The sequence below is a fragment of the Strix aluco genome, chromosome 1, assembly GCF_031877795.1.
Source record: "Strix aluco isolate bStrAlu1 chromosome 1, bStrAlu1.hap1, whole genome shotgun sequence".
Classification (NCBI taxonomy): Eukaryota; Metazoa; Chordata; class Aves; order Strigiformes; family Strigidae; genus Strix; species Strix aluco.
Window position 1 is genome coordinate 83,642,330 of NC_133931.1, and position 144,179 is coordinate 83,786,508.

The window sequence follows — 144,179 nt, forward strand, 5'->3', positions numbered from 1 at the left end:
TTTCAGTTTCCGGGTCGGCATGGCAGGATTTTCTGGTGTGGTTGGGATCGCTGCTGGGGATGGGCTCCATACCGGTTGCCGCTCGGTGAGCCACTCTTCCATTTTATCTGTTTTGGACTTACTATTGTTACTGTTGGTTTTGTTACTATTACTAAATTTTTTTAATTCAACCTACAAATGTCTTCTCTTGTCCCTCCTCTATTTCACTGGGGAGGGGGCGGAGGGGGGGGAATAAACAACTGGCCATGTGACGTTTGGCTACCAGCTGGGTTCAAACCACAGCACCAAGTAAACCAGGGCAGTTCTTGAATTTGCCTTACTTGCTCTTAAGACCAGAGTTTTAGACACATCTGAGTAGCACCACAGACCCATAACTGGACAAATGAAAGAACCCTAGCATGGGTGCTGTGCCTGGACTGCTTATAAGTTCTAGCTCCTCGTATAGTACATTAGGGTTGGTTTTATTTGACTTTTTTTTTTTTTTTAATGTTCAGTCGTAGTAAAAGCTATTGTCTGCTTCACCCTTGATTGCTAAATGTCTGTCTCAGAATCACAGAATCACAGAATCAACTAGGTTGGAAAGGACCTTGAAGATCATCTAGTCCAACCATTAACCTAGCACTGCCAGTTCCCATCTACACCATATCTCTCAGCGCTATGTCGACCCTACTCTTAAACACCTCCAGGGATGGGGACTCCACCACCTCCCTGGGCAATCCATTCCACTGTCTAATAACCCGTTCTGTAAAGAAATACTTCCTGACATCTAGTCTAAACCTTCCCTGGTGCAACTTGAGGCCATTGCCTCTTGTCCTATCACTTGTTACTTGGTTAAAGAGACTCATCCCCAGCTCTCTGCACCCTCCTTTCAGGTAGTTGTAGAGGGCGATGAGGTCTCCCCTCAGCCTCCTCTTCTCCAGACTAAACAACCCCAGTTCCCTCAGCCGCTCCTCGTACAACATGTGCTCCAGACCCTTCACCAGCTTCGTTGCCCTTCTCTGGACACGCTCGAGTAATTCCATGTCCTTTTTGTAGTGAGGGGCCCAAAACTGAACACAGTAATCGAGGTGCGGCCTCACCAGTGCTGAGTACAGGGGTAAGATCACTTCCCTGTCCCTGCTGGCCACGCTATTTCTGATACAGGCCAGGATGCCATTGGCCTTCTTGGCCACCTGAGCACACTGCTGGCTCATGTTCAGCTGGCTGTCAATCCACACCCCCAGGTCCCTCTCTGACTGGCAGCTCTCCAGCCACTCCTCCCCAAGCCTGTAGTGCTGCTGGGGGTTGTTGTGACCCAAGTGCAGCACCCGGCATTTGGCCTTATTGAAACTCCTACAGCTGGCCTTAGCCCATCGCTCCAGCCTGTCCAGATCTCTCTGCAGAGCCTCCCTACCCTCGAGCAGATCAACACTCCCACCCAACTTGGTGTCATCTGCAAACTTACTGAGGGTGCACTCGATCCCCTCATCTAGATCATCAATAAAGATGTTGAACAGGAGTGGCCCCAAAACCGAGCCCTGGGGGACACCACTCGTGACCGGCCTCCAACCGGATTTAACTCCGTTCACCACAACTCTCTGGGCCCAGCCATCCAGCCAGTTTTTTACCCAGCAAAGCGTGCGATCATCTAAGCCTCGAGCAGCCAGTTTCACCAGAAGAATGCTGTGGGAAACGGTGTCAAAGGCCTTTTCTTCCCCATGCCAAACAGATTTTAACCATCAGATGATAACCAGAAGGAAAAAAAACACACATTAAAAATATGGTGCACAAATATGTGATCAATAAGCAGAACATCTCATCTGACCTGACAAATTCAGTGTCTGTGTTTTATAAAGTTTAGACTTCAAAGAAAATTTTATGCCTTTGGGGAAACTAACTAAAATCTAGATTTTCCCCCTTTTCTCTAACTGTTACCTAACTTTTCCTTTGGTTGATATTTTGGGACAAGTGAATATTATTTAAAATGCATATTATAATATCAGACAGAATGTGCTTAGGTTAATGTTATTTAGCTTCAAGTTTTGCCATCCACATGTACCCATCAAGACATACAATATTCAGCTTTTTCTTCATTAACTACTGATTCTTTAAAGTTTCACTTTGCAGGACAGCGAAGATACTTTAATGTGATAATCCTTATTATGTTCACAAAGGTGGAACTTTTTCATCCCTGAAACATGGCAGATCTAGTAAACTGTTGATTATAATGGCAATGCAAAGAGGAATTTTTGCTTGTTTCTACAGAAAAAGTTATGAGAGTACCTGGCTACAATATTTTTTCTTTATTACACACTTATTTGTAATGCATCAATGTTAACCAAATAATTGTGTATAGTACCTATACACATAACTATATCATATTAACATGCACCTATTTTTTGTCTTGTCTATTGAGCATCATACAATGAGATGAGAAATTAATTTGAGAGACATTTCTCATAATTACTAACAATGGAAATCTGAAAATGTTTTCTGAATAAGGTTAATGTCCTTCAGGCTTTTTCAGAGTTACTTTCAACTGGCTAGTGTACTAAATTGTCAGCCATCTACAGTTTTCTTATTGGTGAGTTATGCATTGCTGTGCAGCAGATGTTTTCATGGAATTATAGTAATGTTTACCATACAGCAATGTAGCACAGTATGTATTATGTAATACAGAATTGGTGTAAATACATGTAATACATGTAAAACATAAAGGGTCTTATTGGGTGACTTTGCTTAAAATAAATGTTACTTTAGTATCTTCTCCCTGTGATAGATTACATGCAGAATAAAAGTTCTGGGTAGCTAAACAGTAAAACACAAATACGCACAGGCACACACATGCATACGTATACATCTATTTTGAATGTGATGGGTGTTTACAGAGCATTCTGATGTTGAAATCTAAGTCATGACTTGTTCTTGTCAAGCTGTGCATTTGCTATTGGGGTAGTTTCAATATTGTAACTAACTTTTTATTAGATATGACCTGTTATAAGAACTGAAAAAGTCACCTTTGTTTTCAGACTGAAAAGTTCCAAGAAAAACATTATGCAGAGAAACATCATTCATTCATCACAGGTTCCTTCCTTCAGTTATGGCAATGGCATTATCTAATCTCTCAACATGAAATGTGTTCGAGGTTCATAACATGATAAGTTTTGTGTCTGGCAAAGCATTTAAAAGAGTTTGTGTCACAGCAGAGTAAAAGAATTTCAGAGAGGAATGAAAGATTTTAAATAAATGTGCAAAAAACTACTCCAGAAATATTTGAAGTTAAGGATTACAGAAGGGCTTGCTGTTGGAGGTGGTCTTCAACCATACTTCACAGAGGGGACATGATGTGTTAAATACTGTTTTTCAGAGACATTGAATTACAGATGAAAAGTTACATTGGTTGTGTGCTTATGCAAATTATTCTTCAGATCTTTCAGATGGTAATATAAGTACATTTCCTGGCTATAAACATGAATGACATTTAATAGAAAAAATACATCTGTTTGTGCTTGTATGTTCAGTGCACACTGAAATGAGCTGTTGGTCCTGCTAAATATGTCCACAGTAACAACAGGAAAATGTTCCTATACAAGTTGCCATCTAATTATTATTTTTAACTTGCTGTTTTCCTTAGAATTTTCTCATATAAAGCATAATATTACCTGAAAGAATTTGCTAGCAAATATTTTTCATTTCCCAACTGGAAAAATATTACTGCTGCTTAAAATTACATATTGACTAATGTTTTGTTGATTTCTCCAGGCATCAACATGTAGAAGTCATGTCTTTTTTTTTTTTTTTTTTGGTTTGTACAAACTGTACAAAGCTTCTGAAAGATAGTGAGATATCTAGAGGTTTAAGTATAATTAAACAAGCATCTGTTGGAAGGGATTTAAGTATAATTGATCCTGGTTTTGGCCAGGAGAAGGCTAGTACTCTCTTTTAGAAAATGTTCTGTTTAAACCATGCAGAGGAAAACAGTGAAGTGATTCTGACTGCATGAGGGCCAGTTTGTGCAACACAGTGCTGTACTGACTTAACAGTTCTATTTTTAAGCAGAGTAGCCACATAATTAGATTTGGCTTGGCCACAGTCCTTTAGAATATGTTGCCTCTAAACCTGATTTGAACAGCTCAATAATCTGTAGGCAAGATGTTGTTTAAGGTAATTATTTTGGAAACTTGCTCACTTATTTAAGTACTCAAGTAAGAACTGACTAATTTTAAGACTGTGTCCCAAGTTCAAACTGTTAGCGCCATTTGAAAGGGTTGAGTGGAAGGACAATTTTGCACGTATTTTGTACGTATTTTTAACGTCTGTTACAATATGAGAACACTCCCTTTCTGAGTCCCTAATATGAGTTAAATAAATACTCATCTTTTTTTTTTCTTGATTATTTTTGGGTTCTTCAACAATGCAGCTACAGGTTATGTATTATGATCTTCCGAGTTTGACAAAGACCTAAACATAAACCAAAGGCAAAGAAAAAAGTGAAAATTTACAAGGTTAACTATTTTATACTGAAGCATGATTCTAAGCCTATGCAGTTCACAGCTGCACATACATTTTAGGCTGGCAGCTATGTCATGGCTGAAATACCTTTGTGAAAATTTGGTAGAAATGTTTCTGAGTAAATATTTGATACAGAGATCAGTATAGAATAATGAGCAATCAGTATAGAGTAAGTGGAAGAGCCCTTGGCTAAAGATGATAAACCTCTAACTCTGCCATTGATCCTTTATAACTGGATGTTGTCCATTCCCCTGTGCTTACCCTCTTTTTTTAAGGAGCAAAATAACTGACTTCTTCAGCAAGGCAATTAATTCCTTTTCTGGTCTGATAAAATGAGAATAGTAGGAATTTTAAAGAAAGTTGAACATGGAGATGTTCTGTTGCTTGTTGAAAATTTAGAACTGTATGTGGCTGACACTGACTGACAGGTTTTCTGAGCCATCTGATGGATTGTACATGTGTACAACTTTTGAAACTGGCAAAGCAAAAGGAAGAATGAAAATGCTTTCCTGAGGAAATGATAATAGGAGGTGAATGAGGTAGACTTAGTTCTCAGACTTTTAGCAGCTATTTACATGTTGATGCTTCTAGGCATGTGAGTTTTTTGAAAGAAATTGTAGCTCATTCCAAAACATGTATTTAGGTTTCTCACTTTCACTTGCTTCCTCTCAACCTTTTCTCAACATATATGGCCTATATATACAAATGCTTCAGATGGACACACATGCATGCTCTTAAATCCACATCCATTCTGAGCTAAGGTCTCTTAAAGTAACTTTCATTGCATTCATGAACTGATCGAGACTGTTCCTAAACCCAGATAAACTGCTGACACTTGAAAAATCTTGTGCCCAGGGGTTCTATGTCTCATCCACATGTCGCCTGAAGAAACATCTCCTTTTATTTCTCTTCAGCTTGGATCTTACTGGGTTAATACAGTAAGTTCAACTATTAGATGACAGAGAGAAAATCAAATATTATCTGCCATTTATTGTCTATTTATGATTGCTAGTCACTCTACACTCTGTCATGTCTTTTCCAGGCTGAAAAGTACATCCCACTTTGCCATTCCTGATGAGAAAATATTCCATACCTTTGATCATCCTTATTACCCTGAACATCTCTGAACTTCTAGTTCTATTGCACAGGTTTTGAGATGAAACCAAGCTGCACTAAGTGTTCAAGAGGCAGGTGAACCAGGAATATATTATAAGGTTTAATTATATTCTGGTTTTCCCCTCTGCCTTTTGAAATAATTCCTAGCATTTGATTTGGTTTTTTGACCGATCTTGAACAGTAAGTTGACATTTGTCATACATTTCTATATTATAATAATAAAATCGCATTTCCAAGATGATCTGAGAGTTGGCTTTTTCTGCATGAAGTAAATACTTCTTTTTTTCCCACATGGACATTTCTTCATATATGATGACTTTTACTTAAGTTTTTATTGTCTAATCATTCACTGCATAAGTCTCTCACCTTGAGTTGTTCACACTTGTTCTCATCCTTTCTATTCCAAAAAAAATAATTTTAGCGGAAAACTTTGTCATTCCATTCCTCAGCCTGTTTTACAAGTGTTAAGCAGAAAAAACCCAAGTGAAAATTCCCCAGTGACCCTTCTCCACTCCTGAACTTTGCTTCCCTACATCCTCATCAATTATTTATCTGTGGAGTGACATCCCTTTTATCAGAGGGCTGTTTAGTTCCCTTAAAATGCTTTGGTGAGCAACTTGTGAGGGCTTTTTAGAAATCCAGGTAGATTGTGTGAAATGGATGATCCTTGTTTCTGCAGCTGCTGACCCATTCAGAGAATTCTAGTAGGTCTGTAAGGGTGACTTCCTTTTATGAAAGTCATGCTGAGTCTCCATTATGGCCATTTTCATAGCACCTATTAAAGATGTTGAGCCAGATGTTGCATGTTGCTTAGGACCAAATCTAGGTTTTCATTGGATCTCTTTAATCTAAACTCTCCCTAAAAGGGGTATTGCTATTATCTAATAATCTGATATTCTGGATATATTTATTATGATATTTGGTCAGTCTAAATAGGATATTAAGGTTTTTTCATTATTATTTCAGTCTCTTTGATCTTCTTGCAATAAGAATTGAAGTCCTTTTCAGTAAAGGACAGTAAAGAAGAGTCAGTATTATACTTGTTCCCATTTAGAATTTCAGTCCATGTGGTTCTGAGTTTCTTGCTGAGTTGTTAGTTTGTTCACTTGATTTGATTCTAACCTCTGTTTTAAAATGTAGCCATCATGTTTAATGTATTTCTATTTTCTATTTAGACATATCATTTAAGCCACTAGAACCTAGATATGTCTTTAAGCAAGATGTTGATTCAGACAACCGGGGTGAGGGCTTAGTAGGTGAAGAAGAAAAGAATGGTGGTCCTGATGATTACTGCTGCTACACACTTCATTATATAATAATTCAATTGTTCTCACTTTTGTCCCATAAAATTAAAAAATAAGTATTCCTTGCCATAGAAAACCCTCACCTTCCTTCTCCAATAGCACCTATGACCTAACTAAAATCAAGTCTTAAAACAAAGGTGGTCTTACTTTGCTACTGAAGCTGTGCTATTAAGAACATGAAACTGATGGACCCAAATTAATGTTTGTGACTGTGATGCTTTTTTCAGGGCATTCACCCAGCAAAAGTCCTAGATTCCTGTACTACTTTCCAGTATTTGTTTACATATATCGCACTTTATCCAGTGCCTAATAAGCACAAGATGTGCAAACACTTCCCAAAGAAAACAAATTTTCCCTTTTACAGGAGAGATGTTGTCATCAGTGGGCCAGAGAGTCATGTTTGCTGTTGTTTCTCTTCCTTTGCTGTCCTTTGAAATGATTGAGGCTGCTCTCCTTATGCATGGTGCCAAAATCAGTGCTGTCTTTATACACTAATTTTGCTCTGAATACATTTTCTAAATAGGGCCCTGTGGGGGGGCATAGATAAATGGAGGCCTGCTTTGTACATTTTGAATGATTTTTACTTATGCCTAATTTGCTCAGAACAGCCAAAGTAACATCGTCTTCAGTATATCCAGTGGTCAGCTTTAGTTGCTTACATAATTGATGCAAATAGAAGCAGCAATGGCTTTTAAAACACTTAAGTTTTCAGGTGGGGATTTTATGGTTGTTTTCTTTCCTTTGGTCTTTGTATAAGCTCCCCATTAATATCTTCTGGAACTTGTTCCTATTCATCATCAATTAAATTAACCTTGGACTCCAATTTCCTCTTGGATTTTTGGAAACCTAACTTTTTGTGCTTCACTTCCCCATCTAGAAAATGAATGCACCATACAAATACACAGATTCTTTGCATCTATTTTTTTATTACCAGTATAACATGAAAATAATAATGATGCCATTTGTTGTTTTACACAATACAGCACTTTCTGACAGTTCAGAATTTTTAATGCATTGATTTTGTTGTTTAGAAAACAAAATAATTTAGGTTAAAAGAAATGTGCTGTGTTATTAGTTCTGTCATAGAGGGAGAAAACTGTCATGACGTGATTTTTGAGGTGGACTTTTTCTTGTCTTGCAACAATGGTTTCATAGGAATAGTTGATGTTGCAGAATCTAGCACACTTGTTCCTGCCCAATATCTATACCAGCCATCCTTATATTCTTCTGTACACATTTCTAGTGTTCTCTCCTGATCCACCTCTAATTTAAAGCTTTACTCATACTCATATTCTGAATGGTCCAGTGATAATGTGTTGATGTTTATCAAATTCATTGTCTCTTACATGACAATCTCTGCAGAAGAAATTGCTTCAGAAATTGCTTTTAGACGGTACTGATTTTCTTCGTGTATCTCTCCCCTTGGGTGATCAAACATTATAGATGCTGTGAATTAATTTGGTACCTATTGTGTATACAGCCACAGTGATACTGCAGCACTATTTTAACATTATTTTTTCTTGATCACAGCATGAATGGAAAAATCCAAATAATTTTAAAACCCTCAGGAAGGGAGTAGAAATAAAAATATGTATTAGATATGGGTAATCATGAGTTCTTATAAAGGTAGTGGTTGAAGGTCAGGGAAGTTAAAGAGAAGGACTTTTTTTTGCCATGTCAAAGGCACTGAATTAGTCTCTAGATTCTGTCTTCAGTTAAATATTTATGTACCATCTTGAAAAATGTGGGCAATAGTAATATGAAGAATGCAATGCCGCTAATGATACTTAAGGCAGCTCTGAGTGAGCTGAGCTGTTTGTAAGCTCTTCACATAGCACATGTGTATTCTGTGCTACATAGTGCTGTATTAAATATTCCCAGTCTCATTTTGAATTAGTTTCTATGTCTATCCCCAAAAGCAGGAAGGCATTGTTATGGCAGCCATCCTGCTTCTGCCACCTGCTTGCACACGACCATTGCTGGGGCATGTGATGCTGCATTGCCAAGTGTCTCCCTGGACATAATTTTCTTCTTTGTGATAGAAATTCTGGTTACCAACTTCCTGTCATTTTTCTGCTTTATTACAGATCCTAATCTATTCTGTTGGGTCTCTCCTTTTGCCTTCCTGCTCTTCCTCCTCACTCCGGTGATGAAGGCTGGGGTCGGCCTCTGCACAAGAAAGAGATGCTAAGAAACAATGAACCCCCTGAAGATACTGTTTTCACCCTTCCAAAGTGAGGATTTGTTTGCATTCAGGTCTTGTCTTTGGTTCATCTCTGTCTTACATTTATTGGAATCCTCTTCAACTGATTGTTTCCCTTTAAATCTTGTATTTTTTTTCTCAGAATAGCAAGTCACATACTGTGACCTTCCAAGGGCAAAGTTTCTCCAAATATTTACAGAGGCATAGACACCTAGATGTGTATATTCTTGTGCTTTCCGGTCTAATTGCAGGCAAACCAAATCCCTGAGGTACCTCAAATTACAATGTGAGTATAGATGGCAGATCATAGCCACATCAAGATGGAACAGAACCTTTCTGCATTATTTGTGTCATCTTCTAGGGTTTCCATAATGAATTATTACCTTCATTGTTCCAAATGCTTTTCAAATTGTTTGAAATAAAAGATGCATTTTAGTACCTTTCAATATTCACTGAACTACAGTTGTCCATTTAAAATCTCTGGGTCTCGGGGATTAAGATATCCTTCTGTATTTTCTCATACATGATAGCATTCTAAGTAAGTAAGAATAGTTTTGACACACTATGATAAAACACAGAAAAGAAATAAATTCTCCAAAAGTATGAATGACTGAATCTGAGTACAGTATTATTAAGAATAAAAATTATCAGTAATGTACTTGCCCTGAGGAAATCCTCATCACTAGTTATTTTTCAAGAGGATTTCCTTTTATGTATTTGAGACGAATGTAAAACTATAGGATCCTTTTCAGTAATTTCGTCTCTGTACACTCAGGAACCACATAGAAAATAGACAAGCCTATGCTTTAATGCTTTGCTAAATCTGTATAAAAATTGGAGCCTCTCTTATACGAATAATGCTTTGCTCCCAGGAGACAACGAATAAACAAAACAGTCTATCCATTTTTTTCCAGATCTTGCTTGTAGAGAAGTGATTAAGATCCTTAGGTCTGCAAATCGTTTAGCTTCTTGTTTATTTTCGTTGTTCAGTACTAACAATTCACTGTGCTTCTCTGTCCTTTTCTTTTTTCTTTTTTCCTTTAATTTGTTCTTTATGAGTATGAGTTAATTGAAACATTATTCCGTAAAGCTTCCCAGAATTTCTTGTTATTTAAAGATGGGTCACCACTACTTCTCAAAATTTTGGATAACCTATTTGATTCTTTCTTTTTCATATTAATAAGACAAAATTCTTATACATCAGGAAATTTTTAAATCTCTCTCTTTCATGTCTGATCATAGTTCTATACAAAAACAAAGAAATAAATACAGCCCAAACTACTGTTACAGAACCTTGATTCTTTGTCCTGGTTTTGGCCAGGATAGTTAACTTTCCTTGGGCTGAGAGGGAGCACAGATAGAGGGCCAGGCCCAGATCGATCATTGGAGTATTCCATACCATGTGACATCATGCTCAGTATATAGGTGGACACGTGCTCTCTCATTTTTTGTTTTGGCTTCGGTTTCCCAGTTGGTTGGCAGCGGGATTTCTGGTGTGGTTGGGATCACTGCTGGGGGCGGGCTGTGTAGCGGTCACTGGTCAGTGAGCAACTGCTGTATATTACCCGTTTGGACTGACTATTGTTACTGTTGTTTTGTTACTATTACTTTTTTTTTTTTTTTTTTAAATTTAACCTATGAATTTCTTTTTTTTATCCCTCCCGTATTTCACCAGGCAAGTGGTGGTGGGGGAGTAAACAACTGGCCATGTGGTGATTGGCTACTGGCCGAGTTCAAACCATGACATTCTTTTAAGTTCTAATTTTGCAGAGCTGAAAATAATTAAGGACAGCTGTTGTAAGCTGTTAACCAAGTTGATAACTGATGATAAAGTTGTTTGAAAAAAAGTCCTAACACTGTTGTAGATTCATTTATTGAGTTGAATAATACAGTCAAGAATGGGTAGGATTTTTCAATAAATTTTGATTTTGAGAAAACCGGATGACACAGTGATAATGAAGAATGATTAAATGCTTTCTCTTTCAACAATATGTCAGAAAGTTCAACAACAATGGATATATTTAAACATAAAAAAATCAGGACAATGAGATACTTTCCATCCACAATCATTTAAGGATCTTTATGATTATAAAAAGGTTTATAATTCATTAAGATTGATTTTTAATAACTTTTGAAACACTGAGTCAAACAGAATGTTCTTTATTCCTGGTAGATGTCAAACCATGTCATCCATTTCTGATATTCAAATAGGATAGCCACAAGAATAACTGAAATAAGGGAAAATATGTTATACCGTGAAGAGATACAAAAGATCAGTCACCTCAGCCAAATCTAACTCAATTACTTAGTGATTAAGGCTGAAGAGCTAAGTGCGATGGTAGGCTGATCAAGCTAGGAAACAGCTTGTGTTGTCCTTGGATGTAAAAATATCAGTTACTGTACATCAATGATAGAAATAAGGTGCAACTTTTCAACACTGAAATAATTTAATATTTGCACAGCTTAATAATATTTATAGTGTGTTCTCAGCCACTGGCAGTTTGCTAATAAGTTTCAGACAATTTCTGTGAAGATTTGTTTGTTCAAAATGTTGAGAGTATCATTCGCTTCTTTTTGTATTTCTTCTCAGACCTATTTCTTTCTTATGCCACCTTTCCAATTGGTTCTTCTGCTCTCTTTTTACTCTACAGAAGCAGCACCAGGTACTGTTATGCATCAGTTCCAATCCCAAACATCTCCATAGTTTTTCATGTCTCAAGGAGAACCAGGAATGGCAATGTATTTCAGATGCAGTTAGAAAAATAGAAAGGGAAGTAATAGCTTTGCAATGTCTGTTTGTAATTCAACATCGTAGTCTGTTGTGATCTAATCAGCTTCACCTGCTTACTTGGCTTAGATTTAGTACCTAATCTTGCTTTCTCAAATATCCTAGTAGTGTGACCTCTTTCAAATTTTGAGTGACAACAAGACTTGAAATTCATGACTTTTTGAACATTCTTCAAAAAGAAAATATAGATAATCTCTTGAAACTTTGACTAAATTCTCAGCCACTAAAGAGTGTTAAAGTCCTTATAATTGTGTTTCCCCTGTATTATTCAAAAGGATTTTTATGAAAAATCATAGGCTTTATGCAGTAAAGATTGGTGTGATTGCTACCTAAGACACCATTGAAAAAATTAATATATTAGTAGAAGTTGCTGCTCATAATGGCCAAATGAAAGGACCACTTATAACTTTTAAACTGGCTCTTTGCCAGTTATCTGCCTGACACAATAAATTGCGTTAATACATAGGATGTCAGGAAAACCATTTGTTGTGAAACACAGTAGAGAGAAGGACTTGCTAAAGGCAATAGATCAACTCATGTCAGGGCTTTTAAGATCTAATGTAGCTATTTGCTTTAACTGTCTTGTCTTCCTGAGGACTTTTAATCAAATCTGTATTACTCCCTACTTCTAATGGGGGAAAATTTCAGACTTTTTGGATTTGCCCTTTGTTTCTTTGTTTTTCCCCAGAACTGTTTATAGAGCTTCAGTAGGAATTTTTTTTTTACTTTGAATCCCCAACATTTATTTTTATATCATAGAATCATAGAATGGTTTGGGTTGGAAGGGACCTTCAAGATCATCTAGTTCCAAGTCCCCTGCCATGGGCAGGGACACCTTCCACTAGACCAGGTTGCTCAAAACCCCGTCCAACCTGGCCTTGAACACTTCCAGGGAGAGGGCATCCACAACTTCTCTGGGCAACCAGTGATGCACCACCCTCACGGTAAAGAATTTCTTCCTTATGTCTAATCTAAATTTACTCTGTTTCAGTTTAAAACTGTTACCCTTGTTCTATCACTACACTCCCTGAGAAAGAGTCCCTTCACATCTTTCCTGTAGGCCCCTTTTAAGTACTGGAAGGCCACTATAAGGTCTCCCCAGATCCTTCTCTTCTTTAGGCTGAACAACCCCAACTGTCTCAGCCTGTCCTCACACGGGAGCTGCTCCAGCCCTCTGATCATCTTTGTGGCCCTCCTTTGGACCTGCCCAAGCAGATATATGTCCTTCTTACGTTGTGGGGCCCAGAGCTGGACACAATACTCCATGTAGGGTCTCACAAGAGCAGAGTAGAGGGGGAGAATCACCTCCCTTGACCTGCTAGACACAATTCTCTTGATTCAGCCCAGGATACAGTTGGATCTCTGGGCTATGAGTGCATATTGGCGGCTCATATTCATTCAGTTTTCCATCCACTAATACCCCCAAGTTCTTCTCCACAGGGCTGCTCTTAATCCACTCATTGCCCAGCCTGTCTTTGTGCTTGGTATTGCCTCCACCCAATTACAGGACCTTGCACTTGACCTTGTTGAACATGAGGTTTGCATGGGCCTGCCCCTGAAGCCTTTCAAGGTCCCTCTGGATGTCATCCCTTCCCCCAGCGTGTTGACTGTACCACACAGCTTGGTGTCATTGGCAAACTTTCTGAGGGTGCACTCAGTCCCAGTGTCCATGTCACTAACAAAGATATCAAACAACACTGGTCCCAACACCGACCCCTGAGGAATGCCACTCACAACTGTTCTCCACTTGGACATTGAGCCACTGACTGCAACTCTTTGAGTGCAACCATCCAGCCATTTTCTTATCCACCAAGTGGTTCATCCTTCAAATCCATGTTTCTTCAATTTAGAGAAAGGATGTTGTGCAGGGCAGTGCCAAATGCTTTGCACAAGTCCAGGTAGATGATGTCAGTTGCTCTTCCCTTATCCAGAAATGCTATAATCCTGCTGTAGAAGGCCACCAAATTTGTCAGGCATGATTTGCACCTAATGAAGCCATGTTGATTGTCACTGATCACTTCCTTATTTTCCATGTGCCTTAGCATAGTTTCCAGATTGATCTTGCTGGGCACAGAGGTGAGACTGACTGACCTGTAGTTCCCCAAGTCTTCCTTTTTTCCCTTTTTAAAAATGGGGGCTGTGTTTCCCCTTTTCCAGTCAGTGGGAACTTCACCAGTCTGCCTTGACTTCTCAAACATGATGGATAGTGGCTTAGCTACTTCATCTGCCAGTTGCCTCAGGACCAACGAATGCATCTCATCAGGTCCCATGGACTTGTACACTTTCAGGTTCCTTAGATGTTCTTGAACCCAATCATCTCCTACAGTGGACAGTTATTCATTCTCCCAGTCCCCGCCTTTGCCTTTTGTGTCTTGGGTGGTATGGCTGGAGCACTTGCCAGTGAAGACTGAGGCAGAAAAGTAATTGAGTACCTCAGCCTTCCCCATAAACTGGGTAACCAGGTCTCCCGTTTCCTTCCAGAGGGGGTACACATTTTCCCTAGTCTTCCTTTTATCATTGATATACCTGTAAAAGCTGCTCTTGTCCTTGATGTCCCTGGCCAGATTTAATTCAGGCCTTCCTAACCTAATTCCTGGCTGCTTAGACAATTTCTCTGTATCTCTCCCAGGCTACCTGTCATTGCTTCCATTCTCTATAGGCTTCCTTTTTGTGTTTAAGCTTGTCCAGGAGCTCCCTGTTCATCCATGTAGGCCTCCTGGCACTCTTATTTGATTTCCTCTTTGTTGGGATGCATGGCTCCTGAGCTTGAAGGAGGGGATCCTTGAATATTAACCAGCTTTCTTGGGCCCTTCTCTCCAGGTCTTTATCCCATGCTACTCTGCCAAGCAGACCCCTGAAGAGGCCAAAGTCTGCTCTCCTGAAGTCCAGGGTAATGAGCTTGCTCTGCCCTTCTCTTTGCTAAGTATCCTTTGGTAAGGCTCTTGAAATCCACCATTTCATAGTCACTGCAACCAAGGCTGCTGTTGAGCTTCACACTCCCTACCAGCCCCTCCTTGTTGGTGAGAACAAGGTCCAACATATCACTCTCCTCATTGGCTCCTCTATCACTTGGAGAAGGAAGTTATCATCAACGCATTCCAGGAACCTCCTGGATTTCTTATACCCTTCTGTGTTGTCCCTCCAACAGATATCAGGGTGGTTGAAGTCCCACATGAAGACCAGGGCTTGTGAATGTGAGGTTGCTCCTATCTGTCTATAGAAGGTCTCATCCGCTTGGTCTTCCTGGTCAGCTGGTTTGTAACAGACTCCCACTATAATGTCACCTGTCCCTGTCCTTCCTTTAATCCCAACCCATAAGCTCTCAATCAGCTCCTCATCCATCCCCAGGCAGACATCCATGAACTCCAGATGGTTGTTGAGATAGAGACCCCCTCCCCTCATTTCCCCTGCCTGTCCTTCCTAAAGAGCCTGTATCCTTCCATTTTCAGCTTGAATTTTTTGAGTTTTTTTTTCCTTGTAGGTGAACAACAGAAAAAAATGGCAGCTTGGAGTAGCTATGGTGGGTTTTCTTAACTTTTCTGCACAACTAGTTCTACTTATCTTTCATCATATATCATATTTTATCATAAAAATATATTATTGATTAAAATCTAAAATTATATGCCAAACCAAAATTGGTTTCTGTCTCCTGTATAATTCGTTGCCCTGCAATATTGTAGATCTTACTGTGGAACTAATTTTTCTCTTCTGGAATCTTTGGAAAAAATTGATATAAGAAAGTGTTTTCAATAATTTCACGTAAGTCATTCCTATGTCTTCCCTTCTCCAAACACAAAAATGTTTATAGAAACTATGTTTTTTTTTCTTTTTCAAGGTTTCTGGCTTCTTCTGAAAACTATTTTTGGGTGGAGGTATAAAGGTAAATTATCAACTTGGTGTTTATTTTACACAGAACACACAAAAACATCTGTCTTCTATCTTTTAAAGAGGTAAAATTGAAAGTTCAACACTTATGTATTTCTGGCATTTTATTTCATGTTTCCTGATCCTTTATGAGATCAGAATGAAAATATTTGAGCTACCGATGTCTTATTCTCCCACAATCGTCCCAATTACCTTTTTTTTTTTACTTAGAAAATTTATTTACCTATTAAACCAATTTGAAATACATCTTTAAATATCTTTTATTTTAGATTGTTTCCCCAACCCTCCTAATATGAATTGTCAGTTTGAAAAAAACCCACAATTTGTGCAGCTGGAAAAAATAAGGTGTACTATAGTGATAACAAGCCTCCTATGAGACTTTCTCAGTGCAACCACAGTGCTTTCCCTCTTTTTTTTTTTTTTTTTTTTTTTTTTTCCCCGTGCCTTGGCATTATGTCTGTGGCTGTAGCTTGCCAGTGGCCCTTACTTTCTTATGGCTGTTCTATGCAACAACCTGGACCCAGTTTTGCAACACATATAAATTAATGAATTAATGTAGCTCTACTGATTTTGGTGCCAATTAAATGGCACATGGGTATTTTCTTCCATCTGTTTGTTCATCTGTCCATTTGTTGGTGCTCTTCTTTGCTTCCTTATTTACACTCTAAATGTACTGGAAAAATCAAGAAGGTGCCATCTGGGGAAAAAAAAAATAAATAAATCTGATGTATGAGTAACACTAACAGTAGTTCTTTCATTATGTCATAACCATCCTTGTTTATGCTTTCTTTAGTTCTCAGAGGACCTCATCCATTCTCCCAGTCAAAAAATATGTACATACTGAAGTCCAATTTCTGTCCATTTTATTTTCCCTGATCTGGTCTCCATGACTTAGAATCATAGAGTCTTAGAATCATTTAGGTTGGAAAGGACCCTTGAGAACTTCGAGTCCAACATTTCACCTAACATTACCAAGTTCACCACTAAATCATGTCCCTAAGCAACACATCTACACATCTTTCAGATACCTCCAATGATGGTGACCCAGCCACCTCACCGGACAGACAGTTCCAGTACTTGACAACCCTTCCAGTGAAGAAATTTTCCTTAATATCCAACCTAAACATCCCCTGGCGTGACTTGACACCATTTCCCCTCATCCTATCACTTGCTGCTTGGGAGAAGAGACCAACACCCACCTCGCTACAACTTCCTTTCAGGTAGTTGTAGAGGGCGATGAGGTCTCCTCTCAGCCTCCTTTTCTCCAGGCTAAACTACCCCAGTTCCCTCAGCTGCTCCTCATAAGACTTGTTCTCCAGACCCTTCACCAGCCTTATGGCTCTTCTCTGGATGTGCTCCGGCACCTCAATGTCTTTCTTGAAGTGAGGGGCACAAAACTGAACACAGTATTCAAGGTGCAGCCTCAGCAGTGCCAAGTACAGGGGGACGATCACTTCCCTAGTCCTGCTGGCCACACTATTTCTGATACAAACCAGGATGCACCTGGGCACACAAACAACTCATATTCAGCTGGCTGTTGATCAACAGCCCCAGGTCTTTTTCCAACAGGCAGCTTTCCAGCCACTCTTCCCCAAGCCTGTAGCATTGCATGGGGTTGTTGTGCCTCAAGTGCAGGATGGGGCACTTAGCCTTGTTGCACTTCACACAACTGGCCTTGGCCCACTGAACCAGACTGTCTAGCTCTGTAGAGCCTTTCTACCCTTAAACAGATTAACACTCCTGCCCAACTTGGTGTCGTCTGCAAACTTACTGAGGGTTCTGATTGTGGATAAAGATATTAAACTGGCCCCAATACTGAGCCCTGGGGAACATCACTTGTGACCGGTCGCCAACTGGATTTAACTCCGTTCACCAAAACTCTTTGGGCCTGTCCACCCAAACAGTTTTTTACCAGTGAAGGGTATGCCCATCTGAGCCATGAGCAGCCAGTTTCTCCAGGAGAGTGCTGTGGGAAGTGATGTGAAAATCTTTACTGAAGTCTAGGTAGACAACATATGCAGCCTTTCCTTTATCCACTAAGCAGGTCATTTTGTCATAGAAAGACATCAGGTTAGTCAAGTAGCATCTGTCTTTCATAAGCCAATGCTGACTGAGCCTGATCATCTGGTTGTCCTGTAAAACTTATGTACATTTCATCTTGCCTTGCCATCACATTAAAGCAAATAGCTAAGCTTGGTTCTTAAGATATTCTCCATAAGTATTCTATTTGTTCTTTCATGCTTAAACTTAGTGTTTTCATTTTTCTCTTATCTTAAAACTTTAATGTGACACTTGCTTCTAGCTTCCAGTCAATCTTCTGAGCTTTCAATCTATGGACAAACACCAGTCTTTAGGTATTGCTGCATTAAGGTTTTCTTTTTATTCTAAAAGAAGATGAATAGAAGGATATTATTAGTAAACCACAGACACTACCTCTATTTTAAAAAAAAGAGGGAAATGAGTCAGTGAGTTATTTTTCCATAATCTGTTTTTGTGCAGGCTTTAAAACAATTATCAGTTCCTATTTTCTTTGTTACTAGTTATTGTCATGGTGTTTCATGTTCAGTATGTGGAGGAAACTCAGTCTTTATTTTCTGTTTTTGTGCTTCCGCCTCTCTTGAACAGCAGGTTACATTTCATTCTCTGATCTATTCAAAATGGTGGAAAAATCTCTTCCCTCACTTGACTTAGGCTTCTCTCTCTCAGTCTTTGCTCTTGTTCACTTTGGTTTGCTATCTTTTATGTGCTTTCTTTTCACCTTTAGAAAGTCTAACATGTATTTTTAACTATGTAAAGGTTACATAGGAAAGTTTTATGTATAATCAATGAATGGAAAAGAGCAACTAATTTCCATTATCCTGAGTATGACTTTTATACGTTAGCTCAGACATCAGTAGCAGTGCAGCTGCACGTCTAACATAGTATAGGTGTCAAAATGTACCAAAAAACCTCATGAAATACTCTAGTGGTTGACTTACATTGAATACTGTGGTTTCAGCTTGATCGCTACTAATATTTAATATGTTAAAGTTAGCTTCCATATTAATAATTAATATTAACAAAAACTAGGGAGTGTAGTACAGATATTTTGTAGTTTGGTCTAGATAGTTTAGATAGACAGATGAAAACTCAAGATTAATTTTGAATTTGATTCACAAGTGCAAAAATGGAACTCATTTAGAAATACTAGGATAATTGAGGCATGAATCACTTCTATGGCACTTTGACTTTTAGCGTTCATTTTCAGATCAGTTCTCAAGCCTCTAAGAAAAAGTTTGTGCTAAATGTTGATGCACAGGGGAACAATGAATCATGAATGCATTGTAACTGAAAAGAATTCAGGAAGAAATTATGACAAAAAAGAGTAGTAAAAATTATCCTGAGATTTCAAAAATCATTTTAAGACTCTGTGTAAGAACTGATTTCTTGCTCAGGGCCTTTCTTCTTGAACTCATTAACTTGGAACCAAGTGAACCAAGGTCCTTGGGAGCAATTTTATAAAATTGTAGTGGCTATGAGCAAAAACCCACCTTGAAACAGACTTTTTCAAAAAGCTGTGTATATTCTAAGTCAGCTTGGTCTCAGTCATGAGAACACTATAGTGATTACTAGAGACTAGCAACAGAGGAAGAGGACTACTTTCATTTATTAAATTCTTCTGAGTGTTGTAGCTTAAATCATATCACAGCACAGAATGATTTTTTTGTTTCCTGTAGTTTTTGCAATGAAGCAAGTTTTGGGGTTTTGTGGTTTTTTGTTTTTTTTGTTTTTTTTTGTTTTTTTTGTTATGTTATTACTCTAATTGTCTTATATATCACATTTTATATCTAAGTGACTGAGTAGTTTCTTGGGTCAGAAGGACATTTCTGTACCTTGGCTATTGCTTAGAGGATAAATTTTGGTTTTGGTTTTAGAATAGAACAAATTTTAGTTCTTTCTGCATAATTTCTGACTAGTAGAATATCTTATGACAAAGGCTGTGATAACAAGGCTTATCTATATTGCCATACAAACCAAATTAGAAATACATCAGGGAAATGAGGGCTAGTGTTGGTGAACATGAAGGATGGTGATGGTTAAAAAAAAAAAAACAAAACAGAAACAAACTGGCAATGGCTTTGCCCAAATGTTTGACATTTCCTTGATATGAGTACTGACAGTCTGAAGCAACTTTCCAATAGGAAAAGTAATACTGGGAAGCCTGGATAGCTTTAAGAATGGAGCTGGGGTAAACGTCAACTAGTTTCCCAAAGTGATTTAATAAATCAGTCTTGCCGGAGTAGATTTCAAAGACCCAGGAGTGCTGGAATACAAAAACCTCATTCTCCAAACCAACTATCTATCTAATTGCTCTCTTTTTACTAGATAATCTTTATTAAAGCAGTAGTAACATGGGAAGTGAATGATCCCACAAAAAAATAAATACTGTTTAAGCGTTTGGGAGATGATAGAGAATGAGACGGAGCAATAAAGTTATTTTGTAATCTCAATTTTGCAGCTTACTTTATCTAAATTCTGTTAATAACACCGTTCTCAGTGACCCCTGAGTGTCATCACTATTACTTTGATAACCATGATTGGCAGTTCTAACAAAAAGGCTGAGAGATGTATGCTTAATGAGACTGAACTTTTTCCATCTCTGGAGTTAGTCCCCTTCAGGTCAGGACTGAGACACATTGATGGGGTAGTCTAAGGGAGCTTGCATTATCACTCCTAACATAATATTCATTCTCTGGATTTATTAGTACAGAAATTATTCTCCCAGGCTGTCAATCTGAGAAGTCTCATTAGTACTAAAGATATTTTACTATGTTTTTTACTATGTTACTCTTTTCATTTACCTGCTTTGTAATATAAGACAGAACAAGGTAAATACTAAGGACAAAAATGTCCTTCTAAAAGGTTCTTCATTTCTAAGTTCCTTTTTTTTTTTTTTTTTTTTTCCCCCAAAGGGCCTTTTTACACTTCTAAAATATGTATGAATCCCATGGTTTTAGTTATTAGACTAGGTAGAAATTTTGGCACTCGCAAGACTGAAAGTCGTTAGAAGGACTTCACAGTTTAACCTTTGTATGCGGCTATGAAACAATTTTTAATGCAGTGACTAGATCTCTGATTACTTCCTGTTGTACTTGATGATAGGATTAAAAATGCAGTCTCTTCTCTCTCCATCATCAAATTCTTAACATATCCTTTCATGATGATTACAGCTATTATTAATAAGAAACTCCTAAAATCTTATTCTCATCCTTCCTGCTGTCAATCCTGTAGCTACATCCTGACAGATCTATTACACATACAGAAAAATTATTCTCTCCTTTTAATTATTGGAGACCTGGGAAGAGCTTATTTTTCTGTATTAACATCTGTCCAGTCCTGTCCTATTATTCCTACACTTGCCACCTTCTAGCTCTTTATGATCTCAGTGACACATTCCTCACCCACAGCCTTCACAATCCCAAAACTTGTTTCATGCATTTTGTGAAGTATCTCTGAATCACTGCATGCTTTGCTCAATTTACAGTGTCCTCAGGACAAGCTTACTCCATGAAAAATTCTTGAAACTGTTCATTGTACGTTTATCTGGTTGAGGAGAGCAGTTTCACCAAAATATTTTGGGACAGCAGTTAAAGAGATTAATTCCATATCAGTTCTGTCTTTAACATGTACAGTTTCAATTCCTGAAACATGTATAGTAGTCAGAATGAGATCAGAGAAAAAAAAACTCATCTCTTTGCATAATTTCTCCATATTAATTTTATTGACCTAAAACTGCTAAAGAAGTGGTGAGGATCCACTTGTGTTAAAAACCTAAGAAGTCTGAGGAGTCCTTAATCCTAGAATTAGAAAAGTAGGAGAAAAATTATTTCACTGATCCCTGAGGTTTCTGCAGTGGTATGAAATGACTTTACTGAGGTTGGCCCAAATAATCCTAATGAACAAATGCTGCTTTCAGTACTGAGACCACTGGAGGAGGCAAAACATTTCAGTGAATTCACCAAGTGTGACCCAGCAGTCAATTTTTTCATTGAGAATCAGAGCAAGTATCCTCAAGGTAAGCACTGATAGTTACAGGTACCTGGTGTCAGCTCACTGGCTTCATTTCTTCTGGTATCCTGTTGTAGCTGTGACCAGAATCTGACGGTTTAAAACAAGACAAGAGAGGAATGAGACACATAACTCGTGTAGCTAAGTTAAATTACAGGGGAGAGTGTCCTTCCTGATCTAAGTATGAGTAGGTACCTGGCTAAATCTGGAGTATTTGGTATCTGACTGTTGTTTTTATCTCACCTGTTAACAAATCCTTTCTCCTTCCATCACAAAGGAGCAGTACAAATGTATTAGAAAAGAAAAGTTTCATCTTGTCTGCTATTACTGATTCTATGTAGTATCTTTACGTATATTTCTTTTTCTGATAAAATTGAGTGATGCATGACAGTCCAGTGGGAGTGGATAAGATCATTCAGTGCTAGTATGTGCCATACTTATTCATATGCAAGAGTATTTTAATGTAGAAGCAATACAATTCATACAAATTGCATCTGCTAAGTATGATGCTACCCACTACATTTAAGCTTCAGCATAGGAGTAACCACATGATTTGTATATATTGGATTACCTCAGGAAGTCTCCTGGACTCTTTGAATGTAATTGTCTTACTGTCTCTTTTTTTAGCACATCAGTCTCTCTCTCCACCCCCATCCCTCTCGTTCCCCCTCCCTCTCTTCTTCCTTTCTCTTTCTTTCTTTCTTTCTTTCTTTCTTTCTTTCTTTCTTTCTTTCTTTCTTTCTTTCTTTCTTTCTTTCTTTCTTTCTTTCTTTCTTTCTTCTTTTCTTTTCTTTTCTTTTCTTTTCTTTTCTTTTCTTTTCTTTTCTTTTCTTTTCTTTCTTTTCTTTTCTTTTCTTTTCTTTTCTTTTCTTTTCTTTTCTTTTCTTTTCTTTTCTTTTCTTTTCTTTTCTTTTCTTTTCTTTTCTTTTCTTTTCTTTTCTTTTCTTTTCTTTTCTTTTCTTTTCTTTTCTTTCCTTCCTTCCTTCCTTCCTTCCTTCCTTCCTTCCTTCCTTCCTTCCTTCCTTCCTTCCTTCCTTCCTTCCTTCCTTCCTTCCTTCCTTCCTTTCTTCTCTTTCATGACTTTCTTTTCTTTCTTTCTTTCTCCCCCCCCCCCCCCCCCCCCCCATTTTTGCTTGTGAACTATGGGACATGTAGTTCTAAAAACAAAACCACATGCTTGTTATTAATGCTGACTGTGCCAAATGCTTCCTGGTTTCCACTCTGATGGCAGTGGGGAGAGAAAGGAGCAAAAGAGTCATGTAAGATATCAATAGCCTTATTGTAGCTTTCCACTGTAAATATTCTTTCCATTATCCAATTACAGATTCATTGAACTCCCTCCTTTTATCTAAAGTAGTACAAGGTTTTACACTGTCTTTATTTCTCATTTGTGCTTTTTATTAAACTTATGGCTGAGCATTCACTGTCCTATGTAGTCTGGGATTTCATTATGCCAAACATATTTGAAAAGAGTACAGTTGAAAGCAAGATCTGGGGCTCCAAAGAAACAATGGAGATTGTTATAATGTTAGATTTTGATAAAACCAAGGTGAAACAAAAAAATAATAAAACATGATGGAGATGAGAATATAGAGATCTCAGTTTCAGCCTACAGCCACGTATACTTGCATTCTCTTCAGTGTCTGGATTTCCAGTTGTGCTAATTAAATAAAATGTTTTATGAACTCAAGAATGGACTATAATTGTCTGCCACTTCTCAACACAGGGAGAGGGTTGAGCAGAGGTAACCAAAAAAAGCCATCTGAAAACTAAGACTTGCACTTGTCACTACATCTGTGGATCATGTTGATTAATAAAGATTTCCTTTAATCATATCACTATATCATTTACTGAAAATCAATGAGTCAGTGAAGCTGAGGTGGGAATCCTGAAAGAACAAATATGGAAGATGATGTTATGAAACTCCATGGACTTGTAATTCATCAAATGTTTCCATGAGCACTGGACAACCAAACTGGTTTTTGTCATAGCTGGTCTCCTAATTCAAGGCCTGTCCTTGCTTCCTTCATCTATTCTGTTCTCAGCTTATCTGTTATGGCTATCCTCCTCCCCCTTCCCTTTCCCTTTTATTTTTCTAATTTATTGACAGGGCATTTAGATATTTCCATGATTTCCGCTGTTTCCTAACCCTTCTCGCACCTACCCATCTCTGTTGACATAGAACAAATTAAGCTTTCTGATTTTTGAGCCAATATTGAGTCATTTTTGTGCATACTCTATGACATTTTCCCTGCATGTCTAGGTGACAGCTCCCCATATGTGACAGGAGATGCTCACATATTAAAAATCTCATCTATCCTGCTGACAAGCTTTTCATGTCGTAGCTGTTGCTGGTGAACTTACTACTCTGTCTTTTTAGGCCATTATTCTCTTTGATTTCTGTTGTTAAGAAGTGGCTGTAGCAACCAAGCTGTTTATGTATTTGTGCTTTAAAGAGGAATCAGAACTGTTAAAAGTCTTTGTTGCTTAAATCCTCCTGTGCAGTATCATTCTGGTCCCTGCTTAAATCCTCCTGTGCAGTATCATAATAGCGAGGGTTACAGGATGTAATCATAATGGTATGGACATGAATCTCAGTCTTGGTATATCTTGTAGCTGAACTGCATATGTCTAAGAAGCATTCAACTTCTACTGTGTTTATTCTCAACATCTGAGCCACAAGCGAAGTCTTCCCATAATTCATATTGTTATTGTTATCATTAGTGATATTAAAATTTGATGATTTTAATGCTCAGATAACGATTCTTTTTCATTATATTGCTGTTTGATATACAGTCTCTGTCATCATGGATTTAATGTTTTTTAATCAAATAAGGTCTTCCCTCTCATCTGCTGATTCTGGTATAATTGAATAGTATATTTGCCTTTGGATGTTTTACTGCAAAACTGTGACAGGTAGTCAAGTATGCCATTTAGGAACATTAAATAATTCACTCCTCTGAAATTTTATCTAACAGCAGTCATTTTGAAACCCATTAGAATGGGTTGCATCAATAAATAAATAGCATATCAGTCACTTTTGCTATTATCCCAAAGTAACAATATTATATTTTAAAATGTTCATATATATCCGCTTTCTGAATTTCATGCATCAGAGATCTTTATACTTCTCCATAATCTACACTGCATTTTAATTCACTAAATTTCTTAAAAACAGAGTACTTTTCCTATGCTTTGACATTGTAGACCCTTCCTTATCTTGTAGAACTATTTAGTTGTCATTTCTAAATAGACTCTGCTTTTTATTAAAATCTTTAGTGAAAAAAAATCAAACAACTATACAGCCCCAGGGAAAAGGACCAAAAGCAGCTTTAGAAGGTCATTTGGTCCAGTCGTCTTCCACCAGGAAAAGGTTTTCACAAGTTTGGAGCAAAATTGGAGTTTTCACCAGCCTATCCTCCTCCATCTCATGCATGTATCTCCACATACACACTATGTGCACCAGAGTTTCAGAGGTTGTAAGAGAGCTATATGTTTTCTGAACAGGGTTACAGGCTGGATGTCTGGAGTCTAAGCCTCCAGGGTATGCTGTGACGTGTGTGTGCCCTTGGTCAACATGCTTCTTGCAAAAGGAACGGCAGAGTCAGGGATATATCAGTCCTTGACCCACTCATCATTAATGTTCTCTCTTCTTTGCCTACCAAGGCAATCAGTTGTAAGAAACAGTCAATGGGTACTGGCTAGCCAGAGGTGGTATGTTATCTTTTTATTTGCATTGGAAGATGATCTGATCTGGGTTGAGGTAGGGTGGCAGCTCTCCTGCATAAGAAGAAAATAAGGGGATAAGGAGTATGTTGTTACTTTTCCTGTGCTGAACTTGTATTGTCAGAAATGTAAATATCATCGGGGGTGGGGGGTGGGGGGTGGGATTAAATTAACAGTTGTCTACAGTTAAAAACTTGTCTTCTGCATTGTGTTTCACCTTGGGATGACCAGTTCTAGGGTATTTGCATATATTTGCAGTATGAAGCTGTACAACTCAAGGGTGAGCAGAAACCTCTACTGAAAGTGTGGTGGGAATTTGTTAGGTAAAAGGCAAAATGAAATACTATACTGGCCCTTGTGATGATTAAGTGCCTTTACTTCTCAGAAATGGTGGCTCATAACAATACAACATTCCTTTAAAAACAAGAATAATCTTTTGGCACCTATGACACAGAAGTTTGTATTACTGCTGCAATAACTAAGAACTGAGATGTGCTGGAAGTGTTTACTATCCCATATGTGCTGGTAGGTTTCCAGAATCTGGCACTTGGATATTTTTGTAGAACAATTTAAAAAGTTTGTAATAGTCCCTTTGACATAAAGCAATACTCTGCACATTCCAGATTGATAAGAACCAACTGGGTTGTCAGAACTTTTATTAGTCTTTCTCCCTGACAACACATCTCACTGACTGTTAGGCAACCTCCAAAATAATGTTGTGCATGATCTGAGACATGATAAACTATCTCCCCATGTTATTGCTGCTCTCTCTCCACTCAAAAGGGTGATATTAAATCAGATGATAGAATCTAAAAGATGATAGAATCTAAAAGACAAGCTGCTCTTAGCACTACTAACACTTGATGTGTCAAATAGTGCAAATCATGTGGTATGAATAAGCATGACAACAAAAGGGAGTTTAAAACATACGCAAGGGAGAGAAGATTTGTTGATCACTCAGTGAAATCTCATAGGGCTGTTTGTGGTTTGCTTCTGTGGAGTCACTGAACAGGGTCAGAACTCTGGAGGAAAAGTCAATTATTTAATGAGGTTTTAAAGTACCAAAATGTATGGAGCATTCAGGGTCTTTACTGGAGAGAGCCAGGTGTACATTGGCTATACGTAAATATACATTCTAATTTAAGAACCACTTGTCTCTGTTGCTGTAGACCAAGTGCTTCTTTCCAGATGTATATTGACTTCTTTAGTGAGTGGGGGATGTAAGGGAATTGATTTACATCCTGTCTTTTCTGTTTTAGGGAGTGGTAGCATTTCTCCCTGAGGCTTTGTAATTCTAGTCCACTTGTAAAAACTGGTAATAAGGCATTGCTTTCCAGATTTTCAGAAAGTAGATTTGCAAATGATACAAGTTACCACAATGTACAACACATTTTGAAATTGGCCATGATTTACTCCCACACTGAGGGTTGTGTATAGTGCTGTTTTTGCTGTGGCTGTGCTATCCTTGCTGTGTTGGTAAATACCATTAGACAGATGTGGTATATACCCATAAATGTCACTATGCTAAACATCTATACCACCTTTCCCAGTGATATACATTAAACCAATAAGCTGCCTCACTGATAAGCTTATCTCTGTACATATAAGCATGTTTTCCAGAACAATCATGAATGAACTTCTCACATCTGCCATATCTGAGTTCTATATCACCAGAAGTTCATATTTCAGAGAGCATATAGCACAAATAGTCTTCAAGAAACTAAGACTCTGTCTGACAGATTAGGGCAGTAAATTCTATGTTGTCACTTCTGAACTCATGTAAGGACCAGAATCACAAGACTGTGGTCACACGTATTTGCTTCAGTGAATCTTATCCAGCACTTCTGTAGCTGGTAAGCTTATATGTGATGTGTCACGGGTTGCATTTTTCTCTTTGTTAAACAGCATTCAATTGTGAGATTATAATACCAGTACTTATGGCAGGAAAGTGGGTTTTGTGTTTTTTTCTTAATTATTATAGAAATGAGATAGGTTGTACCATTGATTTTTGTAAAGATCTTAAAAAAAGAGTTTTTGTTAAAATAGTAGTATCATATGGCTGAACAAACCAGCTGCAATAAGAAAGGACAAATGGAAGTTTAAAGGCATAAAATGCTTTTTTTTTTTTCTTTTCCCAAATGAAAAAAAGTCTTTTAACTGAAAAGTATACTTACCAAATAAAAGTCCTATGGATGCCAGGTGTAAAAGAGACCTTAGTCTATTTAACCTACTTAACCTATTAAAATATGATTGTTTCAGATCAAACTGTTTCCCATTCCCATTATGACATTATTTTTATCACATTAAAAAAATGATCACAGAAATATTATAAATGCAACAGTGATTGAAAATGCTAATAGAATGCTAATATGTTTCTTTTTATGACCTGTTCTTTCTAAATTACTTCCCATGTTTCCTTATAGAAACATCCAAAACTCTTTACTGATTCTTGTGTTTAAGCAGTGGACTAGAAATATCTTTAAAAATCATAGAACAGTAATTAAATCTTTTAAAGATAAAACCATTTATTTTCCTGGTCTCTGTAACTGTAACATACACTAGGTTGATGCGGAAATGTACATGATTATGTCCCCTCTCTCCCTCTCTACTCTGATGGATTCAACAACAGGAAATGCCATAACTTCTTTTAAGATTTATCTCATTTCATATCATATTTGTTTGAAGATCAGTGTGTACATATTTACTATGAAGATGTTTTCTCTGTAAGAAGAGATTTATCTGGATTCTTTATAATATAAACCTTTTCTTTGAGCTATGGAGGCAACTCACAAAAAATACCAGCTACTCTGATCAGAAGAAAATTTTGAAAAAAAAAAAATTTCAAATTTCAAAACCTGGGCAGAATACTGTGGATATTAGGCAGCCTGATCCTACAAGTCTGACTGTGGTGCATGGGCAGGCAGCAGACCTAGTCTTAAGGGTGAAGTTAGGCAACCTGAAAAGACAGTCAGTATGGTGAATGAGGTTCAAAACTGGATAAGTGCTACTCAATGGGTACATATTTCCTTTCTTCTGTAGGTTTGGGTTTTCCAAAATCACTTTAATGCATGTTTGCTAAGATTTCCTGCATACAGCTAGTCAACAATTTCCATCAGTATGGTAACAGTGAATACACAGTTGATAGCTTGCTGTAATAAGCAAACTTTAAAAGTCTGAAAAATCATATGTAGAAAAATGTAACTCTATAGTATATGTATTGGTAGAGGACACTTCATAAAACCAGATCACAAGGAAGCAAATTGTTCTTAACAAGGCATTTTGTAAGCATGTGCATAGCCATTTGATTTGCAGTATATCTTTAACTGATATAAAAGAAGTGTGTCTTAATTAAACTCTCTTTCATGACCACATTTTCATTTTAGTGTCTGTGTTCCTACTTATCAAATAAAACAATGGAGGTTTAATGTACTGCAGTTCTACAGATGCACTCTCTAACTCTCTTATATTCCTGCAGTTAAAATTCTATTACCAGTTCTAACCTAATCTAATTTATACAAATGTTCACAGACCAAAATGTTACAGTCTAACGTGCTGTCAGTTCAATACAGTCTTAGTAAAAGGTGTAATTCAATTCACCAGTTACAAGGAAATTATTTCCACCTCTTGTTTTTTCAGTAGTTTGCATAAAAAACAAGTAAAGAAGTAGAGCTCTACTATTAATATTGTTGCCCCCAAAATCTGAGTAGTTTTTAGGATTGTGAAAGACATTAGATAAGTTGTCATACTTTGTTGTATGATCCTGCTTATGACTGAGAAGTATGAATGCCTTTTTTTCTAGGAATGCTAAAAGAACAAGTAAGCAGTAAGCAGTTACTGACTTTGATGTCTCTATTAACAAAGCCTGTCTGCTTGCTGCTTCTCTTACTGTTCACAAATACTTCATGTTTTCTAGTGTCTCTCTCTATTTATGGCACACAGATTTTATCCTATATAGAAATCACTATTATGGTGTCTGCATTTGAGGAAACCCACTATGTAATACTCCCCGTCATTTTGTTTTTACAGACCAGTGTTCATAAATTGTTTTCATAGCTCTGAGTTCATTAACTAAAAAGTAGTTAAAATCCTTCATGACTTTAAAGAGGAGTGTGATATGTCTTTGGATCAGAACAAAGATAAATATATTTTTCATATATAAACAGTATATATTTATTGTATCATATATAATATAATAAACTATACAATAAATTGATACATATCATATACTAATATAAAATAATGATATACAACACACAATAATTGTATATAATATGTAGTTATGTAATAATGATAATAATATAATTATATATAAATTAAATAATATAATTATATATAAATTAATATACAGTATAGTATGAGACCAAAGGCTTGAAATTCCTCTACCATGAAAATAAATGTGGTATTTGGGTTTAGTTTTTTTTCTTAATTGATGACAATGCATATTATTTATTTTCTAATAAATATTTGATTCACAGACATTGCCAGAATGACTAGACTCAGTAAGCTTTTAACGTTCAGAGTTGTAACAAGAGCAAGAAAAGCATTTAACTAAGGTGTCTTGTTTGGGAATGTTTCAAATATAGGGTTATACATTTTAAGAGAAGAGAAGCTATAACTTCATAGCTGCGGAAAGTAAAGGTGGGGCTGAAAGGAACCCAGGAGGGTCAGAAAAGAGATACAAGGAAAGAGTGTTACTCCATATAGCAAAATAACTGGTTGTGACTGTTTTGTTAATAACACCATGTTGAAACAGATTAATTTGGGGTCTGTTTTTCAATTTTATAATTAAGTTCATTTGTTCTATAGAAAACAATGAAGTTATTTTTGTATTACAGTGTTGTCCATCGCATCTGCAGGAGGTTCATCTGAGCTACCAATGATCTTACGGATATCTTTATTAGGGCTGAAACACTGCTGATTTCTTTGAAGCCTTTCAGACTGATAGAATTCAGTATCTTTCTTCATTTTGCTGGGTGCTGAGCACTGGCGTGGGTTTTCCTGGTGTGGTGGGTTAGCCATGGCTAATAGCCAAATGCCCACCTGGTTGATAGCTCACTCCCCTCCTCAGAGGAACAGGGACAGAAAACAGGATGAAAAAGGTCATGAATCAAGACAAAGACAGGGAGGTCACTTGTCAGCTATGGCCACAGACAAAGCAAACTTGACTTAGGGAAGATGAATTTAATTTATCACCAATTAAAATATAGTAGGATAGTGCAAAACAAAGACAAAAGCTAAAACACTGTCCCCTGCCCTCCATTTTTTTTCTCATGTTCAACTTCATTTCTTCATTCCCAAGTCCTCTACCTCTTTCTTCCTGAACAGCACAGAGGGATGGGGAAAACCCAGAATGTTTGAGGTTCGAAGCAACCTTTGGAGATCATCCAGCTAAATACACCATAAATCTGTGGAAGAAAAATCACTGAATCCATGTTTGATACCTTATTTGGTACCTTATTTATTAGCAGTTCTTATTTTTGTTTTGTGTTTGGGGTTTTTTTTTGGGGGGGGGGGTGGGGGGGGTGGGGATTGGGGTTTTTTGGGGAGTTTAAGCTGAGTTTTTTTAAGCTGAATTATTAGAGGCATATCTGCCCATGCAGCTGAAAAGAGAAGAAACTTAGGGCAGAAGGGAGGAGAGATAGTGAAATAACATGTAATTGAATTATGAGTAAATAGTCAGCTATAACTGAATATAAAATAAACCTGTTTTGCAAATATGTTGGAGAAAAGGCAGCAATGAAACTGGGAAGCCAAAATGTCTTAGCTTTGGTACTAAAGCATTTATGGTGCAGTGGTCTCCTGGTGTTCAGCAAGAAGTTGTAGGTTGTTCTCAAGCCCTCTGGTTGTCAGTGACCTAACTTGTACAGTGCTGTTCCTCCAGTCTCAAGACATGCTGGGAGTCAGCTAGCAATGGTCAGAACAGAGATTTCATATCAATTTCTATCTACTGTGAGATGACAAATCTTCCCTATACAATCCCTTTCACCATGAAAAAAATGAGTGTAGTGAAGTGAAAAGTCAAGCAGAAATCTGACCATCCCACTCTCCCTCATCCAAGATAATCAATGCATCTGGGATAGTGTAGACTACATCAGAGGAAGGAAGAACACAATTAAGATTAATGTTGCCATATTTTAGTAATAGTAATTATTTTTTTTCACCAACTAATGCAATCTGGATGGGTTCACTAAGTATAGTTTCAGAATCCCCTCTTCATGGTATATTTTGGTTATTCTTTACTCATCCACTGAAGTGACATCATGTCACATTATTAATGTTTTATCTCCTCAAAACCTAGTCTATTATCAATAGCAGTTTCAATTGTATTTGTAAAATTTTTCTTGACATTGAATCTACACTGTTTTTGGCATGTTTCCAAATAATTTAATATAATTTTGTTTCTATGTTGACTAGTAGTAATCTTTACTTTCTTCTTAAGTGTTTTCAAGAACTTTTCACTTAAATTTTTCAAGTCACTGGTGTAAAAATTCACTTGCATAACAAAGCATGCAGATGTATGAGCAGAAAATAGTTACATTAAGTCACTTGTTTTAAAGGCCAACAAGTGTTGGAGAAATTTCCTTGAATAATTGTCTGTAATTGTCTGCTGAAATTGTCAATGAATATTTCTCACAATTCATTATTTAAGAGTTGTACTTTATGCTTAATTGTACTATTCCTTCTCTATGCAATAAAAAGCAAAGCCCACAGTAATTTGAAACATTTCTCCCAACATACATAAAGAGATACAGGGTCTGAGTCTGTTCTCACATATGATAATGTCAAGTAACTCAAAAATAAGTCTGGATTTTCATTCATTAAATTTTTCACAAATATAAGTGGCTAGAGTTTCCCTGACACAAACCCCACTTCCCTCCTACAACAAGACTTGAGAGAAGGGAATAGGCAGTTTAAAATGATTGTCCTTGTAATATCAGGATTTCATTCACTTTTGCCACCAGCCAGTAACTTTATGGGTTTTATTCTCAAAGGAGCACTCTTTTTCCCTTTTTGCTGTAGGTGTAGTAAATTAAAATGGGAAATATTCTTTTGGAATAGAGTAAGAAAATTATTCTATTACCACAGATTGTACATTTGAAAAAAAATTTCCAGCTAGTGTGATGAGGTTATTGTTATTAGAGGAGAACATAATTATGATTGATGATTTCCCTAGGGTGACCTGCAAGTGGGGAAAGCATTCTACTGGAAGAAGCAGGAAAGCTTTTCTTCTCGTCTTCTCAGGAGAACTTTACATAGAACAAAAAGAGAGAAGAAAACGACAAGTCCTCTCAGCAGCCCTCCTTTTTTAACCAAGTTGTCTCATTTGGAACTGATGAGCAAGCTTCTCTTCCCTTCTGCAAATGTCTTAAAAACAGGGGGAACTGCAGTGCCATCTGTTCCGTACTGCACGTTTGGGGAGAGGGAGGACAAATGCATAAAGACACAGTAGCAGAAGCAAAGTCTTTGATGGAAAAGAGAGGGAATGGAGTAGATTTGACATATTAAGGTAGAATTGTCTGCGGCAGAGCAAATAGGCTGATTTGAAGCTGAGTATGGTGATCATAGCACACATAATTTTCCACTTTCGTTAAGCACTAGGAACAGAACTTTTCTCCTGTGATTAATCTTAATGCTTTCCATTTTTAATGAAAATAAATGCAGTAAATAGGACCATGGCTTTGTAACATAAGCTACAGGTTGTTATCAACCCCATTTCTGTAGTTAGAAAAATTGATAAAATGGAGAAACGAGAAAGAAGACATTGCTCACCAAATTTAGTTTTCTAAATTCAGTTTTCTTGAGTCTGAGTTGTCTTTATCTTCCTTGTTTTCAGTAGAGAGAAATGGGGCTCTCACTGAGCATGATTAATCTTATTCTAAGCATGTAAGATGTATAAGATGAAACCTCCTGGAGAAAGCTTTTCTCTCAGGTGTCTGTAAAGAAAGCCCTGGGACAATCTAACTTAGTCTACCTTTTAAATGTTTCAATGAGGTGAGGTGCAATCCACTCCATCTTTTTCAAGATGTCTAAGTAGACATCAAATTTTCTCTCCAGATGACTGGTTCATTATGTACATTAAATCATTTCCCCAGTAATACTTTAAAAAAAATAGATTTCGGAAACAATGGTTTGGAGATTTCTTTGTAAAATCTTAAAAGCCTAAGTAAATGAAAAGTAAAAAAATATTATTGACTCTGGCCAAACGTTAGTTAGACATAACTAATGTCATTTAGACATAGCTAGTGGGTACCTAGATCCCTAAGTTTATGTTTTTACTGAGGATGAATTCTACTATTCATCCAAAATAAGTATTATCAAGTTTTAGTTCTGAGTGAGAACAGTCTGTAAGAAACTATTATTCAACTCCAAATGGAAAGGAAGTGGAGACTTCTTTTTTTCCTCAAGTTAAATGAACTCTAAATTTTAAAAAGCTAAATTGAGAAATGGGAAAAAGACTGTCTGTGAGCAGTAAACTTTCCCACGTTCAGTTAAGAGATGCAGGCATTTAAATATAGCTTTTTCTGGAATAAGGTAGAACTGGAATTTCTAGTTTGTGTTTTATATTGTTGTCACATCATATTTTTAATTATGGGATTCATCATCAAAATCACATGACAATGCTTTTCTTATGAGAAGTGATAAAGATGGATTTTGGTCTGTAGTTTTACATAGCATGCTATCTTTACAAAATGCAAACGTGATTAGCCTTGAATGTTTCTTTTAGAATGCATAGGATAAGCAAATCTGTAAAGCACTGTCTTTTGTTCTAGGGAAAAAAATTTGAGCAGGTGTCACGGGAGACTGAAATAAGTAATTCTTATGCCTTATAAAACTACATAAAGGAATAATTCAGATTTATATCTCTGAAGCCCTAATAAATTGCATACAAAAATAATTGTCTCACATTATAAGAATACAGATTTACAGAACTCTTTGAATAGTTGATAATAGTCTCTCTTATTTTAGTCCATATGATAATTCTACTTGTTGATCTTGGCATGTGATATAGTTCTGCCAGGTGGATGATGATAATGAAAGATTCTTCTTTCTTGCCTTTGCTTAGGTTTTTTATTTTATATTCCCAGCATAGTACTATTGCATTTGACTCTGAATGTTAATGTGAAAATACCATTTGTGTGACTGACTTCATGATTTATAGTTTAGTAATGGTTTATTGGAATTTTGTTTTTTCTTGTCATGGAGGTTGGTTGGCTGTTGCAAGCACTCTTCTTTTCTTACAAGAAAGAATCAGAGGTATAATATGGAAGTCACACACTAAGACACAGCGAGATGAGATATAACAGAAATAAAACTTGCTTTTGGAATATAACAAAGTGAACAGTATTATATTTGTTCTGTGCAGCATATTGTTTTTTTATTCCTGTAATGTTTCTTTCCCATTTATTATTTTTTGCCATTTTACATAGAAAGAAATAAAAAATCTCCAGAGAACAAGTTTGAACCCTCTAGCAAAGCAGCAAATGGATGTATTCCATTTGGAATTTTAAACTCAAGTTGAAAAAGAAAGGAAAGACATAATTTTGCAGTTGTGACTTTTGTTGTAAGCAGAACTAGGAAGACTTTCTTGAATGTTATATTTTAGATAAAGATTTGTTATTTTCTTCCTTTGTTTTTGAGCCTACTCTAGTCTCAAGTCTCTTGCACAGCTGAGGCAACAGACTGAATATACTCTAGACTGGTTGCACATAAACGACCAGATACAGGCTGTCTTGTCTTTATTTTTTTTTTAGTTGATATTCATGTCTCATTTATAATAAATTTCCCTTCTTCTGAGTATAGCTGAATCTTTTTTAATGTGTGTATTCTCTGGCTCTGATGCTGAAAATCTGAGCCTCTTTGGTTTTGGAACACTTGAGTCAACATGGATATATCACAGGAACTTTAAGAGCTGCTTCCACTGTGATTAATAAAATCAAAGCTTTCTGAAGTGGATCACTCCCTGTGTAAATTGTCAGACAGCAAATGGAGAAAAAAATGGCAGTATCATATGCCATACTCCAAGGAGTATTAAATACAGGTGACTATAGAGTGTGAAAAACAACTCGTTTGCTCATCTTACCTCAGCCCCCAGTAGTAACTGTGAACCTCTTTCTGCTGGATGAGATTGTTAGACCAAACTGTGCAACTACAAGAATTCATCCAAAGAGCAGTCTTTTCTGACTTGTCTTGCATTTCTGTGCAAATTTTTGGATATTGGATTTAGATGGGAATTTGACATGGTGAAACCGGTGGAAATGGGCATCTTCCTTCCTACCTGTCTCATTAAACTTCTGTTAGCTTTCTGTTATTTAAGATAGGTCCAGTCCTCTTAAATTACTGGCAAATTACTACAGTTACTACTGACGTCTATGGAATTTCATAGATGTGAAGTACTTCCAGAAGCTTCACTAATGTGTTAGAATACTAGTCAAAAGAATTCACTGATTATGGAATCTAGTCAATAAAGAAAAGTTTTTAAGGGTATATGGAACTTGCCAGGAACAGTCTATGCCATAGTACAGAAGTAAATCAGGATCACATTTCAGCTGAGGCTGAAATGAATAACTGTATGTCAAATGTATATTTCTACTTGGACATTTTAAATAATAGTGTTATATTTTCTTAGGAATGTAAGGCTGTACAAGTCGTGATTTTAACATGGATAGCAGGGATTTTTTGGGGGGAATCTTGATTAATGTTGAAGATCAGAATAAGAAACATTTTTAGAAGGAATGTTTTTGGCTGCTTTATTACGGTTATTACCATCAAATTCATGTCAGAAGCCTATCAACTAGAGAAATGATTGTGGGAGAATGGACATAAGAAGCAAAATAAAAGTTGATCTCAGATTTGGTTCAAGGCTTGAAATTCAAGGGAAGGTTTCTGTTGACATAAGAAATGAGTACATAGCCATTCATATGGTTTATGATGAGCAGTAGAATTTTAAGGCTGACTGATAGCCTTGATGTGAAGATAGAGGTTTTAAATTTAAAATCTGTCAAGGAGAAGGTTAAGGCTTATGCTTTATTAGGAGTGAGGACAAGAGGGTACTGGAAAGTGTTATGTGTACAAATAGTTGGCCTGTGCATGTCTTGTCCATTGAACTTGTTTTTCTGTATAACTTTTTCAGAAGTCTGACATCATGCATTAAGGCTAAACAAAATGTGCCAGCTATACTTTCCAATGACAGCCAGCATAAAATTTGTGAGAAAGGAATTAAACTCTGTGACAAAGCCCATCAGTGATGTACCATTATGTAACAAACTTCTGAAACTCCTTGTAAATTTTTTAAAGTTGCCATTGTGAGGGGTCTTTGGATGTTGTGGGGGTTTTTTTTTTGTTGTTGTTGTTTTTTTAAGTAATGCACTATTTTTTTCCATTCGTTGTTTTAGACTGATGTGTAGAAATAAATATGTACAAAGTGAACTCTCCACATTATGCATTTCTCACAGTGGCCAACTCAGTGACTTAAAAACTACCTAAAAATTATTTTAGGGGGCACAGAGCATATAATTTTCAGTGTCCATAATTCATTCTTTTCTCTCTTTCTCTCTTTCTTTCTCGCTTTTTCTCTTTCTCTTTTTGTCTCTTTCTCTCTTTCTCTCTTTATTTCTTTTTCATAGAATTAGCATTCTTCATTGCTAGAATGCCAAGCAGTTGTGCTGAAAATTACATTTCACAAGAAAAGAGGATAAAATATTTGAAGCTCTCCCTTCATGCAGCTGTCAAATGTGAAAATCTGGTAGAAGGTATTGTACGATTCTTCCATTTAAAACAAATACATAAAACAATGTTTGCATTGTCATCTTTACTAATATCTAGAAGAACATAGCCAGTATTTAAATTATAAACCCTTTATAACAACAACAGCTATTCATTTTTATTCATTAAAACAAAAAACCATACATAGCATATGATGTGACACTTAGATTTTTGGATAATAGCATATTTATTCATGAGGGACAATGCATATGCCAGATGTACAAAATAATGGGACTTTTTTTTTTTGCATGGGTTTGGAAAATTATTTTTATAAATATAGTGCATGCCTATGTGTCTTTTTGTTTGTTTGTCATCTGTGTGTGTATAAATATAAAGTGTGAGTGAGAGTATTCTAAACGCACTTATGTGTACTTGCTGTCTGTTCATGTTTTCAAACTATTGTGATAATAAAGCCTTGTATATATTTAAGGCTTTATAAATACAGCTTTGAAAGCAGTCAGCTGGATAGGTAGCATAACAGCTGAAAAATGCTATTATACTATGTGAACAAACCAACTGCTCTTCAAGTGGATACTTAGAATCATACTCAACTAATCTCTTGTATTAAATGTTCAGGAAAAGCTGTGGCAGTTATTATTTTGTAGTTCATTCTAAGTGCTTCTGCCTTCTCATCAGTGGATCAGAACCTCAGGTGACATGTTACATATGAAGAGATGATGAGAACAATTATCAGTTTAAAAATTTGAGTTCACATTATCTATATAGTGGCTAGTCTTCTAGTATACACAACCTCTGCCCTGAGACAAACCACACAAGAATTATAAAAAGCTTTGTCATTCATGTCTTAGTGGACTCTAAGGCATCAGAATAACAACATTAAACACAGTATACATCCTGACTTAAGCTTCCATTGGTGGAATTAGAGTCTTACACAGGCAGAGGAAGCTGCCTATAAATGGGGTGAATTTCTCTGAATTTTTCATAATGGATTTGAAGTTGTGATTGATTGCTGGAAGAAACATTACAGCAGTCTATGGCTACATTTTCCATCACTTTCACAGCAAGAGACTGAAAATCTGAATTCCAAACTTCTTTTTAGAATAAATATAGACCACAGCAAATTATGTTTGCTTCTTTCTCACACATTTGTTTTACAGTGTGCTACACACAGACTGTTCAGATTTGGTATTTTGTCTCTCCTTTAGCCTGTAAGGATAAGCTACAGAAACATACTCACATATTGCTGAATGAGGTGTAAGACCAGTACATTCTGCATTGAAAACGCATGTGAATTTGAATTTATAACTTCCACTGTTCATCTGTGTTGTTTTACCCACAGATATTGGTAGCAGGAATTTGGGTACTGCTTAGCAGCACAAAAGTTCAACAGATAAACTAGCCTTAATCCTTCATTTCACTCTGGAAGAGTCTAAACTTTATTTTGATTTATTTTTTTGTGTCTATATGATATTTTAGATATTCTACAGAAAGATATCATCTTTAAGATAATTAAAAATAATTCTTGTTTCAAATACCTCGAAAGTGCTGCTTCAGGAGTCTCCTAAGACTTCTGTTGTTTCTTTCAGACCTGGATGATGTTAGACTCAGATAGATGCGGCACACGTAATTGAACAACCTCGTGCTTATTTCAGAAGCTATTAAGAAAAGTAACCGCTGCAGTAATGTGTCCAAATGTACCTGTCCTGTGCTCCTACTGTGCAATTAGTTCTCACCACATACTTGCAGAGCTGTTATTGCTCTATACTTGAATGGAGAATTCTTTGTGAGGTGCAGTTTTTGTCTTTCCCTGAAACATTACTGTCGTGTTACTCATTAGGTGCTGCAGTCCCTCTAGCACACACAGAGTGTGTCTTTAGTGAACTGACCTACACTATCGAATTCTGGGATGAAGCATATCTTGTTCGAGTACAGCTGAATCTCTTATTATTATAGGAGACAGCCCCATCTAATCTGCCTCACTTCCCACACAGCTGCAGCACTGAATGCAACTGGAAGTACTGATTCTGGAGCACAAATCTGGAGAGCACAGCACATCCTGACTTGTAGCATGCCTGTTTTCAACACCATCATCCTTACTTGACTATTGCCAATACAATTTTGTACCTGAGAAAATGTCTTGTAAGGACAGTATGTATATTTTATCCATATATTTATCTACCTTCTGCAATTGGAAAGAGTATTGAGGAGACTGAGAAACTGTAATTGGATGTAATTCAGTCAGTAATTCAGTAATTAAGAGCAAACAGTACTTTGACATGCTTTATTAAAAATCTGCATTGTCATACTGATTATTTATAATGCTTTAAGTTTATGTCAGACTTTAATCAAATAGTGAGTATGAAAATATTCTGAAATCTGTCTTTAAGAGCATTCGGGACAAAGAAAAGATATATTTATTTTTAAGATCTTTTGCAACTCAATCCACTTGTAATTCTCCACTTCACGTCCTGAGTTCTCTTACAGTTTATCACACAAACATGTGCCCAGCACTTGTCCACAAGCCCATCACACTAAGCTCTTTGCAATGTGAATGGCTTTAAACCTTTAACCTTATTGCACTTTACTTCTCTCACCCATACCATTCCTACATCCACCACCATTCAGGATCTTCTCTCTGATCATATTTGACACATTAATGCTTATTTGCCCATCACAGCACTCATCCCTTTCTTCTGACATACTTGACTGAAATATTTCTATATGTATGTTGAATTGGACTTCCTCTCTCTCTCTGAAACATAATGATGAAGATTATAATCATCTCCCAGGTATTCTTGAAATACCTTGTACATGCAGTCTCTTCCAACATCTTCTGTGCAGTCCTCCTCCTTTCAAAGGAAGCAGTTTACTAGTGAATTAAGAAACTGCCTTTTGAAATCTGGCGGCTAATCCAGTTTTGGATGAGGATTCATTGTAATCTACTTTAAATAGTCTCAGCAACAGTCAGATTTGGGAAGAAAATAAAAACCATATCATTAAAATTATTAGACTGATGTGTATAACTTGTGTAAACTCAAGAATAAATTTAGAGTGAGATTAAGGCTGACAATCAAAGGATCCACTCCAGCCAGGTACCAGGCAGCAGCACATTTATCAAGCAGCCATATGTTCTTTCTCTCTTCCCTCATGCCCCTCACTCCCCCTCTTCCATTCAGCTGCTTGAGGGAGATGATGAACTGATTCTATACTACCCAGCACTTAATTCTGTAGGATGAATAATATATACTCTTCTATCCTATTTGCTAATTGAAGAGATGTACAAGTAAACTTGGTTTTCAAATTTTTTCTTTCCTCTTTTAATCCTCATAATACATTAGACAATTTCTTGAATGAAACTATTTTTTAAACTCCAGTCTGTTTATACATAAATTGTTCCCTTCTCCCTTACCAAAAGCCTGCTTTGTAATTATGCACATTCTTGTTTTCTAGCACTCTGAGTAATAATAGGGTGGTGATAAAACAAAGAAATCTTTCAGTGCTTCATTTTATTGTGATATGATTAATATTTTCAGTGAGATAATCCCATAGGATGTATCAGAAAGACATAAGGAAAGAGGTTAAGTAGTGATCTTAAACTGTTTGACATGTAAAAGCTCAATGCCTCTTTTTGCCAAAGCAGCTGATTACAGAAATTGATTTAATTTGAAAAATAATTCAGTACAAAATATTTCTAGCCTCAGGTCAGACTGACCGTGGGATACAACCTGAATTCTTATTCTTCCTAGCCATGTCTTGGAGATATCCCACAAACTGCATTGACTAAGAAAACATGATACATTGCAGCTGTGGGAAACAATTTATGATCATGTTGTCTACATTAACTGGTGGGTATTGAGTAGGTGAAGTGGCAGATGGAGAGAGAAGGCTCTTATTTGCAACAATACAGAACAGCTGTGGGCCATTTCTGATCTTTAAAATATAGCCAGTATTTCCCTCTGCAAATTTCTCCAGAGTCCCCAAGTGGGGACTTTTCTCCACTGGAACCTCTGCTGCCAACCTGACTCCAGCAAGTACACAGAATGTTAAGGCAAAGCACGGTTAATTGTCACAGAGCGAATACTTACTGCTTGCTTGTTTTCATGCCTTATATTGGAATTTCTAGTACTTATTATCCAGCAGATCTTGGATGTGGAGATACATTAGAAACTTGTTAAAGAGAGGAAGTGTTACCAAGCACAGCCCTCTCCCTGGCAGGTGTAGAGTGAAAAGACAAGTGGATTTTTCTTGTGCACTTTGTTCCATAATCTGGAAGTTTACTTTGAGTTGCCACAGACATTGTTTTCTCTAAAAGAAGTTTACTAAGTAGTTATTAGGTAAAATAAATACTAGTTACTTTTAACTTAAAGCCTAAAAGCTAATGTTAGAAGCAATAAAATCCATCAGAAAGCCAGGATATACAGCTATGAGCATCACCACGAGAAGATTTTCCAAGTACAGGGGATTATACAATAGTAACCCTGGGGATTTTTGAGGAGGAAAGCTGAAGCTGCCTCTGTTTAGTGCTTGTTAGTATTTAGGGAATCACTTCTCTATGCTTCATTTACTTCATTCTCCCTTACTCCCCCAAGCTGCTTCTTGAAAAGAAAGAGTCCAGAGAAACTATACCCACCTCTTAATATCTTCTTTATAATAAAAACTGTTCCAGCAAGGTGTCAAATAGTGGCTGAGTTCTCGATTCAAGGAGCAACAATACTAAAAAAACAATTGCTCTTCAGTAACTAGCTAGACAGGAAAAGTCAGGAAATTGGCTTGCAAATAATGAAAGTATGATTTGTTTGTTTGTTTTCAAAAGCATAAGTGATGTTGCTTTCTTTTCTTTCAGCCTAACCATTTAACACCTCTCAGTTTGAACTTTTCAGGTTTCTGTTTTTTCAGGTTTTTCTCTAAAAAATATGTTTTTCTATTTCATTGTTCTATTCTTGTTTCATATTAAATGGAAAGTTTTATGTAATTATTGAATCTAAAAAATGGTCTTTAAGAGACTCACCAAATACTTTTAGAGGCAGCATGGACACCCCCCCACTTCCTACTTCAGTCACAGATCTAGACCATTATACCAAGTTCTGTAAGAGGATTGATTGTCTGCAAGAAGGGTCTATGTTTACCTCCTGTGCTTGATTGGGTACATAGCCAGGAAAATTATTGTACGATTGGGATCAAATAAAATATTCAGGTTTGAAACAAATAAATTACTGCAACCTTTTCACTGGTTTTGAATGGTCTGACCTAAGAAGTGTCACTCTGGATCAAATTATTACTAAACACTGTATGTGAAGAAAATAATACAAAGAAAGATTTCATTGACATAAGAGCTTATTTTTTTTTTTTTTATATTGTGAAATGATTGCAGTAATGAACTGACTCTTGACTAATAACTTAAGGTGTTTGTTAACACCCAGTATTATTAATATAGTGCCACGTATCTAGTTTGTTGCTTACATTGTTTCCACTGCTGTGGTGTTTATCATTCTTAAAGGACTTAAATTGCTTTTTCTTCCTGTATCATCTTAGTTGTCAGTGTAATAATTGTTTATTTCTATATTTGGATTCCTTTGAAATTTTCAACAAAAGGGCCTTTAAATACTTTCAACATTCATATCTTTTTCTGTAAATTAAAATAACTTATTTTAAGTTATATATAACTTATAACAATACAGATTTGAACCAAATTAACCATCTTTTGATATTAAAGCCACAGTTGTCTGCATGTGTTTCTTCACATTATTTGTCAACCCTAAACAATAAAGGTTGCACTTAAAATGAAAAACATATGCTAAAATCTACATGGTACCATCCCTAAATGCATAATAATATTTTATTTTGTTAGCCTCTGATTTATTAATAGATATTTCATCTTGTCTTTTGTAACATTAAAGAGAAAAAATGAAGCAACAGGGACTTAAGGAAATTATGTTTATACCTTTGTTATATCTCCTTAATTAATGAAACAATACAATATTTGTAACAATACAATGATTTTTAAATATACCTTCTCTTGGAGTCAAAAGTGTCTTTGAAATGTATCTCTTTTTATTTGTTCTAGATATTTTTAGGTTATGAAATAAGCAAGAGAGATAAAACAGCATGAACAAGGTAAAAATAAAGCCAACATATTTTTGTCTATATAATTAAAATACATTCTGTTAAGGTTGTCACATTCTAGATATACTGGTGAAAAAAGAATAAAAATATTATAACTGTATTTGCATGTTGGTGGTTCAGATCACAGGATCTGAGAATCATGACTCTCAGAAAAAGCTGCTCCAGACGTTGTATAATAGTCAGCTTATTTGTAGAAGAGAGGAAAGAGTAATGTTATCACTCATTTTTTTACATGTAGAATTTGAGAGACAGAATAGTACTTATCCAGGTTCTCACAAGAACCTTATTACATAACCTAATCTATAAACTTTTGTGGGATCTTTCTCAGTGTTATGTGATGTATAAACAAGAAACTGATTTATTCATTTGTTTTGATTCCAATCAAGCTGGTGCATAAACCTTTTTTTGTTTAGAGAAGGTCATACATACAAGAAAATAAACATTCTGGCTTGCAGTGCTATGTTATTCAACTTTGTCTCAAAGGTAATCTTTTCATATAATTCTTCCTCCCAGATGCACAGATAATTAGTTGTCAAGTGATCAAGGACTAGAAGGTATTATGTTGTGAGTACTACGGATCTTCTTTGCTAGCTGTAATAATTCCCCTTATATTGTGATCTAGTAGAAAAGATGAGTGTAGAAGGAAGATGCCAGAAAATTAACATTATTTATGGTTTGTAGATGACACCAAACTGAGTGGTGCAGTTGATACACTAAGTGGAATGGATGCCATTCAGAGGGACCTTCAAAGGCTTGAGAATTGGGCCTATACAAACCTCATGGTATTCATTTAACAAGGCCAGTTTCAAGGTCCTGAACCTGGGTAAAGGAAATCCGCAGTATTAATATAGACTGGATGATGAATGGGTTGAGAGTCACCCTGCAGAGAAGGACTTGACGATATTGGCAGATGAAAAATCAGACATCGGAGGCAATGTGCACTTGCAGCTCAGAAAGACAACCAAATCCTAGGCTTCATAAAAAGAAACGCGGCCAGCAAGTTGAGGGGGATGATTCTCTCCCTCTGCCCTGCTTTCGTGAGATCTCACCTGGAGTACCATGTCCAAATCTGGGGCCCCCAGCATGAGGAAGTTATGGACCTGCTCAAAAGGATCCAGAGGAAGGCCACAAATATGACCAGAGGGCTGGAGCACCTCTGTTATGAAGAAAGGCTAAGAGAGTTGGGGTTGTTTAGCCTGGACACAAGAAAGGTCCAGGGAGACATTATTGTGGCCTTTCAATACTTAAGGGGGGCACATAGGAAAGATGGAGAAGGACTTTTTACCAGGGCCTGTAGTATTAGAACAAGAGGCATATGTTTTAAACCAAAAGAAAATGGATTTAGGTTAGATATAAGGAAGACATTTTAAACTATGACAGTAGTGAGACACTGGAACAGGTCGCCCAGAGAAGTTGTGTGTATCCCATCTTTGGAAGTGTTCACATTGAGGTTGGATGGGGTGTTGAGCAGCCGGATCTAGTGAAAGATGTCCCTGCCCATGGCAGGGGGGTTGAAACTGAATAGGAAATTGCAGGCTTGTCAGTCTGACCTCGCTGATGGAGAAGGTTATGGAGCAGATCATCCTGAGTGCCATCACATTGGCACATACAGGACAACTAGGTGATCAGGCTCAGTCAGCATGGGTTTATGAAAGGCAGGTGCCACTTGACTAACCTGATCTCATTCTATGGCAAGATGACCTGCTTGGTGGATAAAGGAAAGGCTGCAAATGTTGTCTGCCTAGACTTCAGTAAAGACTTTGACATCACTTCCCAAAGCACTTTCCTGGAGAAACTGGCTGCTCATGGCTCAGATGGGCATACTCTTCAGTGGTAAAAAACTGTCAGAGTGAGCAGGCCAAAGAGTTTTGGTGAATGGAGTTAAATCCAGTTGGCGACCGGTCACAAGTAGTGTTCCCCAGGGCTCAGTATTGGGGCCTGTTTAATATCTTTATCCACAATCAGAATAAGGGGATCAAGTACACCCAAGTTGGTGTTTTGCCGATTAAGGATACCAATTAAACTCGGACACCGGAGTGAAAAGAGTAGGCATATTTTACTGGTGATAACCAAATAATGTAACAGCGTAATACAGAAAACATGCAGTAAGAAAAGGCAGAATAGTGCACTTAAAGCAACAAACAGGAAAATACAGGGTAATGCATCAAATCATTACTATGAGAGAGAGAATAGTGATTAAGAGAGATACAACACCACTTGCATACGTTATCATCATCCAGATCCGCAGACGCTGGGGAGCCCCGGTTACAGCGAGGATTTGGAGAGCCAGTCCCGGCAAGCAGGAAATCCTACGCCGTGCGTCCACCCGTAGGTGAGGCATCCAAAGTCGCTGTGAGCGGGTCCAGCCTTATATACCAGAGATCGACAAGCCAGAATAGCTGGCACCTTTGTTTTGAGCGGAAATATCTGGTTTCATTCTCCTGTTGGATTCCACCCAAAGGCTGGCCAGGGCTCGGGGGGTGAACCAAGGGGAGTTTCTAACAAGGCCAAATATGTGGGTTCTCAGGCTTGGACAAGGCTAAAAAAGGGAAGTTGGATACATTCTCTCAGCATTTCATCCTCACTACTGATTATATTCTAAGCCGCATCTTTCACTAGTGAGCCTACTTTGTTAATGATTACATACTAAGTTAGCAGCTTTGGCTTGGGGCCTGTTGTTCAGGTTTCAGTATTTCAATGCTTTAGCACTTTTTACACCAGCATAAGTGGGTTGTTATAACTTAGTACAATACCTACTAGCACAATGGTTTTCAGTTATAAAATATACAGGATTCATCTATAGGTCAACTCTGGCTTGGGCCTGTTATCCAAGCCTTAGCACTTCCATTGGGCAGAAGTGTTAATCTGTTTAAGGGTAGAAAGGCTCTACAGAGCTAGACAGTCTGGTTCAGTGGGCCAAGGCCAGTTGTGTGAAGTGCAACAAGGCTAAGTGCCCCATCCTGCACTTGAGGCACAACAACCCCATGCAATGCTACAGGCTTGGGGAAGAGTGGCTGGAAAGCTGCCTGTTGGAAAAAGACCTGGGGCTGTTGATCAACAGCCAGCTGAATATGAGTTGTTTGTGTGCCCAGGTGGCCAGGAAGGCCAATGGCATCCTGGTTTGTATCAGAAATAGTGTGGCCAGCAGGGCTAGGGAAGTGATCGTCCCCCTGTACTTGGCACTGCTGAGGCTGCACCTTGAATACTGTGTTCAGTTTTGTGCCCCTCACTTCAAGAAAGACATTGAGGTGCTGGAGCACATCCAGAGAAGAGCCATGAGGCTGGTGAAGGGTCTGGAGGACAAGTCTTATGAGGAGCAGCTGAGGGAACTGGGGTAGTTTAGCCTGGAGAAAAGGAGGCTGAGAGGAGACCTCATCGCCCTCTACAACTACCTGAAAGGAAGTTGTAGCGAGGTGGGTGTTGGTCTCTTCTCCCAAGCAACAAGTGATAGGATGAGGGGAAATGGTGTCAAGTCACGCCAGGGGATGTTTAGGTTGGATATTAAGGAAAATTTCTTCACTGGAAGGGTTGTCAAGTACTGGAACTGTCTGCCCAGGGAGGTGGCTGGGTCACCATCATTGGAGGTATCTGAAAGATATGTAGATGTGTTGCTTAGGGACATGATTTAGTGGTGAACTTGGTAATGTTAGGTGAAATGTTGGACTCGAAGTTCTCAAGGGTCTTTTCCAAACTAAACAATTCTATGATTCTATAATCTTTAGAGGTCTATCCAACCTAAACCATCCTATGGTTCTATGGTTTTAAGTCCTATGTGGGCAGAGAGATTTCAAGAATCTTGACAATTCTTCCTAGACCTTATCCTTGGTCTGTCGTACTTCACAGTATAATTAATAAAATGTACTAATTATTTATGTTGTGCCTCCTGGACAAAAAGCCTGTCAAACTCTTATTTCATGAATAAACAAAGTATACATTGGTATAGGACTTCAGTGTTCTTCAAGAATAAGTATTTTAGGGTACAAACTATTGGAAAGGAATCATCCACACTAAAATTTTGTCCATGTTATTTTGTAGATGAGAAGATATAAGCCAAAAGGAATCTTTCCCTGACTACAGTATTAAATTCATATTCCAAAACTTGAGGGTTTTTCCTGTGATGCCTTTCACAGCAAATGTACACCGTCTTTGTAAAGAATTAAGAGTGCCATACTTGGGTACCTTACTTATTTTATTGCCCAGTGCATTGATGAAGAAAAGCTAAAAATCTGCACCCTCTGCTCATGAGGCAAGGGACCTAGTGATGAAGGAAATGGAAAGGGTTGAGATGCTGATTGATTTCTTTGCCTCCATTTTATTGGAAAGGAGTACTCTCAGGCCCGCTGGGTCTCTGAGCCTTGTGACAGAGGCTGCTCCCCAGAACAGTGGAAGAAAGAGATAGGGAGTACTTAAGCAAACTGAACATAGACCTATGGGAGCAAATGTGGTGTTGACAGCTCACCAAGGTTGATATGAGGTTGCTGCCACTTAAAAGTTTACAGTAATGAGGGGAGATTTCTGATGGCTGGAAAAAGGCAAACATCACATCCCCTTCAAGAGAGGCAAAGAGGGAGGCCAATGAAACTATGAGACAGTAAATGTTTACACTGGATTCTTTTCAGTTCACATATTACCTGACGCAGGTCTAAGTGGTTTCCAAATGGTGATACCCCTTGTTAAGTAGGAGGTAGGTATGTGTGTAAGAATTAGCACACATGCACATGTTCTCTTTTCCTCAAACACAAACTCAAGCAAATTAAACCTTGTGTGGTCTGCTAAGAATATACTTCTTCTCTAGCTACAAGGAGTCTTTTTTTCTGAGTTGTATTCCTATCATGCCTCTGCCTTTCTTTTGGGAGCAGGGGAGATAGAAAGGTTGTTGCTAAGCAGCAGTTGTCACCAGAAAGCTGTATGTGTAATGTTGAGGTAGTGGATTAAGTGCCACTGAAATACATCACTTCTGAAGACTTTCTGTCTGTTATCTGTTGAAATGATTGATAGCCACAGTATTCAGCCCAATGTGTATATTCATTTTCCCCTTTCCACCCATCTGTATTGACTGTGATATTTAGTGAGTTTAAGGCTGTCTGTATTTCTCATTGTTAGTATTCTGAGAAAGCCTGGTCCTAGAGCTACAGTGCTGGAGTGAAAGTTTCCTTGTGACTGACTTACTCCTGACAAATATGATCCCCAGTCTTAACATTAATAGAGGTGCCTTTAAGAAAAACAAAGTTAGCTATATGAATATCTTCTTAATCCTTCTCTTTTTTTCCCATAGGGAATCTCTTTTTTTTCCTCAGAGTTGTTATCACCAACTCCTGACATACTGGTTGCAGAAAATACTTTTGAGAATACTTTTATCTGCTTGTGAGAAAGTTATTTCAATGACTGAGATTTTCATTTCCATTTCTATGGGCACAACTAAACAGTGGAACTAAACATCAATGCAAAATATTTTGGTATTTGAACTCTTTTCAGAAATGCAATTTCTTGAAAAGGGTAAGAGAAGTGTCTAGTAGCTATTTTACTAATGCTGTGAAAACACAAAGTGCAATTAACTTTCAGTGAGACTGAAGAAATCAGGCTCAGATAAGGGAGAACGCCCCGTCTGTTCTTTATGCTGGCTGGTCAGGAGGCAATTTAGATCCAAAAGCCTTTAATTGAAATAGGAATGACATAGTCCACAAAAAAATAAGTCCTCCCTTTTATGAAGTCCATTTAATCCATAGTACAGGCAGAATAGTTTTGGTTCTATCTGAACACATGCCAATAAGTCTTTCAAATTCTTCTTAGGTGTTTGGAAAGTTTAATTATTTACCTTCAGTAAAAAAAAAATATTTTCCTTTTATTTATTTGTTTATACTTCTCCTGTCTTGAAGTGGTACACTTTTTGTTTAAGGAACTGTTATCTGTGCATTTGTAGAGTAACTATTGTGTTTGGCTGTTAATCTGGTTTTGGCCTAGCAGTGCAACTGATAGCTAGGGCAAAGAAATAAGCAAATTTGTGACTTCGGAGGTCAAGAAAGGGGAAACAAAATCCAGAACAGTACAAAAATATGTCTCCTTCTCAACTCCGATACTACAGTTCTTCCAGTCATCTATTTCCCTGTAAATAGATGTAATCTGAGTTCTTTATTGTTGCTCAGTCACTTGTCTTTATAAAGTAATCATCACTTTCTAAAATGATGGTCATTAAAACTGCAAATACTCAGATTGCTATGCTTTGGGAAAAGAAAATCACAGCACATAACTGGGTAATTGTTTTCTGGTCTTCTGAAACCTCATAGATATGGTTTGTCACAGAGGCTTACAAAAATCAGATTGGACAAGTGCTGAACTTAAAACCAAGATTTAAGCAAACCGTTCAATGTTCAATAAACTAGAGATTCAGATATTAAAGAAAGTTAACACTAATTACTCCATCAACATTTAATCAATTACAGGTTTGGAATATTAAGTGGAATTTAATTATTACATGGCCAATTTAAGGATCCCTTAAGCTTCAGAATAATGACTTAAAATACTGAATCACTCACCTGTAAAATGAGGGTTCTCAGCCTTGAGGAATTACCTTGGGAGGCATCCTGACCCAAGGGAAGACTCTCTGGCTGCAGATCTGCTGCTCCTAGGAGGACTGACTCAATTTGCCCTCCAGTGGAGCTCTGTTTATACCCTAGTTGAATCTAATCTGTGGTCAAATAAGGTTATGTTAGTCCTCATTGACTGAGGGCCAACACTTCCTTATTCTTGACCAAAGTGTGTACGTGGTGGTCATAAGTCAATCCCACTGTGTGGGCAGGGCAGCTCAACCCCCAGACTGTGTCTTCTAAGTTTTTTCCTTTTTCCAATGGCCAAGAAGTTTTGGTCTATCAGGGCGTATGTACATGCCATATGATTACAATCACCTCTGATGACCATTGCTAAGAAAGAAATTTGGCTGACAACTCCCAACACTGCCACTCTATAAATGTTTATATTCACAGAGACTCATTTGAAAGCATAACTGAAGGAAAAAAAAAATCATAACAAATGAGGTTGAAGTGTTCCATGTATAATCATTAAATGATGTTCTGTTTATTTTTAGAACATTAAGTTAGGTCTTAGACTTTAATATAAGGTCAAATGAGAGCTGAGCAATTGTCATAAATGTCAAAGTGAGGAAGAATACACACAAAAGAGAACTAGAATTATGCTGGCCTTAAAAAAAAAGATCAGCCGGTAGTAGCTGACAAAAGAATATATACTAGGGCAATAAATTAGCCAGAGTCCTTTGCAGAGTCTCTTCATATTTTATATTGAGTACTCGTTTCCATTTGACTTGGTGAAGAAGAAGGTCAGTTTGTAAGTAGCACACTGTGAAATTGCCAGGAATATACTGCCAGCCAGTTAAAACTGATGTAATGCTACTGATGTTAACAGAAATAAATAGAGAGACTTTGTGATGACTACTTATTATCAAAGTTTATTGATTTGAGTTCCATCTCTCTTGGTTTGATGTCTTTGCTGATGCTCTTACATCTTTCTGTGAATTTGTGCTTCTGCATTGAGTATTCTCTCCCAGTATTTGAATGTGTTGGTGAATTAAGTTTTACATTTATTCTTTAATGAAAGACAAAAAATGTAATCAGCAAATATATTAGCAAATATAAAGAAATAAGTTTAATATATTTTTAATACTTGTTGTGCCACATTCTGTCACCTTTGACATGTGGTGCTCAGCTATAAGTTGTGGAAAAGAAATTAAAATTGGTGCCAATATAGTGACAGTAGGAGAAAGAACAGGGGAAGAAAGGAGGAAAAAAATTATACTTAATCTCCTCTTCTACGTAAACACTAGTGAAATATTTACTTATCTGTAATGTGAGGTTGTTGTGCCTGCACTATTGTGTTCCTCTTGCATTTAGATAAGGGTAGTCACTCCTCTTCACTCACTGCTCAGCCTAATTGTGGGACTTTGTGGATATGGTCATAGTGTCCAGGTAGTACCTACTAATTACTAAGAAAGTAACTGATTATCTTAGGTTCTGAACAACATTTTTCAATGGACCTATGTAACTTTCCTTCCCAGGATCCTGATAAGAGATGGTGAAGTAAAATAGAAGTCTCTGATACTATCTCTTTTGAATAGTTGGCCCTCTTTGATTTCCAGCTGCCCCCACCCCCTTGTCTTTTGTGATTAGTGATGAATAATTAATTTTAAATGTACCACAGTTCTGCAAGACAGTAGTCTAGCTGGTGTTTCTTCCAACTTCTGATGTTGGTGGTCTAGAAATAAAACTTGAAAATTCAATTCTATCACATTAGTTCCCATTATATTTCAAAATTAGCCTCTGTCATCTCCCCAAGGATGTTAAAGAATGCAGAAACATTAGGATACACTTCTACTTTGTCTCACCATTGCAGTGAAACGGTAAAGCCGGTACATACAATTCAGGTGACCACCAGCTTCATGCAAGTGATAATAGATACCAATAGATGCCAAACAAGGTGCAAATAGAGTTTCCACTTAAGTCATTGTATGAAATCATGTCTGCAAATGATATATTAAAAATTAATTCATACAGTTCATATTTCACAGAATCACAGAATCATCAAGGTTGGAAAAGACCTTGAAGATCATCTAATCCAACCATTAACCAAACACTGGCAGTTCCCAACTACACCATATCCCTAAGCGCTATGTCAACATGACTCTTAAACACCTCCAGGGATGGGCAAAAAGGGATGGGTTCATATCAGACCAGAAATATTAAATTGTATGCAATCTACAATTATGCAAAAGAAGGGAAAACTGATAAATATATTATTTCTTGGAATAAGGATATGTGGGTGTGATTGAGATTTAGTGGACGTTTGCTAGTTACAATACAGTATTCTTCCAGCTCAGATAAAGCTGGAAAAAAAATAGATCCTTTTGCAACTAATGAAATAAGAAATCACAGGAAATGTTTCCTTTGTGCATTTATACTAGAAAACTCTTAATTTTTGAAAGCTTATTCCAATCTGAGAAAAATTTGAGATTCCATGTAATTCTAGATTTTTGCTGAGGTATGTAGAGCATCCTCAGAAGATTATCTGGAATGTGAGTTAGAAGGAGATATTAATGTGAATGAAACTTACAGATATTGGAGCCACCAGTAGCTGTGAAATTAAACTGCAGCCATTTAAGATCAGTGGACTTGCTGAATATTGTTCAAATACAGCTTATTGAGCAATAATACATGAAAACTGGTTTGGAAGCATACTAGTAATTTGACAAATATTATTTGGCTAGCGTCAGATATTTCTGCTCAGGTCTATCATGCCTGAGCCAAGACTTTGTTGTAGTACTGAATCTACTACATAATTTTTTCATTATTTCATAAGATTAAAATATCTCTTCAAGAATGGATCACAATCACCTTTAGTTGTACCAATCTTTTTTAAATTGAAAAGTTTCCATGATTTACTTACAGAAAAGGTTTTTTGAGATGGCAGCAATTGCCTGATACCAACATCTTATTTACAAGGTAAATGAAAGAGCTGAAAACTTTGGGTGATATACAGGGAATTTATCTCTTGGAAATAAAAGACCAATGTGCATTAGGACATAGGCAGGACATGCATTCACTGGAGAAAAAAGCAGGAAAACAGTTCACGGTTTTCACTTTAGGAAGCTTCTGATGAATGAATAAGTTTCTGATGAATGAATGAATAGAAAGCTGTTTTGTTTTTACTAATGATATGGAACTTCTTATTTGGTTTATTAAAATTATATATATTTCCCCTGTCTGTTTAACATCTTAATATGCTCAGATCTTCAGTTAATGTTATTTGCAGTGATGCTGTCTAGATATCCAAGGGTTTGGCTTTTATGATCATGGATCTACCTTTGAGAAGCTGGGTCTGTTGGGAGCTGATGGAATTCAACTGACCAGGTGGGGCAAAAACGTCCATGCCAACAATCTGGCCAGACTTATAAGGAGACTTTTAAACTACACTTAGCAGGGGAGGGTGTGGAATTTTGAGTAACAGAGAAGAGCCAGGGGCTGCTGATGTATTAGGAACCAACAGAGAAATACCTGTGAAACACTTCAATGGAATTAAGGTTTGTTCCCCTAAAAAGGCAACATAGTTGATAGCCCAACTGAAGTGTCTCTCTACTAATGCATGTAGCATGAGCAACAAACAGGAGCAGTTGGAAGCCACTGTGCAGCTAGAAAGCTATGATTTGATCGCTATCACTGAAACTTGGTGGAATGAATCACACAACTCAAGTGCTGCAATCAATGGCTACAAACTGTTCAGAAGGAACAGGCATGGGAAGAGAGGAGAGGGGCTGCTTTCTATATATAAAAAAATATTGATTAATTACACAGATCTGTCTTTGAAAAATAATGATGGTTAGGTTAAGAGCTTATGGGTGAAAATTAGAGGCTGAGCTAACAAAAGAAACTTCATGGCTGGTGTTTACTACAGGCTGCCCGATCAAGTGAAGGATGTTGACAAAGCATTCTTACTTCAACTATGGGAAGCATAATGCTTACAGGTTCTGATCCTTCTGGGGGACTTCATTCACCCTGACATCTGCTGGAAAAGTAATGCAGCAAGCTGTAAGCAGTCCAGGAGACTCTTGGAGTGTGTCGAGGATAATTTCTTAATCCAGGAGATAGACAGCCCAACCAGAGGAGGAGTGCTACTGGACTTGTTGCTTACCAACTCAGGTGAATTAGAGATGTCAAGAGTGGTGGAATCCTGGGCTGCAGTGGTCATACCCTCATGGAATTCACAACCTCAATGGATATGAACCAGGAGATGAGAAAGGTCAAGATCCTGAATATTATGAGAGAGAACTTTCAGTTGCTTAAGGAATTAATGGATGGGACCCCCTTGAAAAAAGCCCTCAGGGATAAAGGAGCACAACAGACCTGGCAGCTCTTTAAGGACATTGTTAGAGCACAAGAGATCAGGCAAGGAAGACATGAGCAAAACATGGATGGGTCAGAACCTTCTGGTCAAACTGAAATGTAAGAAGGAAATGCATAGGCAGTGCAACTGGGGACATGTATCCTGGGAAGAATATAGGGATGCTACCTGGATGTGTAGGGCTGGGATTAGGAAAGCAAAGGAACAGCTGGAGCTGAATTTGGCAAGGAAGGTGAAGAATAATAAGAAGGGCTTTTACAGGTAGAAGGAAGAGAGAAAAGTCAGAGAAATTAAATTGTACCCCAATTTCAAGGTCCTGAACCTGGGTCAGGTAATCCCCTATATTTATACAGACCGAGTGATGTATAGATTGAGAGCCACCATGCAGAGAAGGACCTGAGGATAACAGTAGGTGAAAAATTATGTATGAGGTGGCAATGTGCATTTGCAACTCAGAAACCCAACTGAATCCTGGGCTACATAAAAAGAAACATGGTCAGCAAGTCGAGGGAGTTGATTCTCCCCCTCTACTCCACTCTCTTGAGATTCCATCTGGAGTACTGCATTGAGCTCTGGGGTGCCCAGCACAAGAAACACATGGAAATGTTATAGTGGGTCCAGAGGAGGACCACAAAAATCATCAGAGGGCTGGGACATCTCTTCTATGAAGAAAGGCTGAGAGAGTTGGGGTTGCCTGGAGAAGTGTCCAGAGAGACCTTATTGTGGCCTTTCAATACTTAAAGCGGACTTATAAGAAAGATGAAGAGGGACTCTTTACCAAGGCCTATAGTGATAGGACAAGAGGCAATGGTTTTAAACTGGAAGAGGGTAGATTTAGATTAGTGTCCTGGTTTAACCAGGATAGGGTTAAGTTTCCCCAGCAGTGGGGGGGGAGCTCTAGCCGGGTTATTCAGATACCATGCGGAAGTCACATCCTGGCAGGTCACATTTTTCCTGGTGCGGGAGCACGGTGCACGTGTGGTTTTAAAAGTACATCGTGCTTCCCACTGCTGTGTTTGGTAGCTATTTTGCTCTGTTAATTGCTATCACTATTACTGTTATTGTTATTGTTGTTGTTGGTTGTGTTGCTATTGCACTGTTGTATTAAACCTTTCCTTATTTCAGTCTTGGGGCTTTGTATTTCACTCCCTTTGTGGGGGAGGGGCAGCGGCCGGGTGGTCTCAGACCCCGGCAGGGGCTAAACCACCGCAATTAGATATAAGGAAGAAATGCTTCACTGTGGGGGTGGTGAGACATTGAAAGTGATTGCCCAGAGAAGTTATGGATGCCCCCTCCCTGGAAGTGTTCAAGGCCAGGTTGGACGGGGCTTTGAGCAACCTGATCTAGTGAAAGATGTCCCTGACCATGGCAGGGGGATTAGAACTGGATGACTTTTAGAGGTCCCTTCCTACCCAAACAATTCTGTGATTCTATGAGTTTATGATTCTAAATAACTGGCAACTAAGCATTTGAGCAGATCTTGGATAACATTGTCAAGGTGCCAGCATTTTCATTTCTGAAAAGCCATATCACAGTTCCTTGAATGCCAGAAAATAGTCTTTGATGAAGAGACTGAAGGCCTTCAAACTATGTGGGTATTATCAAATATCATAGCCTCAAAAAGTCTTTAAGTCTTTCAACAGAAAGCTCATTTTCAGTAGGGAAAAGTGCAAAATCTTGCACCTTGAGCAGAACCACATCAGTACAAGCTGGAAATGACTGGTTGAGTAGCAATCCTGCTGAAAAGGAATTGGTTGTTACAGAGGACACAAAGTTGATTAAGAGCCAACAATGTGCTCATTATGAATAAAATAACTATGCAACATGTTATTTTAGGAGGAGCATAGCTATCAAATTAAGAGAAACTCTTATTCCCATGTCTTTGGCAGTTGGGAGGCTACACCTTGAACACTGCATCCAGTTTTGGACATCTCAGATTACTGGTTTACATCCCAAAAGGTATGTAAAGAAACATGAATGGCTCCCAGTGAAGTTCCTAAGATTGTCAGAGGGCAAGATCATCTGTGAAAGGCACGTGGTTTTTGTTCAGGGATTTTTTTTTGTTGGTTTGGTTGAGTTTTTCTGAAGGGTGGGGGAGACTGAGCTTTTTTAGTCTGACAAAGACTAGGCAAATGTATGATCTAGAGATGGCACAGGCAACTAGAAATGTGGAATTTTAATCTGGAGTTTTTCAAGATTCAGCTAGACAAAGCTATGGCTGACCTGGTCTTACATAATCATAGAATATCTCAAGTTGGAAGGAACCCATAAGGATCAACTCCAACTCCCTGCTCCTCGGAGAACTACCTAAAATATTATGTTAGTGATGGCTCTCCTTCAGCTGGGGGGCTTGATTAGGTGTCCTTGAGAGATTCCTGCCATAAAATATTTTGTGATTCCTGTATTCTGAGTGCATTTATTGAGGTGCAAATATACTGTTTTAAATGACCTTGTGTACAGTCACCACAAATTTATGAATATTTTAGCATTCCTATTTATTGTACAAGTTATACTGTTATGTGCATGTTTCTTTGGTAATATCTTACATGGGTGTTTTTGTAATTTCTGCCCATCAGAATGTCATAAAGCTTCTTAATTTCTTATATTCAGTAATTCAAAGGCAGAACAAGAGTTATGCAAGAGATAACATTGTACTTTTTGTAGCTTTTAAAAATATCTTTTAGTGAGGTCTATGTAGCAGTAGCATGCATGTATAGTAGCAGTTCTCCAAAAATAAGCTAAAAAAAGTGAATGGTGCCAATTTCTCAGGGCTGATTTTTCTGTGAAAAAGGTGGTACTTGTAATGATTTGACTTTTCATTGAAGGTAGTAATGCACTTTGGAAAGACAAACAAATAACACACTTTAATGCATATGGATAGTTGTGAAGAGAGAAAACCGTTCATCACCTGGAGACTTTTTAGGTCCTATTCAACTTCAGTATTTGGTAGTGTTTACTGGAAAGATGTATTAGTTATGCACCATAGCACAGATAAAATCTTGGAGAGAGATGAAAAGTACAAAAAAATCACATCTAAAGAGGGTGTAGCTACCTGATGCTTCCTTGGGGATCTGGCCCCAGGTGGCTATGGGACTGATGTTCTCCTCTGACATGCAAAAGTTTGTCTCTCATGCGTTGGTGCTGTGGTGGTCCAGAATGCAGTTGTGGGTCTGCTCTCTGGACACCACCATGTAATATACATTCTTTTAGCTTTGAACGGCTTCAACTTTTGATGAATTAAAAAAGTTCCTAATGAAGATTTTACTGAGGACTGATTTCTGCCTGTACTTCTTCAGAGAATTTCTAACCTGATCAGATTTATCTTGGGGATGCCTTAAATCACAGCACAAATTCATCTGGAGTACTGTCCACTCAAAGAACCCAGAGAAGGTGGATACAACCAAAACCATCTTCTGAAATCTAAGTTGATTTGCCAGTTAACATCCAACTGTTAATGAAATAAAATGTCACAAAACTTTGACACTAAGTAATTACAGTAATTTGGACCTTTAACAGTCTGGTCTGCTGATTGATTTTGCCAGAACATGGGGTAAACTCTTCCTCAGCATATATTTCTGGAGAAAAACAGAAAGCAAGTGGTGGGTATTCAACTCAGTTTCTGAGACACTGATACAAAAGCTGTAGTATTTCAATCAAAGCACACATCCTAAAAATGAGTGGGGTGTTCAGTGGAAAACATGGGTAAACTCTCTCATTTGTAATTTCAGGGCAGTGAGAAATTGATAAAATGCATAAGGCCCAAGTCAGATAAAATATATTTTATTGTGTTCTATAACCAGTTATTAAAAAGAAGCATAGATGTCCTGAGGCAAACTTAACCTGACTGAAGGTAATTGTTGTTATATTAGTGTCCTGAAAAGAGAAGAGAGAATAGCAAATCTGATGTGTGGACAATATGTATCTGTGTGGTATATATTACAGTGTGATAAAATTCTGCAGTCCTCTAACTTTCCTTCTTCTTAGTAAACCAGTGTTTATCAATCAAAGTCCACATAAACATTGTTCACTGATTGTGAGGTCTGGCTACAGTCTGTCTGTGCTCACAAACATCGATCACCTTGTCAGCCTTTAAGTGGATGTTGTGGTAAGGACACTGAATAAATGTATGGACAGCCAGCACCTTCCTCACTGATTACTCAGGGCAATCCTAGAGTGCACATCAATAAGTTCAAGAGGAACTGACCCTCAATGCCATAGGAAATGTCTACTTCAACACATACCTCCTGTTTGTAAATCATCCTGCTTTAGTACAAAAGTTTGCTCAGGATGAGGTATTATGGCTGCTTTGTGTAACACCTTCTGCGTTGGTATATCCACATCTGTCAAAGTTGGGAAATTGTGCCTTAGGCCCTTTTTAGACCACAGGGACTCACAGGCTATGAAAGCTGATCTTTCTTTACCTAACTTTTTGTTGAACAGAACTTACATTTTTTTTAATTTCAGTTGTCACTTGTATTGGAATCAAACCATGATTTAAATTTGAATTAAAAGCTTAAACAATTTCTCAGGCTAACCAATTTTACTGTTGCCTTGGGGAGTAGGGGGTGAAGCAACCTTTTGAAACTTAAAATGGGGAAAAATATTGAACAGGGCTCATATAAAGAAGGCTGAAGTCTCTAGTTAAAATTACAGTAGTCAAACTAGTATAGTCTTAACAAAAATGGCTACAAGTTTCTATTACTATTAGGGAATGTAGGAAGACAGGATTAGCATATGGAAGATCAAGATTTTTTTAAATTACATTTGTATTAGTGTGACTATTATTTATTTTTGCAACATGTTATGCATGCATATAGTACTCCTACAGTTTACTACTTAGTTCATATTTGGATATTTAATTCTGAAGTTGTATAATAACAAATATTTTGGTGTAGAAACAACAGATCTCAAAGAGGAAAATTATTGTTATTCAGAACTGACTGAAATAGTCCTTCTCTTCAACAACTTAATAATATCCTTTCTTTTTCCTGAACTTCATTACTATCTTGCATCATTAAGCTGCCTATGTTTTTCTTTCTTTAAATTTTGTGGCAAAACTTTTCTACATGCATTAGTCTGTGACTGAAAGCATTTCAACCAAATTCATTTCAGTCTTCCAGGAGCTTTCTTTGTCATCTTGACCAATTTATCATTTAATTGTCCTTGATTATTGAACTTTGAACATTATATTATTTGAGACTTGGAGCTCTTGTACTGAGTATATGATGAGGTTGTGAGATGTCCAGATGCTTCTGGAGTGTAAGTCATCTTTTGGTAGGGAAGATGGGAGCTTCAGGCTTCCTTGAGGAAGATTTTTAGATAATCTGTTGCAAAAGCATTGAAAAAAACAAGTCAAAAACTAATTGTAAAATGCAAAGTGGCTGTAGAAGAAAATTAAATGGTTTAGCTATTACCAGTGATTATTTCTGATAATTTCCTACTGTGTATTTTGATGCACGTGATGAGGACAAGACCCTTGCCTGTCTTGTAGTATCTCAAATGCTGTGGTAAATCTGAGAGATTGAAAGTTATTCTGTGAGAAAGCTTAATTAGTACTTAAGAAATCCCTTCCTACTTGAGGTTTGTTTTTTGGTTGTTTTTTGTTTGTTTGTTTGTTTTTGTGGTTTTTTGTGTTATTATTATTATTATTATTATTATTATTATTATTATTATTATTATTATTATTATTATTATTAGTGTTTCTTGAATATCTCTATCTTTACTTTAATTTCTCTGGAACCAGTCCAGCTTCTGGTAGTACTGTTGAGGCTTTTTATTGCTGCTGCTTTTGAGAGAGAACCTGGGATAAAAAACCCTTGCTGCACAGTTCTTTTCAAGGAGATAATTTGGTCTGCTGCCAAACCAAAGAAAGTGGAAAGTGCCACAGTCCTAACCAGCTGCGGAGCTCATCAGAGGGATACAGATTGTGTTCCAGATTCAGAAAGCTGTATCTGCCAACAAATGCTCTTAGAAGCAGAAAAAAGGAAGGTACTAATATTAGATTTAATTTGAAAATAATAGTAGTATTACTTCTGGTGGTTTTCCACTATTCAGGATGTCATTTTAAGGTGCTGTATGCTAGCACCACAGGACTCTAACAAAGCACCAAAGATTTTCATTGTTTCATTTCAGAAAGATGGTTTAAAATAATATAGACTAACCAACTTCCTTGCTCTGCAAAATTTCAGCTACTGTTGTTATGGTCCTCTTTTTTTTCAGGTCTAAAATCTCTTCCAGTGTTTCTGGCAGCCCCTGAATAATCTGCTCTGGTGCAGTAGGATCTCTGCTTGAACATGACTGAGAGAGGCACTTGTTTATTTTGTGAGACCTACTGTTAAGCAGCAGTCCTTCAGAGAGAATTCCCTGTTGCTGCTTTCCCCATTGCATTTTTGTGGGTCAGTTATTACTATTTTCACATTCATCTGCTATTCATGGAAATCTGAGGGAAGAGTCTTGCACACCTTATGTGAGGTGCTTAGTAATGATACACAGATTGTAGATACACAGTGCATGGCATGGAGATTTAGAATTCTCTCAGAACTGTGGTAGTTCATTCATTGAAAAGACATACTGTTTTTTGCAAAGATTAAGGAACAGTAATTCCTCAGATAACTTGTCTAAAATAAATAAAGGTAATATCATCCTTATAGATTAAGAAGATGATCCAAAGAAATAGCAAAAGCTAATCCACTTATTCTCACAGAAGAGATCTGTGTACAGTTTATGGCACTTTCACAGTGGGAAGATACGAAGACAACTTTTTAGCTCAACTCCAAATAAGCAATTCTCCAAATATGTATGGTCACTTGCACTTAGCTAAGATCCTATAGCTCTTTTTCCAATGTCTGGCATATTTCACAGTTAAATTCTCTCTTGAAAAATTGAATAACTGTAATAGAACCTGTGTGGTCCATACTTGGAAATTCAACAGTAAAAGAAGGACATTACTTCCTTTGCAATTACATTTTCCACAGCTAAAACTGTGCACTACTTATTCATTCAGTATCTCGGTATCTGAAGGTGCCAGTGTTAGACAGAAAAATCATCTTGGATTTTTCTATTATAGTCAGTGAAACTGTACCATGAATTTCTAAATCAGCACCACTGAGCAACGGATGAGAGTTAGTAAAAATCCCATCTTAAACAGTCTGCAGACACGATCTTTCCCCAGGTACTTTAACAATTTTGTTCAAAGGTGTTATTTTTAAGCTTGCATTCCCGTGAGGTGTTGTGTACTGAAAGCTGCTGAAGGAGCATTTTCAACCTCAATCCCTCGCCATGGAAAGCATCATCATTCTTTCATCTGGCATTGAGAACAGACTACGAGGTCTGCTTTTTACAAAGCTTTCAAAAAAAAGAGGGAAATTATTGAGGATAGAAATTGTAGGATTAAGGAAGAACAGTATAAAGGATACTTGACAAGGATTAACAGACTTTATAGTGTAATATTGGTTTATTTCACATGATTCATGTTTGCAAGTGTAAATATACTGAGGGCATCTTTTAAAGCTCAAATGGTAGATATAAAAAAAATGGGGAAGGGAAGGGAAGGGAAGGGAAGGGAAGGGAAGGGAAGGGAAGGGAAGGGAAGGGAAGGGAAGGGAAGGGAAGGGAAGGGAAGGGAAGGGAAGGGAAGGGAAGGGAAGGGAAGGGAAGGGGAAGGGGAAGGGGAAGGGGAAGGGGAAGGGGAAGGGGAAGGGGAAGGGGAAGGGGAAGGGGAAGGGGAAGGGGAAGGGGAAGGGGAGGGAAGGGGAGGGAAGGGGAGGGAAGGGGAGGGAAGGGGAGGGAAGGGGAGGGAAGGGAAGGGAAGGGAAGGGAAGGGAAGGGAAGGGAAGGGAAGGGAAGGGAAGGGAAGGGAAGGGAAGGGAAGGGAAGGGAAGGGAAGGGAAGGGAAGGGAAGGGAAGGGAAGGGAAGGGAAGGGAAGGGAAGGGAAGGGGAGGGGAGGGGAGGGGAGGGGAGGGGAGGGGAGGGGAGGGGAGGGAAGGGAAGGGAAGGGAAGGGAAGGGAAGGGAAGGGAAGGGAAGGGAAGGGAAGGGAAGGGAAGGGAAGGGAAGGGAAGGGAAGGGAAGGGAAGGGAAGGGAAGGGAAGGGAAGGGAAGGGAAGGGAAGGGAAGGGAAGGGGAGGGGAGGGGAGGGGAGGGGAGGGGAGGGGAGGGGAGGGGAGGGGAGGGGAGGGAAGGGAAGGGAAGGGAAGGGAAGGGAAGGGAAGGGAAGGGAAGGGAAGGGAAGGGAAGGGAAGGGAAGGGAAGGGAAGGGAAGGGAAGGGAAGGGAAGGGAAGGGAAGGGAAGGGAAGGGAAGGGAAGGGAAGGGAAGGGAAGGGAAGGGAAGGGAAGGGAAGGGAAGGGAAGGGAAGGGAAGGGAAGGGAAGGGAAGGGAAGGGAAGGGGAAGGGATCTAAATGTGGTCACTACTGAATTTGAAAAATACTAACAGATAATATAGCATGGTGGTTATATTTAACACTTCATGAAAAGTGGGAAGGAGAAAAGAAAAATGTTTTATAAAACACTCAAAGAGAATGTAGTTTGAAATATATCTTCTTTGCAAAAGGATAGCTATTGAATATTTGATTAAAGAGGACAGTTGAAAATGTAACATTCAAATATAGCAGTATATTTTAAAAGAGAAGTCATGCTTAGCAAACATGATTACTGTTATAAAGAAGTGGTAATGAAACCTGATGGTATAGAAATAAAAGACAAAGTATTCTGACCCCCTGAAAACCTAGAAATTGGATTACAGTAGTACTGAAAATAAGAATTAACTTGATAATTTAGTACCTGGAGAATGGAAAAGCGATAAATTAATACAGCATTATTTATCAAGGAAGTTTTAAGTGCTACATTAAGATCTGTCATCTGGAGTATGAATTTGTCATTTGTAACTCTACATATTGCCGTAAGATGAAGTGTGGAGATTTATATTTGTCAGTCTATGGGAAGTAGAATGAGACAAAAGAAGATAAAAATTAGTAACAAGGATTATACAATGTAACGAGCTAGCTGGTATTCTGGAGCAGTATCATAATAATTTTTAGAATATTGTATGACATAAATCCTTCATTAATTTATTGTTATTATACAAACAAACTGAAATGAAAAGAAATAAGGATTTTTAAGCACATCTTTGTATACTGTTTATTACAGAAAATAAAGTTTATGGAAAATAAAATGTGTTTGATCTTGTTTGATTAATTCTGCCTGAAAAAAAACAGGTTCCTTAGCTGTTGTGAGCCTGATTATATGAGGTTAAACCCATGACTAAAATATCATATGCACATAATTTAATTACTTAGTATAAGACTTTTGAGATCTAGAAGAACATGTAGCACGTTCCATTAAAATGTTCTGTCGCTTTTCTATAATGTGGTATAACACTTACATATTTCCTGCAAGATGGGGAGGCCATGAAATGTAAAGGGATAGTGACATAATATACAGAAACAGTAATTCTTGTGGGGAGCTTAATCTTTGCTGTTTCCCTCAGTTATGAAGGGAAAGCTCTAAGTTTGAAACAATAACATGAAAATACTTTTGGACTTCATGACCTCCAAGAATCATATATGCATGTGATGAAATGATTTGTATCTTCAAGCGTCTACAATAACTGTAAAATCATAAAGGAAAAAAGAAACATCCACTAACCACATTGGAAAACCCCAACCCTTTAGCTAGCTCTAAATTTCTGAAACTTCTGAAACTAGCTAGCTTTAGTAGATTATATGAAGAAATTCTATATACCAAAGTGGCATATAGAATAATGTGGGCTAGTCATGTAACACACCTTGATTAAGCTTTGACCAGCAACTATAGGGGTGATGCTAGCCTGAACTACCTAGCCAGGAACTAACTTCAATATTTTATGTTGCAGGTGTAATAAGAACTGTGGGGCATTCATTTTTTTCAAGATTGTATATTTTTAAAGGGATGGGATGGGATGGGATGGGATGGGATGGGATCAGCAAATAGGCCTTTGAATTAATGTCTACTACAGAGAGAACACATCTAGAGACTTTGTATGCCTCATCCAAAGTAATTTTGACCATTTAAAACTAAAATTAAACCTTCCAGGATACTCTATGTTAACTTTATTTAGAAAAGAAAATCCTGGAGAAATGAAAGAGGATAACATGGTACAGAGGGATATGTAATTTATTTTTATCTTTTGTTTGTAAAAGCATTTACCAAATTAACTTGGTAAGAGACAAACATCTAAAATTTTGGTTATGTCTCAGGTGTTTTTCAGATTAAAAATAGATGACAAACTTGAAATTTTTCACAGGATTAGGTGAGATAAATGCAATTTTTAATACGTGACAAGTAATAATTTTTCCTGCAGTGTTCTGATAACGCTTTTTTTTTAACTAAGTAAATCTTTGCTTTCTTTTTTGTTTATAATTTAAAGAATTTTTCACAGGAACAGGATAAAAAGGAATTGCTTAAGGGATAGTTAAAAAAGCAGGATAATTACTGTTTAGAAAAAGCAAAAATGAATTAATGTATTAATGTGATTCACATAATATCTGGAATAGCTTTACATTACTTAAAGGACAAGATAAGGCACAATGGTCCACACAGATATTTCCTGGAAAATAAAATGAAATATAAAATTAAATTAAATTAAATTTCTTCATAAATAAATTAACTTATCTGTGAAAATAAACCACAGAAATTGTTCTGAAAAATTTAGCACAAGCTTGACAAAAAGTAGTAGATCCATGTCTTTATCAAAACCCAGAATGTATTAAACTCTTTTGCTAATTTCTGTCAAACTATGACTATTTATCTGTCCTCCAGTGACAAGAAAAAACAAAAGAAGTATTATGAAACTAAAAAAAAAATTACATTCTTGAACTAGATATTAGCAGCTTTTACTCCTTTACTGTATTGGTATATTTTTTAAACCTAATGGGTCCCATAACTCAGTAATTACATGAGAAACTCTACATGTGTTTTTGGTTTTAATAGCCATTTTATTTTTAATCCATAAATAAGAGAGGAGAGGGCATACCTGAATCCCAAAACAAAAAACAAACAAGGAGAAAAAAAACCCAAGAGAATTATTTGTTTATCAATGTCATGAAAAGGAGGTGGATAGTACGCTGTGATTTCTGAAAGCTTAAAACTAACAATGCTCAGGACAACTCAGATTTACCTGCAGGCATTCCCTCAAAGCAGTAAGCACTGTATTTCAGCCAGAGGGATTGCTTGTTGTTCCTCCCATTAAGAGATGCACACCAGTGAAAATATAGAACACAGGATTTGCAAAGTTGTTGTGACACTTCCTGTCCTTAACAAATATTTAAAAACACAAAAAAAGTAAAAAACCTTTTCCTCATTCGTATTTAGGTCACTTGAACACTGCTCAGTCCACATCATCTCCTGAAGTCTCCTCATGACCAGGTTGGCTTTGCTTATCTTTTTTCTCTAAACTGATTAGGAAGAGAGCTTTTCTTCTATAAAATTCCAGTTCACTCTTATCTCTGACAGATGATTTACTTCAGTGATTTAAAATATTTATTAGGCAGGATATGGTTAACTGAAAACTCCTTTAAGACACCTGGCTCCTCTAGCACTCTAAGCTCACTCTTTGATTTTTGTCAAGCTGCAGTCTATAGACACTTTGGGGTTCATGTGCTATTTCTCTAGTGTATCTCAAAAATTTTATATCTCCTGTACAGCAGTCTGAATTTTTTTAAAGGTTCACACATTGAAAATGATGGAAAATTGTTAGAAAATTCTGAAATAAGATAGTCGTGCTTGACTCTTGCTTATACTCTCATGTACCATCTGCTAGCAATGCAGAGAGTTTGTGGTGGTTTGACCTTGGCTAAATGCCAGGTACCCACCAAGTCGCTCTATCACTTCCCCCCCCCTTCCCCTTTTTTTCTCAACAGGGCAAAGAGGGGAAAGAAAATAAGATAGGGAAAAAAAACCAACCCTTGTGGGTAAAACAAAAGCAGTTTTAGTTTAAGCAAAGCGAAGCAAAGGTCCATGCACGGAAGCAAAAAAAAGAAAACAGATTTATACTCTACTTCCCATTAACAGGCGGTGTCGGGCCTTCTCAGGAAGAAGGGCTCCAATACGCATAGTGGTTGCCTCGGAGGACCAAGGGTGACCCCACCCCCTTCCTCCTTTCTCCCAGCTTTATACTGAGCAGACGTCATATGGTATGGAATATCCCTTTGGTCAGTTCGGGTCAGCTGTCCTGGTTGTGTCCCCTCCCAAGATCTTGCCCACCCTGTCCCACTGTGGGGGGGAAATGTCAGAAAGAGCCTTGGTGCTGTGTAAGCACTACTCAGCAGTAGCCACACCACCAGTGTGCTATCAACACCCTGCCAGCTCCCAACATAAAACACAGCACCATGAGGGCTGCTACAGGGGAAAACCAATTCCGGCTCAGCCAGACCCAGTAGAGAGTTACTGTTAGAATTCAGAGAAGGAAGAAAAAAGGTAATAATGCAAGCTTCACTTTGATCTAGGTTTTCATTAATGTCCTCTGCTGTGTTTACGGATCTGAAATTACACTGACATACTTTATTCTGAAAATCAATTTCCTAACCAGTGATGTAATACATTTCTGTAGTAAAGTAAGGCACTTCTTTCCAGTGGAAGTTGACTTGATGTTGTCTTGTTTTGTTTATTTCTTTAGACCAGAAGAAAAAGTACAGCTGCTAAAATCATGTTAAAGATCAATGAATTTATAGCAAAAAGCACATTTCAGTGTTTTGTCAGAAACAGTGGTTTATCATTCCCTAAATAGTTTCATGTAGTCTCTTGATTGTACTATTTGGTGGAATTAAGTTCTGTCATTTTAATGGTAAACAGATCTTTCCATAAAAAAACAAGAAGTATTTTACTGTAGTGCAATATCTATTACATTCCAGCAGTACGGGTGTCCTCTCACATTTAAATGCTGTCACTTTAAAGGGTATTACTTTCAGATGACATCTTAGTTCTCCATTCCAAATTTGTTGCCACAATGAAAAGTCTTTTCTGATTTTTCTTTCTTTCCTGAGATCACATTTAGAAATCTGATTTCCCGTTTGAATCTGTAGAGTGTTTACAGCTTTTACATGTAAGTATTTGATTTGTAAGGGTTTTAATATTAATGCCAGATGAATACAATTCCTTGGGTCTTACTTGCTTTAGGTAGTCTTATTTTCTCCTTGAGAAAACTTTGTTTTTCCCATCTGTCTCTAATAGGGTTGTACAGAAATTAGCTCTGAACTGTCTTTCTGGTTTTGCCTGTTGAATAGCCAATGTAAGACAAAAATTCACCTTGTGATTTTTCTCTTCTTTTTGACCATGTCTTGTTTCCACTGAGACTGCCTTTCACTGTTGAAGTTTTATTAATGAAAACAAATTCCTTCACCTTCCCATGAGGTACTGAGCCTATGTGGTTTTTTGTTTTTTTTTTTCTTCATGTAACCCTTGGCACAACTGCCTTCTGTGTAGGGGCAAGGAAAGAAATGACAATAATCCATTGGTAAAAACAACATTAGAAATTAATTATATATATATATTTAAAATACTTTTGATTAAGAATCCATTTAGAGATGATCTGAGTCTCAGCAGCACAAGCATTTTGAAAAAAAACCCACCAATCTCCTTGTGTCATGTGACCCTTTTAGTGTATACCTGTTTTAAGTCTCATTCACAAATTATCAACATAAAAAACTATTGGTTGTTTAGTCTGAGACACAGCTACTCTTGCTTCGAACTCTGGAAATTCCCAATGCAGTGTGTTGGCCATGATAGTGGCTGTTACATTACCTTCTTTATATTAAGTTTTACTTTTGTTTTCCATTAAATTACTTGTAATACCATGAAAACAGTTATTGGAGAAATGCATGAACTTAGTTGTATTTTGAATATTGCATTTCAGTAATTCATTATGCTACTCAAAGTATTGAAAGCCAAATATTATTGTTTTATTTTTATGCTTAGATTACAATCTAACATCTGTTTTATTAAAAATCGCAACAACTTCATTTCTTAGGTTTGCGAAAGTCAAAGAACTGTGTAGAAAAATAACATTTTACAAAAATGAATTTCTTACATCTGCACAAAAGCTTTGGCTGACATGCAAAGGTTTACATTTGTCGCATATAATCCTGACACTGCAAGGGACAGCTTCTATTCAGAGACCTAAAACTGACTGACCACATCAGCTGTCTGACCAAATATTATTCATGGTAAAATCATTCCATTGCTGTGCATGACAACTCTATTTGCATAATCAGTCACTATCAGGCCAAACTTAAACCATAGGTGGAGGTAATGGACAGCAGTAAAGCATAATTATATGGAAGAAATGAAAAGATTACAGTGTGTTTTGAAAAAGAAGGACAATTTTTAGCTGAATGCATTTGTTTGAAAAACTTTTTCTCCAAACCTGAAGGGTTTACATGAAAACACAAGCAGTAGAAAAGCTGCAGTAACAAGTGGATTAATGTCACAAATAGATATACTCTTTAAGCCAACTCTTAATCATGTGCATCTAATAAATAGATATATAAAGGGCATCTTATAGCTGAGAGAATGTATATGTTTTGATAGGGCACCTCTTGTGCCAGCTGTATGTATGTAAGTTTTCAGTGTTTGTTCAATACCACTAATGATTAAACAATATCTATTTTATAAATTTTATAAATTATTTGTTTCAGATAACAGCTAATGGAAATTACATATGGTTTTATGAAGACCTGAATGAGAACAGATACTTATTTATAATATTTCTTGACATTTTTTCCTGCCCAATTTTTCTTGCTTGTTTCTGAGTCTGTGATTATATTTCTGAACTGCTATTGTAAATTGATTGTCTGTATGTAAATCAAAATCTGGTTGATTTACCTTCCATTGTGATGAGAATAATATTTTACCTCAACTACAGAGTAACTTTTTTTATTGAGTTTAACAATGTACGTGTTACATATCAGATGTGGAAAGCAACATTTATGGTACAGAGTAAAAGCATGTTGAAGAACTGGTATCTTTTTTTTCCTTCTCTTTATATTATGAAATTTTCTTACATCATTTGCTGAATCCACTCACAAAACTATGTATAAAAAAATCAGCAACTCTAAGTTAGCTGTTTTCTCTGATAAGTGGAAAAACTTAAAAACATTTTCAGATTGCATATTCTTGCTTAACAGGGCAATTTCTGTACAAAACCGTCCAGTAAGGCCAGTTCAGTAATGCATTTCTGAGATTCTTTTCATTCACTGCTCACAAAAGAGAACAAGCATTGTCACTGCCATGCTCAACATACCAGCAATTTTTCATCAAAACTGTCTTTTTAAGACAAGACTAAGTTTTTTGAAAATCTTTTGTAAGAAATGAACTGTTCATATGAGAATCATTAACATCACATTTTTTTTTTTTTCCCCAAAATAACCTTATTGTTTTGGGTTTGGAAGTCAGTTTCTCACTGAGGTCTTTCAGACTTAATTGTATCAAAAAAGTATTTGTCTTGGATGCTCAAAAAAGTCAAGTCAATTGAGCGTGGAAATAGGAAGGACATACGCAACATGTCAAAGTAAGATATGAATAAACAGTCAGTTTGCCCCGTCTCATCAAAAGGCAAGATTACCTTAAATTGAATTTTCTATGGAGAAAGGATGTGAGCACAGGCAGCTGTTATGAAGTAGGTATATTACTGTAGGGGGTTTTTTTTCAATTCCTGTAGTTCTCTGTAAAGTTAAAATACATTAATCCCAATGTAGACATATATTCAGAATTAAAGTGGCCCTAATTTAATTTAGCTTAATTCACTTTGAAGTCTGAAGTGAACTACATTGAATTAAAGCCATTGAAAATCTGAATAAAAGATCAATAAAGGGCTGTAATTCATTTTAATTAATCCACTTTAAAAGTTACTTCAGATTAACTTTCTTAAGTGTTTCTGCCTTGATGAATTCGATAGGCCTTGAGTCTTCAGATGGGAGCTTATCATTAATTATGAAATGATCAGCTCCATCCTCCACAACCTAAAAAGCTAATAGCATAAAATGTAGCTATTCTGAGACTGACACAAAGCACACAGAACGTTAGACCCTGGCACTTCTTTTTCTGTGGAAGCCTTGATAATCCTTGAAAAGACAGTAAATTTATCTGACAATTAAAAGCAATATATTATTAACTGGAATGATGCAAGCTATCCAAATTGTTTTTTCTATCATCTTTTAAAATTAGCTCTGTTCCACATGAGCAAAAGGCAATCATTTCATAATGATTCTCTTCTGGAAGATTAGGTTATTTCTTATCTTATGGTGATGATGTATAGTTGATTAATTAAAGGTAGTGTCAATATTTAAACCTGGGACTTTTTTTTTTTTTTTTAGTTCGTTTTTTCAAGTACACAAGGGATTATTCCAACATTCCACATAACTAAATTGGAATAAAATTTTTGTTACTGAAGGAGTGTAACAGAAGTTGCCGAAAAAGTCAGCATCATACCTATTTTTAGGCTTTTCTTCAACCATAATTTCAAGGAAATACATTTTCTCCTTATTTAAATATATTTGAAATGCCTCATAATTCAGTTAACTGACATAATTGAACCTTTTGGCAAGTTATATCTAAAGCCATTAATGTAAGCATCTGTTTCCCTTATGCCCAGTCATGTCTCCAAAGCAATGGTTTCATGGAATTCAGAGAGCTGTTCTTCAGTTTTTCTTGCTGGATAGTTTTTATCTATACTTTAATCATTCAAAGACATGTTTTGAATTGCTGTCCTAATTTAGAAACTTTTTTTTTTTTTTTTTTTTTTTTGCCTTGGGCTGCTAAATCTTTACTTAGGTAAGCAAGTACTTAGGTAAGTAAAGACCTAGTTTAGGTCTTTCACTTTGGTTCTCCATTCCAGATTGTTGTGAATTAAGTTATATGTATGAATAACTCAATCCTATCAGTTGTCTTCTAGCATATATTGCATATATAACTACAAAATGTCTATTATATATTGCATATATGATACTATATATACATCCCCTTTTGTCATTTACTCCATCATAAATCTATGATGGTTTCTGGGAAAAGTTAAGAGGATTTCATGATTACTGGGAGTTGATGATTTCTAGGGGAGATACCTTTTATTTTGTTAAAAAATTGTAATGATTTCTAGAACCAAATGGACTGGAATCCCCATAGCAAGAGAAATATGACAATAAGTTATCTCTGGAAAAGAATAGTGTTTATGACAACATCAACAGGCATATAGCCAGAGTTATATTCTATAGATGAATGTGACATGGCTGGAAGAGAAAATTCAGCTCTAAAGCAGTTTAAAACAGAAATACTCAAAGGACCAGCATAAACTATTAACAAGAAATGTTGTGTCTCATATCCCCTAACTGCTACAGTTAGGAGGAATGTGTCAGTAGATGTAGAAGGTATCAACAGATGAAGAAAGATCTGTTTGTAGATGTCACAGAAATTAAGGAAACTGGAAAAATTACTGAGTGCTGTTACAAACAAAATAAACATGTTAACTCTCTGGTTGCTCAGTGGTCAACAGGAGAATCAGGAGTGCAACAGTAAAGAACTTGAAACTGAAGAGAAAAGATATGGTTACCTGCTAAGCGGGAGTGTCAAGAGAAGCGTATGTAATAGAGTACTTGGATATCACCTATACTTGACTGAAAAGAATTCACATGGAAAAAATCTTTCTTACTATGTTTTCTCCTTTGGGTTTTTTTTTGGTAAGTTTGTCTAAAAGGACAGATAAAGTGCTTTCATTGTCTGCTAGGCTGAGGTGTACATCATTCTGCCAAGTGGAAAGCAGCAAACACCTCTTTAGGGAAGGCAACAAAGCAAAGGGGAAAAGCTGGGTGATGGGGAGTATTCCTACACTATTTTTCTGTTTAAGTTCTGTTTTGCAACAGATCTCCAGATCCCTCTAAAAGTTAAGCTTGAAGAAACACATTATTTTTCTGAACTGCAGTGTGTGCTTGCTCCATCTAGTTCAAAGGCTGATGATACTCTGGCTCTTACTGTACCTACACAGTTAAGAGTTTCTGTTCCCAGTCTTTTTTGAAGATAAGTCTCTCTAGAGAAGATTGGCATGTTTCACTTGTGAACTGGTAATATGATTTCCATTGTAACTTGTAGCACACAGAGAAGTCAGTAGTCTGTAACTGGCAAAGATTTTTCAAATACAGTAAAAGCCCACAGGTTTTTGAGTGGGTTTTTTATTTGGTACGCAGACCTAGGGATAGAACAATTTAGGCGTTTTTCTATTTCTTTTCTAGCTGCAAATTTCATGCTGCCATTCAGAGAAATTATTAAAATAATGAATTTCAGTGAAGAATCATTTTTATTTTACACAAGCAGAAGATGATAGTAACCAAATAAGAAAAATGTACAATCTAAGTATTTTTTCTGTTAAAGTGAAGAAATTGAGATAAAGGACACAGCAACCCTTGCAGGGTCTTCACAGAGCCGCTGCTATAAGTCTGACACTCTCCAAAGGTCTCAAGGCACAGCATAACCACCTGCATTAATCTTTAACTGAGGTGTGCACAGTTATGGCAGTGGTCTATGTTTCTTTTCTGTTGCTCTGTGGTCTCCTCGCTTGGGAATCATTGGTCTCAAAACTTTGAATAGATAACATAACCCTGTCCTCATATTATCTGAATCAGTTTAGAGTTTAGTGCATAACTGACTAAAAAGCACTTTTTCAACAAAGTAAGAGACAGAAAATTTTACAAGACAAATTGTTTGTGTTTCCATTGTTAGCATAGTGGCATAGTTTCTAAATACTTCAGGTCAAAGCACCCATTTCCCTTTTTGATAGGAACCATGTCACTGATTTGAAGAGCAATTTAATTATATTGTTACTGGACTGAATTTGTTCTTCAGCCTTTGATTTCAAGTTTTAATGTATCATTTTGGTGTGTGCTCTATCCAAGCCTTTGTTCTCACACATCAGTTCGTTAGGTAGAGGTTCCACCACTGCATGTTAGGACTACATAGCTAGTACAGGATTTACTCCTGTAAAATCCATTTGGGTTTTATTTTTCATTTTAAAATTTGAAGTTCTTCCCATGTGTGTCTCACCATCAGGAAACAGTGTATGGATACTGGCTTATTTAATTCTGATAAAGGTGATGTATCAGCATCAATAAAATCTAGCAGCATTTTCTCCATGCTGCAAAATGGTAACTAGCTACATTTAGCAGAACTGTCTTATGGTTGCTAAATGGTGACAAAGACCCAGCTCATTCATGAGTGGTCCAGCTCTGGAGTTGTAAATTCCCATCTTTTGTTTTCCCATTGCTACAACACTCTCAGCCCTTGCATGTTCCTAACACTCATTGTCACTGCAGTATCCTCAGCTCTCCTCTGCATCCTCTGATGTCTGCCGGGGAAGTGGCCACATGTGTTATGTTCAGGTGTATATATACATATACATATGTATGTTGATTACTCAGATCCTATGCAACTTCTGGTTATGTAGCTGGTTTCTTCCTCCCACCATGGATAAAAAGCTTAGTTATGGCTTTCTTTCAACCAGAAAAGGAATTAACTTTGTTCTTTCCCCTCTAACCATTTTCCAGTGCTCCTGGTAGGAGCTTGATAGCTTTGAGTATTCAGTAAAAACCAGTCAACCAGTAGCATCAACAGTAGCAAGACAGGTGCTAGCCAGAACCTGACTTCCTTAGGAAAAGAACATGAAATTCAAATAAAATGCAAGGTTTTAAGACAATAAGGTAAACTAGCTAGTCTCACTAAAACAATGTAGAACTTAACCATATGGATGATTTCCTCTCTACATATATCAAGATAGCTCTTACTAAGTAGTCACAGGCAGGGAGAAGGGGAAGGATCTGGGAGCTGCAATCAGATCTTTCACTTCTCATTTGTCTGTTGTAAGCAGTCCAAAAGCAGTCTGTGTAGGCACGTCCTTTGCACTAAGATGCTTAAAGATATATTAATAATATAAGACACTGTGGGGCATTTACAGGCATGCAGAGTCCTCCATGCTGCAGTGACCTCTGTCTGCACTTGAAATTCATTCTCAATCTTGAGAGCAGCCTTGGAATGTTTGTTCATTGTTAATTTACCTTCTTCTGCAAGAAGAAGCCCATCCAAAGATTGTCAAGACTGATTTTCTGCAGCAGTGCAGATCTTGGAAACAACTATTTAGCGCCTCACTTGTCCTTTTCATTGAAGACTGTAGCCTTCCTACAAGCAAAAGAATAGTCTAAGTTTCAGGCACAAGTGGGACTTGGTTAGTCCCAACAGACTTGTTCTGAATATTCAAACATAGTTATTTGGGATTTTAATTAACTTTTATGAGTCAATAGTTATGATGTCAGTGTATTCTATCTTTCAAGGGAAGTTTTTGACCTACATATTTTAATTCAAGATCAAGATTATGTTTTCATTACCACAGCAGAAAAACTTGCATGACTTGAGTAGTATTGTAAAGGACTATATTTTAGTTCCAAGTGGCAAGTTGGATAAGACAGCCTCTAGAGATCTCTTGCAACCTACATTATTCTATAATGTCATCCATATTCAGGAAGGTCAAGCAGAAGAATAAGAGAGATGTTACTTTATACAGAGGGTGAGGTTTGAGATCTAGACTGTAGAGAAAAATAGACCCACTGAAATTCTCCAAGTAATAATTAAAAGTTTTGAGAACTTTGTTTTATTGATGGAAAACAATAAACTTGGAGTGTATGTGGGCTGGTATAATGTCAAAAGAAATTAAGGGGAGCTGGCAGGTCTTCAAGGAATTGAAAGCAAACTTCTAATATGAGTGAAGGGTAAGTGCAGAAGACCACCACTGGTAAATCGTAAGCTTGTAGTTTATCTTGACTAAGATAAATAAAGCCTAATCAATTTCTAGTACAAAGGAAAAAAGCCCCAACCAAACATAAAAGAATAGTATAGCTTTTGTAAAGACAAAACCAGAAAGGTGGGACTATAAAATACAACTTGCAAGAAAATATCAAGGAAAGCAAAACATTATATTGCAATGTACATGTATTATTGTACATTGCCAGCAAAAAGATTTTCAAGGAAATTATAGATCCATAACTCAGTGGGAGGAAAAACTAGAAACAGAAGACACCTAGAATGCCAAATCATTTTCTTTTCATCAGTGATGTCCAAAAAGATCAGCTATGTTTAGCAGCTAGTATAACTAATACTGGTAAAAAAGAGAGGGACTCTCCATGTGGACTAGGAGGAAAAACATGATATAAAATTTAAAAAGTATTTAGTCACATGTCATCAGGTTGCTTAATAGCAGTAGTTATTTTCAGAAACTCAATAAAATTAAATACAAACAGTTAAAAACATGTAAATGCATTGCTTACCTTTAAAAAAAAAAAAAAAAAAGAAAAAAACAGGGTGGGACAGAAAGAAACCTCAAGTAATTACAGGCTGTTAAAATAAAATTCTTTGAAATATGGTAAAGCAATGAAACTATTTGTAAGCACCTGCAAAGTAATAAGTAAGTAACTTCCAACATGAATTTGCCAAGAATGCCTTGCTACCATTTAAATTTGTGGAGAGGTAAAAAAGCAGCAGGTATCACAGAACTTGACCTTAAAAAGTGTTTCTGAAAGTGTCTCAGATGACATTCTTAAAGAAAGGACATTTTCTATTGATTAGCATTATAGCACAGATTAAACACTTGCTGGAAAAAAAATTTCCAGAGAGATAATAGGATCTGCTGTCAAAAGAGAAGGTTGTGTCAAATTCATTTTCATAGAAAAACATAATTCTGGACACATATTATTCCTTATTAGTATTAATGGCTGGGGTGAAATATAAATGAAATATATGTTTACTAAATTTGAAGTTGAAACAAACCTGGGGAAAGCTTCAAATATTGGGGAGAACAAGATTAGAATTCAAAGTGATGTGGATAATTTGGGAAATGGCCTAAACAGCATGAATTTTGAGACACACAAGTGCAAAGTATTGTACATAGGAGTAATTAGCTGCACGGATGCAGAAATGGGAACAATGGCTTGAGGAACAGCTATTTGCAAAAACATCAGGAAGTTAAAACGTCACAGCGTGGAGAATGAATGTCAGCAATATTGGAAGAGGTATAAACACTGTATTAGGATAAAACTAAACAGAAAGATACTCTCCAAGAAATTTGAAATAATGCTTCTATGAATAAGAGCCTGTATGTACAGCCTTTCCACAGATACTTTCTCCCTTCAGAAAGGTCTACAAAGTTTCCCCTTTGCAGGTCTCCCCCCTCATCCTGACTTAACTGTGCATATGGGCTATACATATGGAAGAGCGATGGTTACTGTTGAGTACATTGCCTTTTGGTCTGCTCAGGGTTAGTAAGGCTTTCCTGGAAACACTTTAGTAAGTTCTGGGCACTATCCTTTGAGAAAGTAGAGATTTGGACATTCCTTGGAAAACGTCTGATGAGCTCAGTGGAAAGGATCAGTGTTTGAGAGGACATAAGGAAGGATTAAATGTGTTACAAGACTAAAAAGACTGCAGAGGGGCTGCAACAGTCTTCAGGCATGTAAAAGGCTATTGCAAAAGGAAAGGAAATTGTTCTTCACATCTGCAGTAGCTAGAAACAGGAAATAATGGACTTCTGTTGCAGCAAAGTCAAGTTAAGTAAGGTATTAGAAAAAAAAATATTAGTGAAACAATGGAAATGCCTCAGGAAGCTGAGCGGCATCTCCATCACTAGTTATCTTAAGAACAGGCTAGAAAAGCATCTACAAGTAGTATCAAACATAGCTGATGCTCCATAGCCTCATCAGAATGGGAGGAGGGAGTAATGCACTCCAGTCATGATTTTTCATGGCATTTGCTGGAAATTGCTGATGCTTGTTTTGAAGCATAGCCTAAAAGTTTCGGTTATTATGTGTTTAAAAGATTTTTTTGTCGTTGGGAGTAGTTCTCAGAGTTTTCTTATTTTGGCACTTGGGACACATTCTCAAATGTTTTGGTCTTTTACACCAGGTGAAAAGATTTGTGTAACATAAAATGATTTTCCTTCAGGAGAGCCTTGCATGAGAGCCATGAGGTTACCTCTAGGGTCTCTTGAAATTTTTAGAGGAATCCAATGGAGACACATAGTTGTAAATTAAAACACTGTGAGACCTTAAGTTTCAGAAGCAGAGAGCTTCTGCATCTTTCTTACAGAGGTTTTCCATCTCCATTTAGATACTTTAGATAACATATTGTCAGCTTTATTTTTGAAATCCTACAGCCATTGAAACAATTGGATTCATTTTTCATTTACATATGTCAATGTTTGGAATGATTTTGTTATGGCTGAAGTTTTTCAAAATGTATTACTGTTATTTTCTTGTGATGGGTGCCATTCTTTGTCTCTCTTTTAATGTCATTTCTCAAAATGACTGAAACATTTTTGACATTAATACCCATATTTCTTCATATACTCCAAAATATTTCTATCCCAAGATCATATTTTATTGAGAAATTTGTTTTTGTGAATAGGCAGATAAATGATGATTTTAAATATCTTTGCCTGAATTAACTTTATATAATTATGTAAATCCTAATTTTAAAGATAATTTACTTTTATTAAAATTATTATGATACAGACAATACAAATGTGTAGCAAATCAACACATGCAGTTAGAGATCATCTGAAATGAGTATAGTTTCATAAAGGGTATAAACCAGTGAAGGTGAGTCTGGTATCTCTAAAGTGGGTAAGTTTTATTTCTTCTGATGTTATCCACAAGGTGCTTATTTCACATGAACCTCTAATGACACGATGGAGATCTATGTCTTTACTGAAAATGTATATTGGATCAGAAGATCAGAAATACATAGTTACAAGGCAGATTCCTTCTGCCCAGTACTCTTACTTTTATTTTAAGGTTAATGCAGACAAGTTTTAGTAATAATCTGAGTCACAAAATGTTTAATCTTGTGTATATCCTATATTATCATCCAACACCAGGTGCCATCTGTCCACTGGATTTCCAACTGCGGGAAACCACAATGATATGTGATAAGATTATATGCATAAGTTTTGGTGCTAGATTTCCAGCAAAAAGAACAAACCCAAAACCCCAGCCACAGTCCCCTAAGTATAAATATACTGCACAGTAATGTATTATATCACACAAAGCAACTGCAGAATTCATACCCTTGGTATCTGTACTTAAGAATCCATATATTAATAAGCAGCTTTGGTCACAATATCCATGCATCCATTCCCAGTCCATGAAATTGGGATATTGCTATCAATTTATTCTTTGTATAGCAACAAACTCTAAAGTTACGTGTTCATTGACTTTAAATGGGAATTTTGCACAATCATTCACTTGTGGGGAAAGATGGCATATGATCTTTTAAGTTGTAACTCAAGTGTGCGCTTCCTGTGGAACCATAACTCTGTCACCTTCTAACTGGCATTTCTTTTGAGTGTTTGATTTATGTCCTCATTGTTCTCTAATGTTTCTGTCTTCTGAACTTTTTTAGTGGCATATGTAAGCTGAAGGCCTGCATAATATTAATACCTTTTGAGACTTTTGCATGGAAGATACTACTCTGAGCCATAGGGTTACAATTATCAGTGTTTGTTTACATCACTTTACCGACATTTATCATTTGCTTAATTTTATACTTCCTGCAGGCACTGGCCACAAAAAAAAATTAATTTAAATTTACTTTACACTGGCTACATACCTCCAGCAGACTACTGCTGTAATCAGATGTTAATATAGATTGTCTTTGTTTTTCTATAATTCTTTATACATCTTGCAGTTGGGTACTTTATAAAACCATAGTTTTGTATTTTTGATTCATGAAGAATTTTTGCCTGGTATATCTTCCCGTCTACAGATACCTGCATTCTGTCAGTAGTCAAAATACAATGTGCAGGTCACTCATTGGTAGTTCCTCTACTACTAGAAAAAGATGTGCATTTCAACTTGTTCTTTAGGTCCTGCCACTCTGTATGGTATATATAGATATGTATTTTTAAAATACATTTATACTATACATACAGAGTGTATAATATACATATATAGAGAGTGTATAGCATATATAATATATATATTATCTGTATAATATATATATTTTTTAATCACTTTGTTACTGTGGGTTTTTCTTCCTCTTCACCTAAGACTACTTTAATACTGTCTTCCATTTTTCTCTAAACTTAGACAAAAAGTCTTGTGCTGATAGTTTTGAGTTAAAGTTTTAATTTATAATTCTTGCTACTTGGCAAAACATATGTGCATCTCAGCAACATTTTGAAATCCAGAAAGCCACAAAGGATCATGTATTTATCTGTGTATGGTGTATGAATGTACACTGTTACACGTTTCATTAAAATATCAGAGAACAAAAATTCAAGGACAATTTGATTCATTTACACAACTTGCACAGAACAAATTTTTCCATGGACATCATGGCTTCCTTCAGATTTCTGTTTTTCCACTCCCTCAACAGCCCCCTTCAGTAGTCCTAGCTACCCTGTATTTTCTCTAAAAGTCCTGTTAACCAAGAACAACATATGCTTTGCAATTACTCTGGAGCAACTTGCATGTTGATGGGCTTGTGAATATGTTTGTGTTGATTACTGAAAAGAGTGTATCCTGACTGAGTGAGTGTTGTCTTTCCTTTGGTGGGCATTCTTCCATCCAGTAGTCTCTTCATAAAAAATGTAAAGTGTTATTTTCGAGTTTTCTATGTGTTTTTCCAGTCTGATTATAATCAGCAAACATGAATACTATGAAAAGCGGAAGGATAGGCAGGCATGGTTTTTATTAAATTATTTGGAGAGGGGGAAATTTTCATACTTATTTTACAAACATCAGTTTGTGGTTTTTTTAACCTCACCAAGTAGAATACTGGATCATAATGTAGGTTTTAAAGTGACTTTGCTTCTTCATTTATTATGTACTTTTCAGAAAAAGTAAAGATCCCTGTTACCCTTTGCTTGTCTTCTTTGGTTCAAAGTTAGTTTTCTCTAATTTTCAGTATGAAGTTCTAAAGTGAGGAGAAAAAAAAAGATTTTTTACATTTGATTTATTTCTCTAATTCTGTGGTTTGATAAATAGCATATACATATGAATGGAAACCTAACCTCCAGCTTCTTTTTAGACAGGAAATACCAGTTAAAGGAAAGTGGATTCAATTCATGAAGTGGATCAAAATTATAAGACAAAATGAAATATACTATAGCACACCGCAGAATACATGCTGTGTTGCAGTAATGGATACCGCTATGATTTCTAAGTCTGCTCAAGTCATGTAACTCAGTATGTTTACTTGTGAGTAATATAGGCCATTCCAAGAGAATGGTAATAAGATCTTTGTATTATATATCATGCATTTCAATACCATAATACAGAAAGAGATATTAATACTTTACTGTTTAAGCTTTGGGGGGAATTTTTCTTCTCAATTCTATACCTGCTGTGAACTTCTGTGCAAAGACCACAGGAGGCTTTGGAGTAATTAAAACAGGTATTTTTTCACACATGCTGTCATTTGATAAAAATAAATGAAATATTTTGAGGTCTGGAAGGAAATCCTTTTGTGAATCATTCAAAAGCTGAGCTTCCTCCCCTTTTCTGTAGTAAAATTACACTGCACAAAGCAAAGAGATAATATATCACTGGCTCAGAACAGAAACGTGGGTGCCTTAGGAACACCTTTGATTTTTTTTTGTTTGATTGCTTGGTTGTTTTTTAAATGCACAAAGATAATAGATGCCTTTCTCAGGTTAACCAGCTTTGGCAGTTGATTTGTTCTCAACTGAGCAGCTCAAAATCCCTCAGGATCTTAACATATCTCAGTACTAGATGATGAATTAGTGCAAAGACATGATTTCTGAGCAGCCTTCCACCATGTATTTACACATAGGTTTAGTCCATGTACATAGTGTGAATATATTTTACCACACAGACTTAAACATAAAAACATAACAGAAGTGAATCATTGAATCATTTTGGAAAATTTTCTTCGGGTGAATATACAGGTAGGTAGGCAAATCTCAGTTTCCACCTAAACCCTAAAATAACTAGTCCCAGGCCAGTTCTGGACTGCAACTTGCATAAATAAATTACCATTCCACTGTCACTGAGATGGTTGTCACTTATCAACATACTGCACTTCTTAATGCAGGTACAATACCTTCATTTTAATTTGAGTTGCATAAGTCCTGATGATATGACAATAATGTCCAAGCTTATTTTTAACCTTTTAAAGGAAGATATTTTTGTGTATGACTAAAAATTTAGCCCTACAATAGCTAAAAAATGATTTATTTTTTACAAAAGACATTAAAGAAAAGATACAGTGTAAGTTTTCAGGATACCAGAAGTGGACAAGACAGGACAGGACAAGAAACCTATTTTTCAATGAGAAAATATTTTTAGATTTTGCCAAGGGCTCAACCATATTTAAGAATGTTTATAGTATGAGAAGTTTCATCTACTATATTTCTTCTTTTTCAGTTCATTCTTCTGAATTCCTCAAGACCATCTCTAAACAATTCCATCTAGAAGAATTTTCCTTAAAATCATTCAGGTTTCCTTTCCTAGTTCCCTTACAGGTATTGATAACTGTGGTTAATTTTCTAGTCAGGTTTCTATAAGAGTTTGAGTGATTTTTGTTTATTCAAAATGTAATGAGAATGCTAATGTCATTGCCAATTTTAATTGTTTAGCTTGAAAGGGCAAACATGATTTACATTAATTTTACCACCTTCATTACTAATTAGAATCTCAGCCTTGTGGCTATGCTTTTAGACATCTTTGCACTTTAATGTGACACCAGAATATTGTTAGTCACTCTCTTGTGTGAAATTTTGTTCTGATTTATTGACATTATAAGGGCATGTTACAATCTGAAGACTAATCAACCTCAACTACAGATTTCATACTCAGCATGGCTCAAAGCTCTTATTCAATGGCTTGCTGAAAAATATTGGGTGTCAGTGAGACTTTTTTCTCTTCCTCCTTCATAGCAGTTCTCTGCTAGGGCAATTATTACTGGTGCATTTATCAAGGATTTTAAAGATTAAAATCATATTTAATAAAGATCTGAAGAAGATATGTAAAGAAGATCTCTTTTGTGAATACAAATGTATGTAGATGATGCAAGATAGCTTCAGTGGCAATTAACTTTTTGGTTATCAAATAGCTCCAGTTATCACAGCATAAACATATATCCTAGCAGAAAGTAAAATTACCCTAGATGATCTTAGCTCCTCTATACTTAACCCATTGAGAACCTGCTACTACTTCTTGTGAACAAAATAGAAAGTATTTAGAAAAAAACTGAACTCACACTGTAGGTATGGGTTTAATCATAAGTATTAGAATGATAACAGTAGAGGACACTTGTGGGTGGAGATAAATGGTGATGTGTAACAGGGAAAGGGAGAATGGTTAGACTTACCTTCAGACAGAACAAAAGCCAGAGGAACTGTAAGGAAGCAGGAAATAACATGGTGTTTGAGTGATAACATAGCTGATGGTATGAAAAGGGAGAAACAGTGCCTCTTAGTCCTTCATTCTCCTCTCTTACACATGTATTCTTGACCCTATTCTTTTGGAGCAGTTTGCATATGGGCCATATAGAAAACACTTCTGCCTAACTAATAAGTTTTTGGTACCAAATCCTGCTTTATCCTCTCACTCTCAGAGAAGGTGGAAACTGGAGGCCTTTTCTTCCATGGATGTCTGAGCCCATTTTCCTGTTCAGTGTTACAGTCTGGGAATTTCAACACCTGTGATTTATTCTGCTTCCATTGACTTATCATCAGCTATCACCCTTCCTGGACCAATTCCCCTCAGGAGAATTGCAAGTGGAGTAAATACAACTTTCCCCAGGTGTTACAAGTTTCCTAGAACTTACGGCTATTTGTATCATTTGCTAAGCAGTAGATGGTCACTAGGAATCCTTTCCTTTCACACCATGCTTGGGTAGCTGTACAGAGAAGACATAAAACCTGAGGAGGTTGGTATGAATGAAGAACTAGGGTTTATTAAATTTCGCATGTAAGCACCAGTAACTGGGGAAGGACATGGCTGAAATGGGGAAAAAATGGATTGTCTCATTCAGTTATCAGAAAACAGGGATCGAAGTCAGTTGCTAGTCTTTCAGGTTTGCGTTTGTGCTAGGGAGGGATATACTGGGCTATTAACCCACTAAATGTTCCTCATAGCAATCTAAGAAATCTCTTAACCTATGTCATCTGCAGCTCTGCAACATAACCTAGACTGCTAAGAAGGCTGACAGAGTTCATGATTCATGTCTACATGTTGACTGATCAGAATCAGCAAGGATTTTTTCTTTTTTTTTTTTTTTTAAGTAATATAAATAGAGGTCAAATCTTTCGCATGCAGTAAATAAGGAACTGAAATAGAACGTTACTTACTTTGATGGGTGACTTTTATAAATGCACATTCAACAGCAATAAAGACATTGCCTGGAGTAAATCCCTAATGAGGAAGTGGGAAAAATTAAGATTAAGGAACTTTAATACTATACCACTTCCTATTTCTTTTTATTTGCCACACATTTTCTTAAATAAGCACTTTCTGTCCCTATATTATTCTCATTTCTGGCCATTTCTACCATTTTTATCTATGGACTTATTTATTTCACTAAAAAGAAGGTGGCATTTAACTCCCCTCAATCCTTCTCAACTCCTTCTGAATACTAATCTTTATTTCTTTATTTCTTTAGTATTCCTTAATATTTTCTCTTCAGACATTGTCATGACATTCTCTCTTAAATTATGTATTCTTACTGATGTCACATTTCTGTGATTTATTGTTTCCTCTGCCCCTGCACACCTCCAGTCCTGTGTTCTGGTTTATGTGTTGCTCATGCGATTTCACAGCTTCTTACAACCTCACATGCTCTTTTGATGGTGCTCCTCTCAGTCTCTTTCATTCCATCCTTTCCCCCCTCCTATTGTCTTAATTTTGTTTTTGTTTTACTTTTTTTCTTAGATGCCACCCCAAATTTCAATCACAGTCTTCAGAGAAATTGGGCTTTTATCAAATTATTTTAAACGTTTCAACAGATTAAAAAACTTTTGGAGAATGCTGTAAGTTGTCTCTCTCTCCTTTTGTGTATGGTTTTCCTTCATTATAATTTGCAGCCAATGGCAAATTTCTTGAGGGGGGATATTCTCTGATACACAGCTTGTATGCTTATGTTTTGTGTATGTCTTGCCAAGTCCACCTGACTGATTTCATCAAAGGGTGGAATAAAAAGGAAGAGACTAAAAGAAGTCTTCACGTAAAAGTGCTTATATGAAGCAGTATAAAAAACTGAATGAAGGAGAACATGGACAAAAATACAACAGTTTGTGTGATATGCAAACAGATCTCTTATTTTTGAAAAGAATGTGGAAGAATATATCGTCCTACTGAAATCTACAGAAAACCTCTCAGTGACTGGATTCACATGTGTGTAAAAATTAGGTAAAGCTACTCATTCTGTAGAGTTCATTTGTGTAACAATGAAAATACAATCTGACAATCACTCATAATACTTATCCTCAAAGAAATTGCAGTGCATACTGTTATTAAAGGGTTTTTTTTAAATTTAGAATGCTTGATTCGATATCTATATATGTCTGCTTGTCAACATATATGACCTAGTAAAGTTGGTTTGTTGACTGGTTAAACTGTTTCAAGTTGTTCTGGTGAATGGTTGGTGTCTGGGTAACTTTTATCTGTTCTTAAAGATACCACTGATTTATCACTGAAGTGGGCATATGCACACGGACTGGAGAAAATTAATTTTTTTTGACAAGAACATGTAGAACAAATTAAAGGATAAGAAAAGCAGACATATTTTGAAATATATCTTTAAATATCCTTCATGAAATAAAATTTTAATCATACTTCTAAACCAATTAAAAACAAATTATGCAGTTACACATTGACTGAGCAGATTACAGATTTATTTTTCTGTATCAATGGATTATGAATTTGGCAACAGCTCAGTGGTTGTCCTCTTTTAACTGGTGACACTGTAGCCAGTGCTGCAGAAAAGATTTGGACACAACCAAAAAACATTTTAGTTTAAGGGGTTATGCCTGTCTAATGAAAGACACTTCAGCATTAATACAAATAGCTTCACATTCAGCTACTTTGTTTGACAACTAGAATCCATAGCTCCAATTGGTTGTGCAGGACTGTTATCCTCCATAAACATTACCTGCACATTCCTCTGATATCCAGCATGAACGAAAACTGCAAGAGCTGTTGTTTCTTATCATCTTGCCTATAGACTCTAAATTAGAATGGGTCACATTATTTAATGACTTGCACAAGAAGTCAACAGTCCTCTTTCTCAGAGCTCAGTATATTTTCCACAAATCTTTGGATAATTTGATTTATCATTTCATGTTGGTTTTTGGATATGTCAGAGATTTATTTTTAGTATAATTCATCAGACGTACTCTAGATTAAAATGAGGGGAAAAATAGAAAAGTATAATAATCTAAAGGGCTAAAGAAAGGACGCATTTCATTCTTTTTTTTTTTCTCCAACTGATCAGCATCCTATTTACAACTGTATACAAAATGTAGTATTCTGCTTCGCAGTCATTGAGAAAAAACAGTTTTGTTTCTCCCCTTTTGTCTTGCATTTGAATGAAAAACTTATGCTATTACAGACACAGCTGTGTACAGTTTTGTCAGTTAAAAAGGAGAACAGTATATCCTGCTGGAAAATATATTTCTTGGGGAAAGAAAAACAAGTATTATCAATTCATTTCATCCAAGATATAGAAAAGATTGTTTGAATTCTCATCAGCTTATTATACTCAAAATCTTGTAAACAAAAAATGCTTGTACTAAAATGCTTGTACTCTCTTCTTAGAGAGGCCAGGAGAGGGGGAAGCAGAACTGACATCCTGGACTTCAAAAGGGATGACTTTGTATTGTTTGGTCACCGGCTTGAAAGGATCCCTTGGGAGATGATCTTGAAGGGTATAGGGGTCCAGGAAGGCTGGGCACTCTTTAAGAAGAAAGTCTTAATGGCTCAGGAGCAGGCAGTCTCCAGGTGCTGTAAGAGAAACCAGTGACAGAGAAGACCACCCTGGCTGAACAGGGAGCTTTGGCTAAAACTCAGGGAGAAAAGGAGAGTATACAGCCTTTGGAAGAAGGGGCTAGCCACTCACAGTGATTACAAAGATGCTGTGAGGCTATGCAGGGCAGAAATCAGGAGGTCTAAAGCCCAGCTGGAAATTACTCTGGCTTCAGCAATCAAGGATAACAAGAAATGTTTCTATAAGTACGTCAGTAGCAAAAGAAAGACCAGGGAGAGCCTCCATCCCCTGCTAGATGCAGGAGGAAACATGGTAACAAGTGATGAGGGAAAGGCTGAGGTGCTTAATGCCTTCTTTGCCTCAGTCTTTAATAACAAGACCAGTTGTATTGAGGGAATCCAGCCTCCTCAGCCAGAGGACAGAGACTGGGAGAACGATCCGCCCATAATCCAGGAGGAGACAGTCAGTGACCTACTGCATCACATAGACACACACAAGTCTATGGGACCAGACGGGATACACCTGAGGGTGCTGAAGGAGCTGGCTGGGGTGATGGTCAAGCCACTTTCCATCATTTACCAGCAGTCCTGGCTGACCGGGGAGGTCCCGACAGATTGGAAACTGGCCAATGTGACGCCCATCTATAAGAAGGGTTGGAAGGATGATCCAGGAAATTACAGGCCTGTCAGCTTGACGTCGGTGCCCGGGAAGCTGATGGAGCAGCTCATCATGAGTACCATCACACGACACATGCAGGACAACCAGATGATCAGGCCCAGTCAGCATGGGTTTATGAAAGGCAGCTCCTGTTTGACAAACCTGATCTCCTTCGATGGCAGGGTGACCTGCTTATTGGATGAGGGAAAGGCTGTGGATGTAGTTTACCTTGACTTCAGTAAGGCCTTTGACACCGTTTCCCACAGCATTCTCCTCACATAACTGGCTGCTCGTGGCTTGGATGGGCACATGCGTCACTGGGTAAAAATGTGGCTGAATGTCCAGGCCCAAAGAGTGGTGGTGAACTGACTTAAATCTGGTTGGTGGCCAGTCACAAGTGGTGTCCCCCAGGGCTTGGTTTTGGGGCCACTCCTGTTTAATATCTTTATTGATGATCTAGATGAGGGGATCGAGTGCACCCTCAGTAAGTTTGCAGATGACACCAAGTTGGGTGGGAGTGTTGATCTGCTCAAGGGTAGGGAGGCTCTGCAGAGAGACCTGGACAGGCTGGAGTGACGGGCTAAGGCCAGCTGTAGGAGTTTCAATAAGGCCAAATGCCGGGTGCTGCACTTGGGTCACAACAACCCCCAGCAGTGCTACAGGCTTGGGGAGGAGTGGCTGGAGAGCTGCCAGTCAGAGAGGGACCTGGGGGTGTTGATTGACAGCCGGCTGAACATGAGCCAGCAGTGTGTCCAGGTGGCCAAGAAGGCCAATGGTATCCTGGCTTGTATCAGCAATAGCGTGGCCAGCAGGGACAGGGAAGTGATCTTACCCCTGTACTCAGCACTGGTGAGGCCGCACCTCGATTACTGTGTTCAGTTTTGGGCCCCTCACTACAAAAAGGACATGGAATTACTCGAGCGTGTCCAGAGAAGGGCAACAAAGCTGGTGAAGCGTCTGGAGCACATGTCATACAAGAAGCGGCTGAGGGAACTGGGGTTGTTTAGTCTGGAGAAGAGGAGGCTGAGGGGAGACCTCATCGCCCTCTACAGCTACCTGAAAGGAGGTTGCAGAGAGCTGGGGATGAGCCTCTTTAACCAAGTAATAAGTGATAGGACAAGAGGTAATGGCCTCAAGTTGCACCAGGGAAGGTTTAGACTGGATATTAGGAAGTATTTATTTACAGAATAGGTAGTCAGGCGTTGGAATGGGCTGCCCAGGGAGGTGGTTTAGTCCCCATCCCTGGAGGTGTTCAAGAGGTGAGTTGACATGGCGCTTGGGGATATGGTGTAGTTGGGATCTGTCAGTGCTAGGTTAACGGTTGGACTAGATGATCTTCAAGGTCCTTTCCAACCTAGATGATTCTGTGATTCTGTGATTCTGTAATGCAAACCTAATAATTTATTTTTAGTAGAATTAAAGCCTTGTCTGTATAATCAAATAATTATTAGTTTGGTTACAGTGATATTAGCACTTCAAATTCAAGTTACGTGAATTTAAAAAGAGATGTACATGATCTTTCTAGCGAATTTCCTTTTCTCTGGTGCCACGCTCATCCCACTTAGGTGAAAGACTTCAGTCTGGGGGTGTTTACTCAGCATCCTAAACCCTTTGCTGAGAAGAGTATGATGATGCTGTTGATAGCTTCTCCTCACTGTAGAACATCTTTAAGGGCACTTTTATGTTTGCTAACAGAGTGTACCTTGGTCTTTCTTCAGTGGTGTGTAAGTCCACATTATATCCAAATTTTCCATCTGTGTTGCGTTTTACATGTGAAACTGGTGTTACAGTGCTCCCAAGGGTGCTTTCTTTTGCCTATTGATTAGCTACTGGTGAATTGTTTATAGCCCTGCAGCCATCAGTATCACTCTGTGCCTGTAAATTCAGGGCCCCTGCTGTCATGTCATGTCAGTTTTCTTTCATGCTGCATTTTATCAGCATCATAGGTAACTGATTCTTCACAGAGCAACTCCTAACCTCAAATAAGCCAGATATCATAGAACTGTACAAATCTAAAGAAATGTTAAAACAAAATAAGTGAACTGATCATCAGATAACTGCTATAATAGCCTAAAGCAAATCTCCAGACAGACACAGAGAAATCTGGACAAAAGCTGGCAAGTCTTGAGGCCTTTGTGTTAGCCTAACACAAAGCTTGTGTCTGTTATAAGCAATGGCAAAAAAAAAAAACCCAAACCTAAACAAACAATAAAACAAACCAACCAAGAAAACCCTCACAGAGTTACTGGGCTATGAAGCTACAGGTGAAACTCTTAGTTTTTTATTTTAAGTCATCATCTACTTCGTTACATGGTGAGCTGGAAATTTGCTTGTTCCCTACCTCAGATTTTGCAAACACTGTCTGAACTTCAAACTAACTATATTTGACACCAGAGTGGAAGATTGTGATGAGTGTTCTATCAATCTGTAGAAACTGTGATGTGTACCTGTCTTCAGGGGCAGAGTATGCTGATATACGGATGAGGGGAGAGCATTGGGTATCATTTCCCTTTACTTTAGCTGGGCTTTCAACACCACCTCTCACAATTATTTTATTTTAATCTAAATGTGTGCTGTACAGTCTGGATAGCTAGACAGTAAGAGAGGTAAAAGACTGGATAGATGATTTGGCTCAGAGGGTAGTGGTAAAGGGGTGGTGTTCAACTTATGCTGGTGACAAGTGGAGTACAACAATGATCTGTCCTGTTTAACAGCTTTATCAGTTACTTGAAGGAGGTTACAGAGGGCACACTTATCAAGCTTTAAGGTGACAAATGCAAAGTGCTGCCCCTGTGGGGCATCAGTGCAAGGGCACAGGTTGGTGCCTGCCTGTCCAGGAACAGTTGTGTGGGAAGGGACCTGAGGGCCTTGGCAGACACAAGCTGAGTATGAGCCAGTGGTGTGCCTTGGCTGCAGAGATGGCCAACAGCTTCTTTGGAGGTATTCACAGGGGCACAGCCAGGACATTGAGGGGATGGATTTTTCCCCTCTGCTTGGCACCTGTGAGATACCATTTAAATACTGCATCCAGTCTTGCCACTCCCACCTCCTACCCCTCAGTAAAGACACTGATAAACTGAAACAGATTTGGCAGAGGGACCCCAAACTGGTCAGGGCTGGAGAAGTTGTCCTGGGAGAAGGGGCTGAAGGACTGGGACTTGCTCAGCCTGAAGAAGAGGTGTCTCCAAGAGGATCCTAACAGCAGCCTCCCAGTACCTCTAAGGAGTTCATCAAAGAGACAGACTTAGGCTTTTTACAGTGGTACCTGATAGGAGAATGATAGGCAGTGGACATAAACTGAAACAGGTGAAGGTCAGACTGGATACAAGGGAAAACTTTTTCTCTTTGAGGACAGCCAAGCAGCAAAACAGGCCTTTCAGAGATGTTGTGCAGTCTCTGTCTTTGGAATTTTTCAGGATGCAGTTAGATAAAGCCCTGAGCAACCTGATCTGATCTCAGATCTGATGATGCTATCAGCAGGAGTTTGGACAAGAGACCTCCTGCAGTAATTTCCAACCTGAAATTTCCTGTGACTCCTATGACCTACTGTCTGAAAGAACAGAACCAAACCAGTATTTGCAGAAAACAGTGGTATTAAACCATATATTTTAGCCAAAATCAGAATGATGTCTTTAAAATTTGCATATAGAAATATATTGGTTGACATATACATCAGCTACGTGGAATTCTAATGATAGTCTCCAAAATACGTGATTTAAGATGTGACTAAGACTTTTATATTATCTTCAGTCACTTTAGGATGAAGTAATTGAAACCCATGTAAAATACCTGAGAGCAGAGGTCAGTGAATATTCATAGCTCATTTATAAAGTTCTTATATCAGATAGTTCTCAAAACTGTTTGGCATGTAGTAACACCATGTAGCTCTTGGTAATTTGGAACTACATCTTGTGTCTGTTGAGAAGATGATCTATGTACCAGGATACACTGATACACTTGAGTTTTTACAGTGCTTTTGGGTGCTGCTCTTAATTAAAAGGATGACTGACTGACTGTTTGGAAGCAAGAATAGATAACTTTATGCACAGATTTCAGTTTGTTACTGTTTTCTGGATTTACAGAACTAGAAATAAATATCCATAACTACTATTAAGATCTGTACCTGGAGCGCTGTTGCAGGCGAGGTATTCAGTTTGCCTCTGCGCCATTATTGCAGAATCAAGGTGCAATAATGATCAGGTTACTACTGGTATAACCAATCAGGTGTATGGAAGACAGGAACCGGTATTAAATCACCACACAGTAGCCTACCTAAACTCAGAAAATACAGAATGCTAAACATAGCTTGATAAATACATTTACATATTCTGCAGCATAGAAAATGTAGTTAGAAGTCTTTGGTCTTCAATACTCCTCAATAAGAGAAGGTATTTATGCTCTTTTGAATTGAAAGTTATTGATGGTCAAGCAAATAATTGTGGCATTGAATCAGTGTGTTTAACAGTTCATATCTGGCAGATATAAATGGCAAATATATTATCTGGGGTGGAAATCTTGAAATACTTTGCTTGTGGATAGGGTTTGTGTTGAAGGACAAATCAGTATGTAAAATATATATGTAATATTCTTACTATAATGTGCTTTATTTATGCATGCAGAATTCTTATTCAGCCCATATCTAGTCACAAACAATATGCAGGTAGTCCTTTCTTTCACAACTGAAGGCTGCAGGCCAATGCTGAGTTCATGGGTCCCCAGATTTAATTAGGAATAAGTCTGCTTAGAATAACTGTGAAGTTTGGTTTTGGTTGTTTGTTATAGTGGACCACACAGTAAACCCATTGGTGAAAACAGAACAAATAAGCACCCTGAGCTTTTTGTTCAATGCCAAGATTTGATCACAGGTGAATGTTGCTTCGAAACTTGCAGAAATTCTGCTGTTGAGTAGCCTGTGACCTAACAATTAACACTAACCGTCCACGTGTTGAAGTTCCTTTTATATTTTTGGTACCTTATTTATTTGTATAGAATATTTATATGAGAATTTCCCTCCTGGAAGCTATGGAGAACAATATTAAAGTAGGTGAGTTCAATAACATAGTTAAGTAGATAATAATACTACAGATAGATACAATATTTGTCTTCTGTATGAGGGATGACATTTATAATTAATCATCAGAATAAACAAACAAAATACTTCACAATACAGAAACAATCTAGAAGTCACTGTTGCAAAATAAGGTATAGACAGGTACTGTGAGATACTGCTAAATTGTTAATTGTAGTTGCTAAGGGTATGGCTGCTTTTGTGTAGGAAGTCACACTTTCCTATTTAGTTTTGGTTTTTTTCAACATATTAATTATTCAAAGAGTAGTAGGTGGAAGAAAAAAAATTGAGCAACACTATCCTTCAAAAGATGGGTAATCGAAGATTTTGATCATTACTCAAGAAACTTGTTGTCCAATCCCTAAGAGAACTTCAGTTATGAGACTAGTTTTAGCCCTATGAGACTAGTTTTAGCCCTTTGTTTCATAAGTAGATTTATTTTGCTGAAATTAAGTATCTACAATGTACATTTAGGTGTTCTCCTCTAATGGAGCAAAACCGGTTATTTCTAGAGAGAGCAACTCATTCTATGTTCTGATGAGGCCTCTTTGATAGCATGGAGTTATTTCACTGAATTATATTCTATGTTCCTGCTGTCTTCTTAGCAAAAATCCTAAACTAAATTTTTTTAGTGCTTCCATAACTGCAGGTAATCCCAGCTTGGTCCTCTAACCTTATTGTCTGTTAGTTCCTGGCAGCTGCTTAGCCTCAGCGCATTATACTAAAGAAGTACAAACAGTGATAGTTCGGTATGGTGTATGTAATCTCAAGGACCTCATCTTTTGGTTTCATGGTAGGAAAACTAATCTTTCAGTTCAAATAATGCCTCTAGGTTTTTCTGGAAAAAACAAGCCCAAAAGAGTAAACAGGTATAAAACAATCACTAGACTTGAAATGATTAATGCAGAAGAGCTGGAGACTCAATGCAGAGGTAAAACACATGCACATTTACTTACAGACAGAGTATCAGTTATGTTTGATAGCTATGCTTGAAAAATCACCTTGCTAAACTCACTGCAGGTGCTCAAGGCAGCCATGTACATTGAGGTGTGGTGCTGGTAGACTGATGTTGTCAGTTGAAGGAATGACAAAAAAATTATTCATTCTGAGGCTAAAATGACGTATGTGGTGATCATTGAACAGGACTCAGGATACAGTACTCACTACTTCAGAGCAGCTGTTGCCAAGGAAAAGCTTGGTTTTGAGGGTCAGAGACAGTATTTTTGCTGGATGGGAACACTCTAGGGCTGACCAAGTGTATTTCAGTGAACGTTTTTCCTAGCATTACATTTCTGTTGCCTGTGTGATAAAGTATGCAAAATGATGCAGCTTGAAGGAAACTAATGAGCAGACACATGAACTGAATTGCAAAGCAAATTTCAGGAAATAACTTCTCTCAAACACAGGCAGAATTGGGTAATCAGTCACAAATGACAAAGGCAATATTGCTTTTCAGAGTATGTACTGCATTGCAGCACATAATTAACACCTAGCATTACAGAGCTCTGGAGGCTATTTTGTTACAGTCAGAGGAGAAGGAAAAATTCGTGATTTCAGACCCAGTTTGCGAATCTGAATTCTGATAGCATTTCTTGAGTGGAATAAGAACAAAAAGAGAATCAAGAGAATGCCTAGTCTCTTTGTGTTAGTTATCCCTCTTTGCAAGGTTACATGAAGTCATGAGTAGTAATCCCTTCCAGAGGTGTTACTGGCAACTTCCACCAGGTTTTTTGAAGTCTTCTAATCTGTCTTCCTTTAAAATTATTCTAGGCCATTTAAATAACAATCTAAAAATGAAGAAAAATACTTCATTTTATCTTCATTTATACTCTGACATTTGCCCAAGTATTTACCAGCTTGATTCCTGGCTCCATGATGAGATGTCCCCTGAAAGGCTTCTCCTTTACAACAGCTAAATTTTTGTGAGGTGTTTTCCACCCTACTTATAAGAAAAGTTTGCAACTTCAGAGGAGCCAGAATATCTGACTCTAACTCAAACTGCAGCCTAGCGGGCAAGGGGTGAATTTCTCTAGTCTATTATTTATTTAAATGTTTAACAGAAACTTACATAAGTATGTGTCACATGAAGTTGACCTTGAAGTCATGATGGTCTAAGAGGTCAAATTATTCAAACGATTCACGTTATTCTTGTTGATGTATAGCAGTATCACAAATTTGTAAAAATATCTACAGCCTAAAATATGGAAAGGTATGATTTCTTCATTGAAGTAAAAGTGTAGGTTGAATGTCTGCAGTGAGTTTTACTATGAAATTTAATGTTGTTATTAAATTGGATTAATGCAACAAAATCTTATTCTGAATCACAAGGGATTTTCAACAGTACTTTCAAAAGAATTTTGTTGGTCAGAGAAGCTGTTGAACACTGTTAAATAAAAGTAATCACCCTTAATGTGTATTTTAGTTATTGTCAATCTACATATTGCCTTGTGGTCATTTTGAGGAACAATGTTGTAATTAATTTTACACCTTTGAACTCTCTATTCAAATTTGCTAATTGTATAATCTTTCATAAAACTGCAATGCAGCTCTTCTTTTTCTTTCTCCTACTCAGTTGCCTACTTAAGAATTTTTTTTTTTTTTTGTGAGCTGTACTGGGAAAAAAAAATCTATTTTCTTCTGCATTTAGCAGGAACCTGTCACAGTGCATTTCTGTGTATATTAGGTTTATACTTAGGCATGTATTTTTTCCTCTCTTCACAGATACACCAAGGAAAGAGAATGTATTTTACAATTCTGTTTTACCATTTCCATAACTTGATTTGGGTTTTTACCTAAGAAAGCTCTAAGAATTTTTTTTTTCATCTGTTTGAAACCTAAATCACTTTGTAAATAAAAATATTTACACCTTATATTTTCACCAATTACTCCACTTCAGGCTCCATAACTGGATTTATGGTTTCACTCACAATTATCAGCCTATTTCTCCCACTTGCAATATCCTCAGGACTCTTCTTGTTCTCATTTGTTCTTTCATGAACAAGATACAAAGCAAAAAATAGTATTTCCTTATGAAACATTGCTGTGTTACTTTTCAGCTGTGGTGACAGAAGTTGCCTATTAATTGTCATATAAAGAAAGTTCTTTATAAAAAATGTGTTTCAGGTTTACCTTCTTGAACTTCTTTTTTTAAAAAAACTTTGTAACAGAATAGAAAATTATCTTCTTTGGAATAGAAAATTCTTCTCTGAAATAGAAAATTCTATCTTCTTTGCCACCAAGAGATCTTGGCACAGAATATAAACCAAAGACTGTTTTGACTATTTGGATTTATTTTTTTTTTTAATCACTAATGCTATTGTGTTGTTACCCTGGTGAAAATTAAATCTAAATTTGATCTCTAATTTTGAGTGTTCAGCAATTTGTCTTTGGGAATTTCTCTCAATCTCAACTCAGTCTTTGTAAAATTTATAGAGAAGATAGAAGATGATCTGACAGACTTTGGAGTAGCTAATTTTTGCTGAGTTGCCAGAAACTACTGCTGCAAAAGAATCTGTTACAGTAACTGTTCTCATTTAATAATTTGGAAAATTGTTGAAATCAAATTCCAAAGGTATTTTCTTTAGAATGCTAAACTGTCTTTGTTATCAAAGGCTAGCTATTTTCTACATCTTAGTAGAATCTGCTACCTCAAAATCCAAAGGTACTTTACTAAACTCTGTATTCACTCAAATTTTATTTCAGAACAGGTCTCTTTTTTTCTTGAGGTTTGTAATTATGCTTTTCAGAGAAACTTTCATGAAAATTAAAGAAAAACAATAATAAAAAAGAAAACGGAAAACAAGAAAAAACCCTTTTCCTAATTATATTAAGTAAAATAAAAGATTCACTGAATCATGAGGACACACAGGTTTTGGTACACTTCTTGCATTTACAAATATTCTAAAGTTGACAGAATTAATGGCTTTTTTTAGGAGATATTCAGAACCTTTTTAAGGGAGTTATGTTGTCAAAAATTCTGTATAGAATTTTGAGTAATTCTCTCTGTTAAGATAAACCCTCAACATTGTATAACATTTACATTTCCATATAATAGAAATTGGCCTAGATCAGCCTGTTCATGTCTTTGTTTTGAGGTATTTCAAGCTCTTAGAATTTTAGGTGTTCAGACAGCCATCTTTGGGACTCATTCTTGTTTATCTAAGTTTAGGCCTTTTATTTATTTTAAGAAAGAAAAGAAGGAAAAAATAAAGCTTTTTTCAAAATAAGGGGTTTTAGACAGTCATTCTTCCTGGAGGGCGGGTACCTCTCTCAGATTACTCTCTTCCTTTTGTTGCCAAGCTGTCACTAATTTGTGCCAATAGCACACCTCTGAAGTTAATGTGTCCTCTACTATAGAATTGTTTTGAAAGATTTCAGTGTGGGTGTTTATATAGATATGTATGCATGTGTTCAAAAACATATGAGTAAATCTACTTAACCTACGCACAGCTAACAGCTGGCAGACCGTTTGGGAGTGTGATCCCTTCAAAGGGCCTCTCCAATTGATATGCAAGTGTGAATATTCATTAAACATCATATTTAAGGGTCATTCACCAAGCTACCCTTCTGTAACAACTGTTGTGTTCATAACGATGTATGAACAGAATGCAAAGCAAAGTTCTAAATAAAATGAAAAAAATTAAGTCTATACAACTGTTAGTATTTTGCTTCTGGTCTGAAGAACATGATGTAATGGTAAGTGGAAGGTGAGAGCTTCTTCTTCGTTAAGGTTATCCCATCAAGAACCTTTTCAGTGCAAAAGACAGTAAGTAAAGAGGGAGGTGATAACCAAAACCACATGGGGATATAAACTTAGCAGATGAGGGATGAAGGAGACATTGTCAAAGACTAAAAGTATCCAGTCACTAACTGATAGGCCATTAAGGAACTCCAGACACAGCTTTGGAGAGAGCCACCTGGACTTTGTAACTGATAAGAAGGGGAAAAGAAGAGGAACATGAGGATTTGGGATATTCGAGGGACATCTGTGGGACCATGAAAAATTTAGGAAGGAAAATTTAAGTGAAGGATCATGAGGAGCAACAAAGAGAAGGAATAGAGACAAAGGGGTGTAAAAGAGGATGGAGGAGTGTAAAATGGGGTCAGTACACTTGCCTGACTGAGCCCTGTACCTGATCACTGCAGTCTGTCCTAACTTCTTATTAAATGCTTTCTTACCTATGTCTCTGTGTAATCTCTCAATCCTACGTGTGTGTGTGTTGCAATGACTACATGCCAGCTACTGGGGGGATCAGTGTGAGTAGATTTGGGGCTAGCAGATGGAGTCAGACCAGTGGTGTAGGTGCTCCTGGTCTGTGGTGTCAGCCACAGGAGCGAGTAGAGTGGCTCTGACTCCAGATACAGTGTATGTTCCTGTAGCTGTTTTTCAACAGCTACTGGAAGGGACCAGTGTCAGTGAGGTAAGTGAGAGCACAGCACTGGTGGCTGGAGCAGGACCATGGATCACAGGCTGTGGGCCTGATGCCAGCTGCTGCGAGGCAAGTGTCCATAACTTCCTCATCCCTGGTGTGCATGGGGCGTGCATGTGTTTTCACTGAAAAACTTCAGGCTGGACCAGTAGGAGGCCCTGGGTCTGGGCAGGCAAGGGCCTGCGCTGGTATTTGGGGGCAGCCAAAGATTATGGTGTCTGTGAGACATATGAGTGAGTGCATGTGTCTGTAGTAAGCACCAAGCTGGACCATCTGGTGAGTAGGGGAGCTCCTATGGAGCAAATATGCAGGGCTGAGATACAGGCAGGGGTATCAGACGAGCTGGGGGGCATTACAATGCTCAGGTAATCTGTGAGTGTTTATGTGCTTGAGAACCCAGTGTCATGTGTGTGATTGCACTAATGACCTCTCATCTCTACCAGCTGAGGAGGAGGAGGGGACTTTGCTGTCTGTGGTTATGTTTTATGTGAATCTTATAGACAGATGCTGTTGAAGGCAATGCCTTCCCTGCGGCAGCCTGTGGGACTGATTCTGTCCATGTCCTCTGTGTTTGTTTTATTGCGCTGACTGTGGATGTCTGCCATCTGCCTACCCAAGCACTCTCTCATTCACCCTTGCCACGCTATTTCTGATGCAAGCCAGGATACCATTGGCCTTCTTGGCCACCTGGACACACTGCTGGCTCATGTTCAGCCGGCTGTCAATCAACACCCCCAGGTCCCTCTCTGACTGGCAGCTCTCCAGCCACTCCTCCCCAAGCCTGTAGCGCTGTTGGGGGTTGTTGTGGCCAAAGTGCAGCACTCGGCATTTGGCCTTATTGAAACTCCATCGCTCCAGCCTGTCCAGGTCTCTCTGCAGAGCCTCCCTACCCTCGAGCAGATCAACACTCCCACCCAACTTGGTGTCATCTGCAAACTTACTGAGGGTGCACTCGATCCCCTCATCTAGATCATCAATAAAGATATTAAACAGGAGTGGCCCCAAAACCAAGCCCTGGGGGACACCACTTGTGACTGGCCACCAACTAGATTTAAGTCAGTTCACCACCACTCTTTGGGCCCAGACATTCAGCCACATTTTTACCCAGTGACGCGTGTGCCCATCCAAGCCACAAGCAGCCAGTTTTGTGAGGAGAATGCTGTGGGAAACGGTGTCAAAGGCCTTACTGAAGTCAAGGTAAACTACATCCACAGCCTTTCCCTCATCCAATAAGCAGGTCACCCTGCCATCGAAGGAGATCAGGTTTGTCAAGCAGGACCTGCCTTTCATAAACCCATGCTGACTGGGCCTGATCATCTGGTTGTTGCACGTGTGTTGTGTGATGGTACTTGGGATGAGCTGCTCCATCAGCTTCCCGGGCACCAACGTCAAGCTGACAGGCCTGTAATTTCCTGGATCATCCTTCCAACCCTTCTTATAGATGGGTGTCACATTGGCCAATTTCCAATCTGTCAGGACCTCCCCAGTCAGCCAGGACTGCTGGTAAATGATGGAAAGTGGCTTGACCATCACGCCAGCCAGCTCCTTCAGCACCCTCAGGTGTATCCCGTCCGGTCCCATAGACTTGTGTGTGTCTATGTGATGCAGTAGGTCACTGACTGTCTCCTCCTGGATTACGGGGGGATCGTTCTCCCAGTCTCTGTCTTCTGGCTGAGGAGGCTGGATTCCCTCAATACAACTAGTCTTGCTATTAAAGACTGAGGCAAAGAAGGCATTAAGCACCTCAGCCTTTCCCTCATCACTTGTTACCATGTTTCCTCCTGCATCTAGCAGGGGATGGATACTCTCCCTGGTCTTTCTTTTGCTACTGACGTACTTATAGAAACATTTCTTGGTGTCCTTGATTGCTGAAGTCAGAATAATTTCCAGCTGGGCTTTAGACCTCCTGATTTCCACCCTGCATAGCCTCACAGCATCTTTGTAATCATTGCGAGTGGCTAGCCCCTTCTTCCAAAGGCTGTATACTCTCCTTTTCTCCCTGAGTTCCAGCCAAAGCTCCCTGTTTAGCCAGGGTGGTCTTCTCTGTCACTGGTTTCTCTTACAGCACCTGGGGACTGCCTGCTCCTGAGCCATTAAGACTTTCCTCTTAAAGAGTGCCCAGCCTTCCTGGACCCCTATACCCTTCAAGTTCGTCTCCCAAGGGATCCTTTCAAGCCGGTGACCAAACAATACAAAGTCATCCCTTTGGAAGTTCAGGATGTCAGAGAATCACAGAATCATCTAGGTTGGAAAGGACCTTGAAGATCATCTAGTCCAACCGTTAACCTAGCATTGACAGATCCCAACTACACCATATCCCTAAGCGCTATATCGACCCTACTCTTAAACACCTTCATGGATGGGGACTAAACCACCTCCCTAGGCAGCCTGTTCCAGTGCCTAATAACCCATGCTGTAAAGAAATGCTTCGTAATATCTAGTCTAAACCTTACCTGGTGCAACTTGAGGCCATTACCTCTTGTCCTATCAATTATTACTTGGTTAAAGAGACTCATCCCCAGTTCTCTGCAACCTCCTTTCAGATAGTTGTAGAGGGCCATGAAGTCTCCCCTCAGCCTCCTCTTCTAGAGACTAAACAACCCCAGTTCCCTCAGCCGCTCCTTGTATGACATGTGCTCCAGACCCTTCACCAGCTTCGTGCTGCTTCCCCCTCTCCTGGCCTCCCTAAGAATAGAGAACTCTATTATATCATGATCACTGTGCCCTAGTCAGCCTCCAACCGCCACATCATCCACCAGTCCTTCTCTGTTCACAAAGAGGAGATCCAGCAGGGAACCTTCTCTGGTCGGTTCACTCACCAGTTGCGTCAGGAAGTTATCTGCCACACATTCCAGGAATCTCCGGGACTGGTCCCGCTCTGCTGTGTTGTATTCCCTGCAGATATCTGGGAAGTTAAAGTCTCCCACAAAAACAAGGGCAAGTGATTGTGAGATTTCACCTAAATGCCTATAGAATATTTCATCCACCTTTCTGTCCTGGATGGGTGGCCTATAGCAGAGTCCTACTACAATATCTGCCCTGTTGAACTTCCCCCTGATTCTAATGCAAAGACACTCCACCCTGTCTTCACTACACTTGTACTCAAAGCAATCATAACAGTCCCTAATACACAGCGCCACCCCACCACCTCTCCTTCCTTGTCTATCCCTCCTAAAGAGCTTGTAGCCATCAACAGGTACACTCCAGTCATGGGAGACATCCCACCATGTTTCTGCCAGAGTTACTACATCATCATTTTCCTGTTTCATCATGGCTTCAAGCTCCTCCTCTTTGTTACCCATGCTGTGTACATAGGTATACATACACTTCAGATGGGCTGGTGTTTTGTCCCCTTCCCCCTTAAAATCTAATTTAAAGCTCTGTTAATGAGCCCAGCTAACTTCTGCTCCAAGATCCTTTTCCCCCTCTGGGACAGGTGCTTCCCATCCAATGCCAAAAGGTCTGGTGCCCTGTATACCAACCCATGATTGAAAAATCCAAAGCCCTGATGGTAACACCAGTCTTGGAGCCACAAGTTCATCTGTTGAGTTCTCCGGTATTCTTTTTCATCCATGCCCCCAACTGAAGGGATGGAGGAGAACATAATTTGTGCCCCCAACCAATCATTTTCCCCAAGGACCTGAAATCTCTCTTCATTGCTTTAGGACTTCTCCCAGTAATGTCATCACTACCTACCTGAAAAACTAAGAGAGGGTAGTAGTCCTTGGGTCTCACTAGAGCGGGGAGTTTTGCTGTGAGGTCCTTGACACGGGCCCCAGGGAGGCAGCAGACTTCCCTATGAAGCAGGTCTGGTCTGCATATTGGGCCTTCGATACCCTTCAGAATGGAGTCACCCACTACAATGACTCTTCTGGGGTTCTTTTTAGAACTGGTTTTAATATCTGGTCCAGAACAACCTGGCGTTGGTGGACCTTGGTCTTCCTCCTTGTTTGTCTCATTTTCTTCCTCCTTCTCTTCTTCATTCAAAAGTTCCAAGGCCCCAAATCTATTGTGAAGGGGCACCATGGAGCGTGAAGGAGGTCAGGAGAGGATTTTCCTGCCTCCTTGAGCAGGGACCTGTTTCCAGGTTTCTTGATTTACTTTATTGCCAATTAAAATAGGCTTGATACTGAGGAAAAAAGACAACAGTCCTTCACTTCTGACTCCTCTACCTCCCCCACTGAGGGGTGCAGGGGAATGGGGCATTAATGGGGTGTTGCAGTCTGTCCCTACCAGCTCCTCCCTGCCAATCCTTCCTCCTCATGCTTCTCCCTGCTCCAGTCCAGGGCCTCTCCAGGGGCTGCAGGGAAACACCCGCCCCAGCAGGGTCTCTCCCGGGGCCACGGGGGCCTCTCTGCCGGGGCTCCTGGAGCCCCTCCTGCCCTCCTGCCGCTCTCCCCTCGGGGCTCGCAGGGCTGTTTCTCCCCCTGTTTCCCTCAGCCCTGGCTGCCGGGCAGCGCTTTGCCCTTCCTTACCCAGGCTTTCCCCGAGGCGCCCGCCCGGGGCTGAGGGGCTCAGCTGTGCCCTGCGCTGGGGCCGTTGGAGCTGCCTGGAACCGGCTGTGTCCGGCGCGGGGCAGCCCCAGCCACTCCCCACAGGGCCCCACCCTGCTGCTAGACTTACACCATGACATCTACACCCAATACAGTGTGTTTGAACCTGTGTCTCTGGGATACTTACTGAGCCCCGCTGCTGATTGAACCTGCAAACGGGTGTAAGAGACTGTGTTGGACTGTTTCTCAACATTCCTGCTGCACCACTACCGCTTTCTGGTCTCACCATCCTGTTGCCATGGAGGACTACACTCAGAAGGAGACAAAATGTCCCTGAAGAAACCACCATATCTGCCTGAAGTCAGAACAAAACCATCACCAAGCTACACTAGTGTGCGAGGCCGGGTAGAGAGGAAGTCGGGGTGAGGAAGACATGTGGAGGCTGAAGATGCCGCAGGTTGACCCACCCCACCGCACAACCACCGTGAACACCTGGACATGCACACATGGAGGAACACGGGGCGGCGTGTATGACAATGAGCTCTGTGGAAATGGGCAGACTCTTCGGAGAAATTGTGGGGACTGGGACAATAAAAGGACTGTGTATTCCTCTCTTGGGGAATTTGACATCATCTTTCTGTGGAGCTCGGAGCTTGGAGCAACCCTATCACCTGCACCAAGACCAAGCCAATGGGACGTTGCCGGATTTGTGGTGGTGGTAACTGATCTTGCTGCATCTCTTCCATTTGCTTGCTTAGGTATTCTGACTTTTTCTTTCTTCTCTCTGTCCTATTGCTAATCATTGTTTGTTAGGGGAATAAAGCTTAAAAGGTTGTATGGCATCTGACCTCATTTGTGTCTTAATCTCGTTCTTGGGATCGTATCGAAACCTCCCCCGACATTGGATCAGGACAACAGGAAAGTGGTAGCAACATCCGTCTGCCAGGACCAGTAACCTTCAGGTTTTTGGGTGCATTGGGCTGAGTTCCAGTGGCCAGGCAAGAGGAATCACCAGGCCCTAGAGCTGTTGGAGCTGACGTTCACTTCTAACATCTCTTAACGTGTAACAATATATGATATTTCTACAGAAGAGTATCTGCTGTATTAATGTTCAGGAAAAATAAAATCTTATCTTCAATCATTGGGTGATTCTGCACTTACACTCTATATTTGGTGCCTGTAACACATATAATATGGATTTCTTCCCTTTATTTCAACAGATATCAACTAATTAGACTTTGTAAGAATGATTAAAAAAATAAGGAATAGTAACAAAGGAAGTAAGAATAAGAACAAAACTCTCAAAATACTACTAATTCCTGATATGCCAATAATAAGTTACCTGTCCTTAGAAATCCATGGACTATTTTTGAAAACATTTTCCTGTTTTCAGTTTTGTAGACATTGATGCAATGCAACAATAATGTAAGGAGAAAGTAGACATCATGTAAGTTATAAACTCATTCTAGTCCTGCTTCCCAGGGTACTCTTTTGGCAGGCAGGAAACAATCCATGGACTACATCAACATCATTTCATTCAGTGCACGTTCAATTTTATACAGGGATTCTGTATAAAATATATACCCATATACAGTTTATTGTGATATACTCCAATACAATTTACAACTTAAAGCACATGTCCAAGGTTTCTTAAAAAAGCTCATTATATTGTGCTGTTCAATCCAACTAATATGTTCATTCCAAGACCATCATATGAACAGAGTGTTATCTATGAAATAAAAAGCTTTCCAGTAGAAAATAAAATGAAATGTAATCTAATCTGATATAGGCTTTCTATTTTACATGAATGAGAGAAAATACTATAGCACACATAGCAGAACTGGTATGTGACATTATAGTTAATTGGATATAAACTGGCCTAAACCACTCCTCCAGTTGATACCACCACCTCTGCTGGTTCCACTCCTGCCAAAGTGGTAAACTGAGCAGACTAGAGTTCACTAGGAGACTTGAGAAGACTTCCAGCAGTGGAAAAGATTAGAAGCTGGAATATAATCATTGTTCCTTAAGATGAAGTAGTAGAAGATCATGTATTTTACCTGGAGAATAATAGGAGATATTCTAAATAAAATTTAGTTAACGTATTACATTGGGAACAGAAATAGTTTTTTATTTCTTTCTCCTCAAAGGAAATTAATCTTAGAGAAGGGGATTGTGAGTTTTTTTTAAACAAACTTTATTTATTTTCATACTACTTTCTTTTTCCTCAGGAGATCTGACAGAGAAGAATATGTTTGTGTCTTATCTTGTTGCTTGTTTGAGATCATAACAGCAAGAGTAAATATTATATTTCTTTTATAAGTCTCCAGTGTTATTCAAACTGAATGCCTTAGAAATGGCAAAAAGTAGTACTTTTTTAGTATGAAAACACTAAGAATTAAAACATTTTTAAAAAAATTTTGATCTTGAATACAATCCTTCAGATTCAGAATAAATTAACTGACTAAATGCAATTCTGTACTTCAAATTTTCTGTCATTAATAAGAGGAGATTTGAATTTTTCAGGTATGGCACTGTTTTTTAAACTGCAAATTCCTAACACAAAATTCATTCGTGTTCGATATGTAAAGATAAAATTAACTAAAGATAGTTATTTGAAACAAGAAGATGAGATTTCAGTAACTAAAACTTATTTCAGAACATTAAAAGCACATTGAAAAAAGTGATTTGACTTTATAGCCCTGTGTTCGAGAAAAACTTCTTATTAATTTCTCAGGGTAAATCTCTGATTCAGCAGTAATCAAATTTCTGGAGAACTATTAGCAAAAGATGAACTTACTGTCTTTGGCCCACCATGTTCTTAATTATCATTCATCTCCAATAATGTAAATATTAATGAAAGAGAGATACAATTCTTCAGCTTTTGATATGATTGGACAAATAAAGTATTGTGCTGGTTCATATGGAGTAAAGTTAGACAGCACTCTGTATAATTCCATTATGTGGAGATTTAGAAATTTGATACACATTTAGAAATGTGATACACTGCTGTGTTTTTCACCTTTTCATCAGAATATCATAGATTTTTTTTATTTTTAAAAATCTGAAATGTAAGATTACAGTAAAGGTGCTCTAAATACTCATGTCAGACTTGAAGTCTTAATAAATCCAGAAACAAACCATTTTAAAAGACAGTAATCTTCCAAGCAGAAGCTTTTGACATATATATTAAAGTGTGAACTTCCTCTAGTTCTTCACATTATTCACCTATTGTATTTCTTTCCTCATTTCAGTCACAATATATCTGCTAGTTAAGAATTAGATTCAGATAAATTTTTAGACTTTTCCATGCCAGTGATGGAAATGACTATTCAAATTTTTATTCTTTCATTCTTATATTCTTTCTCAGAAGAGACTTAAATCAACTGATATGAAAAAAAAAAAAATCTATAGTCTGTTCAGTCAATTCATCATTTTATAACTTTACTTACCTTAGAAAAAAAAAATACTTATACACAGTTGTTAATAATTCTCATTGGGTTTGTCAGGTGTGGAGGAGATTTTTTCAGAGGAGTCTACAAAACAAAGTATTTGGCCATGCAACAGACAGAACTATGATATATCCCTCAAGTATCACTTAAGATTGCAAATGGGTGAAAGGGTATGCTTTTAATCAGAAAGCCCATTCATTTAAAACATGAAATATACTGGCTAGATTGATGGAACATAGTTTTTAATATATGTCACAGGAAAGGGCAACAAATTCTCCACCCTTCTCACTCATCCTGTAAGAAAGAAGAATATCATCTAAGAAGAAGACTAGTCTGGAATTGTATGAAGTAATTTTGCTCCCATTAGGTCATTGTGCAGACCTACTGACATGTGACTGACCCACTCACTCCTGCCTAGAGCACTGCAGAGAAGCAGGTGGTGGTGCACTGTTCTACACCGGGAGCAGGGACTAAGAGAGAGAGAGATGGTGCAGGGCTCTTTCTGCATCTCTGTAAGAAAGGCTTGACAACAGACGGCTTAATAAAATATGATTTTTATGAAAAGAATTAAAAAAGCAATACAGATTATGAGTAAATTTTGTATCCCTTCAGATGCTGGGAACCAGCGTTGGACAAACACCAGATGGATTTTCCCATAGGGCGCTACACAGATCCCATGGAGAGGTTTCTTTCTACCTCACAGTTTCAGTTACCACAGTTGTCTCTTCTCCTGCAATACAGAGCCTGTGCTCTGATTTAGCCTGATTTGCCTTTTTACCCTGCATGCCTGATTTTTACAGAACAGATAAGCCAGGTTATGCATATGGACTTGAGAGATTTGAGCCTCATTTTAAATCGGTGTTGATTTTTGGCAAAGTTTTAGAAAGCAAAATGTTTAAATCGTGGTAGTTTCATGAAACTCCTAATTTATAATGTAACTTTTTAAGAACAACTTTGTTTCTAGGCAAACTACAAAAGTCCGAACCAAGATTTTCTGAAGTACCTCTTGGTCAACATTTTTTTAAGTGAAAAACATGTAACACAATATTTTCTAAAGCTTCAAGATTTCTCAAGCTGTACACTGCCAAACTTTGAAGCACAAATTTCTGTGTGTGCCACAGAAAGTTTGATAGATACTATTTAAATAAAATGTGATGTTTAGATGGAAAATTGGTCATAAGAAAAATATCTTTTCTCATTGATTGCATTCAGTATTGAAAAATAATTAAAATATAATCATATAGTGTTATGAGGAGAAGTAACATTTAATCAAGTTCATAGAAAACAAATATTTAATTACTTCCTGAATCCCAGGTATCAAAAGGTCTCCATTTCCTTTTATTTTCTTATTATACATAAAGACATATATGAATTTACAAAACATGCAATTTAAAAAAGCATATAATGCAAGGGAGTGTTGTTCCTGTGTTGAACAATACATTTTTATTTGTGTTTAATATTTGCCATTAATTTCCCAGTGCAGGAGTTAATAAGTTCTGTAAAAGTGTCAGTGTTGATATAAAAAAGCAACCAGCCTACAGTAAAGATACGTTAATGAAAGTTGAGAGAAAGAGAAATTGTTGCAGTAGTTTTTTTAATCAGTTCTGTTTAGTCTTTTCTGGGCACAAACTGAGATAGGTCAGTTTTTACATTCTGTCAGACATTGAGCAGAACATATTGGTTGTAACACATCTTTTACTCTGATTTTTGGTGTTGAGACTGAAGATATTCCAATGGAAATAATTTTATCCAAAATTTATAATATTATTTATGTTTATAATATATATTACTTGAGACATTCAGGCCCAGTTTGCCAGGATTTTTAGATTCTACCAATAAACAAATAAATAAGTGTCCTGTAAATGTGAATTTTAAGGAATCCGCTGGACAAAAAGTGGAGCCAGGACACAGATCTCAAGTAAAAAATGTCAGTATAAATATATATGTATAAATATTTTTTTTAAAAAGTATTTACAACATCAATAAAAGTAAATAGCTTAGAAAAAAGAGATGTGCTGTAACATTCAAATTAGAATTTTACAACAATGGCTAGAATTTAAAAAATTTCCCATTTTGTTCCGTCTTCAAACTCTTTTGATGTTGCTTATTCTTTCTAAGTTTTCACTATCTTTCTTATCTATTACTTCATTGATACTGAAAAACAGCTTTCTCAAGTTTTCTTAAATGTCATGTAACCCATACCACTTTCGGTTTGAGTAGAATATCTACCTTTTTATCTTTTTAAGGAGGTAAATCTGTGAGGTTGAACAGTATCTCATGTCCTTTGTCCCAGTCTTTGGATGAAAAATGGAGCTTCTATTAATAAAAATTGTCTCCTCCTACAGCTGTAATTAATTATTTTTCTGGATCTTGTCAAAGTTATTGATGGCTTTATTTCTGAAAATGTTTATGTGCTTTATGAAGTGAATGACTACCTAGTTCGCTTCTGTGGGTTGGACAAATTTGGAGACAGTGAACAAATATCTAGCATGCAATTTCTGTTGCAAACATTTTTCTTCCACTCTGTTAAACAAATAAATCATTAATAATCCAATTGTGTAAAATGGAACACCTGAAGAGATCTGCCTGGAGGTTTCCTATGTTCTCCATTAATCCTGTTTGTGCAGAAAAATGTGAATTATGCCTACAACACTGCAATTGCTTAACCACGAATAGAATCTATTCCAGTAATATGAAAACAAAAGCTCCCTTTTGAGCCTCAGAAATGATCAGAAGTTAAAGTTTCCTTTACCTCCCCTGTTCTCTGTTGGCAAATGGCCTATGCTATTATGAGAAATACTAAAAGCAGTGAAGCAATTGACACAAAAAGGAAGCATAAATGAAAAGCACTGATAAGTCATGAAGTTTTTGTAATCATGTGATTCTTATGTCAGTTATACCAGCTGGAAAGATGAGATAAATTCTGTACAAAAAGCCCATGCATGTTGTTTTCAGTACTATTGGAAAATCACTTAACTGCAGTAAAAAAAAAAAAAAAAAAAAAAAAAAAAAAAAAAGAATGTCATGAGGCTTTATTCCTCTTTTATTTGTAGTCAATATTTGTCTGCTGTGAGACAACTGGGCTACATTAGTCAAAATATTTTGATTCTATTCATTATTTCTAAAGCCACAAAGGCGTTTACAAGGACAAAGCAATTGATCCCATAAAGCAGACTTGTAAGCTTGCTCATGCTTGCATTATGAAAAACATCTAGAACATCCTGAAATAACAGGTGAAAATGGAATGAGTTGTCTAGTCTGAAGAAGATGGGAATTTTGCACATGTCTGAAAGACTCGCCAGAATCTCTCACTGTCCAGAGTTGAGTTTCAGATAATTGACAAGATTCAGGGTTACAGATCTCCAGAAATGTATGAATTCCAATTCACACATTTGAAGTGATTTCCAATGTTTCCCTTTTTTAGTGCCTCAGGTTTTAATGTGGGGACAACCTTTAAATAGTTTCATGACAAAAAGTTCTCCAAGTCATTAAATTAATCAATGTATTAGTGTGAGTTGACATATTTTTTTCAAATGATGCTGTTGTGAATGTTTTAATTGTTGCCATTGTGCTAAGACTATTGGAAGGCATTTGGTATGTAAAGGGTTTGAGGGGAAACTAATGAAACAACAGTGAGACTGAAGGAAAAGAAGTTTTAATTAGCACTTTTAGTCCCATATTTCATTGTGTTCTGTTATATTGTTGAATTTGACTATTTACGTAGAAGTAGAATATTTTTGTTGAGTAAAATGTGAATTTTCATTCTCATGCACCACGGAATGGCGTGCAGCCTTCTAAACAAACTATGCACTGCTTGGAGGAAATTTCTCTCTATGTATACAGCATTTGTCATTATCACTTTTAAAGTTCACTTGTAGTTTGGTAGTAAGTCCATGAAGCACCTCTTAAAGTGGTCACCACACATCTTGACAGGCAGACAAGCTGTGTATAAAGGTATTCCGGGCTAACCCTGGTAGGCAGTTAAGCACCACACAGCTGCTCACTCAGTCCCCACCAAGAGTGGGTTGAGGAAGAGAATCAAAAGGGTAAAAGGGGCAAAATTTGTTGGTTGAGATAAAAACAGTTCAATAAGTAAAACAAAGCTGCACACACAAGCAAAATAAAATAAGAAAATCATTCACTACTTGTCCTCAACAGTCAAATATCCAGTTTCCTTTCCTGGAAAATATGGCTTCATCACATGTAATGGTTACTTGGGAAGACAAATGTTATAACCATGAACATCCCCCCTTTCTCCTTCTTTCCCCCAGTTTTTATTGCTCAGCACAATGTCATATGGTATGGAATAGCCCTTTGGTCAGTTGGGGTCACCTATCTGGACTGTGTCTCCTCCCAACTTTTTGTGCACCCCAACAACTGGCGAGGCAGTGTGAGAAACAGAAAGCCTTGACACCATGCAAACACCACTCAGCAAAAGCTAAGACATTGGTGTGTTATCAACACTGTTTTGGTCCACAGCACTGTACCGGCTGCTATGCAGAAAATTAACTCCATCCCAGGCAAAACCAGTACAAAAATTCTCCCCTGTGTAATTGTTTATTAGTTTTATAGCAGACTGCATAGGATCCTTTTCCACCCCAAAATTAGGCTTACTATCAGGCAAGATTTCAGAAAAGGTGTTCTATTAAGTGCATTAATATGTACAATAAGCAGCAATTACAATGTTTAACAATAAGGTTTAAAAAGATTAATAGAATAAAGTAAAACTTTGCCTGAAACATTTACATAGTTTGTGTTACTAAGTGTTATCTCCATCATTTTGTTCTGCTGTACAAACAGGAGTGCATTCAGGCAGGAAATCTCCCTCACAATTAAATCTCTTGTTTTGATTACAATTTAACACATATTACCTCTTTTATGCTCACAGCCTCAGAACACTATTGATGAATCAAGCTTTGGAACTTTACAATGGTCTTAAAAGTTTTCAGGTAATGCTGCAAATACCAGCTTTAGACTGAGAGGAAATAGATTATTCTTTAGGTTCTTCCAGGACAAGAATAAAACACATTCATTCTTTCTAATATTGTTTTATTTTGAATACTTGTTTATTGATTTTATTGTTGTCACTAATTTATTATTAATTTTGGCCTCAATTTGATCACTGTAATGTTTTGGTTTTAATCAGTTTGGGAAAAAAAAATGAGCATATTAATCTAAATATTCTTGCTTATTAGTATATATTTATTTGTTTATAGACCTTTTAAATTACAGTATGTATCAAATTGTAAAATGTGTCATAATCACTCTAGGTAAAAGATAACTCAGATGAGAAATTTATGAGATATTTAGGGTTAAATGCTTTTTAAAATTTTTATTAATGTGAACATCCTTCACATGGTCACTGTAGAACAGATTATTTTCATTCCTGCTCTCTGAATGTGTGAATTAAAATAACTTATTTCTTCAGTGTCACAATCCTGTACTCATTTACTCCCACAGGGGAAAAAAGAATCAACCTTTAGTAACTCATAAGAACATTCATCATTGTAAGCTTAACTTTATGTGATGTACCTGCTGCTTACTTTCCAGTTATTGCAAATAAATTCTAGTTGTATTACACTTCTAAATGTAGTCCTCTTACAGGTGATAAATTAGTATCATTTCAAGTCTGTTTATTCATTCCATTGTAGTGAAATATGAAGTGGCTGATCATATATTTTCATACTTGCTTCAGAACTCAGTCTAATTAGCAATAGGAGATCTTGTGAACATTTTATACCCATGCCTCAAAGCTCGTTCCCCACTGAAATCCCATACATGTCCATGCACTTAGTCCCTGCCTCTTCCAAAGCTATCTATGCACTTCAAAGTGCTATTCCATGAGTTCACAGAATATGGGGAGTTCTACTGTACAAGAAAAAAGAATGCAAGCCAGATAAATTGGAGCTCAAGGTAATCACAAATACCAGAACATGTTCAATTAAGTTTAAATCTCATACATTAAAATAAAAATTAAAAAAAAAAATAACCTATTCCTACTGGGTCTAAGATAAGAAGTTTATATAAACTCGATACATTTGGAGGACAGTGGGCAACATAATGGCAGCCCTTTTTTTTTTTTTTTGTAAATTAATGCTAGAAGATACTAAAAATTGGAGCAAATATGTCACCTGAATGGTGCCTAACATTTTGGAAAATTAACTAGAGCCTCTAGAGTGTAGAACAGAATCATTATATCAAGCTACAAAAGGCATTGGTCTCTCATTTGAAGATTGATCACGGCTGACTCGAGAATACTTGGATTATAGATGAATCACTATATGAAACATAATAAGCTATGTTAAGTTGAGATCTAACAGGCATGTAAATATTTTACAGAAACCTATAACCATGCATAGTTTCTAGCATTTATATTTGCTATCTCATTCCTTCTGCTCCATTACATTTGAGATACAACCCTGTAATAGATATTGTGGAAAACAGGCCTTTAAGAATCCAGGATGAGCTGCTTGCATCAGGTTATTACATTTTTTAAGTGGCTCAATCCTTACTAGACTAATTACCCCAGATTCAGACATTTTAGCTATGCCTACCCCATAAAGAAAACAAGGTTAATAATCTGGCTGCGGTACCATTCTGTGTGCATCTATACAGCTGCTCTGGTAACATTCATGCTGGCTTCAGTCCGTGCACAACTGGTATGATCTGAAATGGTGCCCAGGCATGATTTAGGGCAAGACTATAGGACAGGGGCTGTTCCCAGTTGGCAACATAGATAAGGTAAACCTGTCTTTGGTAGGAGAGGAGGGGAGTCTGTAACCATATGGGCACAAGCTAAATATCATAATTTAGCTTCATGGGCAGAGAATAGTTGCTGGCCTGCTGTATTTGCAGCCTTAGTGGGGAGATGTTGATATATTTCTTTGAACAATATCTTTGCAATTTATCTTTTGTGCCATGTGATAGTTTTTAATCTGCTTAAAAAGGCAATCCCTACTCACTCTCCAATCCTTCCTATTAAAAAAAAGGTCCACCATTTAGAGAATGTAGTTTGCTTGCTTCTAGCTGCTCATTGTTTTCCCCCCCTTACAGGGACTATTGTTATGCCTGATGTGATTAGGCTGCTCTTTCATGACATGCTAGTGCCACCATCGGTACCCTTCTGATCTCATAGAATAGTTTAAGTTGGAAGGACCTTTAAAGGTCATCTAGTCCAACCCTCCTGCAATGAGCAGGGACATCTTCAACTAAATCAGGTTTCTCAAAGCCCATCCAACCTGGCCTTGAATGTTTCCAGGAATGAGGCATCTACCACCTCTCTGGGTGACCTTTTCCAGTGTTTCACCACCCTCATAAAAATTTTCTTCCTTATATCTAGTTGAAATCTACTCTCTTTTAGTTTAAAATCATTACCCCTTGTCCTATTGCAACATGCCCTATTAAAAAGTCTGTCCCCAACTTTCACATAGCCCCCTTTAAGTATTGAAAGGCTGCAACAAGGTCTCTCCAGAGCCTTCTCTTCTCCCTCCTCTCCCCCATACCTCCCCTCTGACCCAACAGACAGGTCTAGGTTGGATACAAAGATAGGAAGACAGGTTTCTTTCCTTGCAGTGTGAACAACCTCTCAAAGAGTTTGCTGTCTCTGTAAAGGAAACATGACATTAAACTATATTTTGTGCTTTGTGCTACCAAGCCATGTTGGGACCCCTTTGAAAGAATCTTCTGCTTGGAGCCTTGCACTCTACTAATACCATGGCCTGCAGAACTATTGTAAAATGCTTGTTGACATTGGTATTCAAGGAAGAAGAGTCAAGAGCAAAGAAGTTAAAATCTGTCTCTGTAATATCTAATCTGGATTTATTTTTATATATATCCTAGCCACGGATATATGCCTGATACCAAGGACTACTGTAGACCTGCTATATTTAGAGATCTGATTCAAGGAAATGCTGTTGAGTAAAGCTTAATTTTTAATTTTTTTGTTGTATCTGCTTCGCATGGGTTATTGGTAGTGTCAAGGCCCAAGACAAAAAAAAAAAATAAAAAAATAGCAAAATACTCATGTGGTGAGAGGGTCTTGAGGAAAAAGTAGGAACATGTTGATATTTACCGGACAGCAGCAACTAGGGAGTTGAGGAATGCACATTATGAGATAAAACTTTAGAGAGGAGAAACAAATTATGACAGAAAGAGGCAAGTTAGAGAAATCTGATTAGATATCACCTAGAGAATATATAGTCTTGAGAGATGTCAGGATAAAAAGCAACTTTTAGAACTAAACAGAACAGTGTGCAGTAGAAGTGGAAGCATATAAAGTAAATTTGATCTAGGAAAGTTTATGAATTTAGTTTGCCCACTTGGATTGACAACTGATGAAATCTGAGAGAAAACAAAAAGCTGAAATAAAATGTGCTGTTGAAAGAAACAAAACTATGACAACTTCCATAAGTGAAACATGACCCTTAACTTGCTAGTACTGTCCAGCCACATCAGTTGGGAATTGACACCATCTACATTTATGAAACAATGATGTTCAGTAATAGGTGTGGAGGGAAAAAGCCAAGCAGCAATCCAGATTTACACAGTTACATATTAGCAAATCAAGTCATAACAAGAGCTATCAGTTTAAACATAAGTAGATTTTGCTCAGATTTAAAATATGCTGTCTTGGCTTCCACTGGAAATCAGTCAGTGTGTATTTACTGAACTGGAACATTCTTAATATTTTCAAGTTTTTTGATATTGAAAAACTGAATGTCTCATGCCTTCATATGTCCAGTGTTTCTCTCCTGAACAGTAAGCATGAAGGAAACTTAAAAGGAACAGGCGTTGTGAAAATGGTTGATAATAGCTGACTGTGGTAAGTTGAGATGTATTTAACTGCATGAACCACAAGCATATCCCTGATCCAGATACACACTCTACATACTGGCCCTTGTCAGGATGGGACCTGAACATACATATTCTTCTCTATGATTTAAAGAAAGTGATAGCCTACTGTGGTCAGGTTCCCAAACAGGGACTCCTGGGAGTGTTAGAGGGAATCTGCCCTGTCTGAACAGTCTTCTTAATATAGCTGTTTGAGCAAACCATTTAAGTTCCTTGTGTGTTCATCTACTCTGTAACCCTATGGTAGCAGTAACATCCCAAATTCTAGTATCATAAAGGCCAATTTACTAAAAGGACCTGGGAAGTCATTTAATAACCTCTGTTTGCAAAACTTGGAGAAAACATATTAACTGAGAGAATTAATCAGCAACTGAATCATCATGTGCCAATCTGTATATTCTGTCTGGAGCTTTCCAAAGTGAACCAGTGCAGGTCTTGTCTAATAAAGAGATTTTTGTGATAAGCTTCAAAATGACAGCTAAATTTTACCTTCCCTAATATTTCCATTCTTACTTTGAGGTCTCTGAAGTTTTCTTGATAGTTTGCTTCCCTATCCTATCTGTTTTAGAGTTCACGGACTTACAAGACTGTTATCATGTAGACATGACTCTATGAATTTAGAAAGAATTTTCCATCATTCTTATCTGTGTTCAATGCATCTGTTCACAACACCTGCTATGTTGTATGGTTCACCTATGCAAGGTGCCATATTGTGAGAAAGCTTTATCCTTTTAGTGTGAAGTGTGATCATTAATTCTTACCAGTTACCTTACAGAAGATAATTTTAATTGTTCGGAAGTTTTAAATACCTAAATGCAACAAGAAGAAGTCATTATCTTTTCACAGACACACTGCAAGCTGAAGAAGATGCTAAGTTTATTGAGTAAATTATTCATTGTGATTTTTTTTAATTCCAGCTCTAATTAATGTTTTCTTCTAGCAGGTTATGTTTAATACATTCTAAGGTCACAGCTTGTGCACAATTGTAGTCCCAGTTCTAGTTTCATTTGATAAAAGTTTTTTTTGTCTCTTTGTTAGTTTTACATTCTTCCTGAAGTTTATTTTTCTTTGGTTTTCATAGTGGAGTGTTTTGGTTTAATTGCAGTGTAAGAATGCCAAAAAATTTAGGAAGCTGTTTTTCCTTCCTACTGTTGTTAATGGCTCATATTAAAAAAACAATGACCATGTAGTGTGATACATATCTACCAGCTGTTTCATTTTGTTTTTCATATAGAGCTACATAACTGTTTTTATTGAAGTATAGAAAATGATGCAATATTGTTTTGTGGTGATAGCATATCTTTAGTACAGCAATATGAAGTTCAAGATCTTTTATCCATGTGTCCAAAGGCATACCTTCAATGAGAAGGAACACAGCAAATTGCTAGAAGATAGTAAATACTACAGCTTGAAGCTTTTGCATTACTATTCATTTTTTTTCATTGTAACAGCTGTTGATGTTAGGCTTTCTGTTCACATGGACCAGTGAGAAAGATGTTCAAAAAGTGGCTTCATAGGCTTTAGTTTCTGGATGCAAAATTTACCAACTTCAATAAACAGCTATGTTTTAATTAGCACCTTCTTTAAATGAAAACAGTTTCTCCATGTTCCCAGTGGAAGGAAATAAAAATATAGGTTTAAAACTATCCCAAGAAAATTACAGAGAAGGCTAAACTCTGAGTGCTGTTAGAAGATTAGTAAAATTCTCTGCAGTGACTAGATGAGACATGTAGCCTACTTGGGCTTTTTGCAGAGGAACCAATTCCAGAGAATGAAGGGAGATATTACTGTATCTTAATGAGGTAATAATACTTAGTAATTTTTTTTTTTCGTTATACTAAATTAGTGTTTAACTCTTCTGTTGTGGTTTAAACCCAGCCAGCAGCCAAATACCACACAGTCACCCACTCACCCTTCCCCTGCCCCGGGGTATGGGGAAGAGAATTGGAGGAGTAAAGGTAAGGAGGCTCATAGGTTGAGATACAAACAATTTAATAATTGAAATATAACAACAACAAAAACAACAATAATAATAGAAATTACAAACAAGCGATACACAATGCAATTGCTCACCACCTGCTGACTGATGCCCAGCCCATTCCTGGCTAGCCATCCCAGAGAAGAGAAAATCCTGAAACCACAATTCTGGAAGAGAGAAAGAGCATCCTGGTCAACCCTCATTTATTTACTAAACATGACATTATATAATATGGAATATTTCATTGACCAATTTGGGTCCGTTGCTCTGGGTCTGCTCCCTCTCAGTTTCTTGTACACCTGCACACAGGCAGAACATGGGAAGTTGAAAAGTCCTTTATTTCTTAGCAAAAACTAACAACATCAGTGTATTATCAACATTCTTCTCATACCAAATCCCATACTGAATCCAGACAACGGCACTATTCTGGTTACTAAGAGAAAAATCAGCTCTATCTCAGGTGAAACCAGGACATTCTTCCCAGAAAATTTCTGTGTAGCATAGGCACACATACACACTCTCTCTTCCTTTAAAATAAAGCAGTATATGGCCTAGTTCTGACCCATCAATCTGCTTGTGCAATTGCATCTGAGAAGAAAAAGCTTTAAAAATAACCAATACATCTCCTGCCAACAGGGTTGCTGAAGCCTTCATCTGCAAATAGGACCATCAAATGTTTTTTACAATTGCCAAGAAGGTGGTATCCTGTTAATTCTCCTGTTCAGTTGTTTGCTTTGTGGTAGGTTGCAGCAATTTAAAACACCTTTTTGGTTAATGAAGAACATCCAGTTTTCAAACACAGAAGGTACTTGCATAAATATTCATGCAACTGGGAGATACTGTTTAAAGAGGAGTTTGGCAACCTATTTCATTAATTCATAATGGGAGTTGTGATCCTAACTTCCCCTTTGCCTTTTCTTGAGGAACTTCCATTTAGTGTTTGGCATCTGCAATACTCAGTCTCTACTGTCATTACTGTTAAAAGTAAGCATTGCATGAAGTTAGTCTATTTTTAAAGTCATAGTATGTTTTAACCACTGAAAGTAATATAGTGACCTTTGTGTGGTACACTTTTTTGGTTGTTGTTAAAAGTGTCACAGGGATCTAGAATGAAGAATGAACAAGAAATCTAAAATAAAATGCTCAAATAAAATCAGAAAATAATCTTAATTTCTACTGAAATATATAAAGGCATGAATTCTGATCTCCAATGTGCAAATTTAGTGATGGTGACTGATGTGAGCTAGAAATTTAGGTTTAAAGCAGTGCGGGCTAGAACATATATTGGTGGACTATATTTAATATTTTACCAAACCTAAAAAAACCCTTATACTTCTATATTACTGTCCAAACTATTTACTAGTTTGTACACTAGCTTGGGTAAATTAATACTGTTCCTCCTAAAACTGTTTCTATTTTATTCTTATTGTCCAACACAATCACAAAATACCCCCACGTGTATGTATCTGGCTATTTTGTCTATAAATAACTAGTAAATATCCTAAGCTAAAAGCATCCTTAATTAAAATTTTTAAAACTTATCTGATGAGAAGATTATGATGGTTTAGTACATTTTAAGGCAGCTCAAAATTTGAGCTCTCAAGTATAGCTTTGTGTGTTCAGCATTACCTTGTTTATAAAACTTATTAAAATGTCAGTTATATTAAAATAGGTATGTACGTTGTGATGTAACTTGCATTCAATCCTTTCTTGAAGTCTTGTGCCACAGGCAATATTGTTTGATTTAAATAGATAGAATTAAATGTGTGGTAAAAAACCTGATCTATATTTTTTATACATAGTGACAATAAGTATATAGAAACGTGGGAAAATAATTGGAATTATTAAAAGTATAATCAACTTTGTGATCTTTGTGTAGTTGTGTCAGAAATACGTAAAAACATTTTAAATTGAACTGTGAATAAAAAGGTCATTATTTTGTACAGCCTTTGGGAAAGCTATGCAGTGAGTAAATAAAGCTTACTTAGCCTTTTAAAGTTAAATTTTTCTGAAATAAGCTTCAATAATTTGTGTGATGGCCACTGATGGTTAGTTAGATACTAAATTTGTACTTAGAATAGTTTTAATATAGTATTCTGTGCTTTCAGTAGTCACATGCACATTTAAATCGGCATATATTTTTATAAATGCATCATGCATATTAACTCTACCTTAAATATGTCCCCACATCCTTTTAGCTAATATTTTTTAAAAGAACAACGTGCGCTTGTCCAGGGATTGACAGAATCCTGGTGACATCTTGAATATTAATCATCATTAATATTTTTTGCAGCATAAGCAGTTTTTCCTCATCTGCAAATACCTACTTTCCTGACTCTAGAGCTGAACTGTGTTAGCCAAGCCAGATAGAAGATAGATAGTCACCAGCTTTATTTCTATAATGATATATTTTTGTTCAGCTGTACCTGCTGGTCAAATTGCTCTGCCAAGAGCCATTACTCATCCTACAGGTTTGATTTTCAGCAGTTCCATTTTCCCGAGTCTCCAGTTTCAAAATAATAGAAACATATAAGCATGTAGTAATTAACGTGCTAAAAAGTTTATTTTTCAGGTGGACTTACTAGCATTGTTCTGCCTTCACTAAAACAGCTGCATGATTCAGATCAGAAACGACTTGTGCCCAACTGTCTCAGAACACAGGTGAAATTAGTATGGTAGCTTACACATAACCATACATTAAGGTCTCTTTTTTCTCCTTTATCTGGGTCTGTAAATCTTCCTCCTCACTTCAGTGCTCTTTTTGAGCCCACAGTGTCTGTTATCTCCAGCTGAATTTGGTTATGCACACACATATTTTGGAAATAAAACTGCCAATTTGAACTTACTGTACAAGGGACATGTGAAAACTTTTAAAGGTAAATATCAACTTAAATTCCGATGTCCAGTTTAAAATACAGAAATCAAGCATGCTTTCCTGAAAGTGCTGGACACTTCTCCTCTAAAAAATAAACTCCAGAAAAAGTTTCATGTAAGGGAACAAATGTGAAAAACAGATTTTGGATCACTTGATTAGAGAGAGTCCCTAGTGAAAAGTTGCACAAAGTTCGTATTGACTTTCTGCTAGCACTGTGCTGAATTCCAGTGTGTAGGTGCTGCAGGGTTTACACTGACTGGTTGATTGCAGTTATCATCCATTGATACTTTTTGTGATGTACAGAATTCTGAAATAATTTAGTCGGATTTATACACAATTTCTTTTTTTATAAACAGCATAAGGGAGATGTGATGTACCTGTTTTTTCTTCAAAAAGTTTTTTCCTCACATTCAGAAATCAGAGGTAATTAGAAAATTGTTACAATGGAGGTCTGGATAAATCTTAGCAATAAAGGAATCAGTCTTTGTATAGTTTTTTCTTAATACCCAGGAAGAAGCATCATAACTGTTTTCTTGAGCTATTACGTTTAGTGTGGGAGCATCTAAATTGCATCACAGGTAGTAATTATCCAGAGATTTTGTTAATTTTGTACTCACTTGTATATTAAAAATTCTAAATAGTGTATGCTGGCACCTCTTTTTGTCTTGCCTCTTTTTATTCTTTCTTTTTTATTTCTTTGCATCTAATTTTGGAGTTTCTTTCCCTGCAGCATCTTATTTCTATTAATTCTTTTGCTACAAGCCTGCATTATTGTAAGGTCACATTTTATATTTTGGAGAGATTTTTCTGGCCATAAAATGTAATCTGCCATATTAAGCAAAGATCACAGCAGATGGTACTGTGTGATTATTCTTCTTTTCTTCATTATCAGTTAGTTTTCTGAATTTCAGAGGACTATCCCAGGTTCTGATAGCCCTAATTTAATATTTATCAGGGCAGTAAAGGTGAACAGAAGTTCCTGATACATGAGAATAATTTATCTAGAACTGATTCCTACTCTAATAAAATTGCTATCCGGTATTAGTAACCTTATATTTTGGGTTTAATGAGTCTAAAAATATTTCTTCCACATCTTTCAACACTCAGATGAGATAGATAAACTAAATCAGTGGCTTTCTTAGAGAACTATGTTTGTGCAGAATTTCCTAATTTATCCATCATAGAGAAATTATTAGTCTTTTATTCTTTAATTACACTTGAGTGTTTGAATTTTTAGTGCTGAGGTATTTACTGGACCAAAACCATGTTCTCACCTACACCTGAAGAAATGCAGTATCTCTGCTAATTTTAACCAACACCAGCTTTTTCTCAATAAAACAGCAGTCTACAGCGAGATAAGAAGAGCTTTTTTCTGCCATGCCTCTTTCACCTCCCAATATGAAAATGCAGTGTCTGTAGAGACTATGGAGGATTGTGACAGAAGCTTTTATAAATAGCACAATCTCCATTTTAATAATCTCTCGAAACAGGACCTGCTTGTTGTCCTACATAAGGCATTCTCTTTTTAGGTTTACTTTTTACGTTCTACCCATCCAAAGCTAAACTAACTTCATCATTTTGGTTAGTGATTTTGGGGAAACTGGAAGGGTAACATTGATTATAATATTAAAACCTGATTTCAACCTGTGTAAGAAGGTCATAACGGTAAAAAAAGAGTTAAGGGAATGAAGGGAAAGGGAGAAGGGCAACTGACATATAAAGAGACTGTTATGACTTTTAAAATTACTAATAACTCACTGTAAAATTTGATGCCTCTGAAATGGCAAAGATACAGACAGAAGATATTCTGTCATATGTCTGTTATAGGCCATTTAATCAAATCAGGAAAGAAAGTAAAAGTGCTTCTTAAATATTTAACTGTAAAATGCACAATTAAACCCTACTGTTTTATAGGGACTAGCTCAAGATAAAGATTCTGTACATCTCAAAATATAGTAGAAATAACATTTGTTTTTTTAAACATTAAATTATTATTTTCTAACAAAATGGGTATGCCATTGTTCTATAAGCAGGAAGTTGCAGGCTGTCAAGGGGCTAGAGGGATCTTCAGCTAATTGCATTCAGAGACAGCAGAAAGAGGAAGGCATCACCAGTAATATTTAAATATATATACTCTAATGCACAAAGGATTTAGAATGGATACAGGCACCTAGTTTAAATATCAGACACAGTCCTTATAGCCACAATGTGACTCTTTAGGTATCTAATACCTGTAGGTACTTGAACTTTTGCTGGTGAGTTTCTACTAGTAGAGGCAATTCTTTTCTAGCCTTTCCCAGCTTGGTAGCACTGAGCAGCTTAATGCATCCTACCTATCTGTCTTCAGCTGGAAACCTCTGCATAGGCATTCCTCCCAGGCCAATCCAGAAAGTGTGCTCAGAGTGAGAGGAGCAATATGCATATCTCCTTTTACTGAAAATAGCAAGTGATGTTGTTTCCCTCTTATGCAGTAACGCAAAGATGGTGATGATTAGTACATGGAGAACCTGAATTCAGTGCCCTTCTCAGCTGAGGGACACTTAATGTGTCTGGACACTTCTTATGTCCAGAAAAAAGAAGATCTTTACAGCACAGTCCTGTCCCAGAAAATAAATCTGATGTAATAAATCCAGCTATTAGAAAGCAGGAAGCAGGTAGCCTGAGGAAAGGCTCAGCTGTGATAGTGCTACTCCATGTGATACTGGTAGAATATACTCTGCTGTAGCATATTTTTTAAAAGATGTGAGTAAAGATAAACTGCTGATGTAACACTGGAAGAAGGGAATTTTCAGGAGACATTTGAATGGATAATACTTTGATAAACCAGGCCAGATTAAAATAAACATTGTAGAAAAGAAAACAGAATATCTAGGACCTGAAACAAGATGAAATTAAAAGTAAAAGTTTCCAAATCATGTCATGGCCATCTGTCAAAAGAAAAGAACCGTCAATGAAGGATGAGTTCTTTATTTGGACTGTGCTGCTTCTTCCTTCTGCGTAGTGTTTTACTGCATCCCTTCCAAACCGTTCTCTAAGAATGATCCCTATCTACAATGTGCAAAAGGCAAACCTATCAGCTAAACAAGGAGCATTTTTATTGGATAAGTAATATGAGCTTCTCTTATTATTAATATTTTAGTGTCACTTAGGCAGTTTTAAATCTTTTTAATGAATTATTTTGTACTTGGAGTTTTCTGTCACACTGTCCTGGGCATTTCTAATTTTACATATCATAAAAGAAAGCTGCCGTTGATACAAAAGATACTAAAAGACATTTAAAAATAGAAATTGTTCTTGTCTGTTAGTTCATAAAGCTCAGATGTATTCTTGTTTGGTCATTTTCAAGGAATTTTTTTTATTCTTATAGTGACTCTCCAGTGGCTTGCTGCAAAATTGAGCTCTGACTACTGCTAATTGTTCTAGTAATTTACAAAACTTTTTACTGCAAACATTTGCTATCATATGCTTTGTAGTAACAAGAAAAGAAACAATTTAGCTGCTTAACTACTGCCTAGGGGCAGTACACACCGATGGGCCATGTTAAAAATTGTGTGATATGAGAATGGTTGAGATGCATGCATGGATGTTATTTATCTGAAATCATGTCAAGCACAAAATGAGTTTATAGCATGAATGATCACTCTGACTCTGAAATAATGTTATTTACTGCAATATCCCTTTATTAGGTTTTGTGGAGTTCAAAGGAACATATAGCCCTTTAAAAGGACACCGAAATGGAGAGTGATGAGCTATATAAGTGCAGGCCTTAACACCAGAAGAAACCATTTTTTAGTTTTTTATGATTTTATGTATTTGATGGTAGGTTATATTCCTGCTCCAGGGATGTTGTTGAATATAATTTAAGTCATACTTTACTAAAAAAAGGGTTTTGATTATAAAAAAACACTAGCTTAATTGTCTCTGAACTACTTATGATCTTGAATGAATCAAGAATTTTCAAATAGAAAATACTGAGGAATTAATGGGAAAATCTGCAAAAGTAGATGATGGTATGATCATCTACCTTTTTTCCTGTAGCTTAACATTGCTGGACTCCCACCTCTTCCATTTCAAAGAGACAGTTTTGTGAAGATGCAGTTCAGTGTTTATCAAATGGTGGTGGTCTGTGGCCCAGGTCCAGTCAAATAAAAAGTTTTGTCCCAACTTTCCTAAAGTTTGAGACCTGATATATCCCACATTTCTTCAGAAGTTCTCATGTTCTTTATGATTCCCCTCTTTCCTAAAGAATCATTACAGCCAGCATGCAGTTCTATCAGCTTTGAATGGAATATTTAGAATCAGTCTGGTCCAGCAGAGCTAGTGCTAGTGTTCCACTTCTATATAGACTTCAGCAGAATTATACAGTGGTGCCTACAAAAATTAAATAGTCATGCAATATGTTTTTCTGGGATGGAAAGTGTGTGTAAGGGTAAAGGGTAACAGAAGTGTGCCAACTTCTCTTGTCAAAGCTGCTCCATTTTGAATAAAGAATGAAACTAACTGCAGGACAGGAAACCTGTCTCTGCTGTCAGTTCAGAGCTCATTCTGCTCTGAGTGTCTTTTATACCTTTATCAACAAGTTTAAAGCCCCAGACAAAGTGACTGTGATGATCTTATGTAAAAATACACTGTGACTTCATAGTTAAAGGGAAATGATAGAACTAAGAAGTTGAATTCAACCTTTACTCTCTGCTCTAACCTACCCATAGACTTCAGCCAATTACCCTTGCTTTCAACTGCTACTCAGTAATTCATGTAGCCCCAGCACAGCTCTAGTACTATAATATATAATAGCAGTAGACTGACATAGATAACCCTGGTGTTAGGAGTGTTGGAACAACTTTTTCCCTTTGGACATCTCATAGACAAGATATTTGTGTGTTAGGTGGGGCGAGGGGGGCTGTCAGGATTCTTGTTCTTTCCTTGCAGCGTTTCTTCCAGTGGATCTCTGGCTGTGCATGGGCTTTTTATCAAACTGACAACAACCAGACTGTGTTCTATTTAATAACTGGAAAATTCTGTAGTAGTGGTGTGTAAAGTTTTGTGACACAATATAAACTTCACTGAGCACTACACTATCCTTTAGGCATACAAAGCTGACAAAGGCTTCTATAAGGCAATGTTAGCAACTGTTACTTGATTAGGAGATATTGGGATAATTAACCAAGTGTGCTACCAGAAGTGCTTGAAGCCACCTATATCTGTGTATACATGGACCCTCTTTTGAAGAAATAACAATACTTACTAACAACCCGTACTCTTTAAGACATGTAGGTAAAAGGATATTCTTATCCCATCTGTCTTTCCCTTTACCCTTTCCTTTCCTCAGAATATCCTCCAGCTACAATTCCAAGAGCGGGGATGGTCCAGAATATTCCCTCTTTACTTACTGTGAGCCTCTTGTCAGTTTCATGTACAAAGCTACAAGTCTACTCACTATAAAAATGAATCCATGCACTTTGCAAATTGTTGCTCTGTTTTTGGCTAATGAAGAGCATTATTTGGCAAGTTGACATTTCTATAACAATAGTCTGGGTAGTTCCTGGTAATTTCACTGTGATTTTCAGAACTAATCTAACCAAACTGGTTATTCTAAAGTTGAAACAACTATTAAATATGGAAGTGGAGAAATCTGATCATTAATTTATGTTCATTCTCACATTCTCCTTTTAGTGTATTTTATCAAATTATGTGAATGCTTCCTGCTTACTAACTTCCCCTCCCAATTGAATTTCTAGGCAAATAAGCTGTAATCTAAACTAGGAAGTGTTACCATGCTCTTTTAAACTTAGAAAAACTTAATTATCACAGATGAAATAACATTTTTCTAATTGCTTCTTTAGATCTTTTTAATTGTTTCATATAGCTTTTTTTAAAAAAATGATGATTAAATATTTAAATGCTGACTTAGAATCTTGCTTCTGTTTCAGTGTTTCTTTATTAAAATAAGTGCTGCTTTTCCAACTGTGATATTTCTGCTGGAGTGCATAGCATTGAGTGTCCCTGTTACAGTCCAAATACATAATACTTAAATGTATTAAATTACATTGCACATTGAGATAGCTGTTTCTTACAGCAGAAGTTTTTAATTGTATGCATCTTAATTACTCTAAACTCCCTTTGGAATGTTATATCAGGAAAGAAAGAAAAGAAACAGCTGAAAAAATTACACTGGTCTTTGCGCTCATTTAATGAGCTATTTATGACAAAAGTTTTATGGTTTTGCAAAGAAATAACAGCATAACAAGCATTTATACTCTTTCTATTTCTAAAGTTGTTGCATTAATTTCAACAGATGTGTCTGTCGAGATATATTTCTTGTTTTCCTCTCCCCTGAATTTCAAAGTCTTCCATTCCCCAAATCTGAAGTTATGATCATTTCCTTTTTCCCTGCTGTTGCATGCAAGATGTCATTGCAGTTGTGGTATGAAAAATATTTCTTTATGGTCACTCTCAATGTTCATTTGCTGCTCATGAGCTAATGCTATCACTCAGCAATGAACAGTTCAAAGTAACACGGGATTTGGGAGAACAAATGAATGAAATACAAGAGGTAGATTTTCAATTAGTAACTGCTGGATCCAGAAGCCTTTTTATGCCAAGCTTACTCAGTTCTTCTCATGGAAAGCATACACACTGAGTTGTCCAGACTTTAGCCCAGTGTCCAGACAGCAGCATGAGGCAATCAAGCAGCTTGCTTTTCTGCTGCTGAACCTGACCTGGAAGTAGAACAGGAATTCCCTCTCTTGCAACAGATATTGCTTAGAAAAAAATTAAACCCATGTTCTGTAGAGCTTCTGTGGAGCATCTGAGTGATGTTATTCATATTCAGTACAACCTGCCAAAGAGCATGAAACTATATGTAAAGGATATACTTAGGTTTTGTTTTCATGGTTGGAAGCAGGACACCATGTGTCAAGCCATACAACAGAGATGCATCATCTCCTATTAGCTTATAGCATAACATTCTTCAGTATGTTGTTGCTACCCTTCTCCCTCCATCTATTGGTTGTCTGATTTTAATATTGTAAGAAACTACTGTATCTTTAGATATTTACTCAGTACATTCCAGAAGATAAACCATGTGCTTGACTTGTAAAGTGAATGTGTTGAAAAAGTATTGCAACTGATCATATTGACATCTGAGAGAAACAAGGATTAACACAATGTAATTTTTTAATTTTAGCTTTAAGGCCCTCATAGTTAGGAAAGAGAGCTGAATATTACATTTATAAGCAAGAATACTATCATCAGTGTGTGTGTCCCTTTCTGACATTTTTGGTCTTAATCTGCACCTAGATTTACTATCACTAAATGCTTGAATCTATATAGAGCTTGGTTTCTTAGCTCTTCCTAGATAGTTACTTATAAGTTTACTAGATAGTATAGTCTATAGAATAATTTTGTAAACAAATAGGAAAATTTTCATTAACCATCGAATTTTAGTGCAGTTTTTCTCTGGAATATAGTCTATAATACTCAAGTATATAAGTATTCAGACTCATATATATATATACAGTCACTGCTCAGGTTTGCAAGGAGATTGATTTCTCTGTTGAAGATAATGATTGTTAATATGATAATTTTTCAAACATTCATGAGGGTATCTAGTGAGACATGAACTCTGATGTCCATGTGAAATAATATCAACAAATGGGTTTTGGAGGAAGCCATTCCTCAGAGGAATCAAATATCACCAATAAATCTCAAACTGTATTCTAAAAGTTGTTAGAACGGGATTACTGCCTAAATTTTCAGAACTGACTTAATTTTCCTCATCATGGAGATACATGAAATAAGGAGAGGCAACCAAAAATAATTTTTTTAATTACCTTAAAGTTTGAATGCATGCAAATACTGAACTATAAAATGTATTCCAATAAAAATAGAGGGATAGCTGCTATCACATAAAATAAATTAGAGTTTGGAGAAGAAAAACTAGTCTGTTAGCACAAATCTCCAGGAGCTGTCTTTCTTCTTGAATTTACTAGACTAGGTATAAAAAAATAATTTTTTTTTTGTTTATTTAAAAAAAGTTTCTTGTAATTTCCCTCAGGAAAGTAATATTACTGCTTTAATAGAACCTGGGATATTTTTTAAATAACCAGTTCAACTTTTTATTGTAACTGTTATTGTTATTTTATTGTTATTCAACATCATAACAACACCATTTGTTATTATACTCTCTTGAATTCTTTTAAATAAGATTTTTGTCCTTTGGGTTTGCATCCTTCAAATACTTGTTGATTTTTGTTTCATTCCAAGCCACAGATGTGGAATTTTCTAGAACTTTCTATTCCTTCCTCATAAATCAGTTCCTCATCTTTTTTTTTTTTTTTTATTTTTTTTTATTTTCATGGTTGTCTCTGAATTCCCCACAGTTTATAAATGTTTATCTGGAAGGCAGTTTCTTGAACCAAATCCTAGAGATGGCAAGTGCCACCTGTCTGCTTTGCATACATAGTCATACACATAGTACATTGTGAATAGCCTGGAACAAAAAAGTGCCTTGGGAAAAACTCTGACCTAAGTGCTAGAGAGAGACATAGCTATTGAGCTGTCTTGCTAACCCTGGAAATTTCCCTTGATAATCTACAAGTTAAAGACTCTGTTTAATAAATAAATAAATAAAATGTATGAGACTAGATATCTCCTGTGTAAAAAAAAGTACTTTTTATCTATTGACAGTGTTGGAAGTGTGGGAAAAGCAAAACAACGAAAAAACTGCGCAATGCACATTTCTTTAACATATGGTGCCCAGAGCAAACACAGGACAGGATGGAGATCCAGTGATTTGTGTTGCCATGGCACCAAGGAGGAATGCGAAGCAAGGTGGAGGCCTCGCAGTCTTGTTCTTCCACTTTTCTCAAGGAGTATTTGACATGACTGTACAGATTAATCTCCTGCTCTTCTCTCAAGGGCTGTTTTTCAGTACTCCACAGACCTTATCTCTCATTGTTCCTCTTTTCCCACAAGAAGCAGTGCACACCTTGCACCAAGGAAAGTGCTGTGTTGTTACTCAAGAAACAATGGCTTGGCCACAGTCCCACCCACTCACACATATATACGATGATAAATACTACCCTGAGTTTGTATCTAACTCGGAGGGACAATAATCCAATACCAAATCGGAGGGACAGATCGACTGGTTTGTGTTCCTCACCCCCCCCAGAAGGGACACCTTTTGGTAAGATACGGGCCCTCGGCTACACCGAGTGATTACCCGGGAATTAAGTGTGTGTGATTGCAATCGTTTTTTGTGTGTAGTGCTATATAGCCAACCTGCAGTTTGTGCATTTATCACAGGCAATCTCAAAGAATCTGTAGATGTTACATAAGAATAAACCGTACTATTCGTGAACCCGACTGCTTCTCTTGAATGCAACTGGACCTACAGCACATGGGCTGTTCGTGCATCTGGTGTCAGGCCTGTAGTTACAGCCATAATTGGCATACCTGCTAAGAGAGAAGTCCAGCCACCCCTAGCTCCTCTAATCTCTGAGGACCGGCTAGAATGCAAGGGGATTCATCTCTTATCAATTTGTTACCTTAAATGCAACAGACATTTAAGGGAAATGCAGAGAAAATGATACTAAATACCAGAGATTTTACAGACTTGCTGCTTTTAATGATATCAGTTGTAAAGAAAAACAAGGTTTATCTAATGGCAAACATGGTTTCAGGCCTATCTGAAAACATCAAGAAGATAATGTGTTATTTTCCAGTCACATGGTTAACAGACATTAATAGCACCTATCCTGGTGCACACTGAATGTATCTAATACTTGAATTACCTGCTGAAGTTTTCTAGAGTAACATTTCACTCTGTCATTTTAACCTGGGGTAATTTGTTTTACATAGGTCATTTTGTAAGCTAAAAGCAGATATTTTTGTCATTTTTAACATGGGAACTTTTTATTAAATTTTATCTAACATGAAATAATATCCTTTGGTGGCAAGATAAAGCTTTAGCTTGCCATGTTTACAAGAATTTAGCATGTTGTTTAGTACAGTCTAAGTATATCTTAGTACCAAGTGAAGTTGAGAACTTCAACATAGGTTTTCATTCATTTTGGGAAGATGTTATTTATTGTTTGGACACTGGGTGTGGGGTGTCAATACTAAGGGCTTTGTATAAGACTGGTTGACTTCAAGTGTCATTTTCTCTGTGCTTTGAATTTTATCAGTTTTAAAATTAATGTAGTCTAATAATCAGCAAAAAGTAAAAGTAAAAGTAAAAGTAAAAGTAAAAGTAAAAGTAAAAGTAAAAGTAAAAGTAAAAGTAAAAGTAAAAGTAAAAGTAAAAGTAAAAGTAAAAGTGAGGCTTAATGGATATTTAATGAAATGTTTCCCCTCAGACAAATAAGAATTTCACATTTGTCTGGATTTGGGTTAGTTCTGGGTTAGAATGCACACTTAACAAATATGTGTAAAAGCTCTGACTGAATTGCCTCTTGCAATAAGGACAAAAGAAGGATGACTCTTAAATTACCTATTGTAAGATCCTGTGCTTTCAAAAATATGGTTGTAACTTTTATACACATGAATTATTGTTCCTTTTGAGAAACATGGGCAAAATTCTATTTCCTCACATGTTAATAAGAAAGATTAATTTAATCAACATGAGGATTTGAGCAGCTCTGTGCTTAGCTCAGAACTAATGGAAGCTTTTTCACATTATGCAGCTGGTGATCTGACAGATTTTGTGATTGGTAGATCCCTCATAAAGGCAACTATAAGGCAGATGGAAAAGTTTTAACATCTTTCTGACAAATAAACAGCTGACAGCATCCCTTGATGGTGTTGTTTATGACATAGATTCACCAAACACTGTCTCATTTACTTTAAAATGTCAGCAGCTGGAATGTGGAACAAGCTGGTGACTAATAAGTTTGAATTAATTGGAGACATTAATTTTAATTGGGATTCAAAGTGTTCCAATTTCATGTACATTTAAATTACTAATTAAGTTTCACTCTATATATCTCATATGAAGCAATTACTCATAATTCATCTCTGAGATAAATACCTCAAAAGCAAACAGAAGAAAGCTTATGATTTCCATCTTAAACTGTATGCATTTAAATTTGGCACTCAATGACTGGTCTGCTTTTTAAAAATAATAGTTTGAATAAAATCCATACCTTTATTCAGAAAACATAAATTACTTAAACTTTTAGTACACTATATAACAATGCTTAGATGTTTTAGGTTTGGGGTTGATTTTGTATGTTTGTCTTTAAAAACATTTTGTACAAAGGAATGTCTCCTAAGCTGTCTGAAATCATATAACTCTTCTACGCCTTTTTGGAAAAATCAGCCATCCAGCCACGGAACAGAAATCTCTGTAACCTAGATGACTGCTCACACACTTTGAATGAAAATAGGATGTTGTAAGAAAGGAATTGCTTGTGAACAGCACACTGACTGAATTATGCCCAGGAAAGGTTTTGACAAAAATATTTTAATAATAAGTAAACAATAATAAATAATAAATAAATAATAAATAAATTAAAATAACAAAGACTGAGATTTTCTAAAGACTCTAGAGACCTTAGTAACATATTTTGACCAAACACTGTTCATGTATAAGTAATAATACAGTTTACCACTGTAAACAGCTCATCATATCGTACTCTTCTCTCAGTAATACAGAGAAATGGATGACCTACTTGAAAGAACCAACTAAGAGTAAAAAGATTCAGGTCAAAATGCATGAGGATATCCGGAGATGCTGAGTAGAGGTAGTAAACTAAGTCTTCCTTTCAGCTCTTAGTAACTTCCAAGTTGTAAAATCAAAATAATAATCAGATATTCTGTATGACACAGCCCGCCATATCACTTGCACATCGGAGTTTTATTTTATAGTAGTATATGTCAGTCAATCAGTTAATCCTTCTCCTCAGTTGCCCACCTGCTCTTTTTACTACATTGGAATCAAAATATTTTTTTTTGTTTTAAAGTTCCTTCTAATTTTTTCTAGCAGCTCAGCTAAAAAAAATTGGGGGTCAAACCATGCTACAGATCCAGGAAAGATCAGATGTTAAGAACAGAAGATCAGTTGCTTGCAAAAGGACAGTTAACATCAAAGTATAATTTTTCTGCTTAAAAAGTAAGCAGAATCAACTCTGCAACTACTCCCAAGTTTGTTTTTTACTTTGTCTAAATGTACTAGAAACAATGTTGCATAAAACTTGCAGTTCACCTTTGTTTTGCTGATTAAGGATACCAATTAAACTCGGACACCAGAGTGAAAAGAGTAGGCGTACTTTACTAGTGATAACCAAGTAATGTAACAGTGTAATACAGAAAACATGCAGTAAGAATAAGCAGAATAGTGCACTTAAAGCAACAGAGTAATGCATCAAATCATTACTACACGAGAGAGAGAGAATAGTAATTAAGAGAAATACATCACCACTTGCATATATCATCATCATCATCCAGATCCGCAGACGCTGGGGAGCCCCGGTTACAGCGAGGATTTGGAGAGCCTGTCCCGGCAAGTGGGAAATCCTACGCGGTGCGTCCACCCGTAGGTGAGGCTTCCAAAGTTGCTGTGAACGGGCCCAGCCTTATATACCAGAGATCGACAAGCCAGAATAGCTGGCACCTTTGTTTTGAACGGAAAGTTTCTGGTTTCATTCTCCTGTTGGATTCCACCCAAAGCCTGGCCAGGGCTCAGGGCGGGGGGAACCAAGGGAGTTTCTAACAAGGCCAAACACTTGGGTTCTCAGCCTTGAAGAAGGCTGCGAAAGGAAAGTTGAATACATTCTCTCCTCACTACTGATTATATTTTGTCTTTCACTAGCGAGTTTACATATTTTATTAATGACTACATGCTAAGTTAACAGCTTCAGCTTGGGGCCTGTTGCTCAGGCTGCAGTATTTCAATGCTTTAGCACTTTTTACACCAGCATAAGTGGGTTGTTATAACTTAGTACAATACCTACTAGCACAATGATTATCAGTTATAAAATATACAGGATTCATCTATAGGTCAACTCTGGCTTGGGCTTGTTGTCCAAGCCTTAGCACTTCAACCTTCTGATGCTAAGCTGCTTACATCTAGCAATATATTTTTGTTCTCTAAACAATTTTGCTACTTCTCTGTGTCTGTGATGAATCCTCTGTCTGGAAAGTAGCCTATATTCAGCATTTATGTCAACACAATAGCAGAACCTTCAATATTATCACCTTATAGACAAGTCTGAAACAGAGAAGTTTTCACTATTTTAGATAGCAGTACTCTTGACAGTTCCACAGCCACTAGCCCAACATTTCTGCACAGATATGGGAAATATGCAAAACACCAAGCACCTGTTTCTTCAGAGTAGTCTGATGTCTGTGATAATCTACACTTTTATGCAAATATTTCTTATGAGATCTGAATGAATCTATGAATCTAATATCCAGTATCCTTACATGAATTTCTACATTTCTACATTTGCTTTCACCCTAGTTTAAGATGAAAATTTTAAAAAATAATAGTTTTTTTTTTTTTAAATGCCGGACAGATATTTTAAAACATCAAAATATTTTTGGCCAAAATATCATAGTAAGAGTTTTATATTTTTTTTTATTTTACCAAAGACGATTTTTTTCCATAAAGGCATACTATTTTATAGGAATTATAGTTTTGCAACTGATGCCATCTTTCTTAACCCTGATTCCTGGACATAGCTTATGATAGATTCAATTATTCGACTTCCATGATTAGTCATACAGATAGGTCAATGTATGGCCTTATTTGCAGAATGGCAAATACAGTCTTCTAATAAACCCAACCCAGAAGAAAATGAGGCTCTAAATAATGATGACAATATTAACTTTGATAAAATTAAATAGGGAAATGCACTGTCTTGCTGAAGGTTTTAAAACTAGAAGTTCAGACCTGCTTATGAATTAGAGTGTTTTTAATCACAGTAAAATCAAACATGCCAAAAGAAGCCAATAAAAAGATTTTTAAAAAGCATGAACTTAAAATGGAAAATTTCTATTTAGAAACTAATTTCTGATCATAAAATTATAGTGGTTGAAATTTCCAGACACTTTTGTCTTCCAAGACTGTAAGGTCCAATGTAAAGTATACCCATTCACAGATTCTAGACGGAATTTAACAATTAGTGTAAATTACACCATATTTCCTGTTTCAAATTATTTTATTTAATGAAATTGTTATTGCTTAGTTCTGTATTTAGAATTCTTATTTTTTATTTTTCATACTGTCAGTTTGGCTAACCACTTAGGAATATCACTGTCAAAAGCTGAATTCATACAAGAGCTTCTTATGCAAATTGTGAATAAGAGCACATTGTCATGCTTTAGTTTGAATAAAAAAATTAATATTTTCTTTGTCTTGGGGCAGAAGTGGAGAAATAAAACAAAAATGGATACATAGTAGAGTGGAAAATGACATCCTAACTCTACCGCTGATATGTAGAACAAGTATTTTAAGATTAACAATGAGACTGATAGGTAAGACATATATCTGCAAATAGCATTACCAACAGCATAGAAGATTTCTTGATTGAAGGAGAAAATCTGATTTCTGTCTACCTGCAATGTAGCTTGATCACTTTCCTTTTTGTTTGTTTTCTAGTGGATATAATAAAGGAGAATAAGTGCGGACTAAAAGTGTGATTGTGGCATAATATTAAAATTACAACAATTTGCACATTACTGGGCATTGTATTAATAGGAAATGAATAAATGAAGAAGGTAGGGTAAATTTTGCTGTGAGAATGTTAAGTGCCCAGAGAAACACACAGAACAATTGCTGATCCTAAAAGACAAAAGATATAAGCAGTTTACTTCTGTAGAAAATTGAGTGGTTGATGAAAGAATCAAGTACAACACAGTACTGCTACTGTGGAAGATGTTCCGTGGGCCCAAGGCAAAAATGAAACAATAAGAAAGGAAGCCTGTAAGTGTAAGACCAGTGCTCCTCCACCTGTTAAAGTAATGGCCACATCTTTATTTCAGGCTGACACCATTAACTATTCTTATGCTTGATGAGGCAGAAGAGAACCCAGATCTCACCCCCAAACTGCTATGGTATAAAAAAACCCCCATGCAAGTGAATCCGAATTTGACAGAAGAAAAATGAAGGAAATACAGGCACCGTATCAAAACATATATGAATAGCACAATCTAAATATCAAGCACTTCAGTAATAATAACTTAGAACATGTGTAAATAAATTCATATAATTTTATGATTATGATTTGTGTAATTTCATTTTTGTCATCTACACATATTGTAAAGCCAAGCTTGGTTTTTTTTCAATTATTCAGTTCTTTTCTGATGGACACCAAATAGTAAAGCACTTTTTAAAGTACCACATTAAATTATGAGTGAATCAATATGTTATAAATTACATTTGGCATTCAGAGACATTAGGCCCAACTAAGTGTCCTCAACAGTTCTGTATTTTATAACCTTTTTTGTATGATCGTTAATATTATGATGATCCACTCTCATGATACCCCACCTGGAGTGCTGTGGTCAGCTCTGGGGCCCCCAACACAAGAAATACATAGGCCTTCTTGAGAGGGTCCAGAGGTGGGACATGAAGTTGACTGGGGGACTGGAGCACTTCCCTTATGAGGACAGGTTGAGAGAGTGGGGGTTGTTCAGCCTAAAGAAGAGAAGGCTCTGAGGAGACCATATAGCGGCCTTCCAGTACTTAAAGGGGACCTACAGGAAAGATGGGGAGGGACTCTTTATCAGGGAGTGTAGTGATAGGATGAGGGGTAACAGTTTTAAACTGAAAGAGGGTAAATTTAGATTAGATATAAGGAAGAAATTCTTTACGATGAGAGTGGTGAGACACTGGAACAGGTTGCCCAGAGAAGCTGTGGATGACCCCTCCCTGGAAGTGTTCAAGGCCAGGTTGGACGGGGCTTTGAGCAACCTGATCTAGTGGAAGGTGTCCCTGCTCATGGCAGGGGGGGTGGAACTAGGTGGTCTTTAAGGTCGCTTCCAATCCAAGCCATTCTATGATTCTATGATTATAAAAATTTCTATTTAATATGAGCAATTTTAGTCTATGGATTATCTTGGCTGAGTTGTCTCTGTCTTTCTTGGAATAATTTAATTTCATTTATTCTGTACAATTATAATAAATATTTCAAAATTATTTGATTACAATATAGCAAAAATTCAATTATCTCTGGGTTTCATTTGATTTTTAGCAATAGTCAATTGTCTTTGCCTCTCTACAGGATTTCTACATTTCTGATCTTTTAAAAAATTGTTAAAATAATTTTTAATTTATGCAATTTTCCTACACACTCTCCTGGCAAATAGACCTTTCTTTGTCCCTGGGCCAAAGAAGTCTATTTAACAAATAAAAGGGGAAAATTATAATTTTCCTATTACCATTAGAAAAGTTTAGATGCTGTAAATAGAATACTGCAATAATTTAGTTCAGTGAATACATATGAATAAATAGGAAAATGAATAGGAATATGAATTAAAAAAATAATAGGTATATGAATAACTAAAGATATGCATAGTTTACAAAGCTTTTGCAGAGGAAGGCAAAATGATTTTGTGAACATGAATACAACAAAGTAGAATTTCTCAGAATTGCTTTTTCTTCTTAGAGCATTCTTGCTAGAAGAGATACTCTTGAGTTAAAATACATATAATTGGTGGTAAGGATACATATGGTCCTAGCAGTGGTGTTATTTTTTTTTTTTTTTTAACAATTGCAGAACTATTTTTTCTGAAGAATACCAGTTCTTTCACAAAAACAAAAATTCCAAGCTTCAGAAAATTTGCAGGGAAAAAAATGATAGTGTCAATAATTACTGGAGGTTAAGCACTTATGAATACTCATACTCATGGGTAGAAATTTCTATATTTGCCTGAAAAGAGCTGTGGACAAAAGTATGGTCTGAAACAAGAGACTTTAAGGAGCCTAGAGGTGAAGAAATTTATTATACTTATAGTCGAACTATCCAAACTAGCTGAAATAGATGAAATATTTTAGTGGGTTTTTGAACTAAAAAGTGACAGATGTTTGTATGAAATTCTGTTTGACTTGAGTGGTCAGTCCAACACTGTGCACTGGTAATTATTTCTCTTTTGCACTCACACATACTACAAATAAATTGAAAATAAATGAAATGAAAAATATTATTAGGAACCAGAGGAAAAACAAGGTAATATGAATTAATACATCATTGTAGCTGCAAGAAGATATTCTGGCACAATCGTTATGTTAGATCTACTGCCATTTATGAGCTGCTCAGACTAGTGATGCAAGAATCAGTAAAATGTATCTGAATAGATGCAGAGTAAATCAGAAAAAAAAAACCCAAAAACAAAAACATAAAAACTCTGAGTAAAATAGAAACTTCTGCTTGTTACATATTGCATCTGATTTAGTTGTTGATTAGAATGAATGCAAAATTACCTCCCAATGGTTTATATATAAAAAGTCCCTCAAAAGATTAATCTTCTTAGGACTTTACAATGTCTTAAGACGAATTAGACCAAAACTGTGGTATTGGTACTAACAAATGATATATTAAAATAGTGACAATGATGACTGAGAGTGGATTTTGTCATCATTCCAATTACACAGTTCAAGAAATACCATTTCATTATTTTGTATAAAGCAGGTTTTAAGTTTTAACAATCGGAATTTTGAGGGTGTATATGTACTGCTTTACTTAGTACTGCAACACCTGAACCAACATCTAACATTTAATTTTTGATCATGCATAACAACCTAATACTTTATGTCGTCACATCAGTTTAAAAAAAAAAAAAAGCAATTACCTTTAATCAAGAATTACAGTGCTTTAAATCTTGATAAATCTGGATGCAGAACTGTTGATTCCTTTGACAAAATGGTGGAAATGGGAAGTTGTTAAGAACATTATGACAGAATTCATCCAGTCATTGATATAATCAGTTAAGAACAATTACAGTCTGGAGGATCCAGAAGATTGTTGACTCAACTTTGCCACTGACTGCAGTGATCTTGAGAAAGATACTCCACTAAGCCACTAACACTTGCTGTTGGTGTTTCTGTTTTACTTCATAGGGTGCTAAGAATATTCTTATTTGAACTATATGGTCTTTGAATGTGGTCAGCTAATTAGAAATAGCATTTACTGTATTTTATTTCAATCAATATATCAAAAAGCTTTCAGAATTCATATGTAGATACTTTTACTTGCTATGGACAAAACCAAAATATTTTTTCCTGTGCACAAGAGGCCCAAGAAGCAGTGCTGCTGAGGATGTTTAAAAAATTTATGCAGTTCATGAGTTGGTGCTTTCTCATATCTTGACAAGATTGTGCCTCTGGCAAAGCAAGGGCATGACTGCTGTTGGGGGAAAAAAAAACCCACACAAAATATGGAAATATTATTTTTTTGGTAGCGGATTATTGCTGTGGAATTTATGTTTGCTTTTGAAAAACATATCAAGGTACTAAAGTACAGTGCTTTTATTTACTCAGATAAATATTAGATAACGGGTTATTAGACAAGTGCTGTTACAGGATAAAACAAATCTTCTGGCAGACTCATCCCATCCCAGATGGGTCCAGAAGCATGTCATAAAACAAAGTCTGTTGCAAGTAACTGCAACAGAGTTACTGGGCTACAAGGCCAGACCTCATTTAACTCTGCTACACAGATCCCTACTCTGAAATTTTGCCTTCAGTTTTCATTTTTTCACTAATTCATCAACTGCCAGATTGTCTGTTTTCGGTCCTTTCCCTGAGCTTCTGTCCCTCCCAGCTCCGGCACACCTGTGCAAAGATCTTCTTAGCCTTTGAAACCTGCTGCTTGGGACAGGAAGTAGAGCTGGTTGTAGGCATGATGTCACTTCTTACATTTTCCGCTGCTTGCCCTCTGGGCACTAAATCTGACAGGAGAGTATTTCTGTTGTTGAATGGTAAAACCCACTTCACTTCCACTAGAAACATAGAGATCTCTAGGGTTCATCTATTCAGTAACTAGTCTTAATTTCTCCAGTTTTAGGTTTTTCGATGGGCCCTTCCAAAGCTCTGAGGAGGCAGAAAATTATTTACTTCCTTACTTCCTTTTGCAGTTTTCTAGAGTTCTAATTAGAACATGCTGAGTTATAACATGTTGAGTAAGAGTTGTTGAGTAACAAGATTACTCATTTCATTGTTATTCATTATTTCTCTTTCATTGCCATTCAATATTTCTCTTTCTTAAATTATGAGGAAAATATAACTATGCTATAAATTGAGAATTCAGTTTTAATTTTGACATTTATTTTTGTATACAGACATCTTTGACATCACTATTATTGACAGAATTTAAAAATAGAAACATATTTTCTTTTGAAGTGTACTCATTTTAGAAGTCAGCTCACAACAGATTCATGTATAAAAAAGTAGTAAGAAGCATAATAAAAACTTAAATCACTTGTTAAATGGCTTTATATTAGGGCCAACTGATTATTTAAGGTCCTTTGGTTGGAGTTAAGATAAAGGTTTGTAGCAGGAAGACATGTACCTTATTTAATTCAGGGTAGTTCACTACTTCCAGACTGAAATTATTTAATGTTTATCAAAAAACAGTGTTTAGTTCAACAAATCACAACTGACCATTTTTGATAAATAATTATACCTTAATGCATCAGCAGCTAGTTGACTGCATTGTGGTTATTTGTGGAAAAAGACATTCTAAAGCAAAGCTACCAGCTGGATGTATTTTTAATTAGTTCATAGGTATTCTAGGGTATTCATTTTTTTTTTTCTCTTTGGGAAAGCTGAGCCCAAATTTCTCATCATAGCAAACATTTTGACAGTCATTATAGGATATTAAGCTGGTCTGAAGGTTGGGGAAGAAATTCAGTCAATAACTAGGTGATAGACTATCAAGGAAAAACTTCAGTGTAGATCTGAAGGCTTATTATCAAGCACCTCTTTTTAACTTCATTTTTTATTACAATGAAGAGCCAGCTGTTTTGTTCTGTTTCTCTCCTGGTGTTGCATGCTTTCTCTGATTCTGTTGCACTTCAAGCAAAGAGATCAGAAAGGAATTTTTGGACAGATGGTGGTGTTGATTCCAGTTATAATTTATATGCCAGCTCTGTCTGGAATTACATTTGTGCCATATGCACTGGCTTTTACATTCCCTTTGGAAATGGTTTTAAGTGCAGGAACAAACAAGATCCCAAAATAATGTCATTTTTCCTCCCCCTGGGGTTATACTAAATGCACCTCTGCAAGGTGTTAATGGACAAGGTGTTTCAACCTCATATTACATCTCCATAAGTGTGAGGCCAGCCTCATCTGCTGAGGACAAGTCTCCTAGGAGAACTAGTTATGCAAAAGATGGAAATTAACTTATATTAAGAGAATAAACTGAAATGAGATATGTAAATTTTAGTTGATATTTGGAGCCAGATACACTACATGAATTATCCTCTAAAAATCTGCCCCTCTAAATTGAACAGAAAGCATCAAAATCATTGAACAGAAAGCAGGAATATTTTCCTCTTTATGAGCTTCTCCTTTTAGTAACATGGAGTGTAGTGGTTGTGCTTATAATAATTCATTATACACAAAAATACAGAAGGCAAATAGGCAATATACTATATTCAAACAGTGCACTCATAGTGTAGTTTATATTCAAAGTGTAGGGCTTTAGTTTAACAGCAAAATCAACCACAGGTAGGGCAGACAGGTTAAATTATTTTAAATGTATAAACAGGCTACAGGATACAAGACCCTCACTAACTGATGCAATCGGGAAGAAAATTCCTTTGTGCAGTTTACACCATATTTTACCTCTACAAGTGATATTTCAGTTTCCATGAAGCTTAGTTGGAGAGGTAAAACAGCAGAGAGGACCATCAAGTGAGATCTAACCTTAGTCATATTTTTAAAATAGCACCAATTATTTTAGAAGCAAGATGTCTTTTGCTTCACTTCTTACAGTTTATGGGTCAAATCCTTGACTCTGTCAAAAGAGGATTAGGGAGTTCATCCCTGACAATTTTACAGATAATTTGAGGATTTCCCTGTTACAGGTAAGTTTTTCATGTTATAAATTAACTGCTCTGGTATTAAATCACCTTTTTCACAAAAGCCCCTGGTAGCAGAGTTATAATTACAGCATCTCAGAGAGAATTAGTTAGGAATAATCTGTTGAAATTATATTGTTAAAAGAAATACCCTTTTCATTTTCCAGTCACAAAATGGCAATGATATATTTTTCCTGTTAAGAGAGTTGAAATGATGGCCCCTTGGCTGTCTGTTTTGGAAGTCCTCAGTTTTATTTTTTTTACAGGAAAAATATTATACATTGCAGGACAGACAAGTTGATCAGTATCTGGGTTGTTCCACATTATGCAATCTATTATCTGGTAGACACAGACATAGAGAAGTATATGTCTTTTCTTTAGGCTTCCTGTAATATGCCAACACACTTTAAGATGCAGAATATACCAAAGAGATTGTGTCAGAAAGTTAGTATTTCCTTGACAACTCTCATTCTGTGCATCTAACAAGGGGAAAATAGACAAAAAGGGAAGGGAAGGGAAGGGAAGGGAAGGGAAGGGAAGGGAAGGGAAGGGAAGGGAAGGGAAGGGAAGGGAAGGGAAGGGAAGGGAAGGGAAGGGAAGGGAAGGGAAGGGAAGGGAAGGGAAGGGAAGGGAAGGGAAGGGAAGGGAAGGGAAGGGAAGGGAAGGGAAGGGAAGGGAAGGGAAGGGAAGGGAAGGGAAGGGAAGGGAAGGGAAGGGAAGGGAAGGGAAGGGAAGGGAAGGGAAGGAAAGGAAAGGAAAGGAAAGGAAAGGAAAGGAAAGGAAAGGAAAGGAAAGGAAAGGAAAGGAAAGGAAAGGAAAGGAAAGGAAAGGAAAGGAAAGGAAAGGAAAGGAAAGGAAAGGAAAGGAAAGGAAAGGAAAGGAAAGGAAAGGAAAGGAAAGGAAAGGGACCCAAATCAATTCAAGCCCGATTTTCAGAAGGAAGAAATAGATTTAAAATATATATTTTAATCTGGAATGTAGTGGGATATTAGTTACTTTAGATTATTGTGGAAGAGCAATAAATGTCATAAGGATGATCAGATGAAAATAAAGTATTATTTTTCCTTCTTAATAACAGAAAAAACACAAATTAATTTTGTCTTCTTTTTTCCACAAGTATTTTTTTTTCATACATAGATTTTACTTCCCTCTGAAAACAACAGAGCAATATAAAGAAAAATTTTATTTCCTTTCTTTTAATATTGTAGGGTTGAAAAATACTATTTGCAATTACTTTTATGATACTTTCTGCCACTGCAAAATATAAAATAATTTCATTATAATGTGATAAAATAACAGGTCCATAAGACACCATTGTGGATTTATACAATGGGACTTGTTTCTCTTTTTCATATTAAATGTTCCTTCCAGGTTTTGTTGAAGGGAAATTTTGTTCTTTGCATAGCAGGTAAGAAAAAATAAAATTAATATGAATAAATAGCACTATGTATGTGATAGCAAAAATATTCTGTGGTAACTGCCAGATGTAGCCTATGTTATACTTTCTGTTCCTTGAGTACAATGGAAAAATTAAAACTTTTATGTGATATACACTTTTTTGGGGGCAGGGAGCTTTCAAGAAACCGATGGGCAGCCTCTGAAAAGCACCATTGGTAAAGTTTCACCAGATTCTTAATCCTATTACATCAATGCTATTTACTGCCTTTACTCACTATCAGGACCATTAGGTTGCTCTTTTTTTTTAACTTTGTGGTTGTGCTTTTTTTTTTTGGGGGGGGGGGTGCATGATTTGTTTTTCTTATTTTTTGTGGGTTTTTGCACCAAGCTTGGTGCTGAGGATCTTATCTCACCCTGGGCAGCCTTATTGAATCTGATTTTCTCTCTCTCATGGAGTTGTTATGCTTTAATTATCACTAAGCCACCTTGATCCTTAATTATTCTATTAGCACTGCTAGCATTATCCTGAATATGCATCTTGGGAGGGGGTGGGGTGTTCTAATGTTATCTTTAAATTACTTAAATTAACTGAAGAGAAGATGCATTCTTCTTTAATAATATAAGCTGCCAAAATCTGTAAAGAAAGCAACACTAAAGGGATAAAACAAAAAGACATTATTTCTAGCCAGCCATATTTTGTTATGTAGTTTATCATAAATGCCATGGATTTTGCTAACATTTGTTCACATGTATCTTGACTTCATATTTTTCCAGGCCCCTTCTTCTTTCTTGAAGAGGTGGAGGAATTTCATAAGCTCTGATCTCTGAAGTGGAAAAGAATAAAATAAATCAATACTTCATTCTTTTACACAAGACTGTCTCAAATTTTTCAGTAGTACTAATATTGTCTGGTCTGATGCATCCAGTTGTAATACCTTGGAGTGCTAAAGATCTAAAGGATCAATTAAATTTAAGCCCATTTACTAACAAAAAATTATCTCAGCAGATCATTTCTATTCTTCCAAGTTAAAAAACAGCAAAATGTATTCTGCAATTCTAGCTATTCCCTAGGTGTGAATGTAAATGTCCATATCATGTAGAAAAATTTCACAAAAGAGAGTATAGAAAATGTAACTCTTTAATCTTTGTTTATCACAAAATTGTTGTCTGTATTAACACTGAACGATCATTTTCTGGTCTACTGTCTCTAGAAATGGTGAACAGGTTTTACCTGGAAAGATTTCTGACAAAAAAAATTTTGAACTAGAAAATAAAAGTGATTATTTATGACAACATTTTAATATAAATTTCTAGAAAACACTCATGGGAAATTTTTATTTGAGTTGATATTTTACAATGAATTTTATCGTGGGCTAGATTAGGAGGACTTTTGCCAGCTGGTTGAGGGAGGTGGTCCTTCCCCTCTACTCATCATTGGTGAAGCCACACCTGGAGTCCTGTGTTCAGTTCTCAGCTCCCCAGTGCAAGACAGACATAGACACATGTCATTATAATAACTATGAATTTTGCATTAAATGTCTTCACTCTTTGCAAATATAGAATGTATGTGTGTTCTGAAAATTTTCAGCCATAGTAAATGTGTCTCCATCTGTCCTACTGAAATATAATTGTGAAAATCTTGATTTTCATATACAAGGATTGAAGGTCAGTCCTCTGAACAAAACCAGAGCACTTCGAACAAATATATTTTATTTATTTTTATTTTAAAAATTATAATTTCAATGAGGCACAAATTTTCCAACTAATTCTAAACAACCTATTTTATTGTCAGAGAGCAAGGAGCTGACATAATTTATAATAGCGAAATTTAGAGTACTTCAAGTGAAGTCAGTGGAATTGACTTCAGTGGTGAATTAGATTTACTCTTGTGTGCTTCAGATCAGAAATAACATTTGTTCTGAATTTATTGTTCTGAAAATTAAAGAAGAAAGTGCAATTTATTTTATTTTGGTGAGGAAGAATGTCTTTGGGGAGAGCAGTATTTCTTTTTTCTCTGTTAGTACATGATTCTTAGAATCACAGAATCATAGAATACCAGGTTGAAAGAGACATCAAGGATCATCTGGTCCAACCTTTCCTGGAAAAAAAAAAAAAAAAAAAAAAAGGAGAACTGCAATGATTCTTGCATAATAGCAAAATTTCTGGAAAATTTCTGATGCAATTATCTTGCTGTGAGACCATGTTTTACTGTTTCATCAACTCTGCCTGAAATGCCTTGTCATCAGTTTTATCAGAGATGGATGCTTTTCTGAGGAAAGCTAAAAAACTATCTCTAAATTACTGTCAAAAATCCAGGTGAGGACATACAGGTCAACCTGCACTCTCAGCTCTTTTTCTCCTCAAGTATATAACTTGGCATTCTTTTTTAAAACCTTTAAAATGCCACGTAATTGAGGGAAGACATGTTTGACCCTCAACTTTGTACGGCACAATGAATGTGGATATCACATAGCTGAAGAGTTAATGAAGACGTAGAATACCTAGCTGGACTCTCTCCCTGATTGACTGGATCTCTGGTAACCTTGTTTCTAAAATAAACTCAATAGACATTTTTCCACAGGAGACATTTTAACAAGTATAAACACAGTCAACTATTAGTAAAAGTACTGTCTAAAAT